General features: G+C 44.2%; 1 protein-coding gene and 2 long non-coding RNA genes across 3 annotated transcripts; 2 read left to right on the forward strand and 1 right to left on the reverse strand.

Moving 5' to 3' along the window:
- Positions 1–61728: 61728 nt before the first annotated feature.
- On the forward strand, positions 61729–63517 carry LOC140711477 (uncharacterized). The gene is made up of 3 exons (XR_012092691.1): positions 61729–62003; positions 62494–62648; positions 63441–63517. It is a non-coding gene; the product is annotated as an uncharacterized lncRNA (long non-coding RNA).
- Positions 63518–69788: 6271 nt separating this feature from the next.
- On the forward strand, positions 69789–72616 carry LOC140711478 (uncharacterized). The gene is made up of 2 exons (XR_012092692.1): positions 69789–69893; positions 72150–72616. It is a non-coding gene; the product is annotated as an uncharacterized lncRNA (long non-coding RNA).
- Positions 72617–85906: 13290 nt separating this feature from the next.
- Positions 85907–116907, reverse strand: IRS2 (insulin receptor substrate 2). Its single transcript, XM_007960879.3, has 2 exons — positions 112369–116907; positions 85907–88375 (listed from the first exon to the last, which is right to left on the reverse strand). Exons 1-2 carry the CDS (start codon positions 116375–116377, stop codon positions 88371–88373), a joined length of 4014 nt encoding a protein of 1337 aa, XP_007959070.2. The 5' UTR covers positions 116378–116907; the 3' UTR covers positions 85907–88370.
- Between the last annotated feature and the right edge of the window lie 4989 nt (positions 116908–121896).

Below are 121896 nucleotides of genomic sequence, written 5' to 3' on the forward strand. Positions count from 1 at the left end.
ATTCTGTCAAGGAAACAATGTGGAGAAACGCTGCAAGGAGCTTCCACACATCTCATGCCCTTTCACCACTCAAAGACACAGTTTCCGTGCCAGTCTTAGGGCAGTAAGTGAAAGGCTAAAATTAGAACAGATGAATCCCAAAATGCAGAGCCTCTGCTGTGCACGAACCATGAGTCAGCACCTCCGCTGTGCATGAACCATGAGTCAGCACCTCCGCTGTGCACTAACCATGAGTTGGCATCTCCACGGTGCACTAACCATGAGCTGGCACCTTCACTGTGCACTAACCACGCATAGGCTTTGAGTCAGTCTCTGTTCTTGAATCTTGCTTTGCTCAGGAGGTTTTTTTCCTGTTCCTTCCCTGTGTCCAGTCCTCTTGAGGGAGGAAAACTAATCTATGCTGCCACTAATTCCCTTTCTTGATAACAATGCAAAATCATTCTGGCCAAACTGGGATGGGCGCAGTGCTCTTCCACATTTACTTTTTTTCTGCTTTCCATGTTTAGGCTCAAATTTCTAAAATAGACTAGAGATGTAAAAGGGCTATTCAAGTATAAAGTCCTGTATAAACGTACGGTATAAATATTATGATCCTCATCACTTTTAGGAGAGTGAGGTAGAATGATTTTAAAAAATAGGAACAAAGTTACTTCTTTGATCTCTTTATTACCCCCTTCCAATAATCACTGTCCCACTCATCCTAACTGCTCCAGCCCCCTCCAGTCTCCCATCCAACCACACACAGAATTACCACAATCTAAATGCACCCTTTGAATCAGACAATACTCCTATTGTTATTAATAATGATAATAATGTTCTGGTTAGTCACCATTATAAAGATTTTACAAAATACATTTATGGCATCACCAGCCAACATATAACAGGTTATTTTTATTAAGTTGCATTTGTTATCCCTGATCGTCACAGGATTCTTACAAGACAGGTATTAATATGCCCACTTTTATGGTTGGGGAAGGATGATTCATAGTTATGGGAACTTGCTCATACTCAGGAGGAAGCTGAGCCATCTTTCTGGCCCACTACCATTGTTTGATTTCACAGTGATGGATAGCTGGTGTCACCCTCAGAGGCCATAGGTAACCACATCCTCAGATCCTTAACAGCCAGGCCCCTCGCCACCATAGAACTTTGGGAAACACAGAAGCCCGGGATGCAGCCCCACAGGCTCTAATACAGTTCAACTGGGTGGGACCCCCAGCCCCCGCGTAGAGACACCCCCACCCTGCCCCCGCCACCTCTCTAGGTTTAAAAGCCTCAGCAATAAGTCTCATCGGACCCGAGCTGCGATTATTTATGCCTTCCTTTCATCTTTGCTTCAGTATCTTGGTCAGGGTGCTATCTTCAGCCTTTTTGTAGAACGCTTCCCTTTGCATTAGCAGCTTTGCTATAGTTCCAGAATAAATGAGCACAGGAAGAAGACGCTGTCCTACGGGACCGATCCATGTCCACATGAAGTCATCAGATCGGTGTGGGCAGGTGGCAGGCACATCCGCTGTGGGGAAGCGGAAACCCTGAGGAGCCAGCACTTATCAAAGACTAAACACTTTCGGGTTCTTTAAAGGACAAACTCTGAGTTTTCCCAGCATAGTATTTGAGCTATTTGAGGGTCTGAAAAGATATCATACAGGTTACCCTGCCTTTTGACAGTCTTTCCTTACTTTAATCCAAGCCTGTGGCAACCTGATTGTAAACTATTACTAAAGAAATGGCTCTATATTTCTATTCTCTCTCTCTCCTCTCTCTCTCTCTCTCTCCTCTCTGTCTTTCTGTCTCTCTTCCCCTGTTTGAAATGAGAACACAGTTCTTTCATTAGCTCATTAAAACATTTACTCCTTTGTGCATATTTTGAAATCACAGAGCAGATATATATTCTATATCAAAGACTCCAGTGAAATATTGATCGCCTGTGTGTGTTTCACTCCCTAAATTTACAGTAACTGTGACTACGTGGCTTGCTTCAAATACACATCTTACTCTCCAGTCTGAAGTTTAAATCCTTGTGGTAGGCGTTGTACAGAGGATTGCTTTTTATTTTCTGTGCTTAAGTGCAGGGCAGCCAAAACAAGAACATAATTATATCGTCAGAGTCGATAAGAGCATCAAGCCCCTATCAGATCTTGCTGGGCTCAGCACTGCTTCACAGGAACTGCTGGGGAGCTCTTCCGCCACCAAATCCATTTGGCTCTATTTAGGAACTAAGTACAGGAAGGTAGTTATTGTACAAGATTAGTTTCCTGTAGGCCATAAATTGGCAGTAGCAGAAAAATACAGGATGAATTTATTAGCGTGCAAGGTCAGCTAAAAGGAAGACAAGGCTGAGCGATTGTACTTGTTTTCTTTCATTTAGCCCACCTCCTGGACCTCAGGGCTGAAAAAGACCCTCTAACTACTTAATTACTTCTTAATAGTTTTAAGCAAATTCAAAAGGCCTGCACGTTGCTAAGTGCCTGAGGTAAGAGCTGCCTGGGCTACGTTAGGAATGCCTGTTTGGACTAGAGTTTCTGAAACCTGACTAGGCCCCTTATAATCTGAGGCTTTGTGAGTTTTCTGCGGTTTTTTTGTTGTTGTTTTTTTTGTTTTTTGTTTTTTTGTTTTTTTTTTTCTCTTTCCAGCCTTATTTGGTGTTGATTGGCTAAGCATTTACTTTGAAGCTAGAATTTTATACTTGGGAATAAAGAAGCAGCTTCTAATAGTGAAAACATAAAATCCATCAAGTCAAAAACATTGTTTACAACCAGAGGTATGATAATGTGATAAACATCTCTGTAGATATTTGCTTTAAAGAGAACAAGGACAGATTGCATTAAAAAAAAATTTTTTTACAAAAAGAATACATCTTTGAAAATACACAGTTAAAGGTAGCCCAAAAGGTGGAATGTCCTTACACAGACATTTCTACATTCAAGAAGAAAACCTCGCTTAGTTACCTGAGCCTCTGTACCATGTTAGACACATGTAATTCACATTTTAATTATACCCAACGTCTGCAGTGAGTTATGGGAGACCCCTCCTTCTCCATCCCTGCTTCCACTGGGCCTGCTCACGCCGCCTCTCCTCACAGATACCCAGGTGGAGCATGCAGGCCTGCGTGCCTGAAAGTAGAAAGGCAGAGTCCTCTCTGTTCCTTCCTAGAAGACAACCCTGTTTTGGAATATGCTTTCCTGATTTCTTAGTAAACTGCCGCACTTTGATGCTGTAAAAAGCCTGATGATCTACTAGCACCAGCTCCAGTCCTGCCATTTGCAAACAAACGGCCCAGTTAACCTTCACTGGGTGAGGCCATCCTCCACTGAGCAGCCCGGAGGGGTGAGAGGAGCCTGAGGGGGGAAGGTCCGTTCAGAGACAGACAGGACTGCTGTTCCCGGAGGTCCAAGGGATGTCACTGCCTCTCTGTTGTGGCCATTTGTCCAAGCTGTGCTGTCCTGATAAAAGCGTTTGAGAGCATTTCGAAAGGGCAGGTCTTAAACAGATCTCTGGGTGAATTTCACGGCCTCCTTCCCCAGAACACAGACGCAGGGTACCCCACAGAGTGTTCAGGTGCCTAGCCTCGCTCCGGGGTAGGGTAGGGGCAGGCATTGCAACGCTCCAACATTTGTTGAAGGACCGGGTCACAGTAGCTTGGCGGGTTTTCTGTTCCTGTCCACTCCCTTGAGATGTGGGTCTGAGGTGAGCTCAGGCACCAAACCTATTTCTCTGGCATTGGCTAGTCTCATGTCAGGCCAGACTCAACCTCTGGTAACCTTTCCAAAGCCAATTATCACAACACAGATTCAGAAATTAAGGGAGAAGTTCAAAGCCCAAATTGTGCCAGAAGGAGACTTCGCAAGACAGTCTGAGGCCAAGCAGTCGCTGGCAGTTTCTTCATTTACTCACCAGGGAAGCCGAAGCCCCTGGCATTCCTGAAACAAAGATAACTTTTCCTTCCCGTGGTGTTCTGAAGTAGGTTTTAGCCAATCCTGAAAAATCTCAAATCAACAAATTTTTAGCCCTAAATCATGATGTGCCCAATTACCTGCTCTCTGCTTAGCATACCACAGTAATAATAATAATAATAATAAAAGAGAATTCTCCAATGAATCTCCTGGATTTCTTAGTCCAGGCACCCTCAGAGACATCTGCTTAGATCCTATGTCTGCTTCTACAGAAAATACAAAGGAACGTGGCTCTAGAAAGGAGGGAGTGTGAGATGCTAGGCCAGAAATGATACTGATAGACTTTGAAAATGATTTGGAAGTTCTTGTGACTATCACCCTCCTATGCAGCTGCCCCGAGTTAGACGTGAAGACTGAAGTGGAATCCTGCAGCAGCCTGTCCTCCACCAGCCTGCTCCTCTGTCTTCCACTCTACCCCGGGCTGCAACCCCAAGCCGCGCAGCCAGCGGCAGCATCACTTCATTGGTGGAGGGCTGCTCTGTGAACCCACAGGACGGTCCCTGCCTCACAGTGGGCGACGGTGCACCCTCCACCTGCTGAGTGATGTGACCTCCACACCCACCGGGATGCATGGCAGCTTGGGCCTCACTGTCTCCACTTTGCCCAGCAGCAATCTTGCCTTTCTGCCCCCAACTCAGACACCCACTACCCACCTCTGTGGCTTCACAGGGGAGATGTCCTGTTAGGTTTTGGTGCCTTGTCCCCAGCACATGTTTTGGGTTTTTTTCATGGTTTTTTTTTTTTTTTTTTTTTCGAGACGGAGTCTCCCTCTGTCACCCAGGCTGAAGTGCAATGGCCCCATCTCAGCTCACTACAACATCTACCTCCTGGGTTCAAGCAATTCACCTCCCTCAGCCTCCCGAGTAGCTGGGATTACAGGCGTCCACCACCATGCCTGGCTAATTTTTGTATTCTTAGCAGAGAATGGGTTTCACCATGTTGGCCAGGCTGGTCTCGAACTCCTGGCTTCAAGTGATCCGCCCGCCTCGGCCTCCCAAAGTGCTGAGATTACAGGCGTGAGCCACTGTGCCCAGCACACGTGGTATTAAAGCCATGGACCCTACCAGGTCCTCAGCTTCAGAACAGAACATGACTGTGACTTGTTAGACCCAGGAATGGGAAGGAGGAAAAAGATTCTTCAGGGCCACCAAGTTCTTTTGCTGCACTTCTTGAAAGACTATCAGAAGCATAAAATTGATTATCTTCACCCACACCCAGCAACCACACACACGCACTCCTGACTTAGGGAAAATTATATGCTGTCGAAGAACCAGTGGTAGCAAATGCTTTTCCTCACCAGTCAGTTCAGAAAATCCTGCATTTATCTGGCGCAAAGACCACATCACAGATAAAGTCTGAACATGATAACTGCAGACCAACAGCAGCCCTATCCCAAGGCTCAGTCAATGCCACTCTCAAACCAGCAGAACAGACAGGACTCAGACAGGGTCAGAACACAACAGTGTAACATCACTGAGGAAGTAAACAAGTCACCAAAGAAACACCAGAGAAATTCATGGACAATATTCCAGGCATTACCGTGTGAGGGCTAGCATGTTAAAAGACAGCGTATTGTATTGGTGTGTTTTTTCAAATTTTTATTGAAAAATTCAAAAATGAGGAAGCAAAATGTGGTATTTTATATATATATAATATATATATAATGTGGTATTACATATAATATATATTATATTTATATAATATATAAAATATATCATATATTATATTTATATAATATATATAATGTGGTATTATATATATTATATATATCTTTAATGGAATATTATTTAGTCATAAAAAAGGAATGAAGTGCTAGCACACACTACAACATGGATGAACCTTTAAACATTATGTTAAGGGAAAGAAGCCAGACACAACATACAATGTATGATTCCATTTATCCAGAGTACCCAAGCCAGTCATGACAGGAAGTGGATTAGTACTTGTAAGGGACTAGGAGTCCAGGGAATGGGTATCATGACTCTGGGGCTTCTCTTTGGGAAGATGAAATATTCTGAAATTAGTTGGTGAAGATGGTTGCCAACTTTGTGAATACGCTAACAACTACTGAACTATACACCTTTTAAAAGTTGATAGTATGATATGTGAATTATATCTTTATGGTGATAAAATAAATGAGGGGCAGTGGCAGATAGAAACAGAAATGACTTCCCTTATCCAATATGCCTTCACACCAGCATTCATGTCGAGCCACTTTTATGCAGCAATCTCTTTTGAGACAAAGGCCACTAGGATTTGGATGGTTACCCAATGTTACAATGAAACCTTCTAGAGGAACTGGTTTACTCAGTTTCCTGGCTAGCTGACATGTCTCTCTTTGAGTTTTAGTTTTAATGAACCTGCTAATTCCAGTGGAACTAAGAGGCCTCCAGAAAGAACTGCCAACTTGGTCAAGACCTTAGTAGTTTGAATAACGTTGGCCTGGAAACCATGCACATTTATCTATTTTGTAACAAAACCCTAACTCAATGAAATGTGTTTGTCCTTAACTAGTCTCAGGGGATTTACATTTTGCCATCTATACGGCAGGGTTTCCTTGCCAACTTGAGCTGGATTTGCAGGCAAGCCGATTTCCCAACTTAGGCACTCTAGCTTTGTATTCCCTTATGCACTTTTCCTATGACCTGATGACGGCAAGCCCCCTGGCTCAGATCCCCAAATTTCCACATCAGTAAATGTTGAGAAAGAAATTATATTTCTTAATTGCTTAGAAACCAAAGACATACAGGGGAAATGGCATCATGTCCTGCACTCGTGGATCTTGAAGACATAAAATAGACCTAATAAACTAAGAATATAAACAGACAACAGAGATTTCATTTCCCCTAATCGTCAGGCATTTCAGTGGCCCGGGGCTCCTTGTGAGCCACTCTATGGTGGTAAGTCAAAGAAAAAAACACATTACCCAGGGCGACAATGGACTCTCTATCAGAATGCACCTAGTTTCCTAGTTTTCCCTTGTTTATTCCTAGTTTCCCGTTATTATTTACAAAGATATTTGCCAGTTCTGGTCCTTAATGGTCTATGCATACATTCCTTTCTGGGTTCTGACCTCTCTCCCTTCGGTCTCACCTCTGCATCCTGCCTAATTGCGGCTTATCCTTCAGCTTTGCCCTGTTGATTCTCGATGTGAATTCCTGGAGAGGCTAATCCTCAACTCTCTCATCCCTCAAAGGAAATAAACAAATGAATTCCTTCCACATTCTGCTGACCATAATCACTGAAGGATGTGCACAGTGAGGGCTAATTGCTTGCTGGCTGACTGGTTGGTTGGTTGGTTGGTTTGTCTCTATCTCAGCAATCTCTGATTAATTCATCGTGCCCTATTCTAAATTCTAGGACCTGGAAAAAATGCCTGCCACACAGGAGAAATTTAACAACTATATACTAGATAAATGAATGAGGGTTAACAGAACTTTGTGGCTTAAATTTGAGATACAAAACTATGTCATAGGCTCTAGGGATCCTTAAATGTAAGAACTGGGTTTTTTGTTTGGTTGGTTTGGTTTTTGTCCCAACATTTCTACCATTATGGTGTGCCTGAGCATAGAGCTAGGAGACAGGACACTCGGGCTTGAATCCTGGCTACCATGGGTGTTTTGATGACCTCAGATAGGCGATGCATCCTCTCAGATGGACAGTCAGCTACATAGAGGAAGAAACTGACAAGGGACTCAAGGAGGAAGCTCCAGCTTGATTTTCAGCCTAAATAACAGTGCAGTGAGTATCTCCTGGATTCCCAGTTTCTGGGACCATGTGTGCTCCCCATGCTTCTTAGAAATAGTCTGCTGATGAATCTGGCTTCTCCACTGGAGTATGAGCTCCTGATGATGAAGGCTGAGTCTTGTCTACCTCATGTCTACACATAGTAGGCACACAATGAAGAGTTGCAGACAAGCTCAACTTCAAATATCATTTGAAGGAGAGTAAAGTCTGAGTCAGATCTTTAGTATCAGTTGTTTCCTGTTAAAAATAACATCTTTTATTTGACAAAACTGTTTCAAGATTGTCTGCCAGGGTAAAAGTGAAGTCAAGTTCCTTGCTGTTCCCAGTGTAAGAATAACATGAGTAAAATTCACAGTATAACCTGCTAGGACTCTCAGAAATCTCTTGGTTCTTTCCTGAAGGTTCATGATGCCATAGTAAAGACTATGAACAACCAATTCCAGGGAATTCTATTACAAAACTAAAAGTAAACAGGGAAATGCTGTGTAATTTTTTAAAGGCACTAAACAGATAAACAGTCTTTGTTGGCAGTAGGAATAAAAACTTCCAATATTCCTGTAAAATTATAAGCAAAATTAGTTAGCTTCATAATTTTTTTTCTTTTGCAGAGCAATTTTATTGGTATTATTGAATAACATGTGATATGGTTTGGCTCTGTGTCCTCACCTAAATCTCATCTCTAATTGTAATTCCCCTGTGTCCAGGGAGGGACATACCTGGTAGGAGGTGATTGGATCATAGGGGAGGTTTCCCACGTGCTGCTCTCATGTTATTGAGTGAGTTTTCATGGTTTAAAAGTGGCAGTTTTCCCTGCACGCTTTCTCTCTCCTGCCACCATGTAAGACTTGCCTTGCTTCCTCTTCATCTTCCGCCATGATTGTAAGTTTCCTGAGGCTTCCCCAGTCATGCAGAACTGTGAGTCAATTAAGCCTCCTTTCTTTATGAATTACCCAGTCTCAGGTAGTATATTTATAGCTGTGTGAACATGCATGAATACATCATGCCATGATGATAATTACCATTTTTAAGTGCTTATGCCTGTTAAGAGCTTTTTCACTCATATTACCTCAGGGGAACTCTCCCATTCCTCAATAAGGTAGCCACTGGTATCACCTCTATTTGACAGGTGATGACACCTGTACACGGAGCTGCTAAGTGTGAGGATTGAAATTTAACTCAGGCTGTCTTGTTCTAGCACCCCCACCTCCACATGAACCTCTCACCACTGCCACAATAATGAAAGCACAGCTGTCAGAGATGGCAACCCAGGGCAAGACGACTTTTTTATTATACATTTTGTATATTGAACCTTTAGAGCATTAAACAGAGTAAATGCCAGAGCCCAACTTACAAGGTCTATGAAAAGGTCAAAGTCTCCTTTTACATCATCACCACTGGAGAAAAACCTAAACAATAACGGTAACCAAAGTCCAATAATGTCTTCTTTCAGAAGACCAAAGTTTGAATTCCTCTATCATGAGGCTTTGATAGAGACCTGCTTAATTTTTTTTCTGGGGATTTACAACAAATCTATTTTTTATAATTCTTCATTCTCTGTCTTTGTAATGGTTTTAAGGGATAATTACTATTTTTTTTATAAACTTAACGAGTTACACAACAGTGATCTTTACTACAAATTTTTGTACACTGCTTTCACTGGTAACAGTATGGGTTCATGCTCCAACCCCAGCTCTGCCACTTACAGAACTGGGGGACCTGGGCCAATTTATTTAACTTCTCTTTACCTCAGTGTTCTCTGTAAAATGGGAATAACAATAGAACGTCTGGTATTAGGGTCTTATAAGGATTAAAGAAATTCATATTTACAAATTGCTTAGAAGAGTGCCTGGCATATAATAAGTGGCTCTGAAGGTGTTTGTTGGATAAAAACAACTTTTGAGCTGATTTGGGGCTGGAGGAAGGACAAGCAAGCAAAAGTGCTGAGCTGAGAAGACTCAGGCCACACACCTCCCCTTGGTGGTGCACATTACAGATGCTGCCAGAGAGAAACTCAAACAATAGGGTGAAAAGACTGGGCTTGAAGTAAGGTTTTGCCAGGGAGAATCAGATTAGCGCTGCATTTCAGAAAATCTGATCTGGCAGGGATGGATTGGAGAAACAAAAAAACTGGAGGTAGAAAAGTGTGGCCAGGAGTTAGAGGCACAACCCATCTGTGAATCAAAGAAACCCAAAAGCAGATGGGGTTGGAATAAGGGTGAAAGAGAGAGAAGGGAATGGGAGGGTCGGGGAAGGCACTGGAGTTACTCTCAGACTGAGAACTGGGCAGCAAGGGCTCAAGGCTTCTGCGAGAAACAGGTGAAAGGGGAGCTCATTTGAAAGCAAGGGTGAGTTCAAATGCTTTGAATAGTTTATGTCAAAGGCAAGGGTGGGGGTTCAGGTGGAGATGGATACTGTACAGTTGAAAACATGGACTAGGGATCAGCAGTCAGAGGGACTAAACTGGGGATTTGGAAGTTGTTTGCCTAGAAATGAAAGTTGACATCTTAGAATGGATGCTGTTGGCTTAGATTTAGGAGAGACTAGATGAGAGAAGAGGGTTAAGGGAGGAGCCTGACAGAACAACAACATTTAGGGGTTGGGAAGGAGAAAAAGAGCCAGTGGAAGCAAGAAAGACGACGCGAAAGAGCCTCAGGATGGAGCTTTCTGGAAATGGAGAGTTGCCACTGAGTCAGACTATGCAGAAACTGCAGAGGCTAATACATTAAGAAATTCATCAGACTGGGCAGTAATGTGGTTCCTAGTAACACTCAGCAAGCAACGTCAGTCATTCAAGGAGAGGGGGTGAGTAGATGATAAGAAAATAGAGAAATCTATGGTTCCCAAACTGCAGTGGATAGATCCATGGTTCCCGAATTACAGAGCATAGTTCTCATAGCTTTTTACAGGCATGCACACTCCCACACCCATCTCACTGGCCATGATTTAATCGTAGACCACAAATAAGTGTAAGCAAGACTAGAAGATGCAGCCTTTATCCCAGATGATGATGCACTCAGCTAAGCACTGAGAATTCTGCACCTAGGAAGGAAAATGGACATCTGGTAGACCTCAGCTTCCTCTGCCTCATGTTGGATAGATTATTTATTAAGAAATCCAAAAGCCAGGCATGGTGGGTCACACCTGTAATCCCAACACTTTGGAAGGCTGAGGCGGGCGGATCATTTGAAGTCAGGAGTTCAAGACCAGCCTGGCCAACATGGTGAAACCTCATCTCTACTAAAAACGCACACAAAAAATTAACTGGGTGTGGTGGCACATGGCTGTAATCCCAGCTACTCAGGAGGCTGAGGCAGGATAATCACTTGAGCCCAGAAGGCAGAGGTTACAGTGAGCTGAGATCTCACCACTGTACTCCAGCCCTGGTGACAGAACAAGACTCAGTCTCAAAAAAAAAAAAAAAAAAAAAAAGAAAAAAAGAAAGAAAGAAAAAGAAAAGAAAAAGAAATCTAACCATGAATGGGCAGGAAGGCATTGGCTGTAAATTGCAGGATGGCAAAATCAAAAGTCAGTCTTTTGTTTCCTTTTTGCTTTTTTATTGTTTTGTCTGTTCCTCATAATTTGGGATCTGTCTAAATATATAGATAGGTGAGACCACAGAGAAACACAGCAGGGGTGCTATTGAGAAAGATTCCTAAAGAGATGGGAAGGAGAAACTCCAATCCCAATTCCACACATGCAAGGTTTTTTTTAAGTCTTGAGAACAGATAAAGTAAAAGTGTTGCTTTGATAGACGAGTCAGAAATTTAAAGTTTTTTATACATGCAGAATAATATATCATATCATATTTGTTTCCTGACCCTTCTATAATAAAGTACCATAAACTAGAGGCTTAAACAACCGAAATGTATTGTCTCACAGTTCTAGAGGCTAGAAGTCTGAGATTCAGGTGTTGGATTTGCCGGACGGTGTGGCTCACACCTGTAACTCCAGCGCTTTGGGAGGCCAAGGCAAACAGATGGCTTGAGCTTAGGAGTTCAAGACCAACCTGAGTAACACAGAGAGACCCCGTCTCTACAAAAAATACAAAAATTAGCCAGGAACGTTGGGGAGCACTTGTGGTCCCCACTACTCAGGAGGCTGAGGTGGAAGGATCCGTTGAGCCTGGGACCGGAGGTTGCCGAGAGACATGATTGCACCACTGCACTCCAGCTTGGGTGACAGAGCGAGATGTCACTCAAAAAAAAAAAAAAAAAAAAAGGCGTTGGATCCTTCCAAGGGAAAATCTGTTCCCTGTGCTCTCCCGCTATCTTCTGGCCTTGGCCTCCCTAGGCTTGTAGGTGGCTGTCCTCTCTCAGTGTCTTCACATCATCTCCTTCTACAGGTGTCTCTGTGTCCAAATTTTCCCGTTCTATAAAAACACCGGTAATATTCAACTAGAGGCACTCTAATGGCCTCATCTTAATCATCTGCAAAGATTCAACTTCTAAGTAAGGTCACATTGGTGAGCATGGAGAGTTAGGACTTCAGCATTTTTGGGGACACAATTCAACCCCTTAATTTAAGAACAGTTATCATGACAGTGTTTCTATTCAAAAACAAATTCCATTGTTATATAATTTCCTACCTAATGCTATAAAATGCCCAAGCAATTTCATTCACTGGGGTTCTCTACAAAAATTTAAAATGTAATTAATACTTCTATACTTCTGTCAAACATTTTATGTATTTACTTTGGAAAGTTTATTTATCCATGTACATCTGAACACAAATTGGCAACCAATTTTACTAAAGCCAATTTTACATAAGGACACAGAAATTATGTTAAAATTCAAGGTCAACATTCAAATTCTGAATCTTAATTAAGAGTAATTATGAAAACAAATGTTATGTATCGCATGGAAAGCGGCATAGGACTGTATGGAGCAGTTTTATTCCTCATCACCCAATGGCCCAATGGTGGAATCAGCCCAGGCATCCTTAACCATGGTACCTCCCTACTGGGGACTGCTGTTCAGAAATGAAAAGGAACCAAGAACTAACACAACAAGTTGCATGAATCTTCAGAAAATTATGCTGGGTGAAAAAATCTAATTCCCAAAGATGATATATAATATGATTCTTTTTTTATAACGTTTCTGAAATGTCAAAGTTTTAGAAATGGAAGAGAGATTACAGTACCCAGAAGTTAGGGATGGGGCAGGCAGGGTGAGAGGGAAGAAGATGTGGAATTGTTCAGTGTCTTGACTCTGGTAGTGAATATAAGAACCTACACAGGAGAGAAGTGTATAGAACTTACACACACACAGACACACATATGCACACACATGCACACATGAACACATATGCACGCACATGTGTGTGCACACACATGTACACACATGCATGCACACACACACGCAAATACATATGCATACACGCACACACACTACTGGTACTACTGAGGAAATCTGAATAAAATCGGTGGACTGTGTCAATGCCCGTATCCTGGCTGTAATAGTTCTACCATACTTTTACAAAATATCACCGGGGTGGGGGTAGATTTGGCAAGGGGGTACATGAAGTCTTTCTGTATTATTTCTTGCAACTGCACATGAGTCTACAATTATCTAAATGAAAAAAATTATCTAAATGAAAAGTCAATTATCTGAATAACTATTTCTGTAATGAAAGAGTCATCTCGAGCCTTGGCTTTACGTATTGTTAAACCTACTTATTTTGAAAATAATTTTTATACTTTTTAACTACAGAGCTGTGGTGAAATGCAATACAAATATTATAAATATTGTTTTTTAACACATCAATTAGTCACCACAAAGACAAAAAGCAGAGTTAAAAGGAAAAGTCAAAGAGGAAATGCTATTCTAGGGAACTAAAATAACAAAACAACATCCAGATGGATTAGATAAGAGATGAGAAAGATGACTAAAGAGAATCCACTCAGATAGATAGAAAGATAGACAGATAGATAGATAGATAGATAGATAGATAGATAGATAGATAGATAGATAAATATTAGGTACCCCGGTCCTTGGTTGAAAACTAAGATAGATTCGAAGCCATTTATTGTGGGTTCATAAATCTCCCCTTTATAAAAAAAAAACTCTACCCCATTATTCAATTGATTCCTTCATTATTTCTAGAAGAATTTTAAAGTAAGGCTAAAGAAAAAAATAGTTAAATTATGTTGAAAGCCCACACAAACCTTATTTATAAATTATATTCCAAATAGAAATTCCTTTCCATTTATGCCTCTGAACAATTATCATATTAAATGCAAACTTTGCTCACCTCTCTCTGTATCTGAATTATCAGATTGTCTCAATCAGGTTCAACCTGACCGCCCTGCTTAAGACTGCCCTTAGCACATCACCCATATCTGGCTTTGTTTTTTTGTTTTCTTGTTTTCTACAATATTTATGACATTCTACCATACTATATTAGGTACTTATTATGTCTATAGTTTATTATCTGTCTTCCTCTTTCAGAATATAAGTTTAATAAGGCAGAGGTTTTTTTGAAGGGGTGGGGAAGGCATCCATTAATGTACCTGGAACATAGTAGGTACATAATCAATATGTATTTGTTGAATGAATGAATTTTAGGCATTCTATGGTCTAATTTTCAGTGCAAACTTTTTAGGTAGGGACTAAAAAAGGAAATAAAACTGTGTATAACTTCTTGTTGTTGTTACCATTGTTGCATAGACATTGTTTTTATGGCATAAACACTCAGACTGAGGCAAGAACAAAGGAGTCGACCTTGCCATCCCTGTAATAAAGTTCCTAAGCACCTATAATGGGAAAAATAGTGTGATAAATGTTGAAAAGTATTTTAAAAAACAATCAAGACATGGTCATGTTCTTGGTAGTTTACAGTCCAGAAAGATTGCCAAAACACATCCACGAATACCAACCCCCCAGCTGTAAAATGATCAAAACCATAAGAGAGACATAGACAAATTCTACCAAAAAAAAAAAAAAAAAAAGTAAGAGCTGACTGCTGAGTGGAGGGCATCTGGGACTGGAATTTGAGGATGGAATAGCACTTCAGTTTACGGAGATAAAGCATTTTCTGGGTAGGAAGCTTGTGGAGAAGCTGAAGCCTCAGAGCCCATATGGGGAGCTTTGATTGACTTAGGAAGCAGAGGTGTGACACAAAAAGGGGAGAGGTAATACTGGGTCCAGATGAGAGGGTCTGGGGGCTAAGTCAGGAATATCGTACGTGGTGAAGAGCCAGCCAAGACGGTGTGCAGTTAACTAGAAAACATGGAATTACACAATAGTGCTAATTGTAACCTATGAACCATAGTGCCAAGGTTCAGCAATGGAAGGCATGTGCCATTAGGGCCCAGAGCAGTGGTGCTGGTTGTCATGCTCAGAAGCGAGGCAAGGTCTCCAAGCTACCTTCTCCAAGCAGAATTGTCTCTAGGTGTTTTATCAGCTCTTCACCTGCCCTCATCAGACAAGGACATCAATGATGGTCTGTGTCCTGGAGACCCTACATGCTTCCTGGAGGTACTGGGGTTAGAGGTGATGGGTACTGAGGGTGGGAAACAGAGTTACGTATTCACAACGGAGTTACATATTCACCTGAGATGTGTATTCTTCACCTGAGATGTGTTTGCTGTAACTAACAGCACTTGGGTCTCATCACAGTTCACCATCTCTGTTTATTTCCCGATAGGGTTCAAGGCTAAGGCTCGGTCTGCAAAGTAGAATCTACCTGACTGTTCAGATGATGAGTAGCTGGGGCAAAACCTTGTCTTCTGGATACTTTACCAAGTTTCCATCCAGCTTCTCCACGAATCCCAACATAGCACACAAGCGAACATGTTTCCAACCCCAGGGATGGGCTGTGTTGACTGCCCACCCTTTCCAGCCACATGTCCCTCATCCTGCATCCCTCGTCCTGTACCAGGGCAAGCTCTTATGAAATAGCACAGCAAGGTCAGGGGGCACGGCAGAGCCATGAGCAGGACCGGTGGGAGCGCCCCCTTCCAGGCACAGGGCCTAAACAATGAGATCGGCCACTTCGCCCCCATCCTCCTTTTGAATGTGTGCGTTGCAAAAACTTAAACAAGTTTCTGCTTTAAATTGCAAATCCAACAAATAAAACATTTATATTAGGTTTGTATTCCAGAGTATTAGTTTATTGTGTCATCTTTTTATCAACATTTTAAGTAAATTTCAGCAACACATTTTTCCTTTTTTATAAATAATCATGGCTGATTGTTTTTTGTTTTTTTGGTTTTTTTGACACAGTTTTGACTCTGTCACCCAGGGTGGAGAGCAATGGCACAGCCTTGGCTCACTGCAACCTCCGCCTCCTGGGTTCAAGCAAGTCTCCTGGCTCAGCCTCCCTAGTAGCTGGGATTACAAGCATGTACCACCACACCCAGTTAATTTTATAATTTTAGTAGAGACAGGGTTTCACCACGTTGGCCAGGCTGGTCTTGAACTCCTGACCTCAGGTGATCCACCTGCCTCGGCCTCCCAAAGTGCTGAGATTACAAGTGTGAGCCACTGCACCTGGCCCTGATTGCTTTTTATACATAAAAACAGAAAATTTTAAAAATTAGATCAACATAGAGAAAGAGCTTTAATTTGGAAAGAATTTCAAAATTGTTCCAATAACTCCATGTATAACATGGAAACCTGATTTATACCATAACAATGTATTTATTTGTTTGTTTTGGGGATTTTGGAAGGAAAGGGGCTTTTTCCATAACCATATGTCATGTCATTGTCCACTGAACTAAACACTTACCATATGATAGTTATTTCAAGTATTCCTCATAGATGTCCAGGACTGATGGTTTATTCATCACATTTTCCAGCTGATGGAAATGAAGTTTAGACTGGCCAAAGAATGACTACGATTACATAGCTGACAAACCTCAGGTTCATGATTCCAAATTCTATGCTTTTTCCCAAACACTGCATTCTTTGCACATGGCCGGTGCTGGTGTGTACACGCATGCACACATACGCGTAGAGCTTGGGAAACTCTGAACACCAAGCGGTTCACTTTAGCACCTCCCCTTTTCTTCTACAAGTTCCCCCCAACCAGTTATTTCAATCAGAGGGTGCTTCAGGACTAAAACAGGATCTGTCTGACCGTGCCTGGCTCAAACACTTTCAATTCCTTCCTAGAATAAGTAGGAAAGCACAGAAAAGGATAAAAACACAAGCACACAGACGGATAGACCTGTCGATCCACAAACCCCCTGCCAGACTCTGGGAGATGCCGGTGACAGGAAAGAATGACAGACCTGAACTGGGAAACACGATCCACAGCCTTGTGCAGAGGCTGGAATGAAGTGCACAGGCGGCTTCAGGGAGGAGCCCCACACAACTCTCCTTACCTAGGAGCCGGCTCATCTGACCCACTAGAGCACAGCAGTTGGTTTTGTGAAAGAAAAACAAAAAAAAGAAAGAAAAGAAAAAACACACAGTGATAAATAACATAGGTTCCATTGTTTTGAAAGTGAAACTCGTTCCAAAACACAGCAGAGGCATGTATCCTCCATGTCTCGCCTTCCCCACTGGGGGAGCCCTTCATCTCTCCAAGGTCAGCCTTTTTTTCCCCCCCATGTTGCTTGAACCTGTCATCTTCCCTCCAATTGCACCATCACTGCCAGTGCTCCCACCGTCACATTGCTCCCACCATCACAGTGCTCCCACCATCATTGTCCCTCTCTAGGCTTCCTAGAAAGGTTGCCCTGCTTTAATCTTGCACTATTTTAATGAGTTCTGCACTGATATCAAGAGTGTCTTCACAAATGCCAATGTGAGTCTCCTCTCCCTGTGCTCCCACACTCATGAGGGACCATCTTGTCCTCCCCCAACTCTGTTCAACTAAATAGACCCTGAATGTATCAGGTTTGTTCTTGGCCCCTCACTCACGAGCTTTCTGCTCCCTTTCTCTACCTAGAATATTCCCATTCCCTCTGTCCTCCTTCACTGGACTTACTCCTTTTCATCCCTTCAGATGTAGCTCCAGGAAAACCTCCCACAGCCCACAGGCAAAGTCAGAGTGCTCTCTCCACTGCGGTTCTGAAGACATTCCCCACACCCCATCACAAGTACAGTTGAGCTGTGATCAGGTGCTTGTATCTCCTCTACAGTAAACTCCTGGTGATAGTTTCAGTCATTCCTTCAAAAAACTTTTATGAGCCCCTATCCCACAGCCAGCACTCCCAACATACAGCAGTGAAAGCACAGGCTCTGTGACTTCGATGCTTGCAAATAGGCAATTGTATAAACAAACAAGATAATTGCTGAGAATGATGGATGCTTTACAACTGTAGCTTTTATTTTTCTATCCCCCAAGATCCAACCCCATTTTTGACATTTAAAAAAAATGCCCAATAACTGTGTTAGATGAATGTAAAATGGCAAGTACCATCGTGATGACAGTAATAAAGTTTTGAGTGTAGAAAATGAGTGATAAACAGAAATACAGAGAGGAGTAGAAGAAGGAGATGAAGGATTAAGGAGAAATTTAACACTGAAGGTTTAGAGAAGGTTTTTTCTTGGCTGTTTAAGACAGTGGCAAAAGGATAGAAAAGAGAGGGAAGATGACAGATTCATTAATACACAGATAGGAAAAAAAGCAGTGTTGAGTGCTTTCTTGAAAAGCAAAAGGAATAACTTCTCTGATATGAGCTTAAAACAGGTATGTGAACACGTAGAAATGCATTGGTAGAAAAGTAACCTGAAAGTTGAGGGGTGTTGTGTTGATGGTATCTGTTTCTTTTAAAAAGTCAAAATCATGGTTGGGTGTTTAGTGTGGAGGGTGGGGAAGGGATAAGTTAGGAGTTGAGGGAAAACGAAAATGGTAAAAGTATGCAATGACCATTGTAGGGAATGGGAAAGGCAGCTTTCTAGAAGCTGAAATAGGACACCCCTCCCCAGAGCCGCTGCCAGCAGCATCAGTGCAGCCACATCCCCGGGTATAAGGTGTGTGACTTTCCATGGAAGAGCTCTACAAGCTGAGGCGCAGAGAGGAGAACACAGAAGGGTAGAGAGGGGATCACTCACTACCGAGAAAAGCTCAAAGTCTAGCAGGTCTTTGGGTCCTGAAAGCCAATAAACCACAGGAGTACATGTCTTCACAAAATGAACTGTGCTGGTGTCTAATGATGCCTAGGGCTGTGGGGTGGCAGGTGCAAGGTCAGAGCCAAAAATATAATGCAGTTTGGAAGTTTTGCTTCATAAAGTGAAGAAGAGACATTAGTTTCAACTCCACCAAGTCGGGGAAATACGGTACATAAGATCGTTTGACCCTGCTTCCAGAATGATTGGCCTAACCCAGCAGCTTGCAGTTCTCCAATTTATCTCCACTGTATGAAATATTTCCTAATGTTTTATGACATAACTAATCTGCTAGCACTGGGCTTTGCTCACACACCCAGGACCAGGTCAATCCACCTGTGTAACAGGGCCCATTCCAGGACACACCCATCATCGCCCCAAATGGTAACCCTCCTATGTACCCCAAGAGGAAGTGAGGGATGGGACACATCTAGGTCAGACCTCAGAAGACATGATTAGAAAGGGAGGCGTAACTGGACAGAGAGCCAGCACACTTTTGAAAATGGCACGCAGGAGAAACGACCTTCCCCTTGCCTTCCTTGCATTAGGTTTCACTGGATCAGAATAAATGTTACGTGGCTCTCTGTGGCCCAGCAAATACAAAGCCTGGAGCATTGTCTGTACTGGCTTCAGTCACTGCCTCCCTTGGAAAACCGAGTGCCAGGCAGACATTGCTCCTGTGTGAAAAGCAACTTGGCCCACAGTCAAGTCTAAGTTTGTAATTGGAGCAGGAAGGGGTGGGTGTGTTTTCAGCAGAGGCAGGTCAACTGGGGAAAAGGTGATGTTTACTCCAGGGCTGGGGAAAGCAGACTTGCTGCATTGAAAGAGCTGAAATAGTAGCAAATGCCACAGAGCCCCTGCAAGCGACTCCGGCAAAGAAAGACAGCTCTATTGGGTTTAGGCGAAAGGGGAAAGTTAGGCAACCGTTTGGAATAAAAAAAAAGAATAAAATCCGGAGCCCACTAAGCCTGTGTCAACAGGCGAAAATCAAGTGAAGGGTTGAGAAAATGAACTGGGTATGGCAGCACCAAGCCCACCATGGGATGGCCACCTAAGGCTGGACCCGGCCTCTGTGCAGGTTAGAAATGAGAAAACTCCAGTGAAGCTTGGAGCAAGGCTCACATGCCCAGCAGGGGAGAAGGTGCCAGAAGGAGGGGGAGGGAGGGAGAAAGGAAGGAAGAGGCTATGTAGATTTATAAAAATCCAGATGCTAGTGTAGAAGGGATCATTGTGCTTTCTCCATTGATTTGCTTATGCTTCTGGAATTTGCATTCACTGCATAATTGCAACCGGAATGCTATAGCGCTCTTCATTAAAAATCTCTTGGAGCAAGTTGAGCCTTTATTGGAGGCCAAATGTAAATGCTTTTGGACCAAAGGTACAGGGGTAAATCTGGACTTTTGTGTGTACAGTGTAATGTTGTGGCTGACATTTTGGGGTGTGACCACATGGTCAAAATGAACCGAAGCATTGAAACATTATTTGGGACAATCGGATCAATGGAAAGAGCTGCTCTTCATCCCACAGGAGAAAACAAAGTCAGTCTAAGTAAAACCTACTCCTCCTTATTTTCTGTAGCACATTTCTGTGCGTAAGTTGTCCTGGAATAAAGACCTCAAATCATATTTTTTATTGTCCCACAGAGCCAGATGTCTAAGCAAGGGTTCTTAAAATTACTTAGGGAATGAAACATCAGAAAGTTATGAAACATGATAAAATATCAATGTTTATCTCTATTTTTAGAACTAGGGTTATTTCAGCGATTAAAAGTATGTCAACATTAAAACCATGCAATTCAAATTCACAACTATGAGCACAGCTGTCCATGAAAATCCAGCTGTCAAGCTACCTCAGGTATCCATTTCTAAGGTACTTGGTTGAGAGTTTGGTACTTGTTCACTCTTTTTCTTATCAATTTAAGTGCTTTCCAGCAGATAAGCAGTAGAATTTCCAAAGATTTAAGAAAAAGTTATTGGGGAACTTTTTAAATTGAAAAAAGCCTATCCCTTTTCTTAGCCTTATATGTGTACCTGGAAAAGATCATTATCTCACTTTAATGGTAAAACCTCAGGTTCAGTCTCCAGAGTACATGTTTTCCACAGGAATCGAGTTGGAGAACCATTGTCCTGTGATGTTTTTCACTTCCCATGTTCTGTCTTAGACTATATTAGAAATGTATTTTTAGAATACAGATTTTCTGCTACAAGAATGAAGCCACTCGTATTTTTCTCTTTGCTCTGATTTCATGATCTATTTTTATATTATTCTATGTACATTTTGTAAGACACCAAAGATACCCTTTTGAAGAGGTATAAATAAGTTACTTAAATACAACACAAACAAAAACAAACACTGACTCACTCTAAACTAAACTCTGGCATCTAGAAATTTAGCATTTAAAACTTCTATTTAGTCATTTATGTAATCATCCATTCAGTGAATAATTAAAGCAAGCTAATTCTACTCCAGACATTGGTTCAGTCCTGGTTATAAGCACATACCAAGGATGCTGGACATAGTAACTCACACCTGTACTTTCAGCATTTTGGGGGGCTCAGGTGGGAGGATCACTTAAGCCCAGGAGTTCAAGATCAACCTGAGCAACACAGTGAGACCCAACACAAAATTTAAAAATTGGAGCAGGGCACAGTGGCTCACGCCTGCAATTCCAGCACTTTGGGAAGCTGGGGCGGACAGATCACCTGAGGTCAGAACTTTGAGACCAGCCTGGCCAATGTGGTGAAACCCTGTCTCTACTAAAATTATAAAAATCAGCCTGGTATGGTGCCATGCACCTGTAATCCCAGCTACTTGGGAGGCTGAGGCAGGAGAATCGCTTAAACCTGGGAGGTGCAGTGAGCTGAGATTGCACCATTGCACTCCAGCCTGGGCAATGAGAGCAAAACTCTGTCTCAAAAAAAGAAAAAATTAAAAAATTAACCAAGCATTGCGGAGTATGCCTGTCATCCCAGCTACTCGGGAGGCTGAGGTGGGAGGACCACTTAAGCCCAAGAGGTGGAGTCTGCAGCAAGCCATAATGACACCACTACACTCCAGCCTGAACAACCAGGGCGAGACCCTGACTCAAAAAACAAGAACAAAAATAAAACAGGTGCCTGGTCACACAGAACTTACATCCTGGAAGGGATAAACAGGAGATAAACAATTCAATATGCATTTAGTAAAATAAAATGTCAGATGCTGGTGTTATTGAAAACTGGGAGGGTCAAGGGGATAGACAGGAAAATTCTTCTTAGAGTGGTGAGGGATGGCCTTGCAGATAAAGTGACATTTAAACGGGAAACTGAAAGAAAAATTCAGGGCAAGCCACACAGCTATCTGGGACGAGAGCATTCCAGGAAGAGGGACCAGCAGGTACACCGGCTCTGGGCAGGGTTTGCTCTTTAACCCTCCTGGAACGAATTGGTCCACAAAGCCTTTGTACCCTTTACACATTTAAATAGCCTCCAAATGACTTCTTTTATGAGATAAGCACAAAGTCAAAGTCCTTTGGATTGAACGTTTCTGTCTTTTCAGAATTCCAATATCACCTCTACCAGAAACTCCTGTTGGCTTGATCTCAGATGCAAGTTTCAAAGCACTCTCTTTATGGTTTCCACTAATTGGGCTCTTATTTACTTTCCCTGCACCAGCAACAAAGAAAGATGAGCTTCTGTGATGAAAATTCACTGTGACTTCGGGCAGAAGGCCTGCTTTGAGAATGTACCTAATTCCTGCCAAAGCTCATCTCTGTATTTCCTGAAAATTGTTGGAGGGTTTCTCATTTGACCGAGAATTCTTTGAAATCAACAGCCAGGAAAAACAAGTAAGCAAACAAGGGCAGCGTCCCAGGGTCACCCGCACTTGGTGAACAGTAGCCAGGAGGGGAGCACGCAGGCTGCGTTCTCCTCCTCAAAGGCCTGGGTTTCCATGGTGCTAGGTCTGCAGAGGGCAGTGTTCAAAATCAGGCCACTGCATGGTGAAACTAGCACTGCAAAACCCCAAATGCTATGGGTGTTGGTTTTACAAAGGATTTATACTATGTCGTGGGCATAGTGGTTCTCCCTGATCACTTTTCGGAATAACTAAAGGACGCTTTCCATCTCTCACTACAAATGGCTGAGGGAAATCTCATATCACTTCTCTCCAGGCCTCAGCTGCTGTTTCTCCTAAAAATATGGCAGTGGGAGGGAAGGGCTGAGCACTCTGAAGTTTTACTTATATCAGGACACAAACATTTGCCTCAAAATGATGACTTTGTCCTCCTGTACAATAATAAAATTAATAAAAGCTCAGTGGCCATTACCAGATGGTGATTTTTTCATAGAAATGCAGAGAACATGATCATAATCCTTGTCCAATTGTGATAACTCCAACATTTATATTAAATTAAGTGGTTGAGGTCTGCGGAGTCTTTGCTTGCCACATTCAACTGTAATATATTTTATTTCATAATCATGCCCCCAGAAACCCCTGTCTGGAATATGCTATTGGACAGAGGACATAATATGCAAATACATCTTATCCGTCATAAAACCAAAGCTAAGGCTGGAAGCAAAAAGGACATTTGTTTGCAGTTCAGCTCTTCCCTTCAGACTCCCCGTTTCCCAGCTCATGTTCCTCTGAGTGCAGCGTCTGCATCTCGCCATCAGAGGGAAAACCTCCACGCAACAGTGTCGTTAACTGTTTAACTTCATTGCTGTTCAAAAATTTTAAAAATCATTGAAAATATCTTAGAAGTCACGGTAAGAAGTAGAATGGGCTTCCATAGCATCTAATGTTTTAATTCTTTAAAAACTATCTGAGGCAAGTGTGGCAAAATGCTAAGATACAGCAAAGCTGAGAGGTGAGGACTTGAGTGTTCCTTACATTAGTCTGTCTTTTCGTGTGCATATATTTCACAATAAACACCCAATAGTAATAGATATTTAATAATGAAACGCGTTAGTGAAAACATCCCTGGATGTTGTGACTTCAATTAATTGATAGAGCTAAATATATCTGCATATTTTTTCATGTACAGTATTTGCAATTAATGTTTAGACTTCCTCCCTCCTCTCCCCAGAAATTTCCAAAAGGCAGGCGACGTAAATGCTTTACATTATGGTATCTATTTTTTGTTAATTGATGCCTTCTTGGGGCAAGACTTTTCTTCCCGCTCTCCTGAGACTCAGCAGCTGCGTGTGGGCATGTAACCCAGCCGAGGCCATCAGCTGGTGCGGTCCCCATTCTCAGCGGGCAAGGGCTGCCTGCAGCCTGGGGTCCATGGGATAAGGCCCTTAGCTGATTGCACACAGACTCACCAGGGCTTAGACACGAAAGAGATGGATGCTGAATATTTCACCTGAGTGTCATCCACTTTCTGTTCTTTGTGTTTGAACTGCCCTAGAAATCCCTCCTCAAGAAAGTTCATCAAACGAAACCAAAGCAGGATATTTCTGTCGTCTCTTCTGCTTAGTACTGTCCTCTTTACAAAGTGTTAGTTGCCTCAACATTACATATAAGTCTACTTTAGGGTTGTGAAGTATATTAGTCAACATTGACTTTCCCTTCCTTCAGCACTGGCGACCCTGGATCACTGGCCACTGGATAACCCTGTACTAGCTTCTTCTGAGCCCGTTAGCACGATGTGGTAGCCCCAGTGCTTACGGCATCCCAGCCTGCATCCAGGTCAGAGGAGGCGCATGCCTCCGCCATGCCGGGCACCCTCCTCCACAGAGAACCCGAGTTCACCTGGGGCTGCCCTCATCCCATAAAAACAGAGGCACTGCCAGCCAGGCGCGGTGGCTCAGGCCTGTAATCCCAGCACTTTGGGAGGCCGAGGCAGGCGGATCACAAGGTCGGGAGATCGAGACCATCCTGGCTAAAACGTGAAGACCCGTCTCTACTAAAAATACAAAAAATCGGCCAGGCGTGGTGGCAGGCACCTGTCGTCCCAGCTACTCGGGAGGCTGAAACAGGAGAATGGCAGGAACCCGGGAGGCGGAGTTTGCAGTGAGCCAAGATCAGGACACTGTACTCCAGCCCAGGCGACAGAGGGAGGCTCATCTCAAAACAAAAACAAACAAACAAATGGAGGCACTGCCATTAGGACAGGGTCAGAGAGAGCCATGCACTCGACATGCGGCCTCTTGGAGGACAGAGATGAGCTCTCCTGGAAGAAGGAAAATGTGAGGAGAGGTCAGTCGCCTTGCCTGGCCACACCAGTCCAGTATATCTTATATCGCAATTTCTTTACTTTTCAAACACACCTTAGCCCAGCACAGAATCGTATGTCCCTCTCTATGGTAGGGAGGGGAAAATGCAAAGAGGAGATCAAAATCAAGCATTCCAAGATTGTGAGGAAGAGCTGGAAATTTGTACTTTTTACCCTTCGCTTCTCCTAAAGTCATTCGCAGCTTTCCCTCAGCTCACAGGTGAGAGGAGGGTACCTGACAATTCCCGCAAGGGGCGGTTCAGCAGATACAAAAGAGGACTGAACAAAATATTAGAACCGTTCAAAGAAAAGGTGACTGCAAGTTGGAAATCATAAACATCACGTGTTCATACGTTACATACTCATGTACCAATATTTGCTTTAAGGATAAAGGCTTTTCTTAAAAATGGATCAGTTGGGCCGGGCGCGGTGGCTCACGCCTATAATCCCAGCACTTACGGAGGCCAAGGTGGGTGGATCACTTCAGGAGTTCAAGACCAGCCTGGCCAACATGATGAAACCCCATCTCTACTAAAAATACAAAAATTAGCCGGGTGTGGTGGTGCACAGCTGTAATCCCAGCCACTCGGGAAGCTGAGGCAGGAGAATCGCTCAAACCCAGGAGGTGGAGGTTGCAGTAAGCCAAGATCATGCCACTGCACTCCAGCCTGGGCAACAGAAGTGAATCAGTCGATTAGAGTTCAGCACTTATTATTATTATTTTGCATAAATAACACTGAAAGTGTCTATTCTTAAATTCTAGTTGAGATGTCTTTCAATAACTTAAGAAGCCATTGAAAAGCAATCTGAAGGCAAAGTTTTTCTAGAGTTTTTGTTTGCCAATTTTTCACCATTGTCACACCTAGGTATAACTTAACAGAAAAAAGTTTGTAACTTGACTATACTCTTTCCAAAGTTTTAACTTTATAAAAAAATGCTTAATTTTCCCCTAGTAGTTCTTTATTATTATGTATGTATCCCATATATGTTTATATATGTGCAAGTATATAATAAAAATTCACAAAACACTCTAAAGGATGTACCTTGTGATTTTCCATTCTAGCCCAATGGAGTTGAGCCAGTTCTATCTTTTAAAGGCAGGTCATGACCCATTAAATTGATTTAACGACCTGCAAGTAGTCAGGCTCCCCAGCATGAAAAGCACTGCTTTAGTAGCTGTCTGTAAGCACCAAGTAGTGAGAGCAGAGAGGAGAACCCCCGAGCACCTCCCCATACTACCCACTGCATCTCAGTGTAATGTCCCAATAGCTCGGAGGATACATAGCAAATGCTTGAAGTATCAACACTACTGAAATCAGTGATGTAATCTCTGAACTCATAGTTACAGTTGCCTATGTTTTGTGAAAGCATACAAATCTCTTGTTTTCCATTAAGACAGGAAAAGAGCACATAGACAACTTCTGTGTCTGCTCCTCCCTGTGCTCGGGGTTCACTCCATTCTTCCAAATATTTTTTTGCCTCTAAGTTCAGAGGTTGACAAACTGTAGTCCATGGACCAAGTCTGACCAATGCCTGCTTTTGTCAAATTGCATCAGAACACAACCACACTGGCTTTGTGTATGTGTTGTCTGTGGTTGTTTTCAAGCTGCAGTGGCAGAGTTGTTTGATTGGAGAAGGTCTGTCACACAAAGCCCAAGACATTCATGAACTGGCTGAAAAGATGGCTCGCCCCCGCACTAAGTCATCTGTAAGTCTGGGAAAACGGCGACCCTTTGATAACTCAGAAGCTCTTTCCCCATATTAAATCATTTGCTCACAAACTTGTTTACCGGGATAATAAGAAGGTGGTATTATTTCCATTGCCGTTTATGCATCAGAGCACATAAATGATCAAGTCAGACTTAGAGATAGGACATATCTTATGGGTTTGAAATGAACCCTTTCCACTGTCTTAGTTTACTTCGTTTTTGTTTGTTTAACATAGTAACAGAGGAAAGAAACTTTGGGGCCCTGCAGCTATGTTCATATTTTGTCATCCCATATTTATTTCTAAAGATGTATGTAATATGTGCATCACACTTCATACTGTAGTTATGTTTCTATTAAAATACTTTAAATTGCTTGCCTTCAAGTAAAATTTGTGGTCTCGGAAAAGTCAGAGCTTCAAGAAACCCATGTGACATTAAATAGAGCCATATTTCACCTCAAAGGGTCATACCACTGTTTGAAAACATGGAAGAAGAAATGGACATCACCAGGAATTATGAGGAACACCTCATACCCACTGAGGGTGTTTGGGGACAGTAGCTACCTGGGCTGGGCTGAAGGGAACGGTCTGCCTGGGGTACAGGAAATTTCTGTTAAAGATAATTCATACACAATAAGTAAGCCAAGCAAAATTGGCCTGCTTTTATCCCAACAAGAGGACCATTCCAAACAGTTAGTGACGAAACAGTCCTACACACACACACACACACAATCATTTGTTAATGAAAGTTCTAAATAATTGCTCTTTTGACTGTTGAGTTTTCATTTCATGTATTTGGTTGTGTGTGTGCATGCACGTGTGTGTGTACGTGTGTGTGTGTATGTGTGTGTGTGATGGGTTGAAATGCATCCCCCAAAAAGCTATGTTCAAGTCCTAACCCCTGGTACCTGTGAATGTGACCTTATCTGGAAGTGGGGGGTCTTTGCAGAAGCAATCAAGTTAAGATGAAATCATACTGAAGTATGGTAGGTCCTTCATCCAGTGTGACTGGTGTCCTGATAAGAAGAGAGGAAGAGAAACAGCAACGCAAGGGAACGTGAAAGATGTGAACATGGAGCAGAGAACAGGCAATGTGTCTGAGAGCCAAGCAGCACCCTGATGGCCCCAGCCACCACCAGAAGCTGGAGAGAGGCAGGGGGCTGATTCTTCCTCCCAGCCCCCAAAGGAACCAGCCCTGCAGACTTCCAGCCTCGAGAACCATGAGGAATCCATGTCTGTTCTTTTCAGCCACACAGTTTGTGGTCATTTGTGACAGCAGTCTGATGAAACTTATACACCTATGCAAGCTTCAATCAATTCATTTGTATTTTTATCCCTTAATAAACATCATACTCTATAGGAAAGTTATTCCAGAAAACTCCAAGTTACTCAGCTGACCCTGGCACACAGGCACCCAGCCCCCACCTTCATGTGGAGGGAAGGAGCCGGATGGAGTGAACTATTCAGACTTGTTCCAGGTGCTTCTCCAACTCTGGGGATAATACATATCCTCACTCTTAAACCTCAGATTCTAAATTAAACGTGACAGGACGGTGCCTGTCAAGACACAGGAACACAACTTGACTTATTTGGATTCAGTCATCAGAGGGGATCGTTTGGAAGCTTTCTTGTGCTTAAAATCTAAAACAATGCAACAGGGGACAAACTGCACAACATAATATTTTTGTTTAGTAAATGCAAATGTTAGTTCATAAAACATTTTACTGAATCTGAAAAAAAATTTTAAACATAGAAACGTATAATTTTAACTGATTTCTACTCGTTTTAGTATTAAAGAATAAATCAAGAAAATCATCACTATTACTGACTATTACATGATCATCACTAAAAGTAATTTTGTTATGGGCAGGAGAGGAGTGTGGAAAATCATCTGTACTGCATGTCACATGTTCTGACTACACCTTAGTGGGAGCAGCCAGGCTGTGAGCACCCTCTCACCAGCTCCCATGAAGGGGTCTGCTCTCTCTTAGTTATTCAACTATGTGCTAACACATAGCAATCAAGTTAAGATGAAATCTTAACTAGGCTTTGAGGTTGCAGAGATTACAAAAACATGCATGCACATAGTCCTGTTAAGCAACCTGTACTGTGTGGGAATGACCAACATGTAACTGATTATTCCAGCTCTGGCTCCCAAACCTGGCTGGACCTCAGAGTCAACTACAAATCTTTTTTAAAAAATACAAGCGTCCACTCTCAAAAACGGTTTCACAGACTTTATATCAAGGTAAACATGACCTTACCACATGACTCAACAATTCCGCTCCTGGGTATTTAACCCAGAGAAAGGAAAATATGTCTTCACACAAAAACTTATACATGAATGTTTATTGCAGCTCTGTTCATAATTGTCTCAAACTGGAAACAACTAAAATGCCCCTCCAAAGGTGAGTGAATAGTCAGCTGTGACTCCTCCGCACCACAGAGTACAAGCCAACAAGGGACAAACAAGATACAACAACTTGGATGGATTTTACAGGCATTATGGGGAGCTAATAAAGCTGACCTCAGTAGGTGAAGGCCGTATGATTGCACTGGTATGATAGCATTGGAAAGCTATATCTGCAGTGACGCAGGATAGAATAGTGGGTGCTGGCATCGGGATGCAGGAGGGTGAGCCTGTAAAGGGATAGCCCCAGAGAGTTTTGGGGATGAGGGAATTGTTTGTAACCTGATTGTGGTAGAGATCACACAAATCTATATATGAGTCAAAATTGATAGAACTATGAACACAAGAAAAAAGTCGACTGTGCTGAATGCTTGAAGGGCCCATGCGGTAGTGCACAAAGACCCAAGACGCAGGTGGCAGGGCTGTGAAGAGCTGGAAAGAGGTTTCAAATGCATCCTGGAGGCAATGGGGAGACTAAAAATTTTTCCTCATGAGAGAGACATGATTAGATCTAGGTTTTAGTAGGATCATTCTGTTGACAGATTGAAGATGGATTGGAGGCAGTTACATGGAAGAGAAGGAAGTCAATTAGTATTCCATTGCAAGAAAGATCAATTAAGGGCAACAGATAATGAATTCAGCTCTGTACATAGTGAGTTAGAGACACTCACAGGGCATTGAAGCAAAGATGTCCATGGGGGTGGAAGATAGGAGCCTGAAGCTCTGGAAAAATACCCAAGCTAATAGTAACAGTATGATAGTTGAATGTATGTGTACAGATGAAGTTGTCTTAGATGAACTGTATATAGGGTCAGGGAGGAAAAAAGCAGTTTGGGATTGGAATCAAGGGTAATTGCATTATCTGAAAAAAAATAAATAACAGAGAGAAAGAAGAAACTGATAACGTGAAGTCACAAAGGACAGGACATGAACAAGGAGAAAGCAGTGCTTCAGAATTAAAGGAAGAAAGAAGAAAGGAGTCAAGGGTTTCCACCTCTAGTGCATGAGTCTAGATGCTATCATTTAACTGCACAGAATAAGCAACTGGGCTGTACACAGAATCACAAAGCCACAGGATTTGGCCACCGAAAGAGATCTATGTGGTCACCCAGTCCAAACCCTCATTCAATAGCTAAGGAAACTGAGGCCAAGCAAGACGAGCTGGCTTATTTGAGATAACACAGCTAATGCATGGTAAGGCTGTGGCAGGCATCCAAACTGCCAGATTGTTGGAATAAAACAATTGAATTCTTCAACCAGTTTTCCATATGAAAATTTAAATTTTAATTAACACATTTTCCCCACCAGTTTCCCTTACATCCACTTATGAGAGAAAACCATCTTCTATCCCAACACAGAAAAGTAAGAACCAGGATGACTGGATTCATTCCATTTATCTACCTGTTACAGAAATCAGTAGATGCCAATCTACCTGGTAAATTCATTTATTTTCCTTTTCCTGTCCAGTAGGAGAATACACACATAGCTTTTGAACTAGCCATATAACTCCCCAAATTTGGATCCTAGATAAATTTATCAGATATTTGTGATGGAAATTCTATTTTTCCTCAGCCTTGACTTCTCTGTTTTCTATTGCAAAAGATTTGCCACTTGCTCCTCACCAGGCTATGGAGAGACTGTGATGTACACCGGATTTCCTACAAAAGGGGCCACTTATCCAAATTTTCTAATGGCTTAAAAACTAGAAAATATAACTTTTTAAAAATCTTATACATGTTTCAAAAATGTACAATTAATTCATTGTAAGACCAACATTATTCTTTCTAGAAGGGTTAAATGCCATGCATTTCAGCTCCAAATTTTTGGCTTATTCAGTTCTTTCTGAGTAAATCTCAGTTAATAAAAAAAAAAAAAAAACATAATGAAAACATGCCAAAATTGCTTTCTGATTTAGAGATTTCTTAAGAATTTTATTTTGCTTAGTAAATTTGGATGGAAATTTGTCTCCAAAAATATAGCAAGAGGATAAACTAGTCTAGAACTAAAGCTATAGACATTTAAATGAGTGTGATGCTGTTAAAATCTTTCTTGGATAAGAGAAGAAGTGTGACAAGCAAACAAAGACGGCAGATCAATAACATGGGAACAAGAGAAAGATCCGGCGAGTTCTAAAGTAGCCACTGGAATGGGCAGGAAGGTTCACAAGTGAACTTGGGTCCGGTGGAAGTGGTGTGTTAGCAGGACATTCATATGTGAGTAGGTGTCAGAGGCATAGAAGAGAAGTTCATTTCAGGATAAGAGAAGAATGGGCTGTGAAAATAAAAGGTATATTTTGGAAAGCTCAGTAACACAGAGCTTATAAATAAGTGGAAGATGAGGCAGGATAGGGTGCAGACTTGTGTGGTGTTGCCAGAATTTGGATATGTCTCTAAATGCACTGAGAGTGTCTGAGGTTCTAGAAGAGCAGTATGATTCTACCTCAGCTTCTGGAAAGGGGTTCCAGCAACAGTGTCTTTGGAAAGAGACCATCACAAAGAGATCCAAGTGAAGGAAAATGGGCCCTGAGGCAGAGCCATGTGAGTGAGGAGAGAAGGAAAAGAAGGCAGAGAGAAGGATTTGGGAGATATTTCGGAGGGAGAAGCAAGAGGCCATGGTATGGGGGAATGGTCAGACGGGTCTCATGCCAGGGATTGACGTCCCGCGGGAGAGGCTGACGTTCCTACCTGGCCGCTGGGACAGTTGCAATATCAGGAGCTCAAATGTGAAATACAGGAGAAAAGGCAGCAGGGAAGGAGGGCCCATCAGATTAGGGTACAGTGAGTTCCAGTGACTGCGCAGATGTTCAGAGAGCCTTTGGAAACTCAGGCCTTGCCATTCATAGAATGACATCAAGATGTAGGTCTATCACTAGAAATCAGCAGTGTGCAGGTTTGAAATTATCAGAGTGTAGGAGGTTTGTCTAGACATTTGCTTTAAGGCTTTGGCAGTGGAAGAAAAACCCAAAATACACTCGGGAGGAGAATATGGCGTAGGGAGACATTATTTTTTAATAACTAATTACAATCCTTGGCAAGAGTTTTGCTGGTAATTTTACTTCTTACTGTGGTTGATACCCATGGATGTACTATGCACATAAAAGAGAGAACATCAAATAATTTGTCTCTGTGAGATACTAAAAGAGGAAATATAAAAAATACTCTATCTCATCTAAAATATTGTATCACAGAAAGGCATATACGTATTAAAGTACAAAACTGTCAACAATTTGTAAACATTTCACCAAGTGGCTGCTAGGCGAAGCCTTACTTTGTGTTGACATGACATCTTTTATTTCTTGAATCCTATTGCAATAATTTAAAAGATTTCTCCTGTATCTTTTTCATGTTGCTCACATTTTCCAATAAGTATGTGCCAAGTTTTTACTCTTCGAGGTCACCAAACCCTGGCTTAGCCATCAAAATCAATCAAACTGCATTTTTACAAATGTAAGTTTCAGTCATCTGATAAAATGAGCAATTCTGCAATGTTTTGTGTTTTTTTAAAAAATTTTTGTTTGAAAACTGAACTCATTGTAGAGGAACTCTGTTTCCTGTGGTTCTAAGTTAGTCATCCTTATCCCAGAAAAGAGTAATTTTTCAGTGTCTATTCTCACTAACTCTGGAATATACTGTATGATTAGCTAACTTTGAACCTCAAATACTTATGTTAAAAATGCAGAAACCATGATGGTTTGAATAGTTTGGTTTTGTGATTTAGAATTCAAGTAGAGCTGAATAATAACTGACAACATAAAATATGGAATCTACAGAAGTCAATATGATTCAAAGTCCACCATTCTAATTCAAACACAATTTTAAGAATTAAAACCGATGTCCAGCCCAACATAGAACCTCAAGCAACTTCAAATGGCTGACGGAGGAGTTGGTTCCAATTTTTCTATTCCCCAAGTTTCCTTTTTTGAGAAAAATAATACATATAAACGAAAACATAACATTACTGGAAAACAGAAAAATGAAAATAGCTGTGGAATAGAAACGTTGAAAACTTCTTCCCAAGCAAGCCTAGAAAAAGCCATGAGAGCAAAGTCAAGGATGCAAAGACCTTGCCATGAGTCAAACATTAGGGTGAGAGCTGGAACGGCTGGCTCACTATAGCCCCTACCACCGATCCCTTAAATAGAGTCGAAAAATGACGGTCAGAGGAAATGTTTCACCCAAAGACTAGTTTTTAAAGAAAATGAAGTTCTGGGTTAACTTATAGGGCCTAAAAGAAGCAAAGCAGATCTTCAAGTAGTCAGCAAGGAAGAGAAAATAGGAGAACTAAAGCCGTCAACCGCACACACAGGGCCCGGGATGCCCCAGAAAATCCACAGAGGCACTGAGGAGTCTCTTCATGTTTGAGAGAAACACAACCTCTGGGACATCCATCAGCTCCTCCGTGAAATGTTTGCTCTACCGAGGCCACCGTTCCAAGGCTCAAGAGCGCTACTTTCCTTTCCGTGAGGCCCTGGCTGGACGTTCAGCAGGTGCTCTGATCAAAAGCAGGCCATGTATGAAAACCAGAATGGAACAGCAAACGCAGTAGGGCTCTCCAATCTCGTGCCAAGGCAGGCAAGGCTGTGCTGTCCCCAGCAGGCACATGCAGCGCTGGTAAGTGATGGGAATTTCAGAGCAAAAGAAAAGATGGCTTATTTTTTGTTTTGTTTTTGTTTTCCTGTGTTGTTTTTGTTTGTTTTTTCTTTAAAGGTATATATATCGGTTTTTCAAACAGCTACTAAGTTGTTAGGGCATGCATAATTATGTTGTTCGGCCCTAACTACTTATACACAGAACTTTTAAGAAGTTGCTTTGGCCTAGGGCCACTGTGAAAAAAATTACTGAAACAATGATAGAGCCTTGAACCAAGAAAGTGAGGAAGTCTCTGTGCTGTAGTTATCGGCTCTCAGGAAAGAAAAACCCTCCCGGTTTGGCAGCTGGCCCAGGAGGGGCGTGGGCAGGAGGCGGTCCCCAGGCTGCCGGATGGTTCTTCCTGCTGTTGGGGCCTCATCCACACACAGGCCTGTAGTTAGCCAGGCAGGGAGGAGGCTGAGCAGGAAACACATGTGCCTGGCTGCAGAGGAAACCCACAAGCAATCAACCCCCTCTTCATTCATAAAAAAGAACCAAACCAAGTGCCACCCAATACAGGAGGCAAATACCAGCGTGGAGGATAATGATGAGCAAATAAAACAGCTCACCTGAGAGGAAACAGAAATAATAATAATAAAAAATCCAATTTGATACTGAGAGATTAGAGAGGAAATTGCACCCATAAAATTAGAATTAGCTACAATTAGAAGAAGGGGGAGGTACAGAGGGTAAGGAACAGGGAATAGGAAGATAACAGCACTTACGAAAAAGGAAGAGGTATGGTAAATAAAATTTAACTGACAAAATGAAAATTAAATGGAGCTGCCAAGCTGGCTGTCCAGAAGAGGGCCTGTTCCACCGTGGAGACCAGGCAGCTAGAGGGTTGAGCCAAAGAAACCTCCCAGATCTAAAAGGAAAAATAAACAGACAAATGAATGAATGAAAACCTAAAAGTCTTGCAAGATACATTCAGGAGGGTCAAACTAATAGAGACTTTTAAAAATAGAGAACAAAAATATTAGAAAGAAATACTAGGAGAAATGATTGAAGCCTCTTTTCTGAAGCTGAAGTTCCTTATACAGTAGTCCACTGAGGGCTGTATGTCCACCCACAGGTCCCCTGATAAAACTTGCAGACCCCAAAATAAAGGGAAAACTCTAAAAGCTCCCACAACAAAACACAGAAGGGGACAACATGCTGTGCAGGAACCAGTGGCCACCATCAGAAGCTAAGAAGATGCACAAAGGTTGTGAAAAGGATCCAGCAGATCTTGGCCTTGGGTCACTCTTCGAGTAGTGGGAGTTTTGGTGACAGATTGCATTTCCCTTGCTACAGGTTTATTTGCTCACCTTGTTTCAAAGAGAATAAAATATGCATAATTATAATACCATGTGCTGACGTGGAGGGACAGCCATCACGTGAAAAACAAGTTGCAAAACAAATGGATAATAGGATCCTACTGAGCTTAAATACACACACACATGCACAACTAGACAAACAGGCAGATAGATTGATTGATTGATTGATTGATTGATTGATTGATAGAGGAATTTAAAAATATCTAGAATACATAGCAGACAACTGAGACTGGGGAGTAGAGAAGGTGAAGATGTTTGTTTTTAATCTTCACAACTTGATACTCTCTTTTTTAACAAAGAGTATAAATTAGACCTGCCCCCATGATTCAATTACCTCCCACCAGGTACCTCCCACAACACATGGGAATTCAAGATGAGATTTAGGTGGGGACACAGCCAAACCATATCACAAGTGGTAACTCTATGTCATTTTTTTAACAGCACTATGAGGTGTGGGAATCCAAGGCATGAGACAAGAAGGCTGGACAGCGTTCCTGGATCACACAGATGAGTACTGATGAAGTCGACCGAGGGTTCCTTGTCTAAGGGGCTGCTCTTATCACTGCGCCCCTCCCCAGTGCCCTGCATTCTAATGCTGAATATTTGTATGTTCTCTGCTTTTCTCTTAGCCTTACCAAAGGTTTGTCATCAGTAGTATTTAATATCAAAGAATAAAGGTTTGAATTACTATATTTGTTACAGTTTTTCAGGTTCTAGGTCATTAATTTCTACTATATCTTTGTTTTCTTACTCACGCTTTTGTTGGGGCTTTTTAAATGGTTTATTTTTTGCTTCTGCGGTAAAATGGATATTTCATTTGCAACTTTCTTCTGGATAAAAACCTTGAAAACTTACAAAGTTTTCTCCTAGCACAATGTGGGTTACATCTCATATATTATGGCATCTTCTAAACGATCTGTTTATTCAGTTTTAATTTTCTCTATCATTTTCTTTGAGTTAACAGCTCATGGATTATTCAGGGAGTATTTTTAATTTCCACATGGTTTTTAGATTTGGTGTTAAACTTTTTATTACTTAAATTCTATTGCTTATTGTCAGAAAATATGGCTTATGAGAATGCCTTGTATTGAGCTCTTTTTTTGACACAGAAGCTATAATCAATGTTTAACTATACTATGGACATTTGAAGATAACATTTTCTTTAAAGAAATACTGAGTAACTAAAACATATTAATTACATTATTCAGTTCTCTGTAAAGTTTATGTACTTAATAAGCAGAGATATTGTTAAGTAGCCTACTAAGAACATGCTTTGCCAGTTTCTTATTGCATTTATAACAACTTTTATTTTATATCTTTTGATGCTGTTATTTGGTTTTTAAACATCCCTGGCTATTACATTCTTATAATAAATTATACTTTAAAAATTAATATAAAGTAGCCCGCTTTGTCCCTCATTCCTTATTTTCTCTCAAGTTCTACTTTATATGATATAAATATTACACTTTGGGGTTCATTTTTTTTTTGTCTCATATTTCTTTAAGAATTTACTCATCTATTTTCTATGTCATTTTGCTTCATACACATGTATGTGTATATAAAATTTAATATGACAATATTTTTTGTAAAGGAAGTTTGATCCATTTATATTTATTGTATATTATCATGAGTGATCTTCTTGATAAGAGTTCTGAAACACACACACATATTACTTTTGGCTTCATTCACTGCTATTAACACAGGTATATGACATTTTAAAAAATAAATCACCCTGATCTAACTTAAGGCTTCAAATCATTCATTTATACATTTGTTCCAGGAATATTTCTAAAGTCTCTATTACATCATGGCATTGTACTAGCCACTGAAAACCCTTTGGTGAAAAAGATATATATGAGTTTTGCCATCATGAATGAAACTTACCTTCTAAAATTACTAACAGCAGGACAACGATGCAATCTGTGTGCTTTCTATCCAAGGCCACTGTTCTCCCTGCTTTACTTACTTTAACTTATTAAATTTTCACAACTAAATGACTTTCTACCAATGAGCAAATTGAGAATCACAGAGTTTAAAAAACATACTTATTGTTATCTACTTTGCATATGGTGGATGCAAGTTGCTAATGTAGATCTGAATACAGAGCCGGTCACTATGAACACACTACCCACCAACATGTGCTATCTCTCTCTTTGGGCTCCAAGCTTTCCATAAGGCTCCCAGTTTGCCGAACCATCAATCCCAACCACTTTGAAGACCCATCCTAATGATTCCCTGCTGTTCACAACTACACCATGTGGTGACGGAACAGCTGTTCTATTTTGCTTCAGGCCGTTTCCTGGGAACCACTAGCCGTTCCTCGTGCTCACTGGGTCTTACTCTCACTGGCCCCACGGACCCCCTGAGGTTGTCAGTGACTTCTCTTGCGTTCCAAGTGCAGGAACCCTTTGCCACAGAGATGACCTCTGGAATGTTCTCAGCCTCCTTCCATGCCCTCCACGCACCTTTGAGAATGTCTTGATGCTTTCCATGCCACAGTGACAAGGACACGAAGCTCAGGTCCTCACTCTACCTATTTGAGCTGTGCAGCCACTAGCACTGTGAGAAGACCACCCTGAAATGTTGGAGCAGGGGCATCCTACAAGGCCATATTTGCACATTGCCCCTCTGCCCTTGACAGGTGACCCTCCATCTTTCTGGATTTTTGCCATGCACTCCCACCCTCACCCCACATCCTGCCCATCAACCTTGAGGAGAAGGTCCCACACAGGGCATGGACAGGACCTGGCACTGCGCTGCTTTACACTCTGCTTTGCCTTCCCTGCCCCACAGTGCAGTGGAACCTGACAGGCCATCCCTCTTCTCTTTCTGTTCCACTGCACCTTCCAGACACAAAACTCCATGATCAAATCCACTTTGCCTAGCTTTGAATATGCCAAAAAGGGAGCTCCCCAAACTGGGAAATATTTTTCTTTCTCTAAAAGCTTGGCCTTCGGGCCTTGTGGGTTTTGTGAACTCAGATAGCTTCATTAGCATGCAGAACCTGCCTGTCCTTCCCCATATGAGTAAACCCGCTGTCTGCATCCTGGCAGGTCACCCTGTTCCCTGCAGGGCAGGAGGCTGCCCAGGTGGTAGGAGAAGCCCATATACCAGGAAATGCAAAGCATAAAATTACATCAATGTATCTCAAAAATGTTTGCCCTATTTCATAACAACTCGAGAAGTACATGGCACAGTGACATCACTAAAGAGGAGAATATTTGCCTACTTTGAGACTGAAAAAAAAAGATTTCTTAAGGAAGTAATGCTCAAGGTGAGTTTTGAAGGACCATGGGAAGAACCTGGTGGAAGAGGAAGTGAATTTTTTTCCGGGCAAAAGGAATGGCGTCTGCAAACAGCCAGAGGCCCCAGGAGCATCTGTGTTTAAACAACTGAAGAAAGCCCACGGGACTGCAGAACAGAGAGAGAACAAGGGGCATAAGGAGATGCCAGGCAGTGGGCTTTGGCAGGGCAGGGACAGCTTGTGTTTGTCAGGCACGGCTGTGTCTCCCTGCTCCAAAGGCAAGGAGAGGAAAAATAGGAGGGGACGGCAGCGGATACTGTTGCGGCAGCTCTGGCACAGAGCACATAAGATTACAAAATCTGATGCCTGCTAGGGTTGGTTTCATGCCCTTTTCAGCTGACGCACTCATGATCCACAGGCTGAAGAAGGCAAGGGTCGTGAGCTCTGGGTGCCAGCTCCGCCTAAGGACTGAACCCCGGGGAACCTCCTGCTCCCTTCCTGCGTTACCCCACCTTCTCCCAAGCTGCCCCACCCTCAACCGTGGAATTTAATTCTCCCAGAAGGCCAGGCATGGTGGCTCACACCTGTAATCCCAGCACTTTGGGAGGCTGAGGCTGGTGGGTCACAAGGTCAAGAGATCGAGACCATTCTGGCCAACACGGTGAAACCTTGTCTCTACTAAAAATACAAAAATTAGCTGGGTGTGGTGGTGGGCACCTGTAGTCCCAGCTACTCAGGAGGCTGAGGCAGGATAATCTATTGAACCCAGGAGATGGAAGTTACAGCGAGCTGAGATCATGCCACTGCACTCCCGCCTGGGTGACAGAGCAAGACTCCGTCTCAAAAATAAAAAAAAATAAAATAAATAAATAAAAAAAAATTCTCCCAGCCATTCTCAGAGCCAAAGCAAGCAAAATGAGGGTCCTCCACAGAGTGGTTCTCCTGTGCCCTCCTTAGCTGTCTACCAACACTGCCTCCAGTTGTCCCAGGCCTGAAATGCACTTGAGAACATGTCCTCAAATCCAGTGGAAAAGTCTGCATTATTTTGGGAGAACAGAGCATCAGACAGAGCTCCCAACCCCACCGCTTCCTGTCCTTTGCCTTGAGGACATCCCTCAGGGTAGGGAGGCCTGTGGACCAGGAGTGGGCAGCCCAGCCCCTTTGATTTCACAACTGCCTGGTTTCCTCTCTGGTGGAAATGCACAGGTGGTGACAAAACTGGACGAATTTCATCCTCTTCACTCTTGTTTCAGAGCTGTGAGTTCCAGTCAGTTACGGTGTGTGACTTACTAACCCACGTGTGCTTCTGATCTTCACACACGCTGAGCACACTAGAGGCCTTCCCATGGACTGGGCCCCACATTGGCAGTGGGGTGAGTGCACACTTCCTCCAAAGGACCTCACAGTTGTGCCTTGTCCTCTGAGAAAAGGTGTCAGCCAGTTCCACTGGAGGGCCAGCACTGTCGGAAATCCTACCTTAGCAGCTGGACCGAGGTCTCACCAGAGAAGACGTCAGTGTCAATTCAATCTCAAGGCACTTTTATAAAATTTAGTCAAAGGTCATCATTAGAAAAAAAAATCGTGATTAAGAAATGAATAAAATTCAAGTCATTTTGTTACCTCTGTTTTAAACAAAACAATGTTTTTTTACATATACATTTTTATTTTAAAACATTTGATCCCAAGAAAGTATTTCACGATAAGTGAGTTTTTAGCAAACCAGGAGAGTCATCAGTGGATATGAGTTCTGTGATGAAGGGTTTCACAAAGTGCCCTAGATTGCTGATGATATTTTAATCATCTGTCCTTGGAATACGATGGACATAAAATCAAGAAGTGTACTGAACCTTGAATGAAACAGCAGGATGAATTCTGAGTCCCAGAAAACACCTAAGAACTAAGAATGTGTTTTTAATGCTCATGAAAAACAAATGGCCATATAGAATGTGGGACTAAAGAATGATTCCTTGAAGCCAGAAGTGGGTGTTCTGCAGGTGAAACCCAAGTGCAGCCCCTCCCCAAGGCTCCTTTCTGTGTTAAGAGTGCCTTGCTCCCCAGGGACAGCACTTTGTTTTCTTTCAGCTTTTCTGACATCATATGATGCAACCTGATGCAAAGCGATAGGCATCTTGTCACAGGAGAAATTCACAGAGAGGAGGAGGGCACACTGCAGCTGGTGTGGAAATTCTCAAGAGAGAGGCCTGGGAGTGGAGCTGAGCCATTGCAGAGGAAGGTGGAGAACCTCTTGAGAAGTTCATGGACACACAGTGTGGTTCAGAAGAAAAGTCAGGTTCCAGTGACTGACGAGAAAAGCAAGACATTATTGCAGGCAAGGATCCCTGTGTTGGGATACAAAGCAATGCTGATTTCAGGATGTCTGTGTACATCCGTGTGTCATGGGAAGGGAGGCTGGAGTTGGACATGAATAGGAACATCTGCTGAGGACAAGGACACGTGGGATCACATCTTCAGAGTCCCCTTGTCTTCAGAGCCCCGCCCCTCTCTAGGCTGGAGGCAGGGAAGACAGGATAGGAGTATCTCCTCCCTTCCTGTTTCCCAGGGAGCATGACTAGCTTGGTGACTGTCACAGCAGGTGAGCAGCAAACTTCCAGGCCAGCAGGGAGGGGCGACTGTGAGCAGAATGATGGCCACACAGTAGGTGTGTACTTTAGAGCAGGCGCCTCTCCTCGAGGTTACCCCAGCTCATGTGCCCGCAGATAGCTTGGTGAGAATGATGTGCCTGACCCTCCCACACCCTATGGAGACCAGGTGGGGAGAGTCACTATCCAGATCTCACATAAAGGACGCAGCACCTCACACACTGCTGTTACAGAGCAGGTAATAAATATTCATGATATGCAAATGAATAGTTATTTAAAATGTTTACTTTATCTATGTATGAATGAATGAACTGAACAAAGAGCAAAATACAGACAAGTAAGGTGTCACAAAGCTGGCTCTGTGTAGCCAGCCTGTTATCAAATTCATTTGTACAGTGCTAAGAGAAAACATATCCCACCAGCCATGTGCCAGGCACTGACATGGGAGCTTCACATGTATGAAGGTGCAGAGCAATCGGCACAACCCTCTGCTTCATGGAAGAGGAAACCAAAGCCCCAAGAGCCTGGGCCAGGAGGCTGAGGCCCAGCAGGGACGGCTTCGGGCCATTGCACTCTGTTTCAAGGCCCGCCGTCTGTCACTGAGGCTGTCAGAATCCCTGTCTTTTCTTGGTTGTCATATTTGCTTCTCACTTCATCATGTCTATTTTCCCTGTGGTTCAAGCTTTGAGGTTACGTGGCTAATAGGTGAACCCAAATAAACCATGTTATGGCGTGTTTATTGCTCTCTGTACAGCACTACTAAGATGGGTGTTAAACCCAATTTCCTCCTCGTGAAAGAACATCTAAGTTTGGAAACTTCCCACTTTGCTGTTGATTATAAGGTTCAAAAAACACAAACTCCATGACAGTGCTTCAGGTGCTTTCTGGCAGCTCTAAACGCAAAGAGTACTATCATTTGAGGTTTTCAGGATTTTATGTTAGTTGAAGCAGAGTTAGTAAAATAAAATAATTTTAAATTTTCTTCTAAAGAATTGCCAAATAAGATTGTAAGGACATTCAAAAACAAATTTTATAAATATACTACTAATAAGAACATCCAGGTATTTCCAAATATCTAAACACTCGAAATTGTATGTAATCAGCAAGTATCATAGTATACCTTTATCATGACTGGTAAAACCTTTGGAAGCTGAGTAAGTAACTGAAAAAAATTATTAGTTCCTGAAAGACCGTGAAATCTATTTCATAAGTTGGAAATGAAATCTAGCTATTAATTCAAGATCCTCTAGATAAATCATACCCTGGGTACCTTAAAAGAATCAAAGATTTTCAGTACTTTTTTCCACATACTCAAGGTATAATATTATAAGCCAAGAAAAGAGATAGACTGAGGCTTTCATTTATCTACTCGTTAATCATTTATTGAGCATCTACACTGGGTCAGATATTATGTTAGGTATTGTGGATACAAAGATGAATGAAGCAAACTTCCTGTCCACAAATCATTGTAACTGGAGAGAATAATTTTAGCAGGGGAGAAGTAGAATTGTAAGTTGGGAAGGCAGATTTGAATAACAGAGTGGTAAATCTCAAATATTAGACTAAAGGCTTTATCCTGTAATTATTTGGAAGATAGGGAATTCTTTGGAAAATATATTTAACATAAAAGAAATAATTAAAAACATACTACCAGCTCTGGAAGTAGCTTTAGAGCAGGGGTCCACAACCTCCAGGGCATGGACTGGTACCTGTCTGTGGCCTGTTAGGAACTGGCTACACAGCAGAAGATGAGCCGGAAGCCACGGGGAGCATTATCAACTGACCTCCGCCTCCTGTCAGATCAGCACTTGCATTAGATTCAGCGACATTGGAGCACAAACACTATTGTCAACTGTGCATGGAGGGATCTAGGTTGCACGCTCCTTATGAGAATCTAATGCCTGATGATCTGTCACTGTCTCCCATCATCCCCAGATGGGATGTCTAGTGGCAGGGAAACAAGCTCAAGGCTCCACTGATTCTACATGATGGTGAGTTGTATAATTATTTCATTATATATTATGATGTAATAATAGTAAAAATAAAGCACATGCTTGAATCATCCCAAAACCATCTCCCCACCCCCAGTGGTCTGTGGAAAAGTTGTCTTCCACGAAACCAGTCCCTGGTGCCAAAAAGGTTAGGGACTACTGCTTTACAGAATATCCAGCCTCTACTCTCATCCCCTCTGGACTGGAGCCCCTTTGTATCTAGAAAGGTGATTTATTTGTTGTGTTCTCTGCAGTGCGTGGTAGAAAGTAATCGCTCAATATATGTTTAATAAATAAATGAAAGAAACAGGAAAGTATAAACCCAAGCAACTGATTTAATGACTTGCCTGAGGTCACCCTGAAGTGGCCATACCCCAGGTTCCCTGTTCAGCTATGACCAGAACCCATTCTTACCTCATTCATTGTTAAACATAAACTAGATGTTTTATCCACACAGAGATAGCTATCTAGAGATATGAACTTCCAGATACTTGGCTGTATTTTTTGTTTACATGTGGATATCTGATGTCTTGAAAATATACACATTTAGTCATTAAGTTTAAAATTAAAATGTAGGCCTAAAATTTTTTGGTGCCATACTTCCCATAATAATATGATATGGGTCCACAAGCTATATTACATATTAGAAGAACCAATGAAGCCCCAGTCCTACAGATTTCTCTCTCTCTTTCACACACACACACACACACACAGCTCACCAAGATTATTGATTCTCCAGTCTTCCAAACACTCTGTTTCTCTACTGTAGCTCTAGGTGAAACAAGATTGGCCTGAGTTTATAGCTGCTGAAGTGGGTGATCACTCCATGGCTTCTCATTAGACCATGGCCTCTTCATTTGTATATTTTTCAATTGCCCATTAAAAAATGTTTTTAAATTGAGAGCCAAAACAGAATATCCATTAACAAATAAATGTACCGTTCAGTCGACATATTTAGCAGCAGTCAGAAGAAAACTCCTTCGGAATTGAGTAGCTCAGGCATCTACAGAATTGTTTCTTAGCAGACGGCTGAGCTGTCCGGGAGCACCAAATGTAGGCACCTGCCCAAGGTAACTTAGGAGGTTTTCCCCTTAGAAGGGAGAGAGAGAAGGATGGAGAACGGTTCTGCAGTCCCTTATATCTTTTTTTGTTTATTGTTTATTGTTTTTTTTTTAGACAGAGTCTCGCTCTGTCACCCAGGCTGGAGTGCAGTGGCGCGATCTCGGTTCACTGCAAGCTCCGCCTCGCGGGTTCCCGCCATTCTCCTGCCTCAGCCTCCCTCGTAGCTGGGACTACAGGTGCCCGCCACCATGTCCGGGTAATTTTTGTTGTATTTTTACTAGAGACGGGGTTTCGCGGTGTTAGCCAGTATGGTCTCGATCTCCTGACCTCGTGATCCGCCCGCCTCAGCCTCCCTGCAGTCCCTTATATCTTATTGCAAAACTTTCTGCTGAACGGAGAGCTGCCTCCTTGTTTCAAGGAGAATGTCACTTTTTATACCCAAAACTTAAAAAACATTATTATTCAGAAAAGGTTAAAAGAATTTCCAGAGTTGTCAGTAAGTGAAAACTAAGTTACTAGGAATCATTCATCAAATTTTGCCAACTCAAGATTACTGATTTTATTTTTGCATGTGTGCCAAAATAGATGTTTACCCACGGGTACAGATCACAACCAATTTGCAAGAGCAAGGGGGAAGAAAGCTGACTACTCGTTCACTCCGCTGCACTTCGTAAGTTTGACCATTGAAATCTGAAGATAGAAGTCACACGTGCATGTGTGAATATAAAATATACCTTCCTCAATTAAATATACAAGACAAAGCCACTTTAGGAAGCATACTCTCAGATTGTTGGCTGCAGTCTTTGACCAACCCAAATAAAAATTAGACAGTTGTAACCATAAGAGCGGAAGAAACTGAAAACAGAGCATATTTCCTAAAATTGTGAACATAGTTAAGTGTCTTCACTTTTTCAGAAAAACTGAAATGGGATGAGGAGACAAAACCCCTCATTACATAAAGCTCTTGTTTTTGTTTTTTTTGTTTTTGTTTTTTTTTTTTTTTTTTGAGCTGAAGGCTCTCTCTGTCGCCCAGGCTGGAGTGCAGTGGTGCGATCTGGGCTCACTGCAACCTCTGCCTCTCGAGTTCAAGTGATTCTCCTGCCTCAGCCTCCTGAGTAGCTGGGATTACAGGTGAGTGCCACCACACCCGGCTAATTTTTGTATTTTAGTAGAGACAGGGTTTCACCACGTTGTCCAGGATGGTCTTGATCTCCTGACATCATGATCTATCTGCCTCGGCCTCCCAAAATGCTGGGATTACAGACCTGAGCCACCACACTGGGCCCTGAAGCTCTTATATACACATTTCTAGCTGCACATCTAATGTCTAATATCAGCTGATCACAGAATAAACTCAAGAAATGTTTGCTTTTGAACATATAAATCATTGTTGTTATAACCCACTGTAATCATATGAGAATAAATGGAAGATACTGGCATAACCTATATACATATTTACATATATAGGTATGTGTCATCTATACATTGTTCATACAGATTTGAGCAGAAGAAAACCTTAATGAGCAAACCCTGACACATGGTTGCTTTATTTTTAAGTGTGTCCAAATGTCTAAGAAAATATGGAATAGAACTTGTAATAGGGTTTTAAGATTGATGCGTAAAATATGTCACTATGTTTATGAAAGCATAGTCTGCCTGAGTTGTAACAAGTACAGAGTTCTGGAAATATGAATTCTTCCTTTCACACACTATTAAGATGTCCTGCAGGAGCTGAATGGTTTTAATGTTTCTGTTCTGTATGAAATAAGCCACATTCACACAGCTGCAATCTCTAGCTAACACAGGTGAGTAATACGTTTGAGGCTGAAATGATTGTGATGTGATGCTTTAAAGTGAGGAAGTGCCGTCCGGAGTCACTGGCTCTCAGAATTGGAGGGAAATTCATGTAGCGGGGAAGCTCATAGAGGATCTTGCTAAAGACTGAGTTAAATGGCCTGGAACTCAACTGACAAGCAGGTTAAAAAATCACAACCTTCCTTCCTTCTCTAGCTCCTTTAAGTGAAGTATTTTCTATCTTGGAGGCCTCTTTTGAAATGCGATACTCCTGGGAGTGGTCACACCTTAAATTATCAGCTAACACTTTCTGAGGGATTAGCAGACAGCTGGCGAAGAAAAAGACGTGGGATTTAGCAAAATGCCTGAGGGCTGGAGGGGAAACACTGCCTGGAGAAAGGTTAACTAGTCAACAGTCTGTCGATTTGCTGATAGACAAATTTCACGTACTCCAGAGCATTTGGTCTACAGTGGCGACTCCCAACCTCTGGATTCTATAATGCCACCAAAAAGACTACAATTTCCCAGATTATCTTGCAAGCAACTTAAGTCTACATGGAATACAAACAAAATAAACCCACTATTGGCCTATGTATAATTGAAAATTATTAACTTTACTTAGAACATATTCAAATTATTTCTGAGGATTGCTTAAATATATGAGATCAGACTTTTTAAACCATAAATGCATTTTAAGAAGGTAAAGGACACAGTAAAAATATAGCAAGTCTAAATAAATCTACACAGTGAAAACTCATCAGATTCTTCTAGATTGCAACTAAGATACACTACAAAAATCCCCAGATGGGCCGGCACGGTGGTTCATGCCTGTAATCCCCATATTTTGGGAGGCCGAGGAGGGAAGATCACAAGGTCAGGAGTTCAAGACCAGCCTGTCCAACATGGTGAAACCCTGTCTCTACTAAAAATACAAAAATTAGTCAGGTGTGGTGGTAGGCACCTGTAATCCCAACTACTCAGGAGACTGAGGCAGGAGAATCTCTTGAACCCAGGTGGCGGAGGTTGCAGTGAGCCGAGATGACGTCACTGCACTCCAGCCTGGGTGACGGTGTGAGGCTCCTTCTAAAAAAAAATAAATAAAAATAAAAAAGAAACAGATGCTCCCTGACCTAGGATTTTTTTACTTAACAATGGCACAAAAGCAACGCACATCCAGTGGAAACTGTATTTCCAGAGCTGAAATAACCATTCCGTGTTTCATTTTCAAGAGCCTGTTCAGTAACTTATATGAGATACTCAACTCATTATTATAAAACAGGCTTTGTGTGAGGTGGTTTTGCCCAACTGTAGGCTAATGTAAGTATTCCGAACACATTTAAGGTAGGCTAGGCTAAGCTGTGACATTTAGTAGATTAGGCGTATTCAATGCATTTTCGACTTATAGTTTTAGTTTACAATGGGTTTATAGGAATGTGTATTAGTCCATTCTCATGCTGCTATAAAGAAATACCTGAGACTGCATAATTTATAAACAAAAGAGGTATAATTGACTCACAGTTTCGTAGGCTCTGCAGGAAGCACGGTTGAGGAGTCCTCAGGAAACCGACAATCATGTGCAGGCAAAGGGGAAGCAGGCACATGGTGGGAGCAAGAGGAATAGAGTGAAGCAGGAGGCGTCACACACTTTTAAACAACCAGAACTCACTATCGCGAGAACAGCAAGGGGGAGATCCACCCCCATGATCCAATCACCTCGCACCAGGCCTCTCTTCCAACAATGGGGATTGCAATACGATTTTGGCAGGGACACAGATCCAAACCATACCAGATGTAACTGTATCATAAGTTGAGGGACATTGGTATATAGCTGATATAATAGAAAAAGAGAATTTCTCTTCAGTTTTAAGAATCGTTCTTTTTTTCCCCCCCTGGAGCCTATTTTTAATTGTTCTTACTACTCTGGATATAGTATGTTACAGTCTTCGAGTATTTACGCTTTATCTTCAAACATCAATTTACATTGATTAATTTAGGGCAGAAGCCTGTTATAGTGCTTTCTTGGAACCATATTACACAGAAGAAATCATTTTTTTTTACTTTGGTTTGTTTTATGTTTTTCTGGTACTTTTTCCTACGGACTTCCTGGAGGCAACAAAGCTAAACAAGCTCTTTAAAGTTTAATTGACCTCTTCGGATCTGTGACTGTATGGGTAGGCCCTAATGGCCTTAAGTATTACCAAAAGTGGCTGAGCACAGGCTTTGTAAGTGCACATTTTGTTCATATTGCCTCCACTTCTCCATTTATGATCATGGGGAACACGTATACCACAGACAGAAGGTATCTCCCAACTCCATTTTTTTCATTGATTTGTATCTTCTTTTGCCATGAAACTTTTCACTATCACCAATAACAAAGAGCCAGACACAGGTGAATTTACATTCATTACCTTATTTTTAACTTCAGGCAGCCATATTCGTGACCAAGTGAAGGGTCAAAGCTATTAGTATTCTTAAATGAATATTAGATTTATTTTGAAAGTGATCATTAAGAGGAAATGTATTCGTTCCTTAGTGCTTTAATTTGGCAAACACATTTGAGTTTCCCTTGTGCCCCAGGTACTATACTAGACTCTGGGTGTCAAATGATAAGGACAAACACAACTGTTGGCTCTCAAGATCTAGCATAAGGCAACAATTAGTAAACCTCATCTAATTTGTGAAATAGCAGCATGTGAATTCTGTTGAAAAACACTGAACTCATGCCCAGGAGATTCGGTTTATCATCCCAGCGTTGACATTTACTAGTTACGTGACCTTGAACAAGTCACTGTGTCCCCCTCACCTCTAGGTTTTTCCCAAAAAATGTGACATTTGACCACAACGAGATGATTTTTTTCTGTTCCAAAGCTGTACGATTCCATGGTCGTAGTCAAGCCCAACGATGGGGAAAACTAGAATAGCACTTATCAGATGGGTACCATGCATGCCATCATTTAACATCACCTCGTCCTCTGCGGGGTGTTATCTCGCAGGACTCCATGGCTTCCTGCCTCTCTACCGTCTCCTCTCTCTGTGGAAGCACGGGTCTGCTCTTAGTTTTGAAGCTCAGTTGTTGAGAAAGCGTAATTGCTTACATGGACAGACCAATGACTAAAACAAGGCACATTTTCACACACAAAAAAAGGGAGGATAGATCTCAACTTCTCATCATGGATAAAAATTTCAAAATATCAAGTCAGGTGAAGGACATGTGTAGCGAGCACTGGTGTGACCTCCGGACTCAGCATTTGTTTTACCGCGTTAGTATAAGAATGTCACAAGATTGACAGGAACAGCAGTTCAATCAATCGGCTTCAATCAAGGCTACCGAAAATGAGAGCCAATCTCTTGCCATTAGATTTTGAACTTCAAACAATTTTAGGAAGAAGTTCTATTCGCTAGCTGTATAAATACTAGAAATTTATTGCCTGAAATCTTTGTATGAAAGATTTTTCCCTGAAATCTTTGTATGAAACTGTTTGTGTGTAAGATTAGCACATCTTTTTAAAAAGCAATAAATATCAAACAATAAGAAAACGGAAGTTGAGAAACTCACAAAGACCACAGTTTAATCTGGAATGGATCCACTGGAAAAGTATATTGTTAACACAGGTTCAGCAAAACGTACACACTAACTTGTAGCACCTGAGTTTCAAAGCCCCTCCCTCATTCTGCCCCCACTGGCAAACAATTTCTAGGTCTGCCAAGAGAAAAAGATCTTCAATTGCCTGAGGGAGAGGATGGGGGCAGAAAGGAGCCTGAAATCTTCCATGTTCACATAAACCCTTAGTCATCCGCCACATCTGAAATCCCTGCTGTCAGCCCTGACCCACATGGCAGGAGCCAGGCTCATTCTGAAGCAACACTTGGTGGTGTTGTAAGGAGTGACCTGTTCATATAAAAGCCTGCTTCAGAGCACCACGCTAGCTTTGGTTCAGGGGCAAAATCCTCTGTTGCCAGAAACAACAACAGTATTTGCTCCTCAGGTCAATGTAATACCTCACTAACGAGATTACCTTCTTCATTTTAACAGATTTTTCTGCTATGTGGAGACCAAGAATATGAGAATGCCTACTTAATTTAATGTCCTCTGAATATTATACTGATGAGAAAAAAAAATACTGTTGTTTCAATGTTGCTCTTGACATTTGAGGCAGAGGGACACTTTATAATGGGACATGTAGGACTCACATCCAGTGAATAGGGAAGACGTTTTCAGCCTGAGGAGAAATAAGACAAAGTGATGGTTAAAGGTGCTGGCTCCAGAGTCACAGGGGTGGGTTTGAACCCTGGGTTTCTCATCTACTAGCTGTCTGGTCTTGGGCAAGTTTCTTAATCTTTAAATCTTAGTAGTGCTGGTAATATTAAGGTTTGGGTGAGACGTAAGCAAGATTCTGCACTAAAAGCATTTTGCACCACACTTTGCACATAGCAAAAGCCTACATTTCCATATATATATTATTCCTATGTGTATTACATTACCATGGCTGCCACAACAAAGTACCCCAGACTTGGTGGTTTAAATAATGGAAATTGATTATCTCACGGTTCTGTGGGCCAGAAGTCCAGGATAAAGGTGGTGGCAGGGCTGACTTCTTCTGACAGCTGTTGGGGAGGCTCTGCTCCAGGCCACTCCCCTGACTGTAGACGCCTATCTTCTCCCTGAGTCTCTCCACATCGTCTTTACTCTATGCATGTGTCTATGTGCAACTCTCCCCTTTTTACAAGGATAGCAACCATATTGAATTAGAGTGCACCCTAGTGACCTTGATTACCTCTCTAAAGACCCTGTCTCCCAAATATAATCATATTCTGTGATGCTGGGGGTTTGGAATTTCATCACATAAATTTGGAAGGGACATAATTCAATCCATAGTGCTGCTGATATAGGTAATAATAACAACTATTATTAGTATCATGTTTAGAGCAGAGGTCATTCATTCCAGGAAACTGCATATCTTTGAAATGGGAAATTCTTTCCTAGTGCCTCAAATATAATAAATGACTTGAAGTGGGTAAGAGGCTACAAGAATGAACAAGTGAGTGAATGGTGGGCAGGATATGAGGAGCTTAAGGATTTACCTCCAACAGGGATGGGGCAAGTGACCAATGGAGTGCCAAGCATCCGCAGGAGGTAAACAGCCAATGTGTAAATGGAGCCTTCTCGAGAGCTTGCAGTTCTAAGACCACAGCAATAGGAGAACCAGGCAAGAACCTCTGTCCCAAAAGGAAGACCAGGAAGAAAGCTTCAGCAAGGCAGGCTCGTGCTCACCTGCAGTCATGCCCATCTTGCCCACCTGCTGTCTGCGACTAGGCCAACTCCTAAACCTCTCTGAACCTTAAGACCTGCCACAGTAAGATGTGCCAGAGCTGGAGTGGAGACTCACTGAGATCATCTAGAAGAGGCACCTGCCTCAAAGCCTGGAGGTGATACTCACACACAAACCTTAGGGTTTTTCCTTCCTGCAATTCTGGCCCCTTCTGGCCCCTTCACAATGACCCAGCCAGCCTAGGGATCATGCCATGGCAAGTCCTAGAGGAAGTGGGACCTGGCTGAAGTGAGTATAAGCATGTAGAGACCAAAGTTGGCAGAAGATGACCCCGACTATCCATCCCTATATTCTGGGAACCTCCTGGAGGAAGCCATCCTACAAGGAAAGGAGCCTATTTGTAATGAGGTTACATTGTAACCAAATCAATAGCAGGGAGGGAGAAACAAGCTTCTGAGGGAGTATAGACATGAAGGATGTTTGATAATACTTTGAAATATTTTTGGTCTTGTTTTATTTGCTTCTACGACAAGAAAAAAAAATCTGCTTTATTTAGAAAGCCATTTAGAAGGCCTTAATGGCTAATAAATATATAATAAGTAATATTGTGACTGTCCTAAGAAGTCACAATATTATACATTTATTAACCAATGTATAACTCAAAAATGAGAAATAAGAATGTCCTTTTATAAAATAAACAGGACACACAAAAAATCTAACTCAAAATATCTAATTCAAACTACTGATTGAAAGTCTGATTGTAAGTGACCCGTGGGCAACTTCTACTTCCTACTACAAAATATGTTGTTTTCTTTGTAAAAGAGTACTTGGAAATTCTTCCAGGCAACAGCAAACTCAGCAAGCAGATGAGGGACTCTGACTGATTAATATAAATGAGAGTCTAGAACAGGAGAACTCCAGAAAATGAGCGAGTAAAGAAGCCCTGAAAAAGAAAAAGTAAGAAGGCTTGCCTATTGATTCAGGAAAATAGCCTCCATTGTTCCTGAAACTTGATTCACAGTTGATGGTGAGTTATAGAAAGGGCAAAAGGACAAAATCCTTTTATAAATATAGTTCTGTAGGGCATGGGAAACAATCAAACAGGGCTGTGAGACTGAACACAAATCATGCTTTTTTTCAGGGATAATTATTTTGAATCAACAACTAAGTATTTCCAGTGCACTTCTGCAGGACAAATATTTTCTTGGGATGAAAAAATAAATATGTTTTGCAAAGAAATCCAGACCATATCCAAAAAGACTGAAATGTATGTGTATATACACATATATACACCTATCTATACACATCATGTATATGTACATATGTACTTATGGTGTATGTACATACACCACGTGTATACCATGTATCACATATATAGAACATATACCACACAAGCTAGTAATAATTATTTGTACCAAATCTATCTCTTAATACTGTGATACTGTGTTCACACAGTCACCATTTAGAGATATATTATCACAGTGTCAATTACCAGGACTACAGACTATTCTTATAGATTGCTAAAGTTTAGTTTTGTACTTAGAAATCATAGCTGATCTCCCATACACAGCAGGAATTAAATATTTAGCAGTTCTCCATAGAACTTCATAAAAATAGAGTAAAACAGAGAGAAATTATGCTTTTGTAGAAGAAGAAAATTAGTGCTTTGTGTAATATTTACAGGGACTGTTGATGGAGTCTCAAAGCAAGAATTGTCTTTTAGGGTAAGGAGGTGAATTGGCAATACCTATGTTACTGGAAGGTCCTTAACTCCTTGGTGGTATTCTGTTTAGGACCTTTGGTGAAGGGTCAGTCATGGGATTTTGAAGGGTGCATTGATCTCATCAGGAAACATTCTGCTGCCATTGTAACACTTGCTCACTGTGATTCTCTCTAGAAAAGTAGAGACCTTTTAGAATACGGAATGACTCCAACCAGGGTCAAACTTTAACAACCAAACAACCACAGTACACAACTACTTCACAGTTCTCCCCTGCCATTGGAAATGCACAGTAAACCAAGAGTAGGGTTGGCATTCTCTGTGAAATGGCATCAGGCATGACTCTGGATCAATTTTACAGATGGATAGTCTTGATCTCCTTCCACTAGTTGGCTAAAGGATTGAATTTTTTACTATCTGTAGGAGATAGTCTATGATCTTGTTCCAAATATCTGAATAAACTTTAAAAACCACAGTGCAATCACTTGGACACAATCCCAGATCCATCCATCCATTCATCCATCCACCCATCCATCCATCATTCACGACTGACTCAATATCCTGCTGGGAGCTGGGGAAAAAAGAGACATGAAGTACCCCTGCCTCTGAGCAGCTTTCGGTGCAGATGTCAAGCCAGGGACAATATACAAAACAGAATAGAGTTCATTCAAGTATCCTATGTTCTGTTATTTAGTTTTCAAATATGAACCCTGGATGGAACCAGGCTTTGTTCTCCCAGGTTATCAGCTAAAGTGAAGAGCTCAGCCAAGTGACAAGGTGTTGCCGCAGTGATAACTTGATTTTGTGGATTTCAGAAATGCAGAAGAAAGAAGATTGGAAAGAATGAGTTAGCGCTCCCTGAAGAGTGGGGCTCAAAGTTTTGGTCTCAGCTGAACTTTGAGGGAGACATAGGGTCTAGGCTGGCAAAGCCAGGGAGAAGGATAGGCTTTTAGATGCCCGTCCCACCCAAAACCACGAAATAATCTCCCCTGTCTCCTGATTAGTATTTGTCAGCCTCATTTACCCTTAAGATTTGTGCAAATGAAAAACATTAAATGCAGTTCCTGGATCAGTAATTAAGGATAATTATTTCAGTGGAAGAGATTTTTGTTTTCATAATCTCCTCTTTGTCTGCATGGAGCCGGCTCTTGGTTACATCTGCCACTGATAGCCTTTGCTCTGTTTACTTTAAAGAATAAGCCACTGTTTGATTTGGTTTCTTGTCTTCAATATGTAAACCCTGGTCTCTTGATTCCCCATTCCAGGAAGGAAAAAATAAAAGAACAAGGCTCTTTAAATATCAGAGCCATGATGACTTAACAGATACACGCAGGCTCAATATTTTATATAACAGCCACTTAGGAAAATGCGTAAGAATTTCCCAGCTGGCAGCCTTGATTTGGCAGGTGTACCTCAATTGAACCAATCACTTTTCATTTGGCTGTCAATTTGTTTGGTTTTTCTGGCTACATTGCACCAGAGTCTGTGTGTATTTCAAAAGGTCGTTCACCTATTCTATGGTTCAAAGGGATCATTCTGTTCACTTGAAGGGTCACTGTAATCATATATTAAGACATAGCTAAGGAAGATGAGCTAGAATTTTAGGTGGGGTAAAACTAACAGGAAAATCTAGAAGTATAAACCACAAAACACACATAAAACAGAAGATAAAAACAGAAAACATAATTCCTCAATTAAAAAAAAAGGAACCAAAAAGAAAAAAATCTACAGCAAATCACACTGTAGGAGTCTCACTATACACTAAAATTAACCATCACAGCTGCTGTAAATACTTTATTTATTTTATTCATATTCTGCACTGGCAGCATATTCTAGTTGCCTGTCTGATATCATTAATCCAAAGCAAAAGAGAAGTAGGGATTTATGTACATTTCATGTTATGCTGAGATTGTAAGGGAGCCGGAAGGGAGCCACTATTGGAAGGAAGACCTGAAGATGAACGGCTTCATGAAAAAATCGTAAATGAGTAATTCTCCCACATCCATAAGTTGGCCTACTTCTGTGAACAAAAAAACAAGGTAGTAGTCCCATAGTCTATTTTTTAATCCAGAAAAAGTCATTCCTGCAGCAAGAATGAGGGAAACTATGTTCAAAAAATACCAGGTTTTCCAGATATAGGGAATATGTTTGACGAAAACATCGCTTGGCCTAAAATACTGCTATATTCAAATAAAAGGAGTTGCTGTTATTTAATTTTATCATATTAAAATATTTATACTTACATGGGATTTTTATAATGATACTGCTGTGGTTTTCACAGATGTTTGGCTTGTAAAAATGCTAAAGATTGCAATCTATCAGCCACCAACTACTTGTGTTTATAGAGGCTACAGGACAGAGCACAGAACAGGCAGGAAGCCAAAACGCGAATTACCTCCAGCACTTACTGCCATGGGACTCAAACCTGAGTCCTTTCTGGGACTCCTTTTCCTTGAACGTAAAAACGGGGGTGATATCACCTTCCACAGGGATCTCCTAACTGTACAGAGGGCTTAGCACACTGTCTGGCACTCGGAGGCCTTGCTGGATCCTGATACGCCCCCTCCAGTCAGTGACTGACACCCCACACTGGTCCAACGGCAAACACAGTGCTGACGGCTATGTGCCCGGATCCCGCCAGCAGGTGTGCTGGGGTAGGGAATGGAAGTCAGCCATCCTTATCTCTATATGTATCCACTGATGGACACCCTGGCTGTCTTTCACTAGGCTCACTCCAAAATGGTGAAAGAGAAACCAGCTCTCACCTCTGGAGCCAACATGGAGGGGTGGGTGTGAGTGCAGATGTGGTGGGGGTGCTGGTGGGGGCTTGCTGCCAATCTGACTTTTCCTGTGACTGACATGCTCAGATGAAAGTGGGCCCTGTTCACAAACATGGCGTCCATTCCCGGGACTCATCCCAAGCAGAACCTCAAATAAAAACCAGAACAAACTACGCTAATTTGCTGAACCCCAAACGGAGCCAAATTCAAAGCTCTTATGAAACTACAAACAGAACCACAGTTTCAAAAACACCAGGAAAATAGTCTCAACAAGACATTACCTACATGAAGGATGTCTGAAACCTATTTTAGTGTAAAAATGCCATAAGTTTACTCTCTTACTTTCTAAAATTACTGAATTAGTTATTAAAATAACAACCTAAGTAATCTGACTGTAAATTGAGCCATATTTTATTTACCCTAAGATCTCTCAATCAAATGGAGATATAACCAGGGTTATCAATTTAGTTATTTCTACTGCATCTATTCCTGTAACATATTAAATCTCCATGTCTGTGAGAGAAGTACATTGATTTTTCCACAGGAGAATTTTTTTCCAGCTCCAAGAACAGCTGAGGGCTGCAAAACTGAGCAGATGGCCACATGGAAGAATCTGCTTGGTTGATAAGATAGTTTAAAAGAAAAATCACCTGACTGCACATCCCGAATACCTGTCAAAGTAGGTCATGAACACTGTTTGATTGTAACAAACTAAAATATTTAATGGATTGAATCTTCCAGAGTTCATGATAACTGCCTCACCAAAGGTCTGGGCTTAAGCATTGACGTTTCCTTTAATTATAAAGCCCAGATTGTAAGGCAAACAGCCCTGCCAGTGTGTTTGTAGGTCCAGTCAGTGACTGTGCTGCCTCCACAATGGTCTTTCTCATTGTCACTTGTTTGACCTGACACAACTGAGTAAAGCATCGTAATTACAAAATGCAGAGTGCAGGACGGTGATCACCTAAAGATATGGTTCAAGCACTTTACCAACCTCTGAACCTGAATATGCCTAACGAATTTTGTAAACCTTACAAAAAGTGAAGCCAGGTGTTTATCAGAAAAAAGACATGCGTCATACTAAAGAAGGAGCATGTTCTGGACCTGAGAAAACAGCAATGCAGAAGGGAATGTCTTTTCTCCACAGTAATGTGTGGCCGCAGCCTTGAACAGCAAATTTGCAGATTAATGCAGATAGTAAAATAGATCACATCCTCCTGCCTCCAGGTATAATATTTTATTCATATAAGAGCTATGTGAGCCTTGATTTATATGAACTTTCATTAGTAGGCAAAATTCAATCATAAGGTTTCCTCTTTTCCCCTCTAGGCTTCCTTAAATTCAACACACAGTCAAACGGTGATTGGCTTCCCCTCTCCCTAGGTAATATCCCACCCCCCAGCCCCCCAAAAAAGGGAGAAAAAGAGGAAAATGAAAAATAAGCATGTTAGAAAGGTGGCCAGATAAAATGGTTTGCATGAACAACATAACTTCTGATTTGCTCTCCCCCTGGGACAGCCTAATGCAGCCTCATTCAGATGTGCATTTTCAACATTATTCAACAGAGCCCACTCCGGTCAAAGTAGAGTCTTTTCCTTCACAAGTACAGAGATACAACACTAGGTTTACGGGAGGGCTATTTTCAATCTTCTTGGAGCGGTAATGTGTTTCCATTGCGGTTCCATCTATTTGTGATCTATAATACTTTCCAAATAGCCCCAAATTTCAAAGAAGCTCTAGTTGGTTCCAAATGGAAATGAGATTACATATTTATTATTATTTTATTCTCAAATGTTAGATTTAATTAGGTTGGGAGCATTCATTCATCTGCCCATTGGGTTTGTTTACTTCATTAAGGGACAATAGCAGAATTGAAGGGAACTCATAAAACCACGTAGGGCGCCCCAAACTGCAATTGTTTTTAGCTTTTATAAACCATTAAAATGAAAGTCAAGCACATAAATATATCTGCTATGAAAGGAAGTGATATTGCTAAGTTCCCTGATAGATGATGATAGGACTTCTTGGAATTCGAAGTCCAGTGTTTTAATCTTCAGGCTCTCCCGAGTCATGTGCTTGCCAATGACATTGGACCAGGAATCTCCAGAGGTGAGAAAGCCCTGGCCCACCCCAAACGCAGCTCCTGCTTGGTGAAAGCAGAGACAGGGTGAGGACAGGGACACAGGCAGAGCCCGGACGCACTCCAGCTGAGCTGCTCACTTGCCACTCCCAAAGAAAACAGGAGGATCTACCTCTCTTTATGCAACATCTAAAATTAATTTGGTGCTTAAAATCAGAGGTGGGTCAAGGGGTGGATTACCTGAGGTTGCCTTTGAACTAACAAAGGCATCTCTTCAGTGTGGTGAATTGCTCTGATGGCCCTGGGCCCGGAGCAGTGATTTGAGAAAATCACCCACGGCAACAATTAGGCAGTGAGTCTCCATTGACTGCCAAAATCGCACTGAATATTGGAGGGAAAGAGAATTTATATGTAATCCAATTTAGAGCAACAACAACACAATATCAACAATTTAATGTTCCCCAGTTCTTTGTGGGAAAACTTCAATCCAGGTCCAAAGAGAGCTGCAAGAACAGTGCAGGTTACACCTAAAGTCTGCATTCACAGGCTGGGCTGCAGTCACAACTCCACTGGCCCTCCTGGTCTGCCATACCTTGTACTGCTGTGTGATTTTAGAGGAGGCATTTATCTTGCACAGCCTTAGTTTCCTCATCTGTAAAATTGAATAGCTACCTTCTAGGCTTTGGGAGAATTCACTGAAAAAAGAATCTTGCCTAGGGCATCATAAGCTCAGTAAATAATAGTCATTATCATTATCATTATCCTCCAGGTAGCTGTGATATGTGGGAGCCCAGAACCAAGTAGCAAAGGAGATAGAGGTAGTTAACTCATCCCTTCTCCAATACAACTGACTGCCCTAATTGCTCGAATAGAAAATCCACTGTAGGAACACTCGGTCTTGGAGCTCGAGGAAAGACCTACAAGGGAGAACGATAGAGCTGTAATTATCAGCTGAAAGAGGAAGGAAGTTCTAATCTCACAGAGCCCTTGGAGACTTGTGAACACCCGAAGCTTGGAGAAGGCTTCAACAGGGAACAAACGATGAAAGCCACACAAAAATGAACTTAGTGGCTCACGCCTGTAATCCCAGCAGTTTGGGAGGCTGAGGTGGGCGGATCACAAGGTCAGGAGATCGAGACCATCCTGGCAAACATAGTGAAACCCTGTCTCTACTAAAAATACAAAAAACTAGCCCGGCGTGGTGGTGGCTGCCTATAGTCCCAGCTACTCGAGAGGCTGAGGCGGGAGAATGGCGTGAACCCGCGAGGTGGAGCTTGCAGTAAGCCGAGATCGAGCCACTGCACTCCAGCCTGGGCGACAAAGTAAGACTCCATCTTTAAAAAAAAAAAAAAAAAAATGAACTTAGCAGCAGGAAGGAGCATTCCATGTGCCCCTGCACCTCTCACCAAAAGGCTGCAGATATGTGATGGGTGTTTCTGAAATATATGCGCCATTTTCCAATGGAAAAACCTCCATATTCGCATGAGTGGATGGAGAGGTCATAGTCACTGGTCAAGGAGGCAGAGATGAGTGAGGACAAGTGACAGGGTAAGCATCCTCAATCTGGCTCCACCCTATCTGGTGCCAGACACCTAATGAACCACCCTTACTGGGGGAGACAGGGTCAAGGATGAAGCAATTTCCTCTTCATATCTAGCGATCATTTATTCTACATAGTTCATGTGGCAGGCAATATGCTGGCTGTTTTAAGCAGGTGATATTTCTAATCCCCACAATGGTCCTGAAAGGTAAGTATTATAGAATCACTTATCTGGATAAATAACATGAGGTTCAGAGAGATTAAGTAACTGGCCTAGATGAATAGGTGGGTAGGCAGACAAATAGGTAGGTAGGTAGGTAGGTAGATATATAGATTGGAATATATTTTTAAAAATGCACTCTATTTGCCCTACATTCCTTCCTTTAGATAGGATTCTGAATGTGGGGCAGGCAGGAGAGCTGTCAGTCACAAAGGGAGCCTGCCCACCACAAGGCGAGTCATGTGACCCAGGCCAGAGAATCAGGTTACCCCACGGGGAGCATCAGTGATTGGCCCAGGGGTAAGCAGGTAGCTCATGTAGAGCCAGAGTCATAGTTTTGAAGTTTTTATGGAAGTTGGAAAGATCTTTTTTGGAAATTACCAACTCCAGAGAGAGGATGTTAGTCTGGGAGTGCCAGGAGCTTTCTGTGTCACTGGGGAAAGGGAGCCTTGATTCTCCGGATATCATTGACCATCTGGGTCCTGTGGTGCCTGATGCTATGGGTCAGTGGTTCTCAAAGTGGAGCCCCCAAAGCAGCAGCAGCAGCCTCATGGCCTTGCCGGAAATTCGAATTCTCACCCCCGCCCCCCAGACTCACTGCATTAGAAACTCTGGAAGATGGAGCTGACTCAGTGAGATCTGTTCCCAAGCTCTCTGGATGGGCCTCATACTTAATTCGAAAAGCACTGTTCTAGGTCGATCCACGGAATTGTTAATTTCATGAGCCAATAGATACCCCTTTTCTTGCCTAAACTTTGATTATAATAAAAGAAAAATACGGCAAGATAGTTTTGAGTTTTTTTAATAAAAAATTTACAATTATTTTTTAACCACAAGTAAACTTAATTATTTTACCATTAAAATCTCTTCAACACAGAAATTCATTTGAGGTTGTTTTTAGTTTTGTTCTGTGTTTATTTGCATGTGAAACAAGACACCCCCTAATGCTTGCAAGAAAGAGGCAATTTGAAGTGAAATAGGCAGATGTACAATCTGACCCCATAAGTGACCCACTACGGAACAGACAGCTGGACATGTGGACATATGCAGCTGCCTGTCATTTATACACGAGAGTCAAACAGTTGGCAAAAAGAGTCTGGGCCACAGGGGAGTGAGTTGGCTAGAGGTGTGGATCTAGCCATCGGATAACACTGTACTTAAAACAACACAAAACTCTTATCTAAGAAGAGGAAATGATGATTGAATACGAAGTATTTGAAGAAAGATTTGAAAGACTGAAAATGAAACACTTTCTTACATTCGCTAAGTGAGCTGAGAAAGAATGACCCTGAAGGGTGATGCAGAGGACCAGAGAATGAAGAAGACAGGGAGTGGAGGGAGAGAGCCCACCTACGCGGCAGCCGGCTTTGCAGAGGTTCCTGAAGACACAAGGTTGGAGGCCCTGGACTCAAAAAGTTCCTTGAATCTCCCAGTCAAGAGGGTTAGCTGTTTCAGCACAGAGTGGAGCCAAGAGAAAGCTGGAGCGTGAATAAGAGATGCTAGGATCAATTGTCCTGGGGCGGGGCGGGGGTGGCGGGGAGAGCGACCAGGACTGTGTTTGCCTGTGGACCAGGGCTGCTGAGTGTAGACAGCAGGTGGTTCATGTGAGGCCTGGAGCAGGGGTCATTGCAGGAGACGGGGGTTGCTGTGTGCCTACAAATGGAGTGAAAAAGCAAATGTAAAGAAATGGAGAAGTTAGAAGATGTGGCATAACCTGTGAATCATTATCCCTGACAAAGTGGGGAGGCTCATGGGTGCAGGGGTGTGTGTGTGTGTGTGTGTGTGTGTGTGTGTGTGAGAGAGAGAGAGAGAGAGAGAGAGAGATCACATGGCTGTGGACAGAAGTGGACTGGAACTCCTAACTTCCAAGAAATTCCTGGGTTCTTTGCTTCTTCTACCCATAGGTCTGCATTATGTTTTTTCTAGGGTCACTCATCTATTCATCCAACAAATATTGAACAAGCACCTGTTACATGCCAGATATTACATACATGTGGCTGTGCACATAACTGTGAGGCTGTGTGCTACAGCTGCAGGGTGAGGATTGGGGCTTCAACTCCAACCTTGTGCAATGTGGGATCTTCTCCATCGTCATATCAAGCCACCCCACATAAGTATTTAATGTAAGCTGGAACACTGTGCTTGCTACAAAAGTCAGCTTCAAAAGAAGCACAGCCGTGGATCACCACCTCCCTACAAGCCGCAGTTCTAATCTCCTCCTATGTCAAAATCAGGGGCTGCCGCTGCCCCGGGGGGTTTAGAGATGAAGACCCAGACTCTGACTGAGGAGTCTTCCAGTGAAGGGAAAGAGGCAAAAGCTCAGCCACCAGTGACACCACCGAGCTGAGTGGACCGCGCAGAGGGAGGTGGAGGCAGGGCACTCCAACGTGGACCTGAGAGGTGCACACTGCAATGCAAATCCTCCACAATAGTCCACAGGATGTACTGGGAGAAACTGGAAGGCTACAGGAGAAACGTTTGCCCAGGGAAACACAGGCATTTCATGTGCCTGGAGCAAGGGATGAAGAATTCCTCCGACTTCAAGTGCCAAGTTGGTGTTTGGACTTTCTTCTGAAGGCCATGGGTGAGCCCTTAGGAAAGTGGAGACCACTATGGCCTCCATGGTAGATGGAGAAGGAAACTGCCAGAAGCTGGGAAGTCCAAGTTAACCCTCCAGGCTAAGTGCAAGTGATGTCTGGGGCTGCACACAGGGCCGTGCCAGAGGAAACGGGACAGAGACTGCTTTTAGTATAGAAATCCTAACCGGGCTCAGAGTAGGTGTGGGAAAACCCCTGAAAATGTGTGCTGATCTTGATATGTGCAGATATTATTTTCTTCCTGGGGTAAATTTTAATTCTCAGAGGAGTCTGTGAGCCCCCAAACATGTCCTCTTCCCTGCTTGAAAGATGCTTGAGTGTCTAATGGCCAGGAGCTGGTGCTGGTGGGATACCAAGCGGTGGGAGGAGCACAGTATCGTCCTCAAGCCTCTGACTTCTCCTAGACAGGGTAGCTAAGAGAACTACTTTTCAGATATGTTGCTTTTGAGGTATCCGTGAGGAGAGGGAGGCAGGAAACGCAGGCCCACACGCGCACAGTGGACGCGTCTTTAGAAAGCTGCACATCCTCTAATTGAGTTAATTGTTCAAGCACTGAATGGAGCTGTTTCTGCTCAAGCTAGGGAAAGACTTGTCAGCTGTTTCTTCACTTCCCTGACCTTGGAGAATCCGCTGTCTCCACCAGACACTGGTCCTTGGCACAGCGAGTATTTGATACACTTTGCTCAGGAATGTAGACCTCAACCCAGGAAATGAGCTACAGTCTCACCCCAGGCAAGTGCAGAACATTTTCCTAACCGGAGAGACGGCCTGCGTCACACATTCCAAAGGTAGCCAGCAGCTAAGAAAGCCGCAACAAAGGAAATCAAACAGCTCTTTCTCTCCTAAACGCTGCTTTCAGGCAGGTTCCAAACAAAAATGGAGGGTGCGCTGCAAATTAAAAACAACAGCCTGCCAGTCAAAGGCAGTGTTTTTAAGCACAGAAAGAGCAATACCACTGCAGGGGGCAGATAAAAGAGCTTTTGAGCATCTCGGAAGCTGCTCACACACAAAAGCACCTCTGTGCCTTCAAACAGGATCTCCTAGAAGTTTCCCAAGGTTTCATAACCCAAATGCCGCTGGTAGTGATGTGGTTTGGAAATTAACCTTGCTTTTCTCCCCACTGCTGTTTTACATATTAATTAAAGTGTTTTCCTCAGATCAGGAACGCCTGCAGGCTGGCTGGGTTCTGCAGAAGGTGCCTCATTTTCCTGCTGCTTCCTGCCCCAGCCCCGCTTGTGCATAGTTCAGTGATTAAAACCTCCCCAAGTCAGCTGTAGACGCCTCCCCTGCCCTAACTGCCATCGTGATATAGAACATGCACTTTAATGTGGCTTTTAGAAAGTAATCGCTTCCCCACCCCCCAAGAAAGATGGGTCGTGCAGAGCTAATTTCGGGAAGCCATTTGGAAGAAATTGTTGAGAAGGCATCCAAGTACTTGGGTCCAACTCTGCTTACCTCATTCATGGACTCCCCTCCCCTCCCCTCTCCTCCCCTCCCCTCCCCTCTCCTCTCCTTCTTTTCCAGTGCTTGGAAAAGGTGTGCAGACAATTCACATATTATAACTACGTTGACTCGGGCCAGGCGCAGTGGCTCACGCCTGTAATCCCAGTACTTTAGGAGGCTGAGGCAGGCAGATTACTTAAGGTCAGGAGTTCCAGACCAGCCTGGCCAGCATGGCGAAACCCTGTCTCTAATGAAGTACAAAAATTCGCCAGGCACGGTGGTGTGTGCCTGTAATCCCAGCTACTCGGGAGGTTGAAGCAGGAGAATAGCTTGAACCCAGGAGGCAGAAGTTGCAGTGAGGCAAGAACAGGACAACGCACTCCAGCCTGGGCAACAGAGCAAGACTCCGTCTCAAATAAATAAATAAAATAAAAATAAATAAATAAATACATTGATTTGTTTTCATTCATATATTTTGGGGATACAAAGGAGCTTAAAGTTTGAAAACCAAAACAGAGCTGGCCACTGAAGGTGTGGATTCCTCAACAGGGTGTGGACTCCAGCAGCCCGTCACTCTTAGACTCCATGTCCCAATTTGAATGTTTCCATGTCACTTAAAAAATGGAAGATTCATAGTGATGTTGAAGATATAAAAGATATACCAGGACTAATTTTCTAGTCAGGTACATCTATTTTATGTGTCTGTGACCCCAGACAATAAAAGTAAGTCATTGTTACTTCCTTAGGTGCTGGACAGTTTAGCCCAATATACCACTTTCAATTTTGAATTATAATTTGGACTGTGTCCATGAGATTCTTGGAGTACATTAAATCAACACAGTTGTTTGTAATTATTTAGAACCTTTTGTTACCTATAAGATCAAGTGTAAAGCGATTTAAACTATAAAACGCAAACTGTAGGAACAATTGGTAATCCGCAGTGAAAGTAAATAAAGTCTAAATAGCAAAGAGCAGCTTATTCTCAAATTTATGTAATAGAGTTCTTACATGTGGAAGTAGATACAAGTATTAATACACTCAGTTGATGTATTGAAAATAAAACGAAGCTACTCTCTCTATTTTTCTACTTACCACTTGCTTATGAAATCCAAAGGGGTGAATAAGAGCCAGGATTCGTTGTTATGAGTATAGGGGTGCCCCGGGAAGGCGGCCTCCATCCCACGTGTTGGTGATGTCATCAGAAATTCCATGATTGTCGGCTTATTCTTTGGACACCTGTCTACAGGGTCCCTCTGCACACTGACTTGGTGTCCTTTAAGATGTAGAAAACCCAAATTAAACTAGTTTAATGAACAAGGAAACCCAGTGGCTCTTAGGACTGTAAGCCCTGTGGTAGGGTCTGCTTCATGACCAGAGGAGCTAAGTATTCTCTGGTTCACCAGAGTCCCTGGTTCCTTCTGTCTTTCTGCTTTCTGTCACCCACAGCATCGGCTTCATCCCCGGCTCACTGCCAGTAGTAATCTAGCTGCCCGAGAACTTCTGAAATCCACAGCAAGCTGTTTCCAGAGGACTTCTCAGTAGGGCTGGAACCCCTTCCCCCCAGCCCCAGGAAGGGCCTCCCATGTCACTGCAGTCCCCTGGATAACAAGAAGAGGCCTGAGCTGGCCCTCCGGGAGCACCAGGCGCAGACAACCTCCTGACACGGGAGTCAGTGTTCTCAGAACAGCATTTGTTGAGCTGAGCTAACCAAGTTCTCTAACAGAGGGCCTGGCCGTGTGGAGCCGCAAATGTCTGTCGTTAGAATAGCTCAAGGACAGGAGAAAAGGCTGACAATTGGTCCAGAATGGCGTCCCAGGATTTCTGCTCTGAGGAGAAAACAGGACTCAACACCATCTGAGGTCTCTTCCAACTCCAAGATTCTGCAATGTTATCTCTGTTTAAAAAGAGATATCCCACTTTTTGATGACACAGGATTCACAAAGCATTTACTGAATGCTTACTGTATGCCAGGCCCTTTTCTCAAGTCTGCTTAACCAGGAGTGAAGAAGGCTGACATTACCATCCATGTCATACTCTGGTAGGAGAGGGATACAGTGGACACTATGAGTGTGTGAAATAGGTAGTACTTTAAAGAGTGACAAAAACATGGAAAAGGAGGCTATGAAATACTGAGGCAACGGCTGGAGTTTTCATTTTAGATAAATAGATAGCCAGAGAAGCGTTGACTGAGGAAGCAGCCAGCCCTGTAAGAAAGGAGACCCCTGCCATGGCCCTGAGACAAGGGTTTGAGTAATTTCCTCGGGAGGCATTTCCAGGAGGGGAAGGAGGGAGAGGAAACAACGAGGGAAAAGTACAAGAAGGTGTGCTCACCCCTGAATGAGTCCCTGGGGCAACCCGGCTCCACCTGCCCAGGTTCCTCAGAGCACGTGGGGAGCACGTGGAGAGGGAGTGGGGGAGCTGTGGGGGAGTGTGGGCAGCACTTGGGGGAGCCCTGGGGGAGCGTGGGCAGCACTTGGGGAGAGCGTGAAGAGCCGTGGGGAGGGCATGGTGGAGCTGTCGGGGAGCCGTTGGGGAGCGCATGGGAGAGCCGTGGGAAGCGCTGAGGGAGGATGCGGTGGCCACGGCTGCCTGGCACGCCCAGGCCATGACCAGGAGACCCTCGGGCAGTGCAGGTGCTGGAGGCAGCGCCATTCATGCTGTGGATGGGTACCCCCAATTGGCAGTGGCCTCGGGGGTGAGCCAGAGGATGGGGTGACTGAGAGGTGACCCATGTGGGGACGGTGGTTTCCAGATAGAGGCGAGATCAGAGCAGGAGTTGGGAACCAAACCAGGTTTTCGGGACGTGGTTAGACTTTGACGCGGCCTGAGGCTGTGGCACATCTGATCCACTTTCTCACCAACATTGCGGTGACTTCTTAGTAAGGAACAGGCTGAAAAGGGTAAGGGAAAGGATGGGCGGGGGGGGAGGGGCGGGGGGGGGGCACTGGAAAACCACCATTGCCAACATCCAGGCCAGGCAGGGGCGGTGGGGGCGGCAAGGGAGCCCATGGGGCTGGGCCGGGGCACAGGGGACCCCACTCTTGCGGCGGCAGCTGGGAAGAAGGAATTGCCATATTCCCTGGATGTACAACTCTGGGGACAAAAAACGGAGTCATCAGCATATTTACAGCCCTGGAATGGATGAGATGGCTGTGGTGACCGGCAGTAAGGGCGCCTGAGGCCTCAGCACCTGCAGGGTCCAGTGAGAGGTGAGGGCAGTAAGCCAGCAAGCAACCCTTGTCCCTGGAGCAGTGCGAACAGACGGCCGCTGTCGCTGCTCTCAAAACCAAGTGGATGGCCGCTCCCGGTGGTCAGGCCTGTAATCCCAGAACTTTGGGAGGCTGAGGCGGGCAGGTCACCTGAGGTCAGGAGTTCAAGACCAGCTTGGCCAATACGGTGACCACCCCCCCGCCCACTACTAAAAATACAAAAATTAGCCAGGTGTGGTGGCGCACACTTGTAATTCCAGCTACTCGGGAGGCTGAGGCAGAAGAACCACTTGAACCCAGGAGGCAGAGGTTTCAATAAGCCGAGATTGTGCCACTGCACTCCAACCTGAGCCACAGAGTGAGACTTCGTCTTAAAAGAAAAAAAAAAGTGCAGAGGTGCTTTACATCTTTACATAGAGGAGAATAGTGTAAGACGCAGCTATGCGGTCAAACCTATGTAACTGAAACATTTGCAGACAGAGAGAGAGAGAGAAAGGATGGGAGAAGAAAATATGAACTAAAAAACTCTTCTTTCTGTTTGCTTACTTGTGTGTTTGCATTTATGAACGCCAACATGAAATCTTGAACCTTAAATCTAGTATAAAAATATGGAACAGCCAGCTTCCTAGAGTGACGGCACCATTCTGTGTTTGCTGCTGGTGGACCTCGTACGAGTTTTGGGGCCAATGTCCTTTTCTGCTAAAACAACTTGGCCTCTTGGAAGGAAAGTTGAACTCTGTTGCCATGACTCAAACTGTTATTTCGTTTCTTATGATGTCTCCTCATGTTAAAAAAAGAAATGGATGTGGACAATATGGGTTTAAACATAATTTTGAATGAATGAGGGAATTCAGGTAGAGGGTTTCTCATAAGGTAGTGCCAATTGGTTAGATCTTCTAAAGAAACATGTAGGGTTTTCTTAGGAATTGGTTTATTAAATCTAAAGGGCAAAAAAATTAAAACACACTTCTGATATATTTGTCAGAGTTACATATAATCATATCTTTCAAGAGCAGATGTGCCAAAGTATACACCACAGGGTGTAGCTGGATGACCCGAAGTGACCACGAAAGTCATGTAACAAAATTCAAAGTTAGTTCCCCACGGGGCTGACATTTCAGACCTACACACAATTCCACAAATACATGTTTGTAAAGTCCCAAACATCACATTCTTGGAGGGATCCAGTACTATTGGCAACAATGCTTTAATCAGAGGGAGGCTCAAACCCATCGGAGTTAAGCTCTCAGAAGGTCTTTGCTCCTTGGTAACTATAAGCAAACCTCCACAGCTGACTCTTTTGGAGTACTTTTTAGATTTTTAATCGGATTATTTCTGAATTCTAAAACCACCAGTACCACCTTATTCTTGTAACTCTAACTTATTACTTTGAGTCAATTTTTAAAACTTGATTCACGAGAGTCAAGATTCAGGGTAGGCCGGACAGTCCCTCATTCTACCCTCAAAGAGCATACACTCAAATAGAGAATGAAACACGTGCCCCAAGTCAGAGACAAATATTACAAGCAAAAGCCAAGGTGTTTTGGGTCAAACACTTGTTGGGGGGTCAGGGAGGTCTTCATGGAGGGGTAACAGTGGAGAAAGACCTTCAAGGATGGGGAAGATTTTCCCAGGAAGAGTTAAGAAGAAAGAGAAAGCAGTTTGTGAGGAGACAGGGAAGTGTCAATGTGAGGGGAGTGAATCTGAGGCCTTCTTGACTCTGGGTGTGACAGCAGAGAGGACCTGCCCATGAGCTTTCTGAGATGGAGCCGAAGGTTTCACGGCCCACGTGATAAGGGGCTAGAACACTGAAGGGCAGAATCTGGACTTTATTCAGTAAGAACGGGGAAGTACTGCAGGTCCCTGAGTAGAGAAGTGTGATCCTGCAAGCTGAGTATGGCAATGATTCGTCAGGTGATGCCTCAGAGGTTCTTTGAATGGCACATAAACCAGGGACAGGAAGGTGAGTCCAGCCGTTTCTGTGGCCCAGCAAGAAGTAACAAGCAATAAGTAAAGTGATATCCGTGGGAATGGCAAGGGAGGGGCGGTTACAGGTGACATTTCAGACAGGAATTGATTGGATGTGGGGAGGGCCCAAGGATGTGGGGAGGGAGCTGTCAGAAACAAGTGACCCTCTCTAAATTTTAGCCCAGTGACTCAGAGAAAATGGTCAAAAAGTGGAATTGGTTTTCAAGGAAGACACTGATCCATTCTGGCCATGTTGAATTTAAGATGCCATTAGGAAAACCAAATTAAGGCACCTTGCAGGCAAATTGCACATGTAACATCCTGGCTTCTGGGATTTGACAGGCAGCTGCAAAGAGAGGAAGGCAGTAAGGGATCTCCAGAGAAGGAGATCACACAGGAAGGAAGTGAGGGATGGGAAGTCATTGTTGAAAACTTGGGGGTCAAGGACATTTAGAGAGCAGAGGGAGAAAGTAGGGGTGGCCAGTGCGCTAGCCGAAGAAAATGTTCAGCCACTCACCCTGCAGGGAAGGCGCGGGGCAGGGTGGCTGTGTGTAGGTGTGGAATTGGCCGGACTCAGGGTGAAGCCATGATTCTGCTAGTGTGGTCTTGTAACCTGGAACATCTATCTGAGTGCCCTGTCAGCGCTTCCTGCATTGTAAATGGGAGTTGTTGCAAGGGTGAAATAAGACGTAAGGTGTTTGGTGCAAGGTTTTGTGACAACTAGCACTAAGGAATGGTGCCTATGACCTTTATTAGGCAGGGAGGGGTCAACAGAATGAGCTGCTGCTGTAGGGGGTTGGGAGCTCTTGCAACAGAAAGCATCAAGAAGATTGTCAATACAGCCCCGTCAGCGGCTGAGGGTGGCAGAGTCCAGATTGCAAAGGAGCAGGGCATAAGTGACAAGGCAAGAAATAGATGGATATTCTGTTTTTTCCTTTCTCTATCTGGACAAAGGTCTTTTTCCTTCCAAGGCATAGCTGACATTTTCTCTCTCTAGAGCTTCCCTGGGACGGCTCTGTTTTCCGATGTCTCTATGGGTCTTTGTTCTTTATATGAGGTCCCAATGATGCCATCCAGTCATTTGCTTTCTTACAGGCATGTTTTCCACCAGCCACCCACACTGATTAGCTTGAGAGTGACTCAAGGCAGAACTGATGGCCTTGTCATAGAACAGCCTCTGATCGAGTGCTTGCTGAACAGCTGGCTAGCTCTGAGCATGAAGCAGAATGCAGGAAGGTGGGGTGTGTGAGGAGCAGGGACAGCTTAAAGAAGAGAGGAGGGAGAGGAGGGAGACTCCTGCTGGGGCACCCCATCTCCTGGATGTGAGATCACTTGTATGGAGCAGGCCCAGTAGCAGGTGAGTGGGCCAGAAGGGAGGGAGTGAAAAAGTCCATGTATTGAGTCACCTGAGGTGTCATTTAAAGAGACAGGAATAACAACACATCAGTGGGACCTAAACTGAGATTAGAATTACCGATTTGACTTGTAGTGTCACCTGTCACCCAGGGTCAGGAATATCCCTTACCATGAGGTTACCTGGGGCCTGGGATTTGAAATCTGTCAGCCTTTCTGGGCTGGTCTCTTGCCTCAGTTTATGCTCACACAGTTGCCTCGGGATCAGTGTGTACAGAAAGGTACGTAAAACTGTGCAAGGGAGATGGACTGGGAGAATGAGGAAGAGGGGAGGGATGGGAGGTGCCCATCACCTGGACACGGGGCTGAACAACCACACAACCTCATGGCAGACACCAGCCCACCTTGACCTTTGCTCACAAGTCTGTGAGTCAGGATGTGGGGGTGGCGACGGCTCATCCTGCTGGGCTTCCTACGTGTTTGAGACAACCGGACGGACCGGTATCGGCTCCGTGTGGTCTCTCTTCATCTCGCAGATTCGCCTGGGCTTCTTTCCCAGCAGACAGCTTCTGAGGATAGGTTCGGGACCGGCACCTGCCACTTCCTCCACGTTCCAATGGGCAGAGTGACTTGCAAGGCTGGCCAGACTCAGGAGTGGAGAGAAATACCCTCCACTTTCAGATGAGAAGAGCCACAAAGTGACATCACCGCAGGCTGGATGCAGGGCAGGGCCTGACGGCGGAATGCGTGGGCTGTTTTCACGGTCAGTCTACCCCAGGACGCTCCAGGAAGGGGAAAGGGACAAAGAAGAGGGGCACTGTGGCCAAGCAGGGGAACTTCTGCATTCAAAATCTTGGAGATGGATCGCTTTCAGTTCCTGATAAGGCCTGAGGTGTGGCCCTAAGACTTGCTGTTTGATACTGTAATCTGTCACACACAATGTAATTTAGTGAACTGGGTGAAGGATCTTCAGGGTTTCTTATATGATTTATTTTGAATGGTTGTCATTTATTATAAAATTAATTTATTTTATAATAATTTTATTTAATTGGCTGGACATGGTGGCTCAAACCTGCAATCCCAGCACTTTGTGAGGGCAGATTGCTTGAACCCAGGATCTCGAGACCAGCCTGAGCAATATAGCAAGACCTCATCTCTACTAAAAAAAAAAAAAAAAAAATCCAAAAAATTACCCAGGCATGGCGCCATGTAACTGTAGTCCCGGCTACCTGGGAGGCTGAGGTGGAAGGATCGCTTGAGCCCAGGAAGTCAAGGCTGCAGTAAGCTATGATCATGCCACTGCACTCCAGCATGGGCAACAGAGCAAGACCCTGTCTCAAAACAATAATTTTATATTAATTTGTAATAATTTATTTTAAAAGAATTGTAGGAAGGACCTGTGCCTTGAGGCACAGGAGCACCGATACAAGGTAGGTAATCAGTGTAGATATTTGCTGAATTAATCTCATTCAGTCACCTGTGAGATGATTCAGGTAGAAGGAAAGTGGGGGCCTGAGAGGTCAAATGTTTGTTCAGTCCCACACAGGTGAACACACTTTTCTCCTGGATCCTAGTCTACCCTACCTTTTTTTTCCCCTTTTGAAAATTAATGTTTTGTAAGTGATTTTAAAAAAAAAGGAAAATGATCGGACTGGGCGTGGTGGCTCACGCCTGCAATCCCAGCACTTCGGGAGGCTGAGGCGGGTGGATCACGAGGTCAGGAGTTTGAGATCAGCCTGGCCAACATAGTGAAACCCCCATCTCTACTAAAAATACAAAAATTAGCCGGGTGTGGTGGCACACACCTGTAGCCCCAGCTACTTGGGAGGCTGAGGCAGGAGAATCGCTTGAACCCGCGAGGCAGAGGTTGCAGTGAGCTGAGATTGCACCACTGCACTCCAGCCTGGGCAACAGAACGAGAATCTGTCTCAATAATAATAATAATAATAATAATAATAATAATAATAAATTAAAGAAAAGAAAATGATTGAAGACACAGTGACATTAAGTTTTGTAATAACTTTCATTTAATCCATGTCTCCCCCTAAAACTATTATGCCTACTGTACTATACTATATGGAATGAAATAGATGATCCTACAACGTAAGGGATCAGATTCTATGCCAACTTCTAACACCATGGCTTAGGAAGTCAGACCCAAGAGTGTTGTTCAATTATGTTATCATTAGCCTAATTTATTTCCACCCTGGATTTTTCCATGATCACTAATTTCACACTTCCTCTGGATCCTCTCTTTCAGTTTCAGGATTCGAGAATGGCTTCGGGGAAAGAGAGCCCTTAAGTTTTTACTTTCAATCCACTTGTCAGTGTTCCCCTTTGTCAACTGCACCCCCAAACTGCATGATGTTCTTGGCAGAGAAAATCCCCAGACCACAGAGGAGTGGTGTCTGCAGAAGATAGAGCAAGAGGAAGCAGCTCAAAGACAACGTTTCAGAATGAGCTTGCACCATGGGATGCAGCCAGTGGACAGTGACATGACTAGGAAACATCTGTGATGGCAAGCGGCATGGCCAGCGAGTCAGAGGCGACTGTGCCGGAATTGAATGTGCAGGCACTCCTGTTATAAAGGGAAAGAGGAAAGTGCAGGCAAAGGCTCTTATTCTCATGTGCTGATTATACCAATTCAAACAGATGACATCTGTGTGGGCATTCAGATGGGCATTTTGAATTCTAATGATTGTGTGAACATGAATCACCTAATCACAATTAGATCTCTATTTTCTCCTTTCCCAATCACACTCTGAGCCCAACAACATCTAAAGGTGAATGGATGTGCAATATTGGCACAAATGGATGTGACACACGTTAGGCCTTTGTGCACCCTGGAAGGGAGGGCAGATTCTGCTCCAAGTGTGCTGGAAGGCGCTGGGGAGGGATCTGAACTGGCTGATGCCACACTATAGTAGAGAGAATGGAGTGGAATGAGGGGAAGGATGCCAGGAGGAGGCCACTTAGGAAGCTGCTGTGTAGCCCAAGCAAGAAAGGAAGGCGACTTTTCTATCAGGGGAAGGGATGAGAGGAGGTTGGACTGAGGCCGGGATAGGCTCTGAGGTCAAGGCGACAGGGTTGCTGAAGGATGGAGTGTGGGCTATGAGATGGAGGAGTCCTGGCGAGTGCTCGACTGGTTGGCCTGAGTGTGTGGATGGCTGGTGGTGCCGTTGATCGGTGCAGAGAAGGCTGGTGGGAGGGCAGCTTAGGGGTGCGCTGGGTGGGTCCGTGCAGGAAAGACCACGCTTTGATCATGGTGGTTTTGAGGCATGTGCAGTCTAGGCACATGGAGATGCGGAGTGAATTTGAGTGCCATCGGCATACAGATGGACCCAGGCCATGTGAATTTGTGAGATGCCAGCCCAGGTCTTGTTCGGAAGAGGCAGAGGATGTTTGGCTGCAATGGCTAAGTGGGGCTTAGATTTAGCAGGTGGAGCAGACCGTGGCAGGGTGAGACCTTCTGTCTGAGAAGTTAGGCATGAGGCGTCCATGGCACAGCCCTGGGAGTTGCCGCACAGGCAGCGGTGGATGTGAGGGTGGAAGTCAAAGTTGAGGATGTAGATGAGTGAGTTGAAGTCATGAGGGGGATGAGGGCACCTGAGGAAGGGGTGTGAAGCAAGAGAGCGGTCACAGATGAGAACCCTGACCTTTATGAGATGGGAGACAAATCTGCAGATGAAAGGTGCGGTGTCACACCAACTCCAGTCGAGAGGTGATAAATATCTCACATCTTCTGAGCTGCATTGTCCTTTCTAACCAAGCATAGAAATTCTGTCCGGCAAGCCGTCAGGCACATTTGTAGAAAAGGAGGAGGAAAGTCATCGAGGGCCACACTGGAGTGAGACGGGATCAGCAGGAATGGAAAGAATCAAGACCATGACGTTTATACGACTTCTGGTTACTTCTCCCCAAGCTCCAGAAGACAAATCTTGCATGGACCTCTGGGATGCATGGGTGACTGTGGACAGGCCTAGAGAAGAGGTAGTCATTTGTGGTGAGGCTCCTCCTCTCTTTCAGGGATTTTACAGGGATCCTTCCAGCCAGTGGGTCTGCGCTGGATCCTCCATCAGGCACCCCTAGTGCCGGGGGAGGCCCTCAGCACTCCAGCCTCAGAGCCCAGACAGCGCTGGTTCCCAGCTCCCCTCCTGCCATGTCTATGAGTCCATCCTCCTGTTCCACCTTGGGGCTTTTAAGCCCTATTACTGTGGCCCCTGGGTAAGGCAGAGTTTGAGGAAGAATGAATAAGGTGAGGGCCACTGACTTTCAGGATTTAGCTCCTCTTTGCACATGAATTTCCTGTCTTCTGTCACCCACCCTTTGCTGTTCGAAATGCACGCCACAGCCCAACATCAGCATCACCCAGGAGCTTGTTAGAAATGAGGCTCTCATTCTCCACCCAACCTCCTGAATCAGAATCTGCATTTTAACAAGATCACCAGGGATGTTTGTGTGCATGTTAACATTTGAAAAGCATTATTAGGCACAGTGGCTCATGTCAGTAATCCGAGCACTTTGGGAGGCCATGGTGGGCAGGATTGCTTGAGGCCAGGAGTTCAAGACCAGCCTGGGCAAATAAAGGAAACCCCATCTCTACAAAACATTTTTTGTGTGTGTGTGAGATGGAGTCTAGCTCTGTCACCCAGGCTGGAGTGCAGTGGCATGATCTCAGCTCACTGCAACCGCCACCTCCCAGGTTCAAGCAGTTCTCCCACCTCAGCCTCCGGAGTAGCTGGGATTATAAGCGCATGCCACCACACCTAGTTAATTTTTGTATTTTGAGTAGAGACAGGGTTTCACCATGTTGGCCAGGCTGGTCTCGAACTCCTGACCTCATGATCCATCCGCCTCAGCCTCCCAAAGTGCTGGGATTACAGGCATGAGCCACCATGCCCGGCCAAAACATTTTTAAACATTAACCAGGTATATGGTGCATGCCTGTAGTCCCAGCAACTCAGGAGGCTGAGGTGAGAGAATCCCTTGAGTCTGGCATTTTGAAACTGTGGTGAGCTCTGATAGCACCACTGCACGCTAGCCTGAGTGAAAGAGGGAGACTGTCAAGAAAGAAAAGAGGAAAGGAAAAGAGAGGGGAAGGGGAAGGGGAAGAGGAAGGAAAGAAAGCAAAGCAGTATTATATATTATTTAATGACACTTCACCCAAGGTTTTCCAAATAAAAACTTCCGAAGAAACTAGACAACAAACATCCTTGCCTTTCAATAAAAGATTCACTTGACAATTTTAGGTACGCACCAAAGCACCAAAGCAAAACAACCCAAATTGTTGATGTTCAGCTTAGTGACTGACATGGCTTCAATACCTACCTGGCATAGTGCTTCACTCACTCTTTAAAGACTACCTTTATGCACTTTTACTATTTCACTGCCACCCTAAACACCTAAGCCATTATATTCTTACGCCTACTGATGATGAAGTCCATGAAGTTCAACAACATCAACCCTTTGCCCACTGCCCCACCGGACTTGAACCAAGCTTTCCCAAGTTCAATTCCTTTGATAGTTCCATACCTTCTCCACGTGCCAGAGATTGAGAAGAGTGAGCTATATCCTTTTTTGGGGTCTTACTAGTTTTGCCTTTATTATTTAGACAGCTTCAGGTCAGCTGCTTCCTTATATACCAGTCACAAGTGGGTTTTCATTTTACAAAGGAAACATAGAAGTTATCATTTTCTAGAAAAAGGTACAATCACTCTTTCAAGACATATTTTAGATATACTTACAGGCACACTTTGGAGCAGTTCAATAATTGAAAGTTTCACCTGTCTGCCTGACCGCCAATGCAAAGGAAACGTAATTAAAAGGTTTTTTTGTTTCTTCTCCACGATAATAGTTTATAGAGTAGCTTAATGAAACACTGAAACTCCAGAATGGAAGAGGACGTGTGAAATCCCCTTTCCGGTGTGAACTTATTCTTAAACAATCAAATAAAAGCGCCCGTCAGCCTTTGCAGGATGCTAACCATCTGGCCCCGGCATCCTGTCTGAGTCACCCGATAAATAGCTGCAGGTTGTTTTAAGCACACTGAGCCCTGCACAAGCTGTTTTGCTCTGGTACTCACTGCCCTTAGGTGCAGATATTTACTCCCAGGGTTGAGCATATTTTCAGCCACACCTGGATGCCTCCAGGTAATTAGGAGGAAACTTAGTAGAAAGGAAACAGCATACCTTTGAGTAGCCTGAATGTGTATGTAGGAGAAAGGTTAAGTGGGAAGAGAGGGAAGTTCTCTCCTGCATTGAGTAGCTTTGCTTCCTATTGGAAAAGTGTGCAATTGAAAGGAAGTAGAAATGTTAAAAAGCTCTGTGACTGCCTCCTGCTGCATTCAATTAGCCTTCCAGAGGATGCCAGAAGGAAGGCTCGATTGCCAGAGTGGCTCCAGGACTTAAGAGAAGGCTGGAGGGCAAACCAAGGGGGCTGCCATCTTGCAGACCTGGTGTGAGACCAAGGTGGGGCAGCTGTGTGACTGGATTATACACAGGAGCCTTACTTTAGTTTCTATTGCAGTGGCCAGGGCTATGCATGCCACCCTTTGCATGGAGTCTTGAAGAGTCACCTAATTTTAATCACTCAGAAGGGGAAAGTGATAAGAAGAGGGAGAGCACATCTCTCTGAAATGCCCAAGCATTGGCCTTGCTGGAATGGGCCTCATTAGGAGAGTGGGGCCACCACCCTTGGAGCATCGGAGGAGCCCCAGGGCTGGCTCCCACCTTTTGGCTGGACGTCACTGTTTCAGGCCGAGCAGATAAAAGCAGGAGGCATTGACCGTAAGCCAAGAGTTCAATGTTTTCGGAAAATGGACCGGACGGGAGGAAAGTGTGAGTGTGCTTTGAGAGCAATAAACAAAATATTGGCTGCCTGCCAGGGAGGAGTGTGCTGACATCTTCAAGCAGGAGATCCTCGAAAGCTCCACAGAGCGGCTGAGGAAGCCTCCTTAGGGCTGTGGATGGGGTGGCGGGGCAAGGGCTGCCGTGGCCCCATGCAGCAGTGGGCATCGGGCCTCGGCCACACCCAGCAGGGAGGCCAGCAGAATCCCAGGCAACACCCCTAGGGTTCGCTCCTCATGCCTCCACTTCCAGGCCCAGCTCCCTGAAGGGCAGGGCGGTGGAGGAGAAGCAAAGCCAGGCGGTGCCCTCTGCCAGCTCTAGCTCACAGGTTGCTGGGGCTGACGGGTGGAGCTTGTGGAGACGAAGCCCTTTACCCCTGAAGTGAAGGTTATGGGGTTTCCTGGAGGGAGGGCACTAGGCTCCGTTCTTAACTGAGGCTTCCCATCCCCCGAGGGAGGGTGATGAGGGGTGTCCAGACACATCCACAGGGACAAAGGAGGTTGCCAAGGCAGACCGCAGGAGTTTCTCTTCTAATGCCTTTCAAATGAACTGGTCTGTGGTGCTGCTCAGGGAACGCCTGCTCTCACACACCCAGCACTGTACAGTTACAAAGCAGATCCTGCAACGCCACTGCGGACCTCATAGTTTCTGGGAAGTCTCAAGACAGCCTGACAGGTTGAATTCTTTCAAACCTTCTCTTTGGTTATTTTAATAGGATATGACAATTTCCTCTCCTCAGCATGTCAATAAATGTTTATTGCCCTTTACTGTGTGAGAGCAGGGGTCCTGCCACTGCTTGCTTTTCTTTTCTTTTAGACAGCATGAACACTTTTACCAGATGTAACCAATGATGGTAATTAGGATTATAATAATGCCAATAGTAACATTTATATCAGTGGATGCAGAAAATACACAGCCTGATAATTTTTTATTACTTGTACCCATAAAATTAAAGATCTTAAACATGGGGTGGTGGGTGCATCTGCATCAAGATCTTGTTAGCATGAGACCCAACCCTTTCAGCTACGGGTTTCATCAGAAGCCTTTTAAGTGATCAGACAGTAATGAGATAGCACGCATTATCCTGCAGCACAGAGCTGCGTCTGGTCACGGCAGGGTGCACCGGCACTCAGGCTTCAGAGAACAGCTTATCAGTACCGTGCCCATGTGCAAGGACAGTACTCCTTGATGCCCTGAAACCTCCGCTCCTACTGACTGTCCTTGGACACGTCGGCATACCGAGAATCAATCATACTCTCAGCAGTGGTTTCTGCAGCAGCTCTGGGTCACGGAAGCCAAGTGCATTGTTGAAACAGCAGAGCCCAGGCAGTGCCCTGAGAAACCAGGTATTGACTGCTTGCACCCGTTCCTAGGTAGGTGGGCGTCACGCACACCTTCTGCTGGAAGACACACTGTCTACGTGAATGCCCAGCCTCCCTGTGCTCTGACTTGTCTCGTGGAATATGTCAGCACCCACAAAGAATACACTTTCAAAGCCAAAGGGGAGTTTCTGTCTGTCTGCTTCACACTGTCCTTCCTCCTCTTCCACCCCTTCTGTGTATGAAGAAGTAAAGCAAAGTTCTTAATGATCACCCTTAAATGGTAAGATTTTGATAGGCTGTTTCTATAATTGGTTCTCATTGAAACATGGGAGTTCTAAATAGAGAACTGTGAGAAGTGGAATGAGAGGAGAGCAACCGGGTCGTGGCCCTCCTTCCCGGTCTCCGCCGTGTCAAGCATGCGTCTGCCCCGGGGCCTTTGCACCTGCTGGGTTGCTCTTCGGGTCCCCACAGTAGGCCCTTTTGGAACTCCATCAAGTGTTGCCTTCTCAGAGAGGCCTCCTCTGACCATCCCCAGCGAAACCAGCCTTCTCTCCCCCACACCTGGGCTATCCCCTATCCCTTCCAGTTCTTATCTTCATCTCATGTTACATATTTGTTTACTTGCTGATCACCAGAAGAAGGCCTTATGAGTCCAGGCCCTCAGGCTTCCTCCCGACTCGATCCAGTATCCAGAAGCACATTGGATGAGGAGGAGAATGCAATAGAAATTAGTTGCAGACATTAGTTGCAGAAATGAATCATGGAGAAAGGAAATGTTCTCAGTGAAGTGTTTCAAATATGCAGCCTACAAGACTGAAGTGGAAGACTCACTTACGAAGTAGCTGACTCGCCCAGCAGGGGCACCCATTTTTACCCTTTCCCCTTTCTTGTGGATAAAGCCGGTGTGATGGCTGGAGCTTCAAGAGCCACATTGGACTATGAGGCAACCTTGAAGACAGAAAGATGTGCACTGAGAATGCTAAAGCTGAATGACGGCGGGAAGGGGGGTCCTGGGAAGTGATGGAAACCCCGTGCCAGCTTTGGAATGCCCACATCTGTCTAGTTTCACCTGAGAGAATAAAACATTATATATGTTCCAGCTGTTGTTTTGACTTTTCTGCTATATATAGTTAAAGGTTTCCCATACATATATAAGAGAACCATTGGGATTCAATATTGGTCACTTTTTATAATTCAACAAATGCACTTTACTTCTCTGAGCAACATTATGCCTTCATAAAGCCAATAAAACAGGATAATTATTGAAGAAATTGTGCAAATATAGAATACGATCATTCAAACACCCTACTCTCTTAGACTGCGAGTGTTCTAGTCGTATACAAGACAGATGCATTCATTTAAAATATTCAACAAATATTTGTTGAGTACCTACCACTGTGTGTCATGTATTGTGTTAGGTTCACTAAAACACAGTGGGAAAGAGGTGGAATTGGAATAAATGCTTTGAATTCCAACTCAGTGCTTATTAGTTGTGACCCTGAGCAAGGTGTTTAACCTTTCCGAGCTTCAGTTTTCTTAAAAGCACTTAGTTCTCAGAGGTGTGTGAATATGGATGAGAGGCAGATAAATGTCTGAACAGAGTTACTCAGCAGTTGCGGTAACACAGTTTTGCTAGCTACCATGTCTGCAACGTGATCCTTTCCATCAAGGAGCCCCCTCGTGGGAGAAACACAGATAAACAGATACTACAGTGAAACTTGGAAGGTGCCCTAACAGAAGGGTAAGCAGAGTGGTTTGAGAATCGGGAGAAGTGAATCACTAGCTCTGTTGAGGTGAGTTGAAATCAGGTTGCATTATAGTCATTGGAACCGTTCACTGGATATTTCCAGTTTTCCTTCTCCTGACACATGGTAGAGTTGTCTTGAAGAGTCAGTACAAGTTTCTAGATGAAGAAAGAGGTTTCAACACTCTAGGGCAAATGAAATACTTTTATGCAAAGCAGAGTCATAGGGATTAAAATTTGGTGATAGGATCAGTGCAACTGTGACCAACACTGGGTTCATGGGGTAGCAGAGAGGCAGAAGGTGAGTCTGGTTAGGTAGACAGGGTTGTGTATTTAGGGCACCTTTGCGCCAAGTGAATTTCCCCAAAGTAATTTGAACTCGAAAACCACTCATCAGAACCTCCTGATTCAATAAATAAGAAGGCTGGAGAAATGTCACAAAGTTCTTTGGAAAGGAGTATAGGACCTAATAGTGGTCTACACAGCCAATTTGTTGCTCATCTACAAAGACAATAGGCAAATTACCCCTCACATATGAGAGAGCTCAGGGAACAGAGCACATAAAAAAGTTTCTGGAAAAAAGTTTTGAGTTGTTTGTTTTCAGTAACAAAATCCAAGCAATTAATAGATAGTTAAAAACTAAGCATGTTCAAAGAACTGGTGGTATGAAATGAATCAATGTAAATGAAGGATAAGTATTTTAAACTCGTATGAATTACATTACAGAAAAAAGTGTATTTTTTTTTTTTTTTTTTTTTGCCTTGAAAATGCAGAAAATAATGTAACTGACAAATGTTAAGGCGGGGAAAAAGGAGAAAGGAAAGGTGAATGGAAATGAGATGATGAATGTCCTCAGATTTCAAAGGAAGAAGTGAAGCAATGTTGTATAGCATTTAAATGTGTATTTTTAAAAATGCTTCTAACTTGTTGCATAACTTTCCTCAAGGGATCTTTTAGGAAATAATAACTCTTGGTAGATAAACATTTATTTTTAGGTTCAGCAATCCTTTGTCTTTTCATTTCATTTTATGTCTCTTCCTTACTTGAGCTGGGTGCACTTTATATGCTCTAGGAAGGCTTAGGTGCCCACACAGGGATGGGTGGAGGGGGAGGGACAGGGCCTTGAAGATGCATCTGGGGAATTAGGCAGAAGCCAATTCATATACCACCTTATGTCTCAGGCCTACCACTCTCAGGAATTTTGACTTTTCCTAAAAGATAATGGGTGGGTGGGGAGGAAGGAGAATTTGAATTATACATGCGTTTATTTATTTATTTTTTCTTGTTTGAAACAGGATCTAGCTATATTGTGCAGTTTGACCCCCAACTCTGGGGCTCAAGTGACCCTCCCACCTTAGCCTCCTAAGTAGCTGGGACTACAGGTGCCAGAGGGTGTGGCTATTTGATAAAGATCACTTTGTCACTTTGGCTGTCCTGTATTTAAAAATCTCTTTAAGCAACATGATTTAGAGCTGCTCTATCAGCATGATCTTATGATCTTATGAACCTGGACCATTCAGGATGGACCTCACCCTCTGATCTTTCCTTCCAATTTTAGATCTTTCCTTCAGATTCCTAAATACTACTTTGGCAAACACTTTACAGACTAAATTAGGCAGAATAAACTATGGCGATTCTTTTTCCTGATTAAATCCGATGCTCAGTAGTTCTTTCATCCTCAGAGAAGCCAGGATCTCAGGCTGCAGGTCATGCCCTGTGCAAGTCCAGGGGAGCTGTTGACATAAGAAACAAAGCGGGTGGCTGCCTCATCAGCTGTGCGATGCTGAGCCCCTGCGAGGAGGAGCCAGTCGAGTTTATGTGGTCTATGGCCCCTCTCCCATCACTACGAAGAAAGACAGCTGCAAAGTCCTGTTTTTTAAGGCCTCCAGGCGATGAAATCGACAATGGTTTCAAAGTTGATATTTAATAACCCTCATTATTATCAAGTTATTTTTTATGGAAATAGGACATATTTTTCTAATTGTAGTCTACCGTGTTTTCTGGCTTTATCATCTTTTGAGAAGGTCAGCTGACTAATCTTTATTTTATCCATAGCCTCTAATGTTATCAATGCTAATTAATCACCACAGTTTCCTCTTTTCCAGTCTAAATAGTCCTAGCTCTTTGATGTACCTTCAAAGGTCCAATTTTCCAATCCTTTGTATCTTGATCTTTTATAAAACAGCTTCCCATGTTGCACAGAATTTAATAACAAAAGCAAAGATATGTGAAGCCTATAGTGGTAGAATTATGCTCTGAGTCTGGAAAATAACAATTCTGCAAACATAAACCAGTGACGCCATCCTCTTTTTGATCACGCTAGATTCATAATTTTGTTCTACTTTTACCCTATTATAAATCCCCCTTTCAAAATCACTGTAGATGGAGATCATACATTAGAGATATAATTGCATTTGAAAAGGGTGGTCCTTTCATTTCCTGCTGCTGTAGCAGACACTGTTAGTTGCTACTGCAGTGACAGTATTCCTTCTTTTTCCTGGTTTCCAACGCCCAGCTTTTGTTCAATGGTCTCTTCCTGGGATGCGGACACCTCCCAGCCCTGGAGGGTGCATCTCTTTTAGTGTAAATCAGCCATCTTCTTCCTCATAATCAATGGAACCAGGAGCTTGGGACCCAATCCCAGACAATGGTAGTGAGGCACAGGCAGCTGGTGGTGGGGTGGCTCTGGGGTCATTTGCATCACTCCAGAAAGACATTCAAGGAAGAGACACTGTCTTCGCTGGACATTATGATGAGATGATCTGCTGCCTGGAGCTGCTGCAACCATCTTATAAACACAGGGGGCCAAGTGTGAGAAATGAAAGCAAAGATCGGGAGGATGGCTGAGTAGAAAGATGAAGAGATCCAGGGCTTCTGTGCACGCCACTTAGCTGCCTAATTAACCAGCCCTCGGCTTCCTGTTGTGTGAGTTAATACATCCCTTCGCAATTTAGTGATTTTCATTGTGTGGTCCCAGATCAGCATCAGCAGCATCTGGAAATTTTTAGAAATGCAAATTCTGGGGCCCTACCCCAGACTTGCTGAGAAGAGTCGAGGAGTGGAGTCCAGCAATCTGTTTTTAACAAGCCCTCCAGATAATTCTAAGAAGTCCTGAAGTTTGAGAACTACTGCTCTGAGCTTGCTATAGTCTAAATGTCTGTGTTCTCCCACCACTCACATATTAACATTTGAATCTCCAAAGTGACGGTATTAGAAGGTGGGGGTCTTTCCGAAGTGATTCAGTCATGAGGTCAGAGCTCTCATGAACAGGATTAGTACCCTTATGAAAGGGACCCCAGAGAGCTAGGTCACCCCTTCTATCATGGGAGGGCACTGACAAAGTGCCGTCTATGAACCAGGCAGCAGGCCCTCACGAGACATCACATTATAGCAGCTTGTTCTTGGACTTCTCAGCCTCCACAATTGTGAGGAAAAAAAAAAATACTACTGTCTATAAGCTACCCAGTCTATGACATTCCATTACAGCAGCTCAGATCAGCTAAGAGCCATTGAATTGGGGTTTCAATTACTTGCAGCTAAACACATGTTAATACATACATCTCCTTTACTGTTTTATGCATCTTTTCTAGAAAAATCTATCAATCGGTATGTTTTCTGTCAATGTCATCTGAGAATTAACAGTATCATAGCCAGAAAGGTCTGGAGAGATAGGAGCACGTTGTACAGTCTCTGATATGTGTTTGACACACCCAGACAGGCTGCAAAACAGTTGGGGGTAGGTTTCTTGGGGTGTAAGTCATTTTCATAAAAATTTAGAACTTTTTGAGTTCCAACGTGAAAGGAGAGGATTTTGAAATGGAGAAAAAGAAAACTTCAGCGGCACAAACTCAGGCAGAGCTCCTGTCAGAGGAACCAAGTGCCTAAAATAGGACAGAGAGTTTCCAGATGCAGCGGAGAGGCTGTGAGTAATCTGAGAGCTCAGGTAGGAAAGTGGGACCAGTGTGAAATGAAGGAGGCACGAATGATAAGCAGACAAGAAACCATCAAATTGCTATTTAGGGTCATTGGGATCTGCAGAGGGAAATGAGGCTGAAGAGACAAAAGGAAAGACACAGCTGTGAGGGTCGAAATCTAAAAGGAACTCCTAAAGGGACGCTTCATGTTTTCAAGCTATCCACTGCAGCATGCTAGGTCTATCATCTGTGTATCATCGCCAACGCAAGAACCATAAACATCAGATTTCACTCGGTTATAGAAATCAGAGAAAAACTGCTGGGGCAATGACAGGGAAGAGACACTGCACATTCTCAGTGGAGGTATCATCCGCTCTGTCCTTCAACCGGTGCCATCCAAAAGTTGGTATGTCAAGAAATGCTAGCTTCACTCAAATGCTATTACCCCTGGTTAACTCACAACTCACAGTAATGAACAACCCGTCTAACCTGTGAAGCAATGCTTAAGGAAGGTTTGAGGAAGGACGAGCTGCAGATCAGCTCAAGGATGGGGCTCAAATATCATGACAGTACCATGAGCTAAGGTGCCTCCTGCAAGCTGCCTGTCAAGGCCATCAGTGGGTTAGAACCAAATTCTTCCAAAATTATTGCAGTCTGCAGTCATCGTATCTTGTCATGTAATACTTAACATTCTGGAAAAGGCCCTGCATTGGTTCTGAGTAATATTTCCAGGATCTGTGGACCTTTGAAACAACTCCATGTCACTGTACTTTATCCACGGTGGCTCTTTCAGGCGAATCACTTGTCCATTCCTGCCTTAGATGAGGCCTGTGGAATGACTGCATCATTTGCCCTTTCGTTGTTAAAATGGTTATCAGATTTTAGGTATATCAAGCCTTGCAGATCAGGCCTCTTACTCTGTGTGACTAACAGGCTCCCCCAGAACAAACCATCCAGGCACAAACAGGGGATGCAGCACGTGGCTATCCCACCACGGGTCTCCACACCACAGTGTGAGCTCATCTTGCTGACTTAAAAACCATCATTTAAAAGTCACCCTTCCAAATTGCACTGATTTTATTTGTTCAAAAGATAACACACACGTTATTACATGACTGTCATTTTAGGGCAAAGTGGATATATGGACAAACGTTTCAAGTGAGGAGGTAAAACTGTCCTGGATAAAAATTCACGGCATCAGTTTTATATTTTCTGCTTCCTGAATTGCATTTTCCTGGATCTGATGATTTTGTTCTTTGTATTCTTGATGTATGCCTCAGTGTATCTTCTTCTGTGTATGTGTCATGGAGGGAGCATTCTTTTTTTTTTTTTTTGAGGTAGAGTTTCGCTCCTTGCCCAGGTTGGAGTGCAACGGCGTGATCTTGGCTCATGGTAACCTCCGCCTCCCGGGTTCAAGCGATTCTCCTGCCTCAGCCTCCCGAGTAGCTGGGATTACAGCCATGTGCCACCGTGCCCGGCTAATTCTGTATTTTTGGTAGAGATAGGGTTTCTCCATGTTGGTTAGGCTTGTCAACCTCAGGTGATCTGCCTGCCTCGGCCTCCCAAAGTGCTGGCCAGGGGCAGCCAGGTGCGTGAGTGACCACGCCCGGCTGGAGGAAGCATTCTTAATGTATGCATTGGTACATCTTCTTCTGTGTGCATGTCACGGAGGGAGCATTCCTGATGTACACATTGGTGGATCTTCTGTGTGCACATCAGGAAGGGAGCACTAAGCAGAGGTGCATAAGCAGATTCTGGACTGCAGAGCCGGGGAGTGGTCCTGGTTTTACCACTCACGGACTGCATGCTCTCAGACAAGTCTCTTGGCATTTTTGTACCTTGGGCTCCTCCTCTGCAGAATGAGGATGGCAATTCCTACCTCCTAAGATTGTCATGAGCTAGAAGGAAGTTAGTATTTGTAATGCATTTAGAATAGCATCCAGCACATCATAAGGACTCTGTGTTTTGTAAATAGAATATTCTTTTCTGTTGTTATAACACATTTGTTTTTCATAAATGTTGTTATCTGGCAGGTATTTTTTGGCTTCCAGAGTAAAAGTTTTAAAATTAAAAGGTATCAAAGTATTTTTAGGAGCCTAGTTATTTCCTCAACTACTCCCGTTTACACTCTAAAAGTCGATTGGCTTTACGTTAAACGGAGAATTCACACAGAAAGAATCTTCAGGACTGTATTCATTTCATAAATAATGTACTTTATTTTATTGCATATGGCTATTAAGGAGGGCATCCATGATCAATACAGACTAAATACAATGCACTATTCTAGTCCAGTTTATTCTCGTCTCCAGCAGCATCACATTGACCCCTATATACAGCGTGTACAGTGGAAGACAGAGCAAGATAAGTTAAGTCTCTTGTCATATCACAATAGCAAGAAATATATTTAACATCTTGATATCCAGAAACAATACGTACCCAAAAAGAAAACACTGTTTAATAACTGTTAAAGTTTATATAGCAAAAAATATTTTAAATTTAAGGTAAGTCAGGCAAAATGTACAAAGACCCAATATACATTGTGAAGTTTTAGCAAACATAACATTTATACATTTTGGTTCCATTCTGTAAACTAAATTAAAAATGTAAATATTGCATATGCCTTTTTTTGAAATGTACAGGATAGAGGAAAATTTAGTATATTATCATCTGTGTATTTTGCTTGTTTTAAGCTGCAGTATGAACATGAACCATCTGTATAGTGTCATGACTACTCTAAGGAGAGAGGGCGAGTTAAATACGCGTCAATACACCGCATTCAGCAGGGTCCATATGCAGTCCCTGTCGTACCTGGGGGGAGTTACAAAGCAAATACCACCCATCGGTGCCTATTCCCAAAACTAAATAAAAACTTCAGGATGTTTTATACATCTTAATAAAGTACATCGTACACTGAAATTGACCTTCCAGCTGACATTGTATGGGCTAGGCGCTGCTGTGATGTATAATTTCAGAAAAGTAAAACCTTAAAAATGTTCAGGGAGATCACTTTACATTCAACTTTGTCTTGCAATACAATCCTCTGTTCTAAAGTTCAGCACGGAAGCAGGAAGACGTGTGCATTGCCATTAAATATATTTTTAAGACATTGACATTTTTGGTCTTCCTCTAAAAAAGCCTCATTTTATTAATGCATTATTCTATAGTGATATATATCTATATATTTATATATATTTTTCTCAAAACAAAACAAAACGAAACCAACAACTTAACATCTCCAATGAATTAGTGTAACCTCTCCATGACTATCAGAGAAGATAGGCACTGGGGAAGCCCCCGCGGGAGGAGAGGTCGACAGCCCTCCAGTTGAGTGTCGAGGGAGCAGAAAACGGCAGAACATTCTGCCGGTCAAGTTCAGCAGTTTTAGGTAACATCTGCGAGAACTGCCACAACACTGGTATTTTCAGAATACTGAAAACATAAAACAAGGGTAGTCTTGTCAGGAATTTTTTCGACAAGTAACATGTACTGCGAGATTGCTTTTCTTCTTTTTCTTTTTCCATCAGCCACATAGGGGCTGGAATGCCTCTTTTTATCAGTTTCTTTCTTTCCTTTTCTTTTTTTCTTTTCGTTTTTTGTTCAGGGCAGCCTCACTGGTTGACATAATAACATTTTATTAAAGATAATACATGTATTAAAAAATTAAATCTGCCACACCCAGACCACCCTGGAATTGCTAGCACACCTACAGGGATTTTTGGTTACAGAAAGGCATGCCCAAGATTCAGGAGAGCAGAGACATCTGAGCTTGTAAATAGAATAAAAGGCGTTTGCAATGTGAAGTACCTACATAAACATCTACATCGAGAAGATTAAACAAGTCTGTTAAAGGTAAAAAGAGATACTGATCCCCTTCCCAAAGCCCTTCCCTCCCACCCCCCACTACCCAATACAGTTGATTTGTTTCAAAAGTAGGTTGCTTCAGTTACATATAGTAATTATTATTTCATAATCCGTCTTTGAAGTCCAATCCCAAATTTCACTTCCATCGAGAAATGTCAGTCCCACACTGGGCTCGGTGTGGACGTAAACATGGCAGGTACCTGCACTGGAATCCAACAAGCAGCTGTCTACTTGGACCATTTCACTAAGGCCGAGGACCGCGCTCCAGACACACAGCGCAGGGGCTACTACAGGAGGTCCTGTTGGACCCCCGCCACGGAAATCCGGCTTTACCTTGAACTGAGGTAGGACTGTGGTCGTTTTGAGTGTAAGCCAGTAAATACCAGATTTTACCACTTTCATAGGTGTGGGTGCACTCTCCTAGCATGCTGAGGGTTACATCTGCTTTGCCAAAAGGAAAAGAAGAAATTAAGACACCGGCCACAATTTAAAAAGGCCAATGAAAACATCCAATTTTCTTGAGAATAACTTCTTCAGCTAATTTTGTTAAAACAAAACAAAACAAAATGCAAACAGCACAATGACGAATGCCCCATCCGGGAACAAGGAAGAGAGGCAGGTGACCTTGCCTTGTTGGTGCCTCATCTAACAGAGTCCACAGATGTTTCCAAACATAGACATTGCTCAGATCCAAAAGAAAACTGTAAGCAGCTTCGGGCTGAAACAATGCTGAGCATCTTCTTTTAATGACATTCTCTGACGTGTGACATCCTGGTGATAAAGCCAGACAGATCTTCACTCTGAAAAAGGAAGGAGGAAAGTTAGCGGAGATCCTCAGGAGAAAAGAGCAATCTCTGGAGTTCCAGAATAAGCCCCTCTAACCCACGGCTAAGACCTGGGTTATTTTCATAAACTGATGCCCTTTGAGAAAGAAACACGTATTCATTCTGTTTTCCAGAAGTGAGTTCGGTGGGAAAACTCTGAGTTCTCCTGGAAGCAGAGCTGTTAGGTTCACGGTGAGTTGTCTATACAGTGAGGTTCATGTTTTCAATTTAAGAAAAATATTCACACGTGTTTTTGTGAATCATTCTGTCGAACAAGATAGAAAAAGAAGGGCCAGTTCCCAGGTGCCACTGCGTGTCTGTGTGATGGAATGACCCCTTTAACTCCTTAGGCCTTGATGCTCCCTGTGTTGTGTGGGATACACAGAATCCACTACCTTCCTCCCAGAGCTGCAGAGATGAAAAACCATGACACACGTTACAATGCTCTGTAAACTATGTTTATCCTACAAATGTGCATTATGTTATGAAAGTGGAATAACTAAGAACTCCACACTTCTGTCCTCAGAAAACTTCCAACTGGATCATCCATCTCTTTTTGAACGTGTCCAGCAATGGAAGGCTCCTGCACTGCCTCACGTGTGGTTGCATAACCCTCAACATTAGGAAAGGGTTATTTTTATCCACTCAACTTTCATATGTTCCAGTTTAGGTAATTTACCCTTTCGCTGTGCTCAGAGGGGACAGGGACTGAGGACACTTGGCCAGATCTAACTGCTTCCTCCCTTCCAGGATGAAGGATCAAAATTCTTTAACCTTTCTCAATTTCCAGGGTTTTAGGCCTATTTTTACTTGATATATTCCTTCTTCAAGGGACAGAACAAATTGGAAGATTTTGACCTTTCACAGCGTGTTGCTTTTTTCCTTCGAGGCTTCTTGGCTTTTTAACCAAAATGACATACGGTTCATTTTGATCACTCAGTTCCATGATGGTGAGCACTGCTTTGCTCTCAAACAGGTACATTTCCTTCCTTTGCAGATGCATTTATACAAACTGTATTTCTGGACACTCTTCTAAAATCATTTAGAATTTTGATCCTAGACTCTTTACCGTACTCCCTTACTTTTTTGTGAATCAAATTCTTTTCTATCCATCTTAAGTTTAGAAGACTGAACTCAACAAGACAGAAACTTCCAGTGTGCCTGAAGCTGAGTGAGTCCCTCAAAACCACATCTCCTTAGGAACTCGAGGCACTATGCTCTATAGCCCCCCAAAAAACCCCAAAAGCTTTACAGAAAAAATACTTGTCAATATACAAGGTATACATTTTTAAATTCCCTACAATGCGACATTCTGAGGCTGTTTTTACTCTAGTGCCGTGGCATGACCTTGGCTCACTGCAACCTTCGCCTCCCAGGTTTGAGCAATGTTCGTGTCTCAGCCTCCCGAGTAGCTGGGATTACAGGTGCATGCCACCATGCCTGACTCATTTTTATATTTTTAGTAGAGATGGGGTTTCACCATGCTGGCCAGGCTGGTCTTGAACTCCTGACCTCAGGTGATCCACCCACTTAGGCCTCCCAAAGTGCTGGGATTACAGGAGTGGGTCACCGCGGCCGGCCTATCTTATTATTTTTATAAAGCTTATGTCCATTAGAAATTTTGCAAGTAAACAATGTTCTGCCAAAGAACTTAACAGAATTAATTTCTTCCTAAGGAAAGCTCTGATTCATTATTGTTGTGATTTTCAATCCCAGGAGACTTCAGTGAGAATCTAATTGTATCCCCTAAAAAAAAGCAGGCATTTGCTAACATACACGTTGACTTGTAATTCACTCTAAAATGAACTTGCATTTTGTCCCCGAGGCCCTGATTTGGGAAGAATCCCATGGCCACCATAAAGCAGGGAACTGAGAGTCTGCAAATCCATTGACAGAAAGATTTCTAATCAATTGCTTATTTTATTTGGACACTAACAATTAGCTAAATGTCGGTGAATTATCTCATGTTAACTCTAAGTCTGTTATTTTGAAAACAACTAAACAAGTAAGTTCTTCAGCTTCTCAAACTTAAGTACTTTGTCGTATAAATGGCAGATAAACTATTGCTGAAAAAAATCACTTTCCATTTTCATTTGTGATTTCATGAGGCCACTGACATTTTCATTGTTTTTTTAGGATGCTGTATCGCTGTAAAACTCAACTCTTATCATTACATCTCTTTGCGAGCTCTAATTAAGTTGAACATGTAATTTTATTTTTTGGAAGTAGAATATAGTTATCAAAACGTTAATTTCTAAGCATCAGCATTATGCAAGAAAAGAGCTGATAAATGGCAAGGAAATAATTCATCTATGCATTTATTCATGCAATGACCTTTCAACAATTTTCTTTTTTTAATTCTACGCTGGTGCAGGGCCTCACTGATAACTTGGAGGAAGATGGCTGACGAAAAAAAAAGGGGTAAGGGGAAAGGAAAGGGCAAGGGGAAGGGGAAGAGGAAGGGGAAGGAAAGGAAAGAAAAGGAAAGGAAAAAAAAAAGAGGGAGGGGAAGGGGAAGAGGAGAGAGAAGGGGAAGAGGAAGGGGAAGGAGAAGGGAGGAAGGAAGGGTTATTACAGGAAGATGAATCTGTTAATGGCACACTCAAAGGACGCAAGAGAGCTGAGGTGAGGGAGATCAGAAATAGGATGACCACCCGCTCAGAGCCAGTCATGGGGGCGTCAGCTGTGCAGCGTTTCACATCCATCTGCATGCACACACGTGTTACCAGAGCAAGCACAACGTGCATGTGTCTCACCTAGCCTGTCTCCTGTTAGGTTAAAATACAATCGCTTTCTACGGCCGCCTTTCACAGTAAAGCAAGAACTGTGGTCTGGGTGTGCTCAGCAGGCACAGGCCTGTGTTCCTGCCCCTCAGCACCCTGCCTCTCACAGACCTGCTTGTTTAGACATCCCCCCACCCCAGGAGGCCACGGCTGATTCCAGGTGACCTTAGGGATGCTTGGAAGCACTCGCGGTGATTTAAACAGAATTAACCAGCGGAAACAATCCTTTGTGGAGGTGCAAAAGGGCAGTGAGGAAAAGGCTGGAGCACACCTCAGATTGGACCCTGCCCGCCGCAGCAGAGGAACTGGGATACAACGGAGACCTAAGAAGCATCAGTACTGAGAATGCATGGTGGAAAAAAGGGATGTTTTTTGAAACCCAAAGTATAGTTTTTATTCATTTGTTAGAGAAAGAAGGCTTAAGACAGAAGCCATCTGCCTGAACTGATGTCTCAAATACCTTTTTCCAATTGAGCCGGTGGTAGAATCTTTGCCACGCATACTATTAAAGGCCCCACAGGCATAGGGCTAAAATGATTAACACGGGCAATGGTTCAGGAGGGCTCTCCGTAGTTCACACACAGCTTTCAGACACCAAACACCAAGAGCTAGTGCCCCTGGTTGAAGCCACCACAGAAACACGATACCTGCCATCCACCTGACAGCCACCCACTCATCAGTGACACTCCCCTACCCGAGGAAGAAGAAAGCTGGAAAACACTCTTGTAGATTCAAACCTAGGAATGAGAGTAAACTTTTGCCTTTATAGTCATTTACTTTCAAAGTAACCGAAGTTATCCCTCACCCTGAAAATCGGCCTGGTTCATCCTGACTAGGGAAAAAAAATACACCAACAATTTTCTAACACTAATCATCTGACATCCTCAAGCTTTACATATGATCAAACTTCAGGCTTCCTGAAGATGAGATTCCAACAAAAATTTATTTATTGTATTATCTGTGTTAATTTTAGTAGAAGCAAAGAATTATTAATTTTGTGGCTATTCTACCCTGAACATTCACTAAGAAGGGAGACATTTTCAGGAATCATCAGCTGTAATGGCAAAACCACAAAGAAAACAGTACGACTCACGTGTTGCTCATGAACCCAATGACAGAACATCACACACCAGTTCTGCTACTACAGGTAACGTAGATAAAAAAATGTAAACTTACTGACACTCACTGAATTTGTCACACCATTCATTACACACTGTACTACTCCGTCCCTTAGACGTTGCTTTGTAAAGAAATCCATCCACAGACGTATCCAGAGTTATTTGAGCAAATACACAAAATCAACAAACAAAAACCTTTTAGCAGAGATGAGAGTTGTTCCACAGGACCTGTCATGCAGTGTGTCCACTCCGCATCTCCTTTCTGCTGTCACTTGTGACAGATGACATTCATACGTGGGATCCAGTCCCCTGTGCCACTCACCATCATGCCCTGCAGATGGGCAATAATTCCTCCCCTTTTCTCCTCCACTTGAAAGAGCAATCAGAATGCAAATGAAGGAGAGCTGTCAGTAAAAGCTCCACCTTCAAACTGCTCAACTTGACTCTCCCAAAAGAGAGAAAGGAGAACACAAATCACTAGAAGACCTTGTGATTACAAGGAGGAAAGCTTCCTTATAATATATGGAACAATGTCCCAACAATGACATGTCACGCGGAGCTGGGCACCGTGACTGCAATCACATTACAGAAAACTGAAGTGGGTATCAAGCCTAGAACATGTTGGAAATAAGGTCAATTTGCTCCAGCCAATAACATCAGGCAGCATTTTAGGCACACGGTCTGACTCACCAATCCTTTTTCTTCATGATTTCTCATGACAGTTTGGGTTTGGACATGTTTGCCTCCAACGTCACATTTCGAAGTTCAAAATCCAGGATATACACCGGGGTCATGGCAGCTCTGCCCAGGGAGGCCCTAGTCCTCTCTGCAGAGAGGCTGTGGGACATGAGGCCTCACAGGCCTTTGGGGGGCAACACTGGACCGCCCAGAGGCCAGATTCATGGAGTAGATACAGACGCTTTCACATTTTCAGCCGTAGCAGAATTAGGAGTGTTACAAATACCGATGTGCTTGACAAAATGAAACCATACACTCTTAAAATTAAAACTTGTATTTCTAGTAGCAAATGTGATTCAGAAAGCAATGAAACCTTCCATGAGCTCAAACATATCGTACAGGTCCATCTCAGTGCCCAGTTTCACCCTTTTATGTTAAACACAGAATTACGAGGGAAAATTAACTTTTCAGTTGCAGGAGCAATTCTGAGAAAAAAAAAACCCGATAATTTAGTATCTCCAGACTTTACTAAAGCAGGACACTCTAAGAATATGGAAAAAAAAAAAAGTAAGGTTGGGTATGATAACAAAAGCCAGAGATTCTAGGAAAAACGGTTACTTGAACTTTTCTTTTAAATTGGAAAAAAAAATAACTTAAAAGGGAAATATGGAAGAATAAGTTTCCCATGACAAACAGGGGCAATAACTTGCTTTCCAGTCCTCCTTGAGAAAGACTGACAACATTCTTTTCTATGAGCTCATCACTTCCACTGACAATTAAAATCATTTCATTTTGAATGCTTGTTAGTAAAAAAAATTCCTAATATCAAGTTGCAACTTGATGTTAATGACACAATATGAAACAGGATGAGACAATCTGGTTGTCTCACAGGCTGGGTTTAGTAAAAGGTATCTTCCCCCTTTAACTCCTGTTTAGTCCTTCACATAAGACTCGATCTTAATCATCCCCAAACTAGGAAAATCAGGCCTCCTAAACTTTTACCTACTGCACTTCAAATTCCCTCTACACATTCAACTTTCCTACACAGCAGCCTGTATAAATTTTACAGTGCACGGCTACAGCAGATTGTATAACACAGAACGTATATGGTTCTTTTCTGAATGTTATTGTTAAAAACCCTGCCATGTGCATGATGTGAGCTATTCGTCTATGGCAAGAATTGCCCACTGCCCCTGCAGCAGCCGCCAAGGCCATACGAGAAACAGTATCAATGATTCCTCCGCACAAACACCTGAGACACAAGAAGTCCCAAGAATTGCGGGTGGACCCTTTCTTTTAAATTATGAAATGCTAGACCCTTTTTTAGTTAAAACCCAGACCAGGAAGCATAAAACCCAGACCAGGACGCCTCCCCGCCAGTCTGTGGAAGAGCAGAGTCCTCAGTTTCTCCCAGAACACTTTCCTCTCTGCTCCCCTCTGGTGACAATGAGATGGGTGGGAACGGGGCAGGAGCAGAGACACCTGCAACTGTCAACTGGGGCCTCAGAGTGTCAACTAACACACTGAACCACTAGCTCTTCATAAAACTCTCCTCGAAGGACATTAAACAGCACGCTGGCATGTCACACAATTCAGTGAAGCCTGTGAGTCGATGTGGGTGTGCTCCACGGTTTGTCTTCCTTGCCAGGCGATGCCCAGGCCCTTCCTTCTCACCTCCCTGTCCCCAGCGCCTGGCACCCTGCTGGTCAGATCCTTAGTAAAGCTTATAGGTATTAAACTGAAGCAAAAACCCCATGTGGTTCATGCCATTTCTCACAGGCAGAAATGCTCAAGTAGTTTTCAAAAGAGAACAAAGCTTTAGGACTGCGTGAGACCCAGAAGAAAAGAAAACCCTTTCCAGCCCACTTGGAGAGTGACGTTCTAAGCAGAGGTAAGTAAAGTAAGGCCAGATCCGGCTTGCCTGTCCCTGCAAATAAAGTTTGATTTGAATGCAGCCGTGCTCACGCATTTACATATGGCTGATTTCACACCATAAGTAGAGTGGAGCAGTTGTGACAGAGACTGCATGGCAATGAACCTAAACTCTTTACTACCTGACCTTTCACAGAATGTTTGTTAACCCTTCAAGGAGCACAGGAACATGGCAACCTTTACAAAGGAAGACAATGCGAAGAAAAACAGGCAAATTTGTCAGAATAACACCATATATTTCCATCTGTGTGTTATACTGGGAAACTAATTGATACCCCTTTGAAAATCATCTGCAAGTTTACATACTTTAGAAATGCAATACTGTCTACTAAAAACCACACTATCCTGTTACAAACCCTACTGAAAAAGAGGACGCACATCACAAAATCATTTATGAAGCCAGCACACTTTTGGAATGAATTTCTCTTAGCTACCGCTGTTCTATTTGATTTTTCACCCATAATCTAATCATTGCTAAATACATCCTACACTAGCATTCCTCCTTTAACAAAAGTAAAGGTTTACATGTGAGATCTGCAATTCATAAAGGGTCCAAATCTTTTCTTTCTTGGGTCATTTGAGAATGTGAATGTAAGCATTATGCTTCTGCCCTAACAGTATTTGGGCCAAGCGATATAATGTGCATTAAAATTGCAAATAGCCAATGAACGATGCAATTCTTTTCTCAGATTTAACACGCTTCTATGTATGGTTTTTTTACTAATCTAAAAAATTTTATGTACACCCTACCAATGTTTATATTGTTTATATATGAAATTATAAAACCTAATTATATTTTTGCTACCAAATTAAGGGAATGTAGAATAATTATTTATTCAAAATATATCCATCTCCAAATAGCCTATTGTTATATATCAATTCAACTGGGCCTTTCTTCTACTTCAAAAGCTTAAATAACTGTAGGTAAATCCCCCCTCCCCAGTCTATAACATCTATGTGATACAGGATTTCAGCTTTGTCTCTCTGGGGACAAATTCACCTATCTAATTTAAAAGCCTCATAAAGGATGACCATGTAGCCTTTAACTGAGCATCTATTACAGTCAAGGTTGAAGGGTCAAATCCTACTTAGTCACTGAAGTGCAGGCTTTCTTTGTAGCGATCAAAGTACCCATTCTTCCTAATCGGCCATATCAGAAACATCCTGCTTTTCCCCAGGACCCTGGAAATGACTCCATGCCACCATCTCTGTGCTTTAAACTACATGCCATTCCCACGACTCTCAGGACACTGGTGTGAAAGGCACTGTGGCCACACCACAGCCAGGTCCCCAGGGCTGGCATCTCAGAACCACCTCTTACCAGCTGTGTAATCTCTACAGCTATGTCTCTTAAGTCTGCTCCCTCTTATGAAGATGGGGGTACTACCTCTCCCACCCTGAATTCCCCAGTGGAGTCACAGGGAATATGGCAAATGAGATTTCATGTATAAAATATATAAATATTACAAAAATATGTATGTTCATTCATAAAGCAGCACATGCTACTACCACAACTGGCATTTTGTGGTTGGCTTCCCTTTGCTTTCTTTGTGCACCTTCAAATAATGTATACATGTAACCACATGCTGTGTTCTCAACTACAGACTTCTTAAGACCAGGCAGCCCTGTGCTGCCAGGCAAAGACAGGCTCCTCCCACCCTCCTGTTCTGGCTAATTTGCGGAGAGCCACAGTGGTGTCTCCCAGTGCACTTGTCATCACAGTTCTTCCTCGTTCAAAATTGTATTCCTGAATGATATCACGAACAACCACAACTGCAAGCAGCAAATAAACAACTGCCGAATGCACAAAAACAATGGCAAATAGCTCCCAGAATAAAATGAACGAACCTGTTTTAATTGGACAGAAGTGGAACAGAAGTAGAATTGTTTTTCTGGGGGTAACTCTAGGCCATTTAAAGCTGCAAAGAATGCCTTTGCCTAGCTGCTTTCTTCATGTCCTGAGGACAGGACAAAACGCCCAGGAAGGGGTCACACATGTCTACCACGCAGGCAGCTGCCCGTAGAGAACACGAATCCCTCACCATATCACAGACATGCCAAGCACACACAATGCATCATCAATAGGCTGGACTCCGCCTGGTCCCGGCCATCGGGGGATAGCACTTCCCTTCTCTCTGCTCTATACAAAAAGGTGCACTAAAATGCAGGCCGACATTTAAATTCCTCTGCCACAAATGACAGAGATTTACATCTAAATAAAGCACTATTTATTGAAATTTCAGTAATGCAAAATGGAAAATGCCAAGTTACCAACTATATAAGTTCATTTACTGAAGAAGCAAATAAAACAAGACAGCAGCAGCTGATCACCAGGCCTTGCCCAGGGATGTGGAGACAGAGGAAATCCATGTCTTTGGTTCCTCCTCCCCACTAAGCATGTAGCTATCCCAACCTCACCCACCTTGGCTCTGACTCCCCTGCATGTGACTGATTGGCAGTGAAACAGTGCACAAGTCATATTAAGTTACTGCACATGCCCTTTCAGCCAAAATGCCAAAGTGTCTATAAAGTTACTCAAAAACTTAAGTCTAAGCAGAGGAAACATACATTCTTTAGCCTCTGTAGAACCTAAAATGGCAAAGATCTTGTAGATATCTTCAAATGCTCACAGGCTGGGAGGCGCCTCACACACCAGAGGACCTAGATCTCCGAAATGCTTTGACTGGGGACATGGAGGGAGGTTTGGATGAGCAAGCAGCCTAGAAACGTGGGCCCCAACTTCTCCTGGAGGGTCCAGCAGGGCGCCCTGAGTCACCAGCAGTTGGATTCAGAGTGAGCAGAGGCCCCTTGCTCCTGCTTCGCAGGCCCAGGGACAGAGGCCAGAGGCTGTGCAGGTCAGTGTGCACCCTGGCTCCTGCCCAGGCGGGCCACACTAGGAATGTGGCCACAAACACATCTCCTTTCCAGCAAGGAGGAGGAGGTGTGGAAGAAGAAAATACCTGGAGACGTAAAGATTCCATTTCCCAAATTGCCAGAAGTTTGGAAAGAGGAGAAACGATCAATTAATGATAAAGAAAACATTTCTTACATGAAAAGGAAGTTGGACTGTGTGTGATGATTGACACAGTCACATTCCCAGGTTTCCCAAGGCTGTGCCTGAGTTCCTTTACGGCCTTTAAGAATGGGTTTAAGAGAGACATACCTTTCTAACCATCTTGTTAGTAACCAAGGTGACAAAACTCAAGATCAAGCAGATGTACACAAAATAGACAATAGTTCTATCCTGTGTGTTACAGACTTAATGCCTTCTCTTCCCGGAGAGCATCACGCAGTGATATTCCATTCTGGAAAATCAGCTCGACCATTTTCCTTTTTTTTTTTTTCAGATGGAGTCTCACACTGTTGCCCAGGCTGGAGTTCAGTGGCGTGATCTCGGCTCACTGCAACCTCCGCCTCCTGGGTTCCAGTGCTTCTCCTGCCTCAGGCTCCCAAGCAGCTGGGACTACAGGCGTGCGCCACCACACCTGGCTAATTTTTGTATTTTTAGTAGAGACGGGGTTTCACCATATTGGCCAGGCAGGTCTCAAACTCCTGACCTCGTGATCCACCCGCCTTGGTCTCCCAAAGTGCTGGGATTATAGGTGTGAGCCACTGTGCCTGGCCCAGCTCGACCACTTAAACATTTCCAGTTACATGATTTTGTGACATTCAATATATATGAAATTCCTATAAAATAATTGTTATTTCTCTCATTTTGCTTAGAGAATGATGGGCCATTTTATAATTTCTACTTGGAAGTAATAACTAGCAACACAGTTCAAGCAGATAATTCAAGAATGAGGTCCTCTTTCACCATTAGTTTTCTACATATTTCAGGAAAAGTAAGTCAAATTGAGCCTAAATTCTAAAGATAGACCTAAACGCTCCACCACGTTTTTAAAATTATGCAGGCTACAAATAACTGCACACAGTTGGCTGGAGCCCATTTATTAAACGTGCACTTTCCTCACCAGCAGGCTAAGAGGACATCAGGGTGCCCGTCCACACCGAGCCCTCACCTTCCCCAAGCTCTTACACCCTCAGCAAAACCCATGCCCTCAGCTCTTTCCTGTGAAGCCAGGATCTCTATGAAACAAATGGAATAATACATTGGAATAACACATTTTCTGCACAGTTTTTCTAATTTCTATAATTTTCATTTCCAAGTTAACTGAAGAGTGAAATTGATTCGTTTGATAAGCCGATAGTTAGCAGGTCCTACAATTAACCGTAATGCACGGGTCACCCCGCCTCAAGGCAAGAGTTCAAAATAAGCGGATTCAGCATTTAGTTTGTCAGAGGGAAAGACTTTGTCTTTTTTTAAAAAATGAAGGCACTGTGTTACCCAGAAGACACAGAATCAGGCAGGAGCCAGGCTTGCCAGGACCACATCATCTCTCTACAGACTGGGAAAGTTTCTCCAACAGCAGGAACCAGGCTCTACGGCGGGACAGACATATACGTGGCCTACCATCTTCGGGCCTCAGACTTTCCATTAAAAAACAGAGATAACAACAAGATCCAACCCTATGCATAGGTTATCGGGATTCAACACCATTTTTAAATGTCTTAAAATTATAAGGTACGCTACGAACGTAAGTTTTTAGAATAAGGCATGTCATTCCATGATGACAGACATGCGCTTTCGTTCTGCAGCTGATCTTGGAAGGATGTCCCAGTGGTTTCCCCAACCTCAGTGACAGCTCAGTGTCTTCATTCCACTAGATCACTACTAGGTCCTTTCCAATTTTACATACTTTTGAGGAAGAAATCTGAGTTGACATATGCTCTACCAAGTAGCCACCACCACCCAGGGATGCCACCACCATGATGATGGAATTGCTGGCTACAGTATGAAAGTTTTGAAAAGCTCTGCTTATTGTTCCCAAGAACTCTATCTCCCTGACACAATGTGACATGTGGAGAAACATCAGTAGCATGGCTGGCCGGGCTGGACTCCTCCTGGTCCCTTACTACCGCTTTCTCTTTACCTTCTCCTTTGAGCCTTAGCTCTCCATGCCAGCCACACTGGCCTCCTTCCTGTTCTCGAACATACCGGGCAACCTGCTGCCCCAGAGCCTTTGCACTGCTGTTCATCCCCTTTGCCTACCTGGATTCTTCCCTTAACATCCATAAGACTCGCTTTTCCCCACCTTCAGGTTGTTTGGCTCCAATTTCCTTTTCCCCCCTCTCCCTTTCCTGCTTCATTTCTAGAGCGCTTCACCACCTGTAGTGCTTCATGTCCTAAATGCACAACAAAATTAAGTTTACTTCCTAGGTTTCAAAGGCAGACAGTTCACTGAAGACTCGCCCACTTTCTGTTATTCCTTTTAGCTTGGAAAACCAAATCTGTGTCTCTCTAGCCTATCCTTTAATATTGCTCAAATGGATGAAGTAGTTTTGAGAGAGTCTACATGTAATAATTGTCATCTTTGTAATGAAAACAGGCAGAAATTTAATGGTTCGAATAAATTTAAAAATTAAAGGGAGATCTCACAATTTTCGCCGTCGTCCTTTCTACCTCCAACTCTCTGCCTTTCTCAAACACCCCATAAGTAAAGTTCCTTTTACGTTGTTGTTGTTGTTGTTCCTAAAAGAACTGTAAAAGGTGGCAAAAGCTGAGAATGACACAAGACTCATCTGTGACCAATTCTCCCATCAGCCTCACGAGTGGGTGACTTGGAGCTCTGCAACCCAATGGGACTTCCTTCTTTCTCCTCCACTGGCCACCACCATGGTGGGCAGGGGGGCCAAGAGTGGGAAGCAGCCCTTTGAGCCGGGGGGGCTGTGGTTGGCAGGAAGGGAGGGGGCTTTCCTGGACAGGCCAGGGATGCCTGTACAAAGAATGAGATCAATACTCTTCACGCAGGCTTCGGGGCCGCCTACGAAAAGGAGCCAAGAAACCTAACAATAGGGAAGTTTCTGGAATACTACCATTTATGACAGAGACTGAGCACAGAATGAAACACCAGGAGAGTTTGGCCGCAAGGCCACCAACAGCTCAGGGCAAGCTAACATCTAGGAATCGGGAGAGGAGCAGAATCAAAGCTACTATTTTTCAGAGAAGAAAACTCACAACCACCACCTCATCTGATGCATCCCAGGCTCGCGCGGGGGTGAAGCGGTGAAACATCTGAGTGGTCCCAGCTGTGAATGGGACCAGTACTGTGAATGTTCCAGCAAGGACATCCACAATTGCAGCAGAGACATCCCATGAAACATGCCATTCTCTGTGCCCAGCCAAGATTGCCTACGGGGTAGACACTTACGAAAAGGATCAGAGGGGCTGCCCAGAAAATGGCGCATGGTGGGATGCTGCCAAGTTGACTCTGAAGGCACCTAGGAGACAGAGGCCCAGCTTCACATTTCTTCTGCATCTCCCAGGACATCTACTCTTGCGCTGACACACACTGAACTCTCAATACATTGATTGGCTTAAAATATCAACTATGTTCCGCCTTTTGGAAACGGCTGAAGACCCAGTGAATTGTAAACAGTCCAGCTGAGCTGGACAGACCAAGACTCACACAGATGAATGCATACCACCTAGACTTGTTCTAAGAACTTAATTAAATGCTCCCTGCTGGGAAAACTTGGACATTTTATTGCAGTGATTGTTTCATCTGGAACTAGGAACACTGATAAGTTAAGCTGAAAATAATAGTAAGATTGCAAACTGAACCAAGGTGTGTCCTTTCTACTGGACCACTGAAACTTTCATCTGTCCCCAAACACCAAAATGCCCTTATATGTGGAAGCTACAAAACCTTTAGGAGAAAATTATCATTTATAAAACTTGTCAAAACAAATAATCTCAACAATGTCTGCAAATTCATTGATGCTTACATCTAAAGGGGTTTTGTGTAGCATTTGTATCTAGTATTTTCATACAGTTCAATATTAAAGTTCCAATATTTTCTCTTTTGCTTTCTCAGCCAGCTAAATTAGTTTTCTGAAACTGACTGCAATTAAAATAAATTTACAATCCTGGATTTATAATACATTAAAAGAGAAAAAGACATTAGGTACTTTTGCAACTAATACATTTTGCTAAAGCACACCTAAATATACTTTCAGCTAAACTATACACTTAGTAGATGTCTACTTGACAACATAACAAAAGTTATTTGTACAAGTCTCCGCACACTCATCTGATATATAGAACTGGAAGAGGGCATGGGTAGCTCACGGATTTGTTTTCTGTTTCATTTGCATATGTGAAATGTTATTGTAGCTCGCTTTTACGCAGGAAGACAATAAAAAGTGAATATCTACTATCATACCAAATAGTTTTATGGTACACCAAATATTTTACTTCATAAAACTGAAGCAAAGCACTTTAGTAATTTATTTTTTAAAAATGCACCCAAGGTGTGGGGTAAAAAACTGACCACAAGACTCTACTTTTCCAGGAATTTCTGCCATCTGGGAAGTTCAGAAACCCTGCAATGTCCACAGTAAACTAGGGTCCCAGTACCTCCATTTCTGACCTCTTCAAACAAACACCGTCTCTGCTCAATACACTCCAATCCATGACTTGCTTAATCCTGCTTATTGCCTGGAGTTTCTAAAGGATTATGTGCATGGTTTTTAAAAATAGTAAGGAAATTCTGGCCTATTTCCAAAACTTTTCTCCCTGCTTCACAATTCCCCTTACTTATCCATCCATCTGAGTATGGGAAGTCCCGAACAAAGAAAGGAGGGCAGAGAGGCCCACGTGGCATGCGCTGGGCCCGGGCAGCGCAGGGCAGTCATGGGTGAGGGCGGCCACTGAGATGATGGGATCAGGGGCGGCTTCTACCGAAGACCTGGGAATTCACGGGATCAGACGGTCCCTGACTTCAGTCCCTATTTTCGGTGGCTTCACAGCACAGAGCAGTGCAGATAGGTATATGCTCTTCCCAGGTCCTCTGCAGAGGGCAAAAGTTCCCAGAGTCACCAAACCTCGCTGGGGAAAAGGCTTCTGGCCTATTCATGAAGACCCCCAGACCACACGTCTGGATCAGTTTTCCTGACTAAATTGGTGGGTGCTCAACAAACCCATCACTGCAACACAGGGTGCTGGGAATGTGGCTTTCTTCTTAACCTGGAAGGAGGTCCATAAGTCCATTCGCCCCGATAGCAAAACTGCTTTCCTGCTTTGCTCATTCAACCAGGTCTCCAATCTCACCTGCTGTCTGGTGAGTGACGGGGCTCACCGCTGGGGGTGCTGGCCAGGAAGGAGGTACTCTCTCCTGATGCTGAGGGGCCTGACAGCTCACGCAAACCAAACACTGCACTGCCCACAAGAGTTCCAGGCCACAGGTTTGCCTATTATGTGTTTTAAAGTGTGAATATCTTAAGAATTTTTATGTGTTTGCTAAAGTGTTTCTTTTTCTTTTTTTTTTTTTTTTATACTTTAAGTTCTAGGGTACATGTGCATAACATGCAGGTTTGTTACATATGTAAACTTGTGCCATGTTGGTGTGCTGCACCCATCAACTCGTCAGCACCCATCAACTCGTCATTTACATCAGGTATAACTCCCAATGAAAGTGAGGTTATAGTCACGTCTTTAGAAAGACAGCAGCTTCTGTGAAATTAAATTTGTATGAAAACTATTTATCTTCATATAAAAATCCAGCTAAATGATTTTTTTTTCCTGAGAATTATAAAAAAGAAACAATAAACAACAAAGGCTGTTAAAAATAAAAAGGCACTGACGAAATACTCAAAACCCCAGAAGATAACCACCTAGCAATGACTGACTAGTTACTTATTGGTCCTTAGGCAGATTCTAAATTGGTTAGTTTTCAAATAAACTCATTAAATAAGTTAATGACTCATTTCTTAGCAAAATGTTAATGGACTTATCCATAATGGGGAATATATGATATTTCACTTATAGAACAAGCGCCTGTCTTAGAGACACAGAGAGCAGTGACTGAACGCACCCACTGACTCATCAATCACTGTGTCACCCCCGCCAGGCTGAACCTGTTACACAGAGCAAAGACTTCCATTCTGCTAGATAACGTAGGCCTTTTTCACTCATCCCAATAACTCTGTTTCCTTTTCTTTAACAAAGTGAATACATGACCAAAAACATCTGTCAAATCTTCTCCCCGCTCAGTAAACACTGTCCACATATCATGAACAGCCATATTTCTCTGATTCATAGCACGTTTCTGCATTTAGGAATTCAGCATTCTCTATTTCTGGCTTTCAGGGTATCTTTTAGTCTATGGATGAAGAAAGTTACTAAAATGTTCCAAAGTAAAAAGACTAATATCATTTCTACAAATAATACGTTGTTCTAAAGAGCATAGGCTGTATCCTGGGAGAAAGTTATTCATCAGGATACAAAGAACCAACTGAGATGTGTCATTGTTTGTATCACATTCTCCTATTCTTTCTTGATGATATCTACAAACAACTCTACCACTAATTAAATCAGTGACCTTGACTAAGACTCCCGACCTCACACAGCCTCTGTTTTCACAACTTAAGTAAGTTACATTCTATCAACAGTTCTCAACTCTTCGTTCTCAGAACACCCTTGCATATTATTTTCTTATTGTCACCACCTAAGTTGCAAGAGTTTTAATGTATTTGATGGTGGTGGTGGGGAGGTATCTTACCAAGTATCATAAACTGTTTGCTTTACTAAGATGTAATCAAAGACAGCGAGAGGAATCTATGTTTTCCACTTTGTCGACACATCTAGAGGTCCAGGAAGCATGACTGGAGTCCCCAGAACAGATCCATCACCAACTTAACAGTCAACTCTAAAATTCACTAGCAACATGACAGCCTTGAAAATAGCATCAAATACTAAACTCTCCAAACTGGTGGATGTAAAAACTGATTAAAATAAATAGAGGGCTTTCCTACCAGTCTTCCTCCTCAATTGTCCCCATTTTTCTTTGAATTGATACCAAGTGGAAGAAAAAGGGGTGGGGGGTAAGTAACTATCACTCCAGCAAAATATTAACTTGAAGGCAAGGGTCTAGAATAAAATCCTAATGTAATTATTACATATGAGCTTCCCGAGCAGACAATACGACATTCGAGAACTGGGCTAGGGATACTAAGATGTTATGAGGTTGAACCGCACACTCCTTCTCCTTTTAGCTCAGAGATCTCGGGCAAGTCATCTGGCCTCTCCACACTGTAGGTTCTTAATTCCAAAGAATGGGGTTCATGGTGGTTCTGCCTATGCCATAGGAATTTTTGGAATAAGGTACAATATTGTATATAGGAAAATGTCTTACCACTATAAAGGGAATAAAAACACCTTTTGAATTTTACACAACTCTTTTAACCCCAAGAGGATAATAGCAGACAGTTATCTGTGCATATTGATCAGAATAATGGTACATTGCCATTGCATTCAACTTCAATAACATTCTTTCAAAATCTTCAGTTGCCAGTTGTCTGCTAAGTTGTGGGATTATCTGTTACACTTACACTTTGGAGGCCAAAGATTGACTTATTTAAGTCCATAGAATGCACAGAGAAAGCACTATATCATAGTCTTAAATATTAAAGATTAGGCATTAATACTATGCAAAAGAATGAGTCTTTTTTTTTGGAGACAGAATTTCACTCTTTGTTGCTCACGCTGGAGTACAGTGGTGCGATCTCGGCTCATTGCAACCTCTGCCTCCCAGGTTCAAGCAATTCTCCTGTTTCAGCCTCCCGAGTAGCTGGGACTACAGGTGCACGCCACCATGCCTGGCTAATTTTTGTATTTTTAGTAGAGATGGGGTTTCACCATGTTAGCCAGGCTGGTCTTGAACTCCTAACCTCAGGTGATCCGCCCGCCTTGGCCTTCCAAAGTGCTGGGATTACACGCATGAGCCACCACACCCATCCAAGAATGACTCATTCTTAACATAAACATAAATATTTTAAGGTAACAAAATCACACAGTATAACAGGATTGTAAAGTAACAAAATCACATAGTATAATGAACTATATCCTAGTATCTGCTTTTATGCATTGAAAACAATTGAAATTTCATACCACACCATAATAACGGACTCAAGTATTTGTACTAACTGTATAGGGGTAAAGTAACAGTAGACTAAGCTTAAGTTATAAAGTTTCAACATGAACAAAAAACACATCATTAATACTTGAATTTCGGTTATGGAGAAAAATATCACATTGAGCCTTCCGGAGCATCACTGAATGAGATATTATGGAACCACACATACATACATACATACACACACACACATACACATACACACACACACACAGACACACACACACCAGCCCCAAATATTTATTTCTGGAAAACCCGATACTCTTTAAAATGAATATTAAAAGATCCAGCATTAGGCTGGGTGCGGTGCCTCACACCTGTAATCCCAGCACTTTGGGAGGCCAAGGCGGGCGGATCACGAGGTCAGGAGATTGAGATCATCCTGGCTGACACAGTAAAACCCTGTCTCTACTAAAAATACAAAAAATTAGCAGGGCGTGGTGGCACGCGCCTGTAGTCCCAGCTACTCAGGAGGCAGAGGCAGGAGAATAGCTTGAACCTGGAGGTGGAGGTTGCAGTAAGCTGAGATCATGCCACAGCACTCCAGACTAAGTGACAGAGCGAGACTGTCTCAAAAAACAAACAAACAAACAAAAAATCCAGCATTTACAGGGTGCAATGCATGTGATCACTTATCTTTAAAAAATATTTTGTGGGTCAAAATATTGTATCAAATATTCCAAATTTCAATAAAAACACAGTAAGCAAGGAATATTTTATAAACCTTGTGTATATAGATATCATATAAGACATAAGAAAACTGGACAAAGTTTCCAAGGTTTCACCTCTACCCACTCAAGTTTTACAGTGTCTTTGGACACATAAAAGTGACTCTATACAAACTTAGTATTTTTCTAGTCTAATAGAAAATTAATCAGAACCACCAAATTGACTATTTTATCATTTGTAAACATGTAACCTATAAGTTTTAATCCAATCTATTTCGGAATTCTTATGTAATGAATTCACTTAAGTAATAAAGCTATAACACACAGAAGCATCTTGCATTATTTGCACCTACAGAGCAAAATGCTGGTACACAACATATACTCCAACTCTCTCTATACTAATCTTCACCTATGCATTTTATTTTAGCACCCACTTAATGTTAGTCTCTGTAGCTATCTTGAAAGAAACTAAAATAAATAGCAATCATCAACCTCATCATCTCCTCCATGCCAAATGATGACTTTACTACTTTTCTTCAAAAAAGTCTAGCACTGAACTCTGTCTACAATAATCTACCTTAAGTGAGTCAGAATAACCACTGCAATCTGGAAGAACCCACTCAAACTAAATATAGAAACAGTGTCCCTATCTAAACTTGGACAGCATTATTTTCACAAAAACCATGATCTGACAGTTAGTATGTTTATAACCAATACTTTTGGACATTCAGAAAATTTTGTCTTCATTTGTTCATTAAAATGCCAACACTAAAATGTTTTGTTCATCTTGTATAGAAATATACATTCTGCTGTCATCCATACTAGAGAAATTAAACGGAGAATCCACCTGCATTACAGCTGTCCAAATGCAGGACAGGCTGGCACAGCACTTTGCTTCACCCAGTGTTTTCCTCACTCTACTTGGCAATGCAGACAAAAGAATAAAGTTACATTTTCCCTTAAGTTTATAAGGTGAAATGGGAACACTTAATTCTGTGCTACTCCCCCTAGAAAAAACCCAAAACAAACAAACAAACAAACAAAAACCCTTTCTACTTGCCAAATCTGATACCAAAATTAACTAGCTCTTGGAACTATGCTTCTGAAGAAAATGCATTAGTGGGAATTTTAACAGAAAACCCATTATACTCATGCTGTTACTAAAACTTTTGCAAGTTCTTCTCTTCAGAAAAAAGAGCCTCATTTTAAATACTGATACTTCTAAAGAAAATAAAATATCAATTCTCTACTAAGATTCCTTTTGGGGGGCGTAGAAACACAAAAGAATCACACATTTTCCTACTATGTTTGATAAGCACAGTGCTACCATCAAAACTGCAGGAATGACCATCCTAATTAAATCAACCCCAAAGAATGAAACCCCAGACTAAACAAGTAGTCGTCAAACAACCGCAGTGTTCTGTTTTTCTTTCAATGCATTCAGCATTAAGAGGCGATTTTTAAAATGTATATTCGAATTATACATTTTCATCTTGTCACCATCTCTTAATACATAAACAAGTCATAAAAGGTAATCAGAAGTTCAGTCTTAATATAGTTTCAGGATTACCATACTGTTTTCCCTAATTGTTACTTTACTATGTAATTCAGAACAACACTTTGTTACAATCTGTTCATAAATATCTATGAACAGATCTTAAATTAAACAAAGGGGGAAAACAATAGCTCTTGGGAGCCTGGAGTGGAACTAGCAATGAAGCAGTAAAGGTAAGCAATTTTCAAGGTGCTGGTTCCATTTTCAGACTACACTGTTACTGTTTGTTTCAATGTAAGAGTACCCATTTACAAAAGTGTCTTTTCTGAATACATGCATGGTTTCAAAGTAATAAGTATCAACAATTGGATTTATTAGCATCTTCCTTTAGAAGAGCTTAAAACACTCTTGATGTTTATGATCTCATTTGCCTTCCAGCAGCCTTGTGACACAGAAAGGGGAGGATTATAATTACCCCCATTTTACAGACAGGGAAAGTGAGAAGGAAGGATTAAGTGGCTCGCCCATAGACACACAATGACTCATTAAGATCAGCAACTAGAAACCTGGTTTCCTGATTCCTGGTTTAGTGTTCCACATACTATGCTTCCTTCTATGAAGTACTATTTCTGTAAAGGTTTCTCTTTCAATAAAGGAAACAGAACAAGTCACGTGACTTTCATTCACGAAAGCCAGTGTGTGTTTTCATTAGCACCTTAGTTGTCTGCTCCTGCGAAGAGGGCAGCAGCAGTGCATGCTATTATCTTCTTATGGCCAGAGCCAGCCAACTAAAGCAAACCAGCGCCCGCCACAGCAAACAGAAAGCTTGTGTGGTTTGTCAATCATCTCACTGGATTTCTGAATTTAGGAAAATTCTCTTCTTTACAGCTTCAAAAGGCAAAACTTTTCAACATAAATCGTGATTTTATTGTCCCTTTGGAAACATGTCTCTTATCATTCTTTCACCGTAGGACAAGAATTGATAGTCCTTGTATCCAACAAAATTTAAATATGGATACTTTCAGTGGTAATTCTGATCTAATCTGTTTTATACATACATTATATATATATATGTGCCAATTTTAGAATAAAATCACTAAAGAGGAACACTAAAACAGCATATTTTATGGCATTCATCAATCTACTATTCTAACACAAAAACATAAAAAGTTAATTGTAAAAATCAGTTTTAAAGCGCAGGAAATTCAGTAGCATATTTCCAATTCCCAAACAACAAAACCTAACAAATTGGTTAGAGTTTCCACATGCATACACACCAAAAACACATAAGTAACTTTAACTTGCCCTAAAATAAGATGCATAATTTAGAGTTTGCTCTGGACTAATAAAAACAGAGGTACCTGAGATACACTTTTTAATTGGCTCTTGCATTGAAACCCCATCCCCATTCACAATTCTATTGTAAACAACTGCCAGACAGGGCTGGAACCTTACCTCTCTGCTATCACTTATGCAAATGCCAAACATTACCCAAGTAACCCCAAATTATTCTGCATCAGCATCACTAATGAGATCTTCCCAGGCAGAACAGGAGAGGCTCAGGGTGGAAACACAGGACACTTCTAAGAGCTAGGCAGGGCAGGGGGCCGCCTAGTAAGTGCTTTCTCTACTTCGTCTTCAAAGAAATGCTTTGCGAGTCTGCCTTCTACAAATCATTGCCTCAAAGGACACTTATCTACCGTGAACTCTGTATTTATGAGCATCACAAACGAATTTCTAGTCCATGTGTGAGTTAAATAAAAGTGGATATTCATCCCAAGTTCCTAAATGTTTCCTTTCTGTCTCAACAGACTACAACTTTGGTGCTACGTGGCCTAAGGTGACACTAGTCTTTCCTATTCTGCTGTTCTCTGTGTTCGACTTACTTTACTAGAAACCTAGTGGGGCAGATATTTCCTTTTTTAAAATGTGGTTTGGCGTGCTGGACTGACTGCAGTTGTCTATTTTGATTTAAAAGAGTCCTTTTACATCTTAGAAGAGGGTTCATCATGATACCCACACAAACTTCGGAAAAACAGCAGCCCTAATGATCTCTCATCTTTGTTCAGCAGCCAGAGAACACAGGCTTCTGTTTGGACTTCACAATCGAGAATCCTATGGCTGAAAGGAATTTTATGTTGGTGGGAAATCTTAAATGAAAGCTCAATCCAGTCTCTAAATAAACTTATCTCTTAGAGTTCAACATTTTCACTAGCCTGAAAAGGGTACTGTCTCCTATTTGGACCCCAATTCTGAATGTATCAGCTTCATCAGAAAGGCCTTGAGTCCCTCCAGGCCTGCACACACAAATTCCAGCTTATGGCCCCTGCTATGGCAGAGCCCACCACTGTGGCCCCACCTCCAACCACTCCAGGTTTGTCCCACCGGCTCCACTGAAAGCAGGAAAAGGTGTTATGTTCTTAGGCTGTTTTCTCATTAGAATCAGATTCCGGCAAGATGTAGTTTACTTTCATGTTCACACTAGCATACACCCATTTGTGCAGACCATAAATATGTGCGTGTTTCCCCACTCAATTATACTGCTGCTGTGTTTATAATGGTCTGTGTCTTAAAGGCAGCTAATCCTTCAACTTTCTGACACACTAGCAATAGTGTATAATAACTCCAACCAAAGTGACCTTCAGCTGACAATCACTCTTCATGGGATACATTCTGGCGACTTCCAGTGATTTAATTGGATGCTGAAGCACCACACACCTGATAATTCTCTGTGACTCTTTTCATCTTCCAGTCTACGGTTTTAATAAAGGAAATAGCTTTTCTCTATTACACTGGAATAACAGGGTATTCACCCCACAGCTGTAATTTTAAATCCCATGGACCAACAGTCCTAAGTATACTATAAAACAGATACTAGATTTGGATAGCACTAAACTGGTCTATTTAAGAACAAAAGGCTGCGACCCTTGAAGACTGTTTACACCTTAGGCTCACATCTAGTCCAGCATCCAAATTTTACTGTATGTTTCACCATTCCCATAAAGCCTCTATCCTGCTAGGAACCCCACAAAGAAAACAGCTACGAAATTAAATAAAGTCTCCCGAATTGAACATTCACCTTTCCCTTTCATCTCCCCCACCCAAACACCATTCAAAGTTTAGACAGCCAGAATGCACCACCAGCTGCAAAGTCAGCCCAGCTCTGTCCCCTCATGGATATTTGATGAGAACTCGAAGAACAATACCAGCACCCTCCTATCCAATTGTTCTTGAAAAGACCTGTGTTTTTTTGTCTTTCCCTGTTTTCTCCAAAGCACTGATTGTAAATCCTGGCTGCACATTCAAATCATTTGGAAAACTCTGAAAAGCGCCCGTCCCTGCCTCCTAGCCATCTCATGTTTCACTTCAATGTGTCTTGGCATGAGGCCCAATAGGTAATTTTTGAATCCTCCCCAGGTGAGTCTCACCTGGGGCAGGGTCCTCAGAGGGTGGTCCCCCGGCCAGCAGCATCGTCATTATGCGGAGACTCACTAGAAATGCACAGCCCGGGCCGCGCCCCAAAGCTACAGCATCGGAAACTGCGGGGTTAACACAGGCCAGAGATCCATGTTTCAGCAAAGCCCGCCAGGTAACTCCCACATATGCTCAAGTTGAACACCACTGCATTAGGCTGTGTGCAGACCGTTTCACCCTTCAGAGAAAAACAATGCCTCCGATGGAAAAGCTCCTACAGTTTATGTGTAAAATGGAAATAGTTAACTGTCGCTATTAACAGCCATCAAAATGGATGCTCATTTCTTAAATGACTTTCAGGTCTGAACCTTCAAGCTCACCAAGAATCAGGCGGAGCCCAGCTCCCCAGCTCCGGGAACACAGAGAAAGGTGAAAACTGCAGCTGTGGGCAGCGGTCCGGACCCGCAGGTCCTCCGGAAGAATGGACCCAGGCACCCAGAGGAAGACAGTCGGGTGCCCCACGGCCTCTAGTGTGGCCGGTCTGGGAGAACTTTCACTGTGTTAAGGGACAGGAGACTGTGGGACGCACCGAATGGGGGAATGGGTGGTGCCTCAAAAATCAGTCTCCCTCCCACGCGGAAAACGTCATTCAACTCAAAGACGAGTGTTCTGGCAAGTTCTCTGAGGGAAGAGAACAAGGCAGCCCACAGAAAAACAAAACAAGGAGCCAGGGCCAGGCTGTTGGCTTCTGGGTCAAGGTCCCAAAGAAGTGAGAGCAGTGAAACCCAAGAGGCTCCCTCACCGCCCCACCCCTGCTTCCCGCCAGACGCCAAGGCAAAGGGCCTCACCTTTCACGATGGTGGCCTCCTTCAAGTGGTGGGACAAGAAGTCAATGCTAGCGTAGGTGTTGGCAGGGGGCAGGGCACCGGGACCTGGCCCCCCGCACCCGCCACCGGTGCTGCCGACGCCCACAGCGCTGATGAGACCCCCGAGGCTTCGGGTCCGACCCCAGGAGTTCTTGTCTCCCGGCTGAGGAAGCGGCGACTGCGGCTGCGGCTGCGGCTGGGGTGGCAGCCCGGGCTCCTCCCTCACGTCGATGGCGATGTAGTTGAGACCATTCTGGAAGCCGGCGGAGGTCTCTCTGCGCATTGGTGATCCACCGCTCCCAGGACAACCGACCAAGCCCCCGGGCTGACCCGGGGTCCAAGGCCGGCCCTGCGGTGCCAAGGGGGGCGCCGGCTGCAACTGTCTGGGGGAGGTGGGCGGTTCGTCGCCTCCTCCAGGGACACCGCCCACGCCGCCCTCGCTGCTTTTCCTGAGAGACACATTTTCCACGGAGGCCGAGTTGTGGCGCTTGGGGTTGTGGGCGAAAGACGGGGACACGGGGGTGACCGTCGTGGTGGAGGAGAAGGTCTCGGAGCTGTGGCGGCGGCGGCCCCCCTGTGGGTCTGCGCGGATGACCTTGGCGCCGCGGTGGGGGTCCGGGGGCTGGCTGGCCTGCAAGAAGGCCTCGACCCCCGACACCTGCTCCATGAGGCTCAGCCTCTTCACGCCCGACGTCGGGCTGGCCACGCGGACAGCTTCTGGCTTCGCGGGGGCCGCGATGGGCTGCGGCGGGGTGGCGGCCACACCGAAAGCCATCTCGGTGTAGTCACCATTGTCTCCGGTGTCCGAGGACGAGGCGGCGCCTGGGCCCTGGACGGTGGCAGCGGCCGAAGCAGGGGGCAGGCGGTACAGCTCCCCGGGGGGCGGTGGTGGCGGTGGCGGCTGCAGGGATGACGACGGGGATGCGGACGGACGCGGGGGCAGTGGCGGATATGGGGAGGAGGCCTCAGGGGACAGGAGGGCATCCAAGGAGCCCACGGGGTGGCCGCTCCGGGCGCCTGGCTTGGGAGACTTGGGGGAGCTGAAGTCGAGGTTCATGTAGTCAGAGAGCGGGGAGCGCTGCCGGCTGTCGCTGCTGGTGCCCGGGGTGCCTGAGCCTAGCGACGAGGCCGGGCTGCTGGCGGACAAGAGCGAGGAGGACGAGGCCGCCGACGCCAGCAGGGGAGGCGCGGGCGGCGACAGGCGGGCCCCGGGCTCGCCAAAGTCGATGTTGATGTACTCGCCGGGGCTCTTAGGCTCTGGCGGCAGTGGGTACTCGTGCATGCTGGGCAGGCTGGGCAGCCCCTCCAGGGACAGGCGTGTGGGCCGCACAGCCCGGCCGCGCTGGCCCAGGAAGCCCTCGGGGCGGCCGCTGCTGGGTCGCACGGGCGAAGGCACTACGGGGTGAGGGGGCTGCGTGGGGCCGGCCCCGAAGGCGCTGGCCGCCTGGCTGGGCCCTGGCGTGGCCTGAGGCTCCAGCCGCTCCTCCTCCAGGATGCGCCCTACGGGAGAGCTCATGAGCACGTACTGGTCGCTGTCCCCACCGCAGGTGTAGGGGGCCTTGTAAGAGCGGGGCAAGGAGCTGTAGCAGCAGCCAGGAACGCCCCTGAGCGGCTCCCCGCCGGCGTGCAGGGCTGCGGAGAAGAAGTCGGGCGGGGTGCCCGTGGTGACCGCGTCACTGGGGGACACGTTGAGGTAGTCCCCGTTGAGCAGCAGCTTGCCGTCCGCGTGCTCCATGGACAGCTTGGAGCCGCACCACATGCGCATGTACCCGCTGTCCTCGGGAGAGCTCTCGGCCGGCGAGCTGGCCTTGTAACCGCCTCCGCTCGCCGGGAATGTCCTGCCCGCCGCAGAGGTGGGCGCTGGCCCCGCAGGCCCCACAGGGGGCACGGTGGCGGCGGCAGCGGCGGCGGCCCTGGGCTGCAAGATCTGCTTGGGGGCGGACACGCTGGCAGGGCTCATGGGCATGTAGTCGTCGCTCCTGCAGCTGCCGCTCCCACTGCCCGCGAGGGCCGCGCCAGGCGTCATGGGCATGTAGCCGTCGTCTGCACCCAGGTTGCTGCTGGAGCTCCTGTGGGAGCCGATCTCGATATCTCCGTAGTCCTCTGGGTAGGGGTGGTAGGCCACCTTGGGAGAGGACGCGGGGCAGGACGGGCAGAGGCGGCCTGCGCTGCCCGAGAAGGTGGCCCGCATCAGGGTGTACTCATCCAGCGAGGCGGAGGAGGGCTGGGGCACCGGCCGCTGCCGGGCCGGCGTGGTCAGGGAGTAGGTCCTCTTGCGCAGCCCTCGGTCCAGGTCCTGGGGCGCGTCTCCCGAGACCCTGCGGTAGGGGCGGCCACAGTGGCTCAGGGGTCTGTCCATGGTCATGTACCCGTAGAACTCACCGCCGCCGCTGCCGTCTCGCGCAGGGGGCGTTTCCGCGATGGACTCGGGCGTGTTGCTCCGGTGGCTGCAGAAGGCGCGCAGGTCGCCGGGGCTGGAGCCGTACTCGTCCAGGGACATGAAGCCGGGGTCGCTGGGGGAGCCCGAGGCGGAGGCGCTGCCGCTGGAGGGCCGCTGGCCGGGGCCGTGGTGCAGTGGGTGCGGCAGGGGCGGGTGCGGGCCCGGCGGCGGCGGGTAGGAGCCCGAGCCGTGGCCGCTGCTGGACGACAGGGAGCCGGGGCTGGTGGCGGCGGGCGGCGAGTGCGCCACAGGCATGGACATGGAGCGGCTGTGCTGCAGCGCGCCCCCTGCCGGCAGCAGCGCCACCTTGCTCCCGCGGCCGCCGCAGCCACCGCTCAGGGTGTGCGAGCGGCTCAGGGGCGCGCGCACCGGCCCGGGGCTCAGGGGGCTCCCAGCCACCGACACTGGCCTGGCGCCCGCGGCCGCTGCCCCCGCCGCCGCGCCGCCGTCGCCCTCGCTGGCGGTGCGCACCCGGCACGAGCTGCACTTGGCTGCCGGCGGCGTGGCGGCCAGGCTGTCGGTGCGCGAACGGCGTACCAAGCCCGTCTGGCTGGGGGGTAGGTTGACCAGGTGGTGGTGGCGGCGCGCGCCGGGGACGCTGATAGGGTGTGTGGCCGACGACCCCGACGACTGGCTCTTGCTGCGTGGCCGGAACTCGAAGAGCTCTTTGAGCGCCTTCATGGCCTCCAGGATGGTCTCGTGTATGTTCTGCGCCACCACCGAGTCATCCGCCTGCATCCACAGCTCGCCGGGACCCGTGACGGCCGAGCGGCCCACCTCGATGAAGAAGAAGCTGTCCGAGTGGCCGCAGCGGCGGATGTTCATGAGCTGCAACGTCACCGACGGCTGCTCGCAGTTGAGCTTCACGAAGCCGATGGTGCGCGCCGACAGGCACAGACGGTACACGCCCGTCAGGTTCTTGCTCTGGCCCAGACCCTTGGGCTTCAGGTTCACCTGCCACACCTCGCGGTAGGCGGCCGTGGCGGGCGCCACCAGCCCGTAGCTGTCCTCGGCCCCGGCGGCGCCGGCAGAGCCGCCCAGGGCGCCGGGCAGGGAGGCGCTGCAGGACGCGGCGGGCGCGGCGGTGGGGGGCGCGTCTGCGGCGGCCGCGCGGCCCTCGCTGACCAGGTCGGTGAGCGCGCGGTACCAGCCCTCCTGCTCCTGCTCGTTCTCGGCGGCCACGGCGAAGTACTCGTCCTTGGTGTAGAGGGCGATCAGATACTTGTGCTTGGCGTCGGCGCGCTTGTTGATGTTCAGGCAGCAGTCGAGCGCGATCACCCGCTTCGGCGCGCCTGCCTTGCTCCGCCACTTTTTCTCGCTCTCGTAGTACTCGAGCCGCGGCGGCTGCGGCGCCGACCCCCCTCCCGCCGTCGCCTCGTCGCCGCCCGTGCCGGGCCCGCGCAGCACGAAGAAGCGCTTGTGGCCGTGCTTCTGCTTGCGCAGGTAGCCGCACTTGCGCACGCTGTGGTTGTTGTTGTTGTTGTTGTTGTTGAGGTTGGGGCCGTCTCCGCTCGCCGGCCCGGGCGGCCCGTGCCGCGGCGGGCTCGCCATCCCAGGCGCTTCAGGCCGCGCCGCCCGGGTCCGGCGCCCAGGGGCTGGGGCGAGGGGCGGAGGGGGCGCGGGCGGGGGCGGCTCCCTCCCACCCTTGCGCCCGGTCGCCCGCCCGAGCACGCGTCCCTCGGGCCCAGGCGGTGGGGAAGGTCCGGGGAGGCCCGCGGGGGCCAGCACCGCTCGGCTGCGCCGCGCCCTCCGCGCTTCGGGGCTCCCAAGGATGCCCGGCGCGGGCGGTGGCCGCCCCCCGCCCCGGCTGCCTGCGGCCGCTGCCTCCTCAGGCTCTCGGGCGGCGCCGGGGGACGCGCTGACTGGGCCGGGAGTCGGGGTCCCCGAGCCTCGGGGCCGAGCCTAAGGCGCGCGCGGCCGCACCGGGGCTGCTGCCGCCGCGTCGCGCTCCGGGGAGCCGGGGTGCGCCCGGGCGCTCGGGGTCCGCGCCGCCGCCGGGGCTGCTGCCGCTGCTGGTGCTGCTGCTGCTGCTGCCAAAGGCGACCCGGGCTCGTCGCGGTCCCCGCCGCACAGTGAGTAACACATCGCGCACCGAGTGACTGAACTAAGAAGAGCAAAACAACATGTGACTCGGCGTTACGCAGGCACACACGGCGCGGCCGCCCCGCCCCGCCGCCTCGCATTGGCGCCGCGCCCCCCGACGGACGGCGCGCTCGGCCAATCGGCGCTGCGCTCGCGGGGACGGGCCGCGCGCCCCCGCCCCGCCCCCCTTTCTCCCCGGGCCGCGTTTCCCGCCGTCCCCTCCCCCTCCCGCGGAGGCCCCGGCCGGGCCGGGCGGGGTGGGGGCGGCCCCGGCCTCATTAATCAGCGGCTCGTTGTGGATGCCGGCGGAGGAGATGCCACCCAGGGCGGGAAAAGGGGCGCGGAGGAGGGGCGGGGCGGGCCACGGCGCGCAAGGCCCTTCCCTCCCGCCTCGGACTCAATTAATTGGGCTTGAGCTTCCGCCGGGGAGGGGGCGCCGGGCGGGGCCGCGGCGGGGCGGGGGATCTGGATCGGCGGCGGGGGCTGCGGCCTCGCAGGGGAATCCGGGGCGGCGAGCTGGGCCCTCCTCTCGGGGCGCGGGGTCCCCATTCTGGGCGAGGGCGGCCGTTCCCGCGCTCGGGGTAGGCGCGCCCCCTCCCCGTTCCCCGTCCCCGTCTCGGTCCCCCGCAGCCGGTGAGCGCAGGGAGGTTCCAGGGCCCGCGGCCGCGGGTTCGCGAGCCCCGCGCTCCTGATCGAGAGCGGCGCGCGCCCTTCCCTGGAGGACAGCGGGGCTGCGAGGGGCGCAGAGGGGGCGCCTGTGTCCCACCCGCTCGCGGGCGCCTTACGGGGCGTCTTCTGCGCCATTCACTTGTCAGCTTCTCGGGAAGTTGAAATCGCATTTGGGAGGTAATAGGAGAAAGAGATTGGGGACGGCAGGCGGAGAAAGTGCGGTTTCCATAGCGCCGGGGAGAGGGCGGGCCCGCGAACCAGCGGCCCCGGAGCCGGGAGACTGCGCGGGCGTCTCTCCAGCCCCCGCGGGAGCGCCCCCTTCCTTCCGCAGGGGCGTCCTCTCCCTGCACCGCTGCAGGAGCCCCCCCTTCCTTCCTCGGAAGCGTCCTCTCACCACACCACTTCAAGAGCCCCCCTTTCTTGTACAGGGGCGTCCTCTCCCCCTCCGAGGCAGGAGCCCCCTTCTTTCCACAGGGGCGTCCTCTCCCCCTGCGAGGCAGGAGCCCCCTTCTTTCCAAATGGACGTCCTCGCCCCCTCCGAGGCAGGGGCCCCCTTCTTTCCACAGGGGCGTCCTCGCCCTCTCCGAGGCAGGAGCGCCCCTTCTCCCGTGGAGCGGCCCGCGCCCAGCGGACGGGCAGGTGGGCGGGCGTCCACTACCTGTGTGCGCGTTGCGGGTGGTGACGGCCAAGTTGGAGATGCCATTGGAGCACTGCTTCGAATTCTTATATCTGCGGGGCTTTTGTGACTTTCAAAGCCTATAGCAAATAAGCACCCCTACAATTGCATCTCCTCAGTGACCAAGTCAGGGTGAGGTGAGGGCTTCCTGAGTTCAGACCCAGCGGGCTGCCGATCCTGTACAACGAAGAAAGCTCAACAAAACCGGTCTTGGCTGTTTATTTATTTTTAATTATGTCTTCATGAAATAATTTACAGCAATAATTTGTCTTACAATATTGGTTGTTTTTAAGTCCCGGATGTTTACTTTTGGATGTCCTGCATAATTCATAGAAGTGTTTTAAATGTAATAAAGTCTTAATCTAAGAGAAAATAAGGTTGTAATTTTTGAAAGGGTGGTACATATTTTAATATATTTTTGTAACAAGTGACTTGAAGATTGTGTTGGCTAATTTTATGTGCCAAGAGAGCCCTGACTAGTACAACGATTATGGCGTTTTTATTTTTAGCATGTATACAGTTAGGATTATTGATTAGTAGCCTGAATTTGGGAAAAATAATCAGTGTGGCAAATATCACGCAATGTGCCTCAAAGAGGTGTGTTTAAAGTTGATCTTCCATTTTTAAATCATATCTTTAAAAAATAATACCTCAAGAAATGCCATTTTAAGTCTGTGCACCTGTATGTGTGCGTTTGTTTATATAATAGACTGTGTATGATTGTGTGTGTATAGGTATGATTGTGTGTATGATTGTGTGTGTATAGGTATGATTGTGTGTGTATGATTGTGTGTGTATAGGTATGATTGTGTGTATGATTGTGTGTGTATAGGTATGATTGTGTGTATGATTGTGTGTTGGGGGCCCCACCTTTATGAACATTATGCTTTGGCATTCTTTTTAGATCTTGTTACCTTTTTTTATGTTCACAAATGTTGCCTAGCAATATGTCTTCCCAGGAAAGATGAAGGGACTCTTACCTTGGAACTTGAAAAAAATGTAGTATAGTTTTATTGGCTTTGTGATCACTTACATCCCACTTTTATGAGGATGTAAATGGGCCACCTCTACGTTCCTGTATGTTGCCAGCCATCAGTAGACAATGCTAAAGGAACCACCACTTTTGAAGATCATGTCATGGTTTCTTCTGAGAAAGTATATTTTGCATTTTTTTTTCTTTTTCATTTTGACTTTTAATATGAAGTTACATTTTCATATCCGTGTTGAACATTTACTTGCTGTGCCCGTCACACGTTAGCAAGTGTCATCTTTTCCTGTTTGCTTGTTTCTTGGGGGCATCCTAGTGGTAAAGGCCAGTGTTTTTAAGGTATCAGCAGCTCTGGATTGGCAGTTAGCACTTTCCCCATGTATTGCCTCAGTTACCAGACTGGGGACAAAAGAGAGGAGGTTAAAGAATTATCACTTGTATCTGTGGTATTCTGTCATAGAGAGTATAAATTTCCTACAGCAAACTGGAAATTAATTGCAATTCTGCAGTTAGAACCTCTAAATATAAATGTGGGTGATACAATTTCAATTCTCATTGAGAGTCAGCCCATGAAACAAATCAACAGTAAGAAACTGTGTGATTAGAAGTATCCCAGTCCTCTTCCTCAACTGAGGAACTTGTTTTCATTCCCCCTTTCTATTGCCAGATAAGCTATTTATTTATTTAAAGCTTGTTCTACACCTTGTGATTTTCCAACTGTTCTTCCATACTTTTTCAGCAAAAGTCAGCTAATAACATCTGCCAACATGCTCTGCACGCAGGACTGGCTGGGGCTGGCATGGCCTCTTGCCAGCAAACAGCCTGGTTGAAATTTTTTCTCATGGTCCAAGATCTTTCCTTGGAAGCTTTCTTTCCTTTCACGGCTAATAAAATGGGGATATCTTTCAGCAGGGATTTTTTTTCTGTTTGTTTGTTTTTTCTATTTTTAACAGAATCATATATAATAATGATTATTTTATTAGAAGTCTTCTGAAATAATTACTTTTCAAGAAAAAGTAAGTTATATAAAAGTGTAGAGATTTAAAAATACGTTACAGGTTCACCATACAAATACTAGTAGCACTACCAATAATGAACATCACTAATTCTTTTCTTTGTTTCATATAGGAGAGGCAAGTATGGGAGGAGAAAGGTGGATAGCATATTATTGCTTGTGAAATTGTCTTTCTTTTTTAGTTATTTGCCCTGTAGGTGTTTGATAGTATTTTGTATTTAGGTGAACTCAATCTAAAAACTAAGCAGATTAAGTGGAATGCTATATAACTAGTTAGAATAGCTTTAATTTAAAAGGTATTTTAAGAGGGAAAGATTTTTAACTTCACAGGTTTCTGTCAAAGGATATATTTAATCTTTAAAATGAGTGGCACCGTTTCATTGTATTTCATTTTATTAGATAATGTTGTTCAGTAGCTCATTTGAGAAATTCCATTCCTCTGATGAATGAACTGTGGACAGACTTTTCCTCATCTAGGATTTATAAGGAGACTTCTTGCACTTTACCAGCAAATTTATTTGCTAATGTTTCAACTGAAATTTCACAACAGTTTTGTAACTTGCTAAGTCTGTGTATGTGCAACAGAATGACTTACAGGAGAGAATGTAACTGCTGTTTGGATCATTTGCTATGTGCAGCATTGCAAACATTTAAAGTATCAGGATGTGTTAATGGAATTGATCAGCTCCTTGGAAATTATAAAGGCTTTCTACTTGAGTGTTTATTATTCTTGTTAAAAATATGAATCAGTCTCTTTCCTAAATGTTCATTTGATGAGGGAGGATTTTCTAAAATAAATGATTATTTAATGTGCATATATGATAGAACAAACTACTGTAACTTTTTAAAAGTCTATCAATTAAATTAATACTGTTTAGAAAAAATATGTTGTAGGTACAAATATAGCTAATCCAATATTTGCAACATTTTCCATTATAAATATAATTATGTTGAAGAAATACATAAGTGCCCAATTAAAAACTGACTGCAGTTAGGAGTTTAAAATTTTTATTAATATGCCTCTGGATTTTGTTGTGTTTGAATTTTGAGAATGTGTTTCTAGATTTAAGAAGCAACACAAGCTTTTTTTTCCAGAAGGCTTCCTATTATTGAAATGGAAATTACACATTATTGACTGTATAACACTAGTAGATACTTTTAAAATGCAAGAGTGTCTTCTTAGACCATTACTTTTCCTTGGAATGCTTGGCCCCTGTAATATAATACACCCACATTTCACATGATGAAATTTGATGTCCTGTGTGTTGCTTCATGTTGATATCCTAGCTGCCGATTGAAACGTTTTGTTTTTTCATGCCAGAGCAGAACAAAATTGTCTGCTTCTCAATCTGCACATCATAAGCAGATGACATTAAAAATGTCTCTAAGATGACACAGCTATATTTTCTGGGAGAGGGCGGGAGGATGCTCAGTGAGGGTGGCCCGGAGTGTCCTTGTACAGAGCACAGATGTTATGAAGCGGAGAAGATCAGCCTGTGTTCATTGATTCACGTATTGATTCCAGGAGCAAGCTCACCCTGTTTTATACACTGCTCGGGAGGTAAACAGGAGGGAGCCAGCCTGCTTTTTTGCCCCCTGCTCTGCTGTTTGGTAGAACTGTATTATAGTCAGAAACCTTC

Source organism: Chlorocebus sabaeus, chromosome 3, assembly GCF_047675955.1.
Source record: "Chlorocebus sabaeus isolate Y175 chromosome 3, mChlSab1.0.hap1, whole genome shotgun sequence".
Lineage (NCBI taxonomy): Eukaryota > Metazoa > Chordata > Mammalia > Primates > Cercopithecidae > Chlorocebus > Chlorocebus sabaeus.

What these genes read in the sequence shown, in the direction of transcription:
- IRS2 (XM_007960879.3), bottom strand. Translation starts at nt 116,377, where the DNA reads ATGGCGAGCCCGCCGCGGCACGGGCCGCCCGGGCCGGCGAGCGGAGAC.